Consider the following 144179-nt stretch of genomic DNA (forward strand, 5'->3'; position numbering starts at 1 on the left):
CATCTTTGAGGCCCTCTAGGAACCTCTCCCAATTAACCTTTCATCAGAGAACTTGTCTCTATCATTAACAACGAGAATGTAGATATCTCACCCGGTTGATATAATCCCAGATGGACTCTCCATCCTTTTGTCTTATATTGTGTAATTGTTTGATTGGGCTCCATCTAGTTCCTTGTCATGAATACCCCACTTTGAAAGCCTCTTTCAAGGCTTCAAATTGTTGAGAGTCTTGATATCCCAAGCTCATCTACATCTTCATCGGCAGTACATCATGAGCTTGAGAGGGGCTGTTGAGATTCAAGCTCGATGTCAGTGTAAGCCAGCTATGCTATGTGCTGGCAGATTAGGTAGGAACATGTGTGAGACATAGATGACCGCGTGTCCAGCTGGTCATAGTGTGTGGACATTAGCTAGGGTTAGTAGAGTGTGGACACAACTCATTGTGTGTTGTGTGGATTAGTGCATTATGCTTTGTGTGAGAGAGGAGATGGCTTCCCTCTATGGTTAGGGTTTGCAATATACATTAGGGTTTGCTCCTGTGTGTGTGTCTCCTCCCCTTCTACCGTTCTTTCAACATGGTATCAGAGCCTTGTGCTGTTTATTAGGGTTTATGAGTGAGTGAAGAGAAGAGGGAGAAGAAGCTGTGAAGAGAAGCTGTGAAGCTTGGCATTGGAGCTGTGAAGCTTGGAGCACACCAAATACTATCAGATCTGAGAGCTTGGCCTACCGGGTAAGGTCTTCTAAACATCCTTGAGCGGATTGCAGGTGATACATGCAAAAACAAAGCAAGTTAGAGCAAATCAAAGCAAAGAAAAATTCTGGTTTTTGGAAGCTTTCCATTAAAGCTTGGGAACATTGATGTATGGTGGAAATACATGTAAATCGGGCAAAGAAAACATGTATGTGACAATGAGGGATGTAATGGCAACTCTTATGCAAGCCCTATTGTGATTTTGGAGCATTTTGGAAGCATTTGGATGTATGAAAATCTCTGGTTTTTGAGCTCTCACAAAACAGAGAGAAGGAAGCCCAAAATTGATGCATTTGGAGTGAGTTTTTTGCTAAAATCCAACCATTGATGGATTACACATATGCCTAGGTGTGTTGGGGACTCAAACCCATCTTCAATTAATACCTTAAACACTCCCAAAGGCCTCATATGCAGGCGGCGTAGCCAGCAACAGAGAAACAGGACAGAAAAGTGTACATCTTGAAGCGAGGAGGCCAATTAATCATTGGTTGCTTGATACATTTCAATTTTGCTTTAGCAATTGGTTGCTTTACACTTTGGAGAAGAGGGCTATGTGATTTGTTTGGTCAATTATGCCTAATTGAGCTGGGAATGAGCTGATTAAAACAGGCTGTCCACTGGTAACAGAGTCATTTTAATTGAGCAATTAATCCTTGGTCTTATACAATTGGACAAATTCCTCTTACATGGAGTTGATGGACACTATTGCTAAGCTAATGAATGCCTGGTTGCTCAATTTGGTCAAATATTGAAGAAATTAGAACCATTTTCCTACTGGTTTTTCTGGTTTTTCTGTTTTTTCCCAAAACAGAGAAAGGGGTTTTCAAAAATTGATATGTACACATGTCAGATGGTGTTGATACTCTACATTGAGGTTGTTTAGGTGTCAATGCAAGTTGCCCATACTTGATTGCACCATTACATTGTGATTTGGAGCCTTGGAAGGCGTGTCAAAGCAGGGTATTCCGGACTGCGTGAGACAGTTCATCTTGGATGATTACAGGTTGATTTTCTACATCAAATTTGGAGTTTGTTGGCTATCTTGGAGTATCTGGAACATTCATTGGAGTGTGGTTGAGCTGAGGAAGGCTCATTTACAGATTTGGAAGTGTACGCAAGGTGTTTTGCATTGAGCAACATGTCGGATAATCCAGTTCAGATTGTTGGTGAAAAGCTGGATAGGAAGAACTTCCAGGCATGGAAGTACAGGATAAAGAGTTTCTTGAAAGGAAAAGGATTTTGGAATCTCATTACAGGTGCTGAGCCAGAGCCTGATCTACCTCGACAACCTACACAGCAGCAGCTTATTGCTCATAAGCAATGGTCAGAGAGAGCATTCAAAGTGCTGCATTATTTGTCTATATGTATTTCTGATGCTATGCTCATACACATACAGGATGCTGAGAATCCCAAAGATGCATGGGATACTTTGGTTAAGATGTTTGATACAGATACGAGTGCTCGCAAGTCTCAGTTGCGACAGCAGATACATAATGTGAAAAGGAATAAAAGGAGCATACATGATTATGTGCAAGAAATCAAGAAGTTTGCAGATGCATTGGCCACAATAAATGCCCCCATGCCTGATGATGATTTGGTGGATATTACCTTGCGTGGTCTTGGCAAGGAATACAAATCTTTTGATACATCTATCTCAGTGAGGAGTACAGGTCTACCTGACTTTGATGAGTTGGTTTCACTCTTGTTGGTTGAGGAAATCAAGCTCAGTGATTCATTTCTGGATGCATCTACTAGCCATGATGATGGCAGAAATCAGGCTTTCTACTCGCAAAGAGGCTTTAGAGGCAGGGGGAGATTCGCATCACGTGGACGTGGTGGTAATGGTCGTGGATGGTAGGACAGGCCTCCACAACAGAATTTTCAGCCTTCATATGGTGCTCGAGGTGGTCGTGGATATGCACCTCAGAGAGGTAGAGGTAACCCCCGTGGTCGAGGACGTTGGCAAGGCCAACAAAATTCTATGCAAGATGTGGAATGCCATTACTGTGGCAAATTTGGACACATGGCGAGAGATTGTTTTTGCAAACAGAATGATTTGAGAGGGGGTAGAGCACAACGTGGTGGTCATTATGGTGGAAATTATGCACAACATGGTGGAAACTATGCATCAAGCAGTAATGATGGCACTGCAAATCATTTTTGCTATGAAGCATGTTGTGGGTTCTATGACGACAAATGCTGAGAATGATGACACATGGTATATGGACTCAGGAGCATCAAACCATATGACATGTCATGGTGAATGGTTTGAGCATATGAAGCCTATGGATGTAAAAGGCTATGTGGAAACAGGTGATGATACCCAGCATGTCATTACACATGTTAGAAGTGTACCATTGGTCATGCATAATGGTCAAACAAAGTCTATGTCTGATGTGTTATACGTGCCTTCTATCACAAAGAGCTTGGCCTCAGTTGGTCAAATGGTGGAACAGGGATTACAGGTTCGTTTCAACGAGCATGGATGCTTCGTTGAAGATTTCAAACATGGATGTAGAGTAATTGTTGCTAAAGGCAAGAAAGAAGGCAGATTGTTTAAGCTGGATGCTGGAATTCCTGAGCTAAAATCAGCCATGTTCTCCAAAAGTAAAAATGTGGTACAGGACATTGATATGTGGCACAAGAGGATTGGACATGTCAATATACAGAGATTAAAGAACATGCAAACAAGAGGCATTGTCAATGGATTGCCTAGGTTCAAATATGATGGACATATGCATGTTTGTGAAGCCTGTCATCAGTTTGGAAAGCAGGCAAGGTTGAGGTTTCCTAGAGAAGGAAATATGAGTAACAGGCCACTTGAGATCGTACATAGTGATGTATGGGGTCCTGCACAAAACCCATCTATCAAAGGCAGTTTATACTATGTGACATTTATAGATGATTTCAGCAGGATGACATGGATATACTTTCTGAGAGAGAAGAGTGAAGTGTTGGAAAAGTTCATGGATTTCAAAGCTTTTACAGAAAAGCAATATGGCTGTTGGATTAAATGTTTGAGAACAGATGGAGGTGGTGAATACACCTCAAAAGCACAGTGAGAGCAGTCATTGCTATGGCTGCAGCTAATGGCTGGGAAATGCATCAGATGGATGTCAAGAATGCATTTCTGAATGGAGACCTACAAGAGGAAGTGTATATGGCACAGCCAGAAGGGTATGTACACCCCAGATATCCCACTCACGTATGCAGATTGAAAAAGGCATTGTATGGTCTAAAGCAAGCACCTCGTGCTTGGAGTGATAAGATGAGCAGATATCTTATCTCACTTGGTTTTCAGATTTCTACAGCAGATTCTTCACTCTATGTGAAGAAGACACAGCATGGGATTGTTTTACTCGTCATTTATGTGGATGACTTGATTATCACAGGTGATCATGGTGCAGATGTGATGCATGTCAAGAAAGCTTTAAGTGGGCAATTTGACATGAAAGATCTTGGTGAGTTGAGATACTTCCTTGGAATTGAAGCGGTAAAAGATCATGCAGGTACATGGTTAGTACAGTGCCAATATGCATTGGATATATTGGCAAAGTATGGCATGATAGGGTGTAAGCCTATGAGTACACCATTGGAGCAAAATGTGAAGTTGCGGGCTGATTATGGCGAGGAATTGGATGATCCTTCTATGTACAGGAAGATGGTTGGTAGTCTCATATACATGATTATCACACGCCTGGATTTGAGTTATGCTGTGGGGCTAGTTAGCCAGTTTATGCAGAGCCCCAGGAAACCACATTTGGATGCAGTGAGACGCATCATGAGATATGTGAAGACCACAGCACATTATGGTTTATTTTATGAGAGTGGTAAAAGCTTGGACATACATGGCTACACAGATGCTGATTGGGCAAGTAGCGCATATGACAGGAGGTCTACTAGTGGATATGCTTTTACACTTAGAAGTGCCGTGGTGAGTTGGAGTAGCAAGAAGCAACCTACAGTTGCTTTATCCAATACAGAGGCAGAGTACAGAGGTGCAGCCATTGCTACTTGTGAGGCAGTTTGGTTAAAGAGTCTCTTGGCAGATTTATGTGGTAGATTTATGTAAGCCTATTGATGGCAAAGTTGTCATTCATTGTGACAACATGAGCAGTATACAGTTGGCCAAGAATCCAGTGTTTCATGCGAGGACCAAACACATAGAGGTCCATTATCACTTTGTCAGAGAGAAGGTGCTGGATGGTACAGTTGATCTTCACTATGTGAAGACTGATGAGCAGGTGGCAGACATCTTTACGAAGCCACTTAGCAGGGAGAAGTTTGAGTACTTTCGGACTATGTTGGGAGTACATGGGATGAGCTTGAGGGGGAGTGTTGAGAGTCTTGATATCCCAAGCTCATCTACATCTTCATCGGCAGTACATCATGAGCTTGAGAGAGGCTGTTGAGATTCAAGCTCGATGTCAGTGTGAGCCAGCTATGCTATGTGCTGGCAGATTAGGTAGGAACATGTGTGAGACATAAATGACCGCGTGTCCAGCTGGTCATAGTGTGTGGACATTAGCTAGGGTTAGTAGAGTGTGGACACAACTCATTGTGTGTTGTGTGGATTAGTGCATTATGCTTTGTGTGAGAGAGGAGATGGCTTCCCTCTATGGTTAGGGTTTGCAATATACATTAGGGTTTGCTCCTGTGTGTGTGTAGTGTGTGGACATTAGCTAGGGTTAGTAGAGTGTGGACACAACTCATTGTGTGTTGTGTGGATTAGTGCATTATGCTTTGTGTGAGAGAGGAGATGGCTTCCCTCTATGGTTAGGGTTTGCAATATACATTAGGGTTTGCTCCTGTGTGTGTGTCTCCTCCCCTTCTACCGTTCTTTCAACACAAATGTGGGCTTGTCTTCTACCTTCAGTGATCGAAACCACTGTCCCACTTTTTCGTCTAGGGTGAGGCCAAAGGCACTCACCTTAACTTGGTCTTCTACATGGCCGAATGCCTCAAAAATATGATTGAACATTTTCAGATGCGGTATGGGATCTCCAGTCCTATCAAACTTACTGATGCGGTATGGGATCTCCCATCCCGTCAAACTTGGTGATTAGTTTAGAAATGTGGGTGGGCTTATTCTCTCTTGTATTGGCCTCTGCACCAACTGAACCGGTGCCAATGGTGTTAGTTCTATAGCTGCCCCCTCCCTATTTCCATGGCTATCCTCAACATTTTTGGAGCCAGTCCTACCATGGCTGGTGCTGGTACGGGTTGGAGCATGATAGGCAAAGGAGATGGACCAAGCGGATAGTATATCAGTGGTCCTTGCCTTAGTGGTGGACTGGTTTGTGATTTGTATAAAGGATCCATATGGTATCCAGGATACATTCTACGAGGCAAGCATTGTTGCTACATAGGTGTTGCGTGGTGTGGATAGAATTGTGCTGGGTGGGCTCTCTCTCTTTTATAGGAGGTCTTGGACCCTGGTGAGTGGGCTTTTCACCTAGGTTTGGCGCAGACCTACGATCTTGGTATGAGCTTGTCATCCCAGTAGTTGGTATAGCTTCCCAAATTGCTGGATTAGTCTGGACTGGGTTACTCTTGCTTTACCCTATCTCTTGTCTAGGGTATAGTGGTGGCATGGTAGCTCTCTTTGGTTGGTGTTCCATGCCCCTATCCCTGGGATGTGGATCGTTTGATTATGCATTTCCCAGGATAAAGTTTTTGAGTCTCACGATAAGACTTCTTTGTGAATGCATAGGGGATTCAGGGTCTTGCTCAAGGGTCAGCGGTATGTCCATACACTAGGTTGCCAACCCTCCTACCTCGAGGTCAGGGGTAGTGTATCCTGTGCTACGGTGTCCTTTGCTTTCACTAGTGTTGTCAATATGGACTAACATCGTTTGACTCCATGTTGTGTTGACCAAAGGGTTAGATCTCACAAGCGATTAAGCATAGGAAGGTTCCATGTCGTTGAACAGAGGGTTGTTTCGCACCAATTTCCCTAAATGTAGGTGTATGAATATGGAGAGTGATAGTGCTAGATCACCCTCTTAACATGTTTTTTTTTAGGTACGGCCATACGCTAAAGAAGGTATCGGTGTATGCTAAAGAAGGTACGGGCATATGCTAGAGTAGGTACAAGCATACACTTTAGTAGGAACAAACGTACACTGATAAGGATATGACCGTTTGCTAAGGGAAGGAATGGACATGCACTTTAGAAGGAACGGATGTGGATTTAGAGGGAATGGGCATACACTTCAGTTGGTACAGGCATACACTTTCTAGGGGGTGGTAGGTCTCCTAAATGTGTCAGAATGATGTGTCTCCTGACAGCTACCATCTGATATTCTCTTGACTATACATATGTACCCTCTTTATACCCTCCTTCAATGCTCTTGATTCTCCTTTTAATGCACTTTATTCCTTTTTAATTCTCCTTGCTCTCATTGATGAGGCATATTTGGGAGGATCTCGCCAGAAGGAGTGAACGACCGTGGCTAAGAAGCGTATGACCATATGTCTGAGGAGTGAACCACCATTCACTTCTTAGAGAACTGGCCAAAACAAAATGTGCCAAGTTTCCCTCCTGCAATCTTTGTGATTTTGGCCCTCTCTTGATGGTTTTTATGGTTTTCTTTTTGTGGATGGCTTGGGCTAACCACCCCAAGCTATCCAATGACACCTAGAATGCTTGACGAAACCTAACGTCCTAAGACTAATTACAAGATTAAGCTACTTATGCAATTTTTTTGCTAATTTTGAAGGAAAGAAGAAATTAATGAACTTCAAGAACAAGATTAGGAACTTACTTGTAGCTCTCACTTTTGATAAAGGCTCCCAAGCTTCTCATTCTCTATTGAACTCTATTTGTTAAAGGAAGACAAGATCAAATCAAACAAACATGCATATACCAAAACATACTCCTACCAGTGGATTTGCATTCCAACTGGACAAATCAAGACTTTAGTAAGTGATAGGATGTGGAGGACCCTAAACAAAATGCACTCTGACAACAACGTGAAAGATGTTCACCAAATTGAACATGCTTCCTTGTACAAAGAGAGGGTGAGGAGAAGAGAAAGAAGACTGTGCAAGGGTTGGTTTGGGAACTAGCAATTAGCTAACCCTAATGAGGGTTAACTCCCCTATGTGAGCTGCTAGGGGCTCACTCCACCACTTTGTGGATCTTCCCCAAGCTAGGTAAAGAGAAAAGAGAACCTTGAGTGCCCATGATTAATGTGAATGAGGATACATCTTACTCTTTATAGGTCAAGAGCAGTGTCTAAATCCTTTACAAAATTTGAGATCACTTCACACAATTTCCTCCCTCGATCAAAAATTTTGTGAAAATACTAATGATTAATGGGGGTCTTAGCCTTGATAGAGCTCAACCCTTACTCCATGACTTCGTGTGTGCATGAGTGAAGAAGAGGGATAATACAAGAAGAGGGAGGAGAAGAAGCAAGCCAAGAATCCATCACCTACATGCACACACCAACAATCAAGTAAGCAACCTACACAAGCCTACCACCATAGCCACAAGAGAGTGAGAGATAGAGAGAAGGAAAACTCAAATGTGATAATGGGATTGTGCCTTTTCATATTTCATAAGTCACTTATATACATGAGATCTCTTTTTACAATGGTCAGCCACCCATTTAACAATTGGGGGCCCAAAATTGATTTCCTAGCTCTATGCACACCTAGGCTTATTCTTATGGGGCTAGCATTACACAAGTCGTAAGCTTGGTCATCCCATACATCTTTTACATGAAACACGTAGTGTGGTTACATAAAAATGAGTTACATGCAGCGTAACCACGCTTAAAAATAATGTTAACCAATGTGGTTAACACACATATAGGGAGGCCAGTCTCTCACATGATGCAATGGCCTTTTTAGGGCTACTATATCTTTTGAGGCTTACACATTTGGCTTGTTAGTTGCTTACTTTGAAGTTAAAAATTGGGCTTTCTTCTTATTAGTAGCCTTGGAAGTTTCTTTGGTTGCCGCCCTCATCTTAGCTTGGAGCCGTCATATTTGTATATTCCATTCTTTTTTGCATAATCATGCTGGAGTACTATGTTTAATTCCATCTTGTCCCTTAAAGAAGCCTCAAATTACCTCTCACCATCCCCTTTCCATGTGTGACCATACCTACCATATTGCTGATGTTGTATTTAGGCTGTCTCTCTAGAGACTCCTCTTCCCTATCCTCAAGGTAAAAAATGTGCCACATTACAACCAAATGTGCTCTGATGGTGGTGACCAAAATTTGTGAGGATGGGTCCATATATACACACTTATAAATTTTGGTGATCATCACCATCGGAGCACATTTGGTTGCAATGTGCATACCAAACACCTCCTGGTTTTTAATGTATTGTGGCCTTAGAGAGCCCCTCAAAATTGGACCTTTAGCCCACACATTGTAACCGAATATCCTTCAATATAGTGAACCAAACTTTGCAAGAGTGATGGGGGATCCACATATACAAACTTGCAAAGTTACCATTGGAGCATATTTGGTTGCAATGTGCATGCCAAATGCCTAGTTTTTTCAATGTGGCATAGCCTTAGAGAGTCCCCACGAAATTGGGACTTTTCCCACACACTAAAACCAATTATTCTCTGATGGTGGACCAAACTTTGCAAGAGTGAGGGTGGGGTCCACATATACACACTTGTAAAGTTTAATCACCATCATAGCATATTTGGTTGTTGCAATGTGCATGCGAGGACGCCTAGTTCTCCATGTGTCATGTCTTTAGAGAGTCCCTTGAAATTGGGAATTTGGCCCACACATTAAAACCAATTGTGCTAGACCCTCTCTCTCTTCCCATTTCTTTGTGTATAGCCCCAAATTCTCCCTCTATCTTCCCATTTCTCTCAGCATAGCCCCAGACCCTCTCTCTCTCCCCCTGTTTGTCGCTAACCTCTATCTCTCTCACCCCATCCCCCCAACCTCTCTCACATTACGTGAAGAGCAAAGAAAGAATTTAAAGGCGTTCATCATCTCTTTGAGATTGCATGAAGAGCCAAAAAAAAAAGGAATTCATCATCTCTTTCTCGTTCATTTGCATTGTGTACTCTCTCTCTCTCTCTCTCTCTCTCTCTCTCTCTCTCTCTCTCTCTCTCTCTCTCTCTCTCTCTCTCTCTCTCTCTCTAACTCTCTCTCTCTCTCTCGTAGGGCCACAACCCAAGCTCAAACTCATGTTTAAATGGCTATTTATACGCTTCCTGGAATCCTCTAGAACCCTCAAACTCCATCAGCCCCACACATCATCTTCATGATTTTTTAAAAACCTTTTGCCTAAGGTCCTCTCGCTACTACTACGGTCCCATCACTTTTTCCCTTCCAAACTAAATAATTAATACCCAAACAAATTTTGGCATCCATATTTAGTTGCAATGTGCATACCAGATGCCTGGTTTTCAATGTGGTGTGGGCCTTTGGCCCACATATTGTAACCAAATGTGCTCCGATGGTGACCAAACCTTTCAAAGTTAGCGTGGGGTCCACATATATACACTTGCAAAGTTTGGTTCCCATTAGAGAACATTTGGTTGTAATGTGCATGCCAGATACCTAGTTTTCAATGTGTCATAGCCTTAGAGAGCCCTTTTAAAATTGGGCCTTTGGTCCGCACATTGCACCCAAATGTGCTCTGATAGTGACCAAACTTTGCAAGAGTAAAGATGGGGTCCACATATACAACCTTGTAAAGTTTGGTCCACCATTAAAGCACATTTGATTAGAATGTGCCTGTGCAAATGCCCGATTTTTAGTGTGTCGTGGCCTTAGAGAGCCCCTCAAATTTGGGCCTTTATCCCACACATTCCAACCAAATGTACTCTAATGGTGAACAACTTTGCAAGACTGAGGGTGGGGTCCACATATACACACTTATAAAGTTTGGTCACCACATTAGAGCACATTTGGTTGCAATGTACATGAGAGATGCCTCATTTTCAATGTGTCGTAGCCTTAGAGAGCCCGTTGAAATTGATCCTATAGTGTGCATTGCAACCAAATGTTCTTCAATGGTGACCAAACTTTGCAAGAGTGAGTAGGCGAGAGAGAGAGAGAGAGAGAGAGAGAGAGAGAGAGACGGTCTCCTTAACCCCCTCACTAAGGAAAATGTCGCCCTTAGTGAGGGGGCTAAGGTGCCCGCCCCTCTCTCTCTCTCTCTCTCTCTCTCTCTCTCTCTCTCTCTCTCTCTCTCTCTTTTTTATTATTACAAAAAAGAAGATGTTATTATACAAAATTTTACATATTAAATAGAATAGATAGAACTTTATTCAAAATCATGATTTTAATCATAACAATGTGATCATTACGTATAAATTATATGTATTCATGAAAATTAAAGGTAGTTAGAAAAGTAATTATTAATGAGAGTTAGTTATGTAAGTATTTATTACTAAATATAATTCTTGAAAATAGATTTTAGATTTCATACATTAATGACACTATTTATAATTATTGAAGAATGTTTTTATGTTTGTCAAAAATATTTTTTTTAATGAATCTATTTTAAAATTAAGTTTAATATATTTAGATTTAGTGTTTAAAAATCAAATTCGTTTTCATTAGTTTGTTGTGTGTTTGTGAGTTGATTTTATGAGATATAGTGCTCGACAAATAAAGATCCTTTTCTTTCCTATCTTCTTTTGGTTTGTTTTTTTCTTCATCTCAACATGGAGAACGCAACTTTTCACATTTTTGTAGAAGGTTTAGAGAATGATCCTATTGTTAGAATTGTGTAGGGAAGTTTTTATTTAGGGGACATTTTGATGGAATGCTAATGGATTGAAGGTTTTTGCAATCAAACCACAAGATGATGGTGTAGATCATCTTATATCTATCCAATCAGCTAGACCCACTAGAGAGGAACCATGTTATATATTTGATAAAGATATAACAATAGAATACTTGGTTGTTCCAATAATAGGAGAGTCAAACAATACTACAACAAGCACACCCAAAGCAAGTCATTATTGATCTTACAATGGAAGATTCTCCCACATGTACACCACTTCAAAAGAGTGTGGTGAAATACTTATTGTCTGAGGAATCTCATGCAGGTGTTCTTCGTAGAATGTTATCACCAAGAACGTATATTGAGAAGGTAGAAGAGATTCCTCAAATCTATAATGGCAATGTGGCTTTTAAGTTACTGAATGTGCGTGATACTTCAACCTCTCCAATGCAAGGAATGGTGCAAACACATGAATGCCATTCTTGGGTGAAAGAGCCATGTGACGTTTCCTAGAGTAGTACAAAAGAGTTCTTGTGGAAGCTTATTTGAGTGCACTTATGCCTTATGTGAAAGCAAAAGTATGAACGGTACACCGAATACAATATCATGGATTGATAAGCTTATTATCTTGGCTCAATTTTAATAAATCATGATTAATAAGAGTTTTTATTAGGACTTTTGCATTTTTCCAAATAATAGGCAACCTCACACCACAGAAGCTTCCATCGATGGGCTTAACACCGAATGGATATAGCTCTCTAGCTTGTTTCTACTGCACGCAAGAACAAACATATATGTAGAAGAATGTGTGGTGCTACGGTGTACTATTGTATGCCTGCTAACTCACATATGACCAGATTAATGATACATCAAGGGGAACATTTGCATGTGGTGTAAAGGGGCACATCAAGACAGGCATTGCAAAAAGATAAGAGAGCTTGTGCAAGAGACAGTTTAAGAGGTGACTACAAGTGGTCCAAGGAAGATACAAATGGATATCACCAAACAACTTGTATTGGATGCAGTTGTCAGGAGGCATACGAAGGATGGATCAAATATTAGCAACACAAAGTTGTCGCTATTATTGGAATACATGCATCCCCTAATTCAATGTCAAAGGCAATGTGTATTCCATAAATTCTTTGATTATTCTTCTCAACTTAAGTTTGCATAGTTTGTTAAGTTCTCCAATTATCTTGTAGATTCAAGAGGATGGTACGAGCTTCTAGGATCAATGATTCAGTGTGCAAGGATCCTAGAATTGAAGAGACAATGCACTTTTGAGTTCTTTCATGGTAGCCATTTTCCTGGGCAAGCTTTGGACGACGAGTGAGCAATGTTATGTGTTTAAAATGTCAACCATAGCGATCGCATTGGGTTTGAATTTGGTAAACCGAATACGCCAACAAGAGATGATGATTTGAGGAGGGCTTGGGCTCGTCTTGGGTTTTTTTTAATCATGTCAGATGTGTGCAAGGATGGACAAAAAAGGGTGCACATGTATATTATCCAAGGTACATTTTGGTCTTGTCAAATTCTTTAAAATTATGAACTTGTTTTCGACTGCTTTCCAATTGTTATATAATGGCATGTAGCCTGTAAGAGCTCATGAAAATTGCAACTTGCAAAATGAAAGAGGAGGACACAGTGGCACAAGTTCTTTTCTGGGAAATGATCAACAATGTTATGGTGCAAAAAGGTTTTTCCAAACCTGAATTTTTTTGCTTCATGGTGGCTGACGAGGTGGGAGCAAATTGGAGATCAGTCAAGACATTATATAATAATGAACCAAAGAATATAATGTAATGTCGTGAATGTTTTTGTCTTTTTCATTTGGAACAAAGCTTGAACATCCATACAATACAATATGTAGTCATGAATTTTCAAGAAGAGCACAAGCGACTATGCTGTCTCAGTGGCGTTGTGCATTGAGTGAAGAAGAGCACAAGCGACTATGCTGTCTCAGTGGCGTTGTGCATTGAGTGAAGAAGAGGCACTCATAAAATATAGACACATTAGATCATGGTGGATGAATGGTAAAGTTGTTGATGCAAACTTGCCAGCCATGGATTGTTGGCTTATTTGATGGCATACTAGATATCCCCATTAGAGGAAGCACCTTGTAGGGGTAAGTATAACTTTCTTGGATTTGAAGACCAATAGCTTGCATTTGGAATCTGAATTGTAAATCTAGTCTTTTGTTGTGGAATGTGGTTGGGGCTTACAACTTCAATTCTTATCAGTTAATATTTTGTTATAGAAGGTGGACAATGCTAGTTTGTCGCACATGCCAGCCACCAATCTAGCAGAAACGAAACATGCAAGTTGGTTAGTAGGAGAAGGTTTCAAGGGAACCATCTCTTTATATGATGCTGCTGTTTCAGATCTTGCTAATGCCCTCTTGCAATCCATGAAGAAGCATGCGTTCATGCAAGGTAAATATCACGGAGCAGGCTGTAATGAAAGGGGCTTGAGTTTGTACATAAAGAGAGGCTCATGGGCATGGTTATGTCCGTTCAAGTATGAGGCCTAACATTAATGAGTGTGAAATGGTGGGCAAGTATATAAGTGAATATTGTAACTAAGGTCATAACACATTTTTACTAATGAAATCATACTTCTTGGAGCTCCATGCTTCTATGGCTATGGTGGCCCTCTTGCAATCCATGAAGAAGCATGCGTTCATGCAAGGTAAATATCACGGAGCAGGCTGTAATGAAAGGGGCTTGAGTTTGTACATAAAGAGAGGCTCATGGGCATGGTTATGTCCGTTTCAAGTATGAGGCCTAACATTAATGAGTGTGAAATGGTGGGCAAGTATATAAGTGAATATTGTAACTAAGGTCATAACACATTTTTACTAATGAAATCATAATTCTTGGAGCTCCATGCTTCTATGGCTATGGTGGTACTCCCTTGAGTGCATGTGGTACTCCATTATTATGAGTGCAATCTTTCTTTCTTTATTTCTTTTTCCCATCATTACAATGGTATCAGAGCCTTGTCTTTAATCCAAGATTTTTGAAAATTTTAAAATTTTTGTATTTTCTTGATTCTCTTGGAATTTCTTAAAATTTCCTTGATTTTGATTGATTTCTTGATCAAGGAATGGGGCATGGGGAGTGTGGAATGCTTGAATTCCCTTTAAATTTTGAATTGATTAAAGTTTTGGGGTCATGGGTTGGTTGAGGACCAAATTCTGAGGAGACTGGTCCAAAATTTGAAAGAAAGGACCAAATTTGGGGGAAATTTTCTATTAATCTTGATTAACTTCTCCTAATCAAAACATTTATGTTTCTTCTTCTTCACATACTGAATTCTGAGGGAAATAGTGATTCGTCTTGTTGCCATTAATCAACATTGTGTTAGGGTTTTGATAGTGCCTTCCAAGACCTTCCTAAAATGAACCTATTAATGGAGCTTCACAACTTGGATTCTTGGAGGAACCATGAGCTATTTTCTTGCATTGATTTGAGGAGGGTGTGATGCCATTTCTCACACGAATCGGGGCTATACAATGATGGAGTACCTTGTTAAGCTTTAGCTAAGGTAAGGCAAGATTATTACATGCCATCAAGCCTCGTAGGTCTATTTTCCTGCGCTATCAAACCTGCACGCTTTCTTTATCCAGTGGCTTGAGGGAGCTGCAATCTTTACTCCAAATTGCTTGGGAGCAACCAAGAGCTTGCCTAATCTTGGCTTATGAAGAGCCAAGAGCTTGCCTAATCTTGGCTTATGAAGAGCCAAGTTTAAGCTTAGCTATAAGGGACTTCAAAGGCTACAGACTTTGTTGCGGTGTTTTTCTACTTCGTGCTACACCTGGTCGTGGGAAGATGCCATGAAGAGAAACGCCTTATATGCTACGAATGGGCATGATTGTGATCATCTTCCTCAAATTTTCAAGTTTTTGTGATCATCTTCCTCAAGTTCTCAAGCTTTCAACCATCTCAAGTTCTCTCAAGTCTTCTCAAATCTTCAAAGCTTCAACATCCAAGGAATCATCATGGAGTAAGGCTATATTTTAAATGTTTGAATGCCATTGCTTATAAGAAGCATCATTATTGTGATATATGGGATGCTTATGGCTACATTTTAAGTGCTTAGAATGCCATTACTTTGCCTACTTGCATGCTAATTGGCTGCAATGGTGGGAATGCTCATGAGCAGGCATGACGAGGCTATGCAATCCAATGGTCACTTAATTGGGCATGCCATGGATGTTTGTTAGTGGTCCAAGCATAAGGGTTACATGAGCAAGCATATGGTTTTGATGATGATCATTTGGGGCATTATTTCATGAGTGGATATTTGGGCAAGTGCTTTTGCATTTTGATTGAGATTTGGGCCAAATTGCGGGGAGACTATGGCAAATTTGTGATTTTCCTACACTCTGCAGTGGGTAAAGAAGTACAATTGAGTCCCAATCTGCTCAAGATCTCTCAAGGGTCTTTGGAAGTCTTAAAAGGGTGTCTTAAGGCGGTCCTAACTAGCCATCAAGTGGTTGATTCGGACACCATTTTAGGGTACAAAGTGGACAATTCTGTTAGGCTGAAAACCCTAATTCAATAAAAAATGGGACGGACTGAATTGAAGGTGTTTACATAGCTTAAGAACACTACTAAAGAGCTTTCCAATGAGTCAATAAGTTCTCAATTCCATGACCATATGGATGGTCAACCCTCATAGTTAACTTTTAACAAAAAGTCAAAACAGAGAGGTATTGGGGTGCTCAAAGTGGTGATCCCAGGGTGATAGAAGTGTTCATCTTGTCAAAATGCAGCAAACTCAAGAAATCCAAATTTGGTTGCCGTTTGCTATATTAAACACTCAGTAGCATGGGGAACCGAGGAAGGCCATCAAGATCTCAAGCACAAGTGCCCGTGGGAAGACAACCAAGCTCATGATGATGCCAATGAAGTTGTTCGTGGATGATGATTTGGTACATGTGGGTGATGCCCCATTAAGTGAGAATCCATATTCCAATGTTTAACATGGACAAAGTTCAAGGGCTATGCAACAAGATAGAGTACCTCCTCATGACATTAGTGAGTGAATAGTCAATGAAGGAATGCCGACGCACACTAATGGACAGGATCAAATCTCATTGGGTAACATTACTTTGGATATATTAAGGATTCCTCTTACTGATGCAATTAAAGATGCTCAAAGGGATGCTCAAAAAGAGGTGCTTTACATTAGTAGTGAGATTGTGTGTGGCAAGGCAATGAGAATGCAAAGTTGATGCATCAAATGGTGGACAAGTTGGATGAAAGGCTTGCAACTCTTGAAGACCGGATTTTAGGTTTACAAAGGGGTGTGGACAAGATTAATCATGCACCGAATCGACATGGGAATCTTGGTGGTATGCAAGGCGAGTCCAATATGCCTTCAAGAGACCATCAAAGTGGACATGTCACAGGTTCTAGGTTGGGGAAGCAACCCACAGGCTCTTCAAAAGGTGTTTACAATGTTAGTGGGAGATGGGATATTCTGCACAATACCCTTGGCCGTTCTACATTGGAATCACCAAGAGCCAAAGATGTGAAAGACAAGATTACACTTCCCAAGTTCAAAGGGGTGAATACTACCACTGAGGAATTGGAAGAATGGACTAGCAAGATGGAGATGTACTTTGCATTGTATCCTTGTGAGGAAGAAGACAAAGTACAATTTGCCGTGTTGCATTTGGAAGATTATGCCCATTCATGGTGGTGGTTTACTCAACATGAAGACTTGCATTTTGACACTTGGGAAGCATTCAAAGATGCCATGTTTCAAAACTTCACATCTCCATTGCAATAGGCTCAATTGGTGGGACAATGGTATGACTTGGAGCAAAAGGGAATTTCCATCAAGGAATAATAGAGATGATGAAGCCTCTAAAAGTGGAGGTTGCAAATGGACAGCATGATCTGAGCAAGAATTGGGTTTTGCAACAACAAGGATTTATTTGTCTTCCGAAATATGCCTATAATGCCCGTCTGATTGTGCTTGATATGAGCCCCATTGATGTGGTGCTTGGGTGTGATTGGTTGCACACTTTGGGAAGATTCTCAATGGATTTGAAGCACATGAAAATGTGGTTTATGCATGAGGGCAAAGAACTATGCTTGGATGGAGTTTGTAGCCATGCTTTAACCTTGGTGTCCATGAAGCAAATGAAGAGGCAGTTGAAGAGTTCATGACTTGTTTATATGCTACAACTCACTCGTCTCAAGAAGAGGACAATGGGCTGCAAATACATGATAAAGAGATGGATGCCTTTTTGCAAGAGTACAAAGATGTGTTTGAAGCACCAAAATGTTTTCCACCTACTAGAGAAGTTGATCATGCCATAGAGCTTGAGAAGGATGCAAAACCAGTCCATAAGCCTCCTTATAGGCTTTTGAAGGTTGAGCGGGAAGAGGTGGCAAAGCAAGTGGAAGAGATTTTGGAAATGGGATTCATACAACCAAGCCAATCACCTTTTGCCTCACCAGTTTTATTGGTGAATAAGAAGGATGGATCTTATAGAATGTGCATTGATTATAAGGATCTCAACAAGATCACTATAAAGAATCGATATCCCATTCAAAGGATTAATGATTTAATTGATGAATTGAAAGGAGAAAAATACTTCTCCAAGATAGATCTCAAGCTCGAGTATCATCAAATAAGGATGAAAGATGGTGATGAGTTTAAGACGACATTCCGGACTGAACGGGGTCTATTTCAATTCATGGTTATGCCTTTTGGATTATCAAATGCCCCGGCCACATTTCAAGCTCTCATGAACAAAGACTTGAAGCCATTCCTCTACAAATAAGTTTTGGTCTTCTTTGATGACATACTTGTGTATAGCAAGTCAAGGGAAGAGCACTTGATGCATGTGGAGCAAGTGTTTAAGGTATTGAGGGAGCACAAGTTGTTTGCCAAGCAAAGCAAGTGCACTTTTACGTCACAAGAAGTGGACTATTTGGGTCACATTGTGAGAAATGATGGTATTAAGATGGATTCCATGTGTGAAAGAGTGGCCAACACCATCTAACACTACTCAATTGAGGGGATTTTTGGGATTAGCATCCTTCTATCAGAGGTTTATATGCCATTATGCTCACATGGCAGCCCCACTTACCGATAGGCTTAAGAAGGAAGCATTTTTTTGGGATGTCGTGGCCGATAAGAGATTTCAAGAGCTCAAGCAAGCACTAACACTATTGCGAGCAAAATAGATAAATGACGAGGGTTACCTAAAAAGATTCCCTCCCAAAATGTGTGAAATCTCAAAAATGGCTTAAAAACATAGTTTTTTTAAAACACATCTAGAACTCCATGTATAAATTTTAAAAATACATGAATTTTGCTATTTTTTTCAAGATTGAGAACACATGTGACCTTCATAGATAAATAAACTGATGTTGTTTGTGACATAAAAATAAACTTGACTTACAAAATGACATAGGAGTCTACATATTTTGAAATATCAATCTTTTTTAATTAAAAATTTATTTAATAAATTTCATGAATGTAAGACACTTTTTTTAATGGACTTTCTTGGGACAAATTCTACCACTATGCATAAATATGCATATTATTTGATAAGCACTAAAAAAATATTAGAATACATAACAATACATAAGATCCATAATTTATGAAAAAAATATACAAACATCCTTGAGTCTATTTCTAGACCCAAATAGTAAAGCCTTTAGTATATACTTACCTTGACAGTTTGCATAATGACATAATTATTTGCTCTATTATTTATAAGTAGATAGTGGGCATGATATACGACCAATGCTAAGAGTTTAAAGAGTTGAGACCGAGAGAGAGAGAGAGAGAGAGCGGAAGCAGGAGGAGATGACTCGTATTTTGGTGGTAGCTAATACTACCTTATCTTTCTTTTCTTCCATTTATATATAATGGGCTAAATACCCATATACAGGGGCCTTTACCCCCAACAACCTCCCACTTAAAGGCCAATGTGGCTCTAAGCAAGAGTGGTACATGCGAGAATAGTGCTCACCCAATGCCCATCATCTCTTTGAGACATGCGAATCTCTCAGATGCTAAACCCTTTGTCTCAAAAGATCTGCAGGATTATCATCCGTATGCACCTTGACAAAGCTCAAGCCGCTTGTCCTCAAGTACCTCTCTGCTGATGAAATGATACTTGACCTCTATGTGCTTGGTCTTTGCATGAAAGACCGGATTTCATGCCAACTGTATAGCACTCATACTATCACTATGCAACACAGGAGTATCAACTGTAACTCCCAAATCTCCCACTAGCCGACTAAGCCAAATGGCTTCCTTGCATGCCTCTGTGGCTGCAATATACTCAGCCTCTGTGGTAGAAAGTAAAACACACTTCTATGCACGACGTGACATCCATGACACTGCACCGCCAGCAAAGGTAAACACATAGCCAGAAGTAGACCTCCTCGTGTCAGGGTGACCTACATAATCTGCATCTGTGTAGCCCAATACACATGCATCTCGTCTACCAAAGCATATGCACATCTCTTGCGTACCTCGCAAGTAACGCATCAAACCCTTCACTGCCTCTCCCAATGCTTCTTGCCTGGATTTTCCATGTACCTGCTAACAACTCCCACTGCAAATGCAATGTCGAGCCTTGTAGCTATCATAGCATACATCAAACTGCCAACTGTTGATGCATAGGGAACCTTAGCCATCTCGGCCTTCTCACCATCTGACTTCGGACAATCTTTCTGGCTGAGTTTCACAGATGGAGTAAGAGGAGTGCTCAATGCCTTCCCCCCGCCATATTGAAACGCTCATCTGCGGCCTTCTTGGTGTAAAGACAGTGATCTGACTCACTCCGCCTAAAATGCTGAGATCTCATGAATGGATCAAACTTGTGATACCATTCCCTGGGTGCCTGCTTAAGACCATATAGGCTCTTCTTAAGCTTGCATACTAGCTTCTCTCTGCCTTTTTGCACAAAAGCCCTCAGGTTGCTGCATGTAGATGTCCTCATGCAAGTCACCATGAAGAAACGCAGTCTTGACATCCATCTACTTTAACTCCATGTCATCTTTAGCTACCAAGCCAAGCACACATGTGAGTGTAGTCATCTTCACGAGACTGGCGAGAAGATATCATCAAAGTCCACACCCTTTTCTTGCTTGAATCCCTTGGCAACTAACTGCGCCTTATACTTAGGCACTGCATCACCTGTGACTTTCATTTTGAACACACTTGCATGGGAGCACATGCTTCTCTCTAGGCAAAGAAACAAGATCCCACGTATCATTCTTTCTGAGTGAATCCATCTCTGACTGCATAGCAAGCTCCCACTTGCGCTTGTCTCCATGAAGCATAGCCTCTTTGTAGCATGACGGTTCTCCGCAGTCAGTCAACATAACATAGTCTGCGCCTGGCACAAATCTATCTGGCGGTCTAGAGATTCTGGTTGACCATCTCAAAGGCATGTCAACTTGTTGTCCATCATGCATATCAGCCATACCCTACTCATCACATCCACCAATTGATGAACCATCATCTGCCCTTTGTTGTGAACCACTGGGAGTACCTGGCTGTACCATTTGGTGCATGAACAACTTGCCTTCTACCATCATGTGCTAGTGGATTAACATCCTAAAAGGTGACTCTGTGCATTTCCACATGTTTGATGGGTGTCTTATGCATCTTCTTCTCATTGAAGACCACATCATGGCTGCGTATGATCTTCTTGCCTTCTGGATCCCAGAGACGATATCCCATCTCTCCACTTTCACCATAACCCAGAAAGATGCATTTCTTAGATTTCGGATCTAGCTTCTTCCGAAGCTCTTTTGGCACATGTGCAAATGCATCACACCCAAATATGCACAAGTGATTGTAAGAGGGATTCTTGCCACTCCATGCCTGTTCAGGAACGCCATGATCCGAATTCTTATTCGGTGATCTGTTTATCACATGCACTGCAGTCTTCAATGCCTCAGCCCAAAATCCACCTGACAAGCTAGCATGAGAAAGCATACACTGCATCCTCTCCTGAATAGTCCAGTTCATTCTCTTTGCAACTCCATTCTGAGCTGGAGTACGAGGAGTGGTAAGCTCCCTCTTTATGCCACGTGTCACAAAAATGACGAAACTCATCAGAGACATATTCTCCACCATTATCAATCCGCAAGCATTTAAGCTTTCCATCTGACTGATTCTCAACCAAAGCCAACCATTTCTGAAACACATTGAATGCATCACTCTTACGAGCCATAGGATAAGCCCAAGCTATCCTGGTTGCATCGTCAATGAATGTGACAAAATATTCAGCCCCTCCTAATGATCGAGTACGCATAGGACCACATACATCTGAATGAACCAAATCCAACTTGTCAAGCTCTTTCTTGGCCTGCCGCTTGTGGGCTGATTTAGACTGCTTGCCATACACACAATGTTCACAAAATTCAAAATCAGAAAAGCTCAAACTCGCCACATAACCCAAACGGCATAAGCTTTTCATTCCATTCTGGCTCATATGGCCCAATCGACAATGCCACAAAAGAAGTGCTTGGCTGCTCAGTTATAGCAACAACATTATCAAAAATACCTGATACATGCAAGGGATACAGCGTCCCACATTTGGCACCTCTTGCCAAAACCATAGAGCCCTTTTGAATCTTCCAACTCTGAGATCCAAAAATAGTATGATAACCACTATCATCCAACTGACCAGCCGATATAAGACTCTTAGTCAGTTTGGGTACATGACGTACATTCTTCACAGTAAATGACAAACAATTTGCAAATGAGAACTTAATATCCCCTGCTCCCACTATGTCACATGCATAGTTGTTTTCAAGATGAACACAACCATGCATTCCACTACCATAGGTGCTGAACCAATCCCTATGGGGAGTGACATGAAATGAAGCACCTAAATCTAGGATCCAATCCTGAGAATATCCATCATCGGATGTAGTAAGCACTTCTGCAGGTAGGCATGACATGAAAAGTATCTCAGTGTCACTACTATCAGTGGTGGCTGTATTGATTTCCTCAATCTTTGCTTTCCCTTTCCTATCATCATCTTTTGGTCCATCGTCATTCTTCTTTGCATCCTTTTTCTTCTCTTTTTGCTCTCTTTTCCATGCATAACAGTCAAGCTTGACGTGCCCCTTCTTGCCACAATGATGGCACTCAATATCCTTGCGACTACGTGACTTACTGCGTGACCTGCCTCTTTCTGTAGACTTCCCCCTGAACTGCCGTCTACCACGGTCAACATTGAGAGCTGCATCTTGCTTGCCATGATCTACAGACTTCTTTTTGATCTCTTCTACAAGCAAGCTACCCACAACATCATCAAAGTTCAGTACTCCACCAGGTGCAGAGTTACTAATAGCAATGCGAAAAGTATCCCATGATGATGGCAATGAACATAAGAGAAATATCGCGTATCAAAATTCAGCTTCTGTGCTTGAAGCTGATTGAAGATGATATTGAATTCGTTCAGGTGCGATGCAATGGATCCACCCTCTTTCATATGCAGCTCAAATAACCATTTCATGAAATAGACTTTGTTGGAGGCAGTCTCTTTCTCATATGTGGCACATAGCTTCATCCACAGCTCATGCGTAGTCTTCTCATTTACCACTATAAAGTACACTGACTCAGCAAGATGAAGTCTGACAATAGACTTTGCTAAGGCATCCAACTCATTCCAATCCTCTGCATCCATATCTACAGGCTTAGCAGTTATCCCCTTCAAGGGCTTCAACTGCTTCTTCTGAATGAGCACATCCTGAATCTGCTCTTTCCAGAGCGAGAAGTTCGTACCATCGAACTTCTTGATGTTGTACAATTCACGCTCTGAATGCGACAAAGACATGATGATGTACAACGCCAATGGCAAAGATCATAGATTTTGAAAAATTTGGACAGAGTTTCCCCTGCAAAACCTCAGTATCCACCTCAAACTGTATGCCAAAATCACTATCCAAGTGTCACAGACAGATGCATAAACCAATGCGTACTATCACATCAAGCAGGCATGTGTGCTGACATCCACTGGCATGTAAACAACTACCAAAATTGATGTACCTGCACCTGCAAGAAAAGTATGCAAACCGCTCTCACTAGAATGAGAGAGCCGAAAAGAGAGTGTTGATGTGGTGGGCATTTCAAAGTAAGGACTAATCATCGAGTACTCCAATTTTTCCTCACCCAACAAAACCTTTCTCCCAAGCAAAAGAGATGGTTTGCTACCTTGCAAAATTATGATTTCGAGATCTCTTACACCGCAAGAAAGGATAATGTTGTGGGCGGATACACTTTCTAAGATGTGGGCGAATCATCATTTGTGCCACCTACCACTCTCATCGTTGCACCGTCCTTAGTGAATCATTCGCGATTGAAATCATCTGTGCCAAAGAATCATTTAAAAATTTATAGAACTAGCCACCACACGAGAATGTGGAGCTGGGCCACCATGATAGAGAAGCATAAAGAGAGAGAGACCTGAGAAAAAAGCAGTACAGCCTAGTCTAGAACCGAAATATCCAAACGAGAAGAACATGTATTGTATGTAATCCATGGCATATACTGTAACCAAATTTGGGAACTGCAGGAAAGAAACCTAGCAACTAAGAAGAAAGCCTAGTATCCTCCTGAAGTGGAAGGCCTAGCAGAACCAATAGGTGCAGTAGATGGAAATGTAACATACCCACCTTCACTAATAAAGAAATGTCCATGTAATAGAGTTTTTATGGTATAAAAATCAATGATTTTATTAAATGAGTCATTTCTACTTAGAATCTTCAAATTTTGAGCCCAAATTTGGAATCTGCGTGCGATTTTACCCTAATATAGGATTTTACATCATCCAAAACGAACACCTGATCAAGCTTATACGCAAATTTCAGTCATTTTTTGTTAAAAAGCGACGATCTGACAATTCACAAAAATGAGACTTCAACCCATCAGATTGTAGAAGCATAAGAACTACAGAAGGAGTATGAGGCCACAAGGAAGGCACTACAAGCCACCTATGCCAAGCTGGATACCTTGAAGGCTAGATATATTGAGCTAAAGGATCAGCAGGGGGCGATCCGGCACGCAAATCGAGGCAGGCGTCCCAAATTTGGGGACCTCGCCCCAAAATTTAGACCATACACACTTACTAGGGTGCTCGTATGATGGCCGCACAAGAACCAAAGGACGGCCGTCCACTATGTGCTCCACATGTATCGCTACATGGACACCCATGCTGCCCCAGACCGGATAAGGTACATGCGTACCACTCCTTTCCCTGTTAATCGACACCATACCTTTCCCCGAGAGCCATGCAGGCCACTGATCCACAGCCTTTGCTGGTACACTATCCTTTCGTCCTTGCTTTACGTAGTGCCCGTTCCCATACCCCACAGTTATATAAACCCCCAGGGTGCTCCATGGGCAACACGCATTTCTGCATAGCCTATGCTCTACTGTGCCGCTATCCGTACCATCATCCGTCCGTGTGCAGTGTACTTGTTGTAGTACAGCCATCCCTTGCAGCCACCTCTCTCACCCCCCCTCATTTGCCTCTTTTCAGATAAGCCAAATTTTCCTCCATCCACCCCTTGCTAGGAGGCAGTGTCCTTAACTCTTCTCCCCCCCGTATGAAGAGACTTACAGCAGCCCTCAGCCCTTCTCCCCTTTTGCGAAATGTTTTTGCGTTAAGGACATCTCACAATCCCCCCCATTTGCATGGACTTTAGTAAGAGGTTTTTGCCTTAGAGAGGGTTCACGTGTTGTGATCTTTTGCTCATACAGTGAGCAAACAATCTCAGAATTGAGATCCGATTGAAGCGTTTCGAGCACGACAACGAGCCCTACAAGACGATGTCCAAGATGGCCCCTTCCCAAAAACATCAAAATATTACCTCGAGAGGAGCACACAACAACGAGATTAGAGAAGATGCTCCCGATGCGGCCCCACAAACCCTCCCTTTACAAGCTCCTCAAGAAAATGGTGGCCAGGTTAGCTTGGTTATCTTTTAAAGAAGAGTTTTTTAAAATATTAGTGTTAATAAATGTGTATCTTTTCCTTTTAAAATAATGACATAAAATTGTATGAAGTTACGAATTGTGTGATGCTGTATTCAATAAATTGCATTGAAATTGTTATCTTTAAAGAGTGCAAGTTTCTCCTGGCTTTGACGCTAACTCCATTCTGTGCTTGTGTAGCCGAGCGGCGTCGTTAGAGCAAAGCCCGGGAATGGCCCAAGGTATCCCTCATACCATTGGGAGAATAAGATTCGTCGATTGAGGCGAGAGATTATGATGCTGCCTAGTTCTGAGGACCCAGGCTAGTGCGGTGAATAAGCCCACCCTAGTGTGCAGACATCCCTCTGAGGGGCGGGAGGATCGAGCGATGGAGCCTGAGAGGGCGACAGGCCGGCTTGAGTCCTCGCGCTAGCGGCGGCCCGACGATGGGCGTATGGTCCCGTAGGGTTTTGCCTAGCATGTAGAGGCTGGAAGGCCGAATTCTAGATCATCGGCAGTATACAGGAAAAGAATAAGAGAGCCGGTTTGGCTTGTATGGAATTGATTCATGTATAAACTTTTTATACATATATCTTGTCTTTGGCATGATTGTATTGTGGAAAAAGACTGTTTTAACAAACCTTGTGAAAAGGGCCTTAATTAAAGAACATGTTTATTTATGTCAAACAGTGTGGTAGGATTAATTAGAAAACAAATTGACGCGTGAGTAGGGTGGAAAGTGGGAGGATGGAATGCCCCAATGGCACCATCCTATGGACGGGTGGACCCGATTAGTCGGGTAGCTTTCCAACAGATTAAGTGAAAGCCCTACGCTAGGTAAATAGGTTCTTGGGCAACTCTATTCTAGAAGACTAGGCCAGCGGGCTGTGCCTTGCATGGATGAGGAAAAAAGCATTGCCTCCACTAGAAATCAAGTCTAGTAGTTGCCCAATCTTATGATCAATTACCCTATGGGTGATTTGATTTTTAGAAGATCACGCTTCCCCTGCAGGATAGGACTACCTATGAATCGTATCCTTGAATCTCTACATGGTCAAGGTGTCGATGAATAGGAAATTTTCTCCAAGTTAAGACTTAGTGGACTATCTTAAGTGTTTCCCCTATTTTAGAAGGGGGGAACCTTACAGGAAAACCTCGAGAAGGGGCGCTCTGGGTCTAAGACAAGACGGCAGTGGAATCAAGGCCAGCTCCATCAAAAGCATTAAATTGTAAGGTCTGCTGGAGGGTGTTCGTAAGAGTGGGAAGAAGCTCTATCAACTCTGCCTCAGCTCTGCTGCAGCAAGTACCCACCCAACAAAGGAAAAACCACAAGGAAAGTGCTGGCCAAAAAAGTAATAGCTTGGTGAGTGTTGGTGGTGAAGAGCTTCACGTCATTTGGTGGACATTTTGCAAAGAAGGTAGCTGGTACCTTGTTCGTGCTCTGTGTCACCATTTGGCCCCCCAAATGGTCCTCTCCAGTTTCTTGCACCCATGGGTGGCCAGTTTTTCTGGATTCGAGTGTCCAAGGTCCCAGTCTCTCGTACACCTGTTTAGGCCAATGTGTGGATCCGGGTGCCTGAGATCCCAGTTCTGTGCTTTTCGATGTGCTGGACTTGTGCCCGAAAATGCCAGTGCTATACTTGTTCCATAACCAAGAAATTTTCTCATAACAAAGTGCACATGCACACATGTTTGCATGCTTGAAACCGATTTCAAGTGAATTGTTTTCATGTGTTTGGTTGTTTATGAGTGTCTAGTTTACAGGCTTGGGATGCCTACCCGTGAACTGTGTGATTGCCATGTATTTTGACATGTTTTGTGGCCTATGAGCACCCTGGTGGCATGGAAGTGCGGGTGGACACCCCATATGTGCGTAGCCCAAGTAGTTGGCCACCTACTTTGTGCATGGTCAGGTGATCTTCTCTCTTCCTGGAAGAAAAATGTCTATTCACCATCTCTCTTTAATGTCTACCTCTTGTTCGTTTATGCTCATTACAAGTGCTACACACACCAAATTGTGCTTCCGAGCACATACCATTGATGCAGGTAGAGGGTGCACCACCAGCTCTAATACTCAACACGTGAAGATCAGCCCGGCATTAATTCAGTTGTATGATTGCCACATCAACAGGCTGTACACTGTACACAGACACTTTTTTGTGGCCCTTCTCTATTGATCGACCTCTTCTGTCTATTGGTTGTTCTTCATCTAGGTGTTAAACACTGTTTTGGGTGTTGTTCAAGCAGCCTATATGCCTGTTTTTGAGCATGTGGGTGATGCCCACGACCATTTGATTGTCGTGTCTCTCGCTCCAATGCCATCAACAATTCCATCTTGCTGGTTGAAATCGTGCCTGCCGGGAGTGTCCACACCGGTGCCAGTTCTCTATTTTCAAGTTGTGAGAGTGCAAGCCAAATGCTAGTACAAGCAACCAGTGTCACGTGTGGACTTGAAACACCAATGACGCGTTTTAATTTCACCCATGAGCAATGGGTAATTGTTGAAAGCCTTCATCCCCGAGTAATTCTTCTCCAACAACTCTGTTTGGTATTTGTGTTCAATCTCTTCCATGAGTGACAAGGAATTGTTGAAAGTCTTCATCAACGAGTAATTCTTCTCCAACAACTCTCTTTGGTATTTGTATTCATTTCATTGTCTATAGCAAATCTGGCAACTAAAGTTTATGGAGCATTGTACAAATAAAATACTCTAATAATATACTTGGTTTTGAGGGGGGGTCGGGATCCCAGTGTGGTGTACTTGCACAAATTTTAGTTTTCACTTTTGTTATGTTTTGTGATGTTTCCATTTGATTAAGTGTTTTAAGTGATTGCTATTTACGAGATGGTGCCCAATACATGCTCATACCTAGCAAGCTGGGGTGAATTACATCGGTATCATTACCAAGCTGTTTTCCTCTCCTCCTGTGGGAGGGGAAACAATCTTGTGGGCTTGGGATGCCACGTAAATAGCACACCTGACATTATGGAAAGCCAAACAAAGTGTGAAGAAGTGCCCAACTCTAGAGGGTACTCTAGTGCTACTCATGCTTCGGATGCGTCTCAAGGCAGGTATGTTGTATACACTAATAAACCCCATATGGTTTTTGTGGGACAATTGTCTCATGTGGCAAAGAGAAGGTACAAGAAGAGGAGCCCAATGCATTGAGGGCTGAGCTTGATCATGTAAAGAGGCAATTGCAAGCAAAGGACGAGGAGCTAAAGCTTTCGCATGAGAACCCGCAGCTCACAAGCATATTGAGGCCACTAAAGCTAAATCCATGGTGAGGGAGTTGGGTGTGAAGCCAAGGGACTCGTGGCTAGCTCTCACCTATCTTATACAAAATGGAGATATATGCAAGCATAAGCACTTTATAAACAGCAAAAAGTGTGAATTCTTCCTTTCAAAAATACACTATTTGGGGCACATTGTATCCGACAATGGTGTAAGAATGGACCCTGCAAAACTTGATGTGGTTTACAATTAGCCGAAGTTGACATCCATACATGAAGTACAAAGCTTTCTTGTCTTATGCTCATATTATTGACACTTCATAGGGCATTTTGCTTGGATTACCTCGCCATTACATAAGCTCACCTAGAAGGGAGCAATGTTCAAATGAGCAGTGGATGAGAGGGATGTCAAAGGGCAACGGAAAGATGTAGATGCATGACAAAAATGCTAAAGCTCCAAGAGAGAGATGAGAGAAAACAGCAAAATGTTGGTGCATCAAGAAAGAGGGGATACAACCATGAATGCTCAACCAAGCGCTGAAATTCAGCCTTTGCAGGTACAAAATCAGCCTGCAAATCAGCCTTTTGATGAGGCAATTATTGAGGATGTAGTGGATGAGGAGAGAGCAGCCATAGAAGAATCTAGGCATATGCCAAAATGGCTTGTGGAGACATTGAGGGATAGCAAGTTAGCAGCTCCTTTACGTAGTAGAACTCCTATAGGTTCTCATCATGCACATTATTCTCATGTGGATCATGTTCTCATTTCAACTTTATGTAATGAGGAGGAACGTGTTTCCTTTGAGAGGAAGCACAGGATGATGATCATTGGATGCATGCTATGCAAGATGAGTATAACTTAATACTCAAGAATGACACTTGGCATTTGATAGATCTACCTCATGGCAAGAAGGCCATTGGTACTAACTGGGTTTACAAGGTGAAACACAAAGCAGATGGTAGCATTGATCACTAGACAAGGCCAGACTTGTTGCAAAGGGGTATGCCCCCAACAAAAGGGCATTGATTATGATGAAACCTTTGCACCCACATCTTGTATGACTACCATTATGTGTCTCATTGCTTTGGCAGCACATCATGGGTGGAATGTACATCAGTTGGACATTAAGACTGCATTCATGAATGGTGATTTACATGAGGAGGTGTATGTATCGCAGTCTCCTGGTTTTGATGTGAAAGGAGAAGAGTCTAAAGTATGCAAGTTGAAAAAAGGCTCTTTATAGCCTTAAGCAGGATCCTAGAGCATAGTATGAGAAGATTCATGCATACTTGGTTGCAAATAATTTTTGTAACAGTCCAATAGAGAGTACCCTCTATGTGAAGAGGAGTAAGGATACATTTTTGGGTATCATTCTATACATTGATGACATGTTGCATCATTCTATACATTTTTGGGCATCATTCTATACATCACAGGACCCGATATAGATCAAATTTCAGCCTTTAAGGCTGATTTGCAGTCATCGTTTGAGATGTCAGATTTGGGGCCCTTGCATTATTATTTGGGGATTCAGTTTATGCAACGCAATGATGCCATTGTTATGCTACTGCAGTCTAAATATATACAAAAGCTATTGAAGAGGTTTAATCTTGAAGACTGGAAACCTTTGGCTACACCTATGGAGACAGGTACTCAACTTAGTCTTCAAGATGTAGGAGACTCTTTTGATGCTAGTTTGTATCAGCAGGCTGTCGGATCTCTTCTTTATGTATGCAACACGAGGCCAGATATACAGTATACGGTCTCACAGTTGAGCAGATTTATACATAGCCCAGGTATGCAGCATTGGGCAGGCGGGTTTTCTGCTATTTGCAGGGTACTCAATATTTTGGATTATTTTATCCAAAGGGGGGTGAGTCACACCTGCATGCTTTTAGTGATTCAGATTGGGCTAGATGTTATGACACACGAGTGTCCATTAGTGGGTTTTGCTTTCGCCTTGGTGATTCATGTATATCATGGCTCAGCAAGAAGCAGCCTATAGTGGCCACTTCCAGCTGTGAAGCTGAGTACATGGCAGCTTTTATAGCTACGTTGAGTGTGTGTGGCTCAAATGTCTTATGGTTGATTTGGGTGTTGGGCTAGCACTACGATTTTCACTGATAACCAGAGCGCATTAGCAGTTGTGCGAGAGGAACCCAGTGTTTCATGCTCGCACAATAAGCACATTGAGGTGCATTACCACTTTGTTAGGGAAAGACTCTCTGCAGAAGCAGCAGAGATCAGCTTGGTCTATGTGCCTACACAGGACAACATGGCAGATTTATTCACGAAGGCTCTTCCTCGTGAAAAGTTTGAAGCTTTTCGTAAAGCTTTGGGCTTACTTCCTTTTCAGGATTGATTGGCCATACCCTGTACATGTTCACGTTATCACTCCAGGAGGGATTTGTAGCATTATATGGTAGTGATGTGTGTGAACACACGTAGGACCGCCGGGGCACTTTTTCCCTCACTAGGAGGTTTTTTTCCCATGCGTATGTACACCCTCTTATCTACTCGTTTTGGGGTGTGTACTTATCTTTTGTATCTGGCACACATTTGTTCATTCTAATCTAGTGAGTTTGTGTGCTCTCAAGCTTCTCTATCTTGTGTGTATGCATTGTTGTAGCCCTAACCCTAATTCCAACAAACCATCCCATAGGCGAGAAGTGGACTCCATAGGCAGACGACTAAAGGTGCTCACCAAAGTGATCAAGAATGATGAAAAATGAGAAAGAGGGTAGCATATATATACACTCCTATATGAGCTAGCCAGCTAGGCTCCTACACGACCTGAAAATAGGTAAAATATCCATAAAAAGGGTGGGCAACCCACATCAAAGGCCCATAAAATAGGGGGGAAACAAGGAAAATACAAGGAATGCCAGAGCATGGAAATGGCCCCCATAGACACTAGAAAAACCACCAATAGGAGATGATATATGCTAATAGCCCCTCTCAGGTCCTAGGGGCGGCCCAAGACCCAAGGAGCTACCATGAACACGCTGACAACTGAATGAGATAATCCTTTGGTGAATAAGTTTGTAGCATTGTCCTGGGTAGGACAATATTCAAGGATAATGTCTCTCTCCAATATCCGCTCCCGCACAAAGTGGTATTGGATCTTTATATGCTTGGTCCATGCATGAAATACTGGATTCATAGAAATAGCCAAGAAACTATGGTTGTCGCATGAGATAAGGGTAGGTTGTTGCTGCTGTCAAAAACCGATCTCCTCAAGTAGTCACTACAACCAAATTACCTCACAATCAGTCAAACAAGCTACTCGATACTCCACCTCAGTCGATGAAAGCACCACCTTAGGCATGTAGCCTCAAGAGTGACAAGGGCCTTCACGTGTGCCAACATCAAGCAATCCATCCACCGGCTATACTACCAAAAGCCTTCTGCAAGGCCTCCAAATGAAGATGTCCAAATCTAGCATGCCAAAGATCGTATGTGGTGCAGGTACGTGTGTGAGAATAAAGAGCCGTGAGTTTGTAGAGGCCATGGTCCTTGATGCCTTGTCAAAATGATCTTGTTAATGACAGGGTCTTGAATGATCATAGAGTCCCCCATAAATTCCACCTTAGTGCCCAATTCACAAATCTCATGTACAGAAAGGAGATGAAATCCTAAATCTGGCACATATAGCACTCTCAAGGTGTACTTCTCTCCATTGCCATCCAAAATGAGGGGTATTTTCCCTTTGCCAAGAATGGGGATAGTAGAGTTATCTCCAATGGAAACTCTATCCTATTGTTTGATGCAGTTCATCAAGCCAATCCTTGCGATAAGTCGTGTGTTGTGTGGCACTGTTGTCCAAAATACACTAAGGAGAGTGGGAACAAGAAGAAAAAGCCTACTCAACCGTTGGAGGGGGAGTCTCAAACACAAGATCAAACAAGGTGATGAAAGCCAACTCCTCCATAGCTTTGGCAGATGAGCTTGCCCCTTTGTCCTTTAACTTGCGTTCTAAACCCTACATGCGACTCTCGCACTGTCACCATAAGTGCCCCTGTTTGGAGCAATAATCACAAACCTTCTAGTTTCTAGAAGAATTAGAAGTTAAATACCCCTTTGTCTTTGTATCCGTAGAGTCCTTAGAGGGAGGTGCCCCACCTTTGCCTTTCTCTCTGGAGAAGAAAACGTAGGTTTGAAACACTACGGAAAACCACTAAGTCTGTGTGAAAATGTGGCAAAAATCAGCACCAATAACCCTCCAATCAGTAATTCCAGGTCTAGTCTTACCATGTTAGAGGATAGTAAAAAGATGTAGACGAATAACAAAAACGTTGAAGCTCCAAGAGAGAGATGAGAGAAAACAGTAAAACACTAATGCATTAAGCCTCAAGAATGAGTGGATACAACTGGCCTCTGTTGGTGAGAAGTGGACTCCATGTGAATTGTGTCGATTTTGATATTTTGATCATTCTAGACTTGAAGAAACCTCTGTGTGGAGTGTGATGCGCTTGTGGAAATTGTCTTGGAGATGTCCTAAACCAGGAGGGACACGCAGTGGCTTATGAGAATCATCATTTGCATGATGTCAAGCTTTCTTTTGGCATCTATGAGAAAGAGTTATTAGTTGTAATTCATGCATTAACCATCTAGAAACCTTATCTTCTTGCAACTGATTTTATGGTAAAGACTGATCACCAAAGCCTAAGATATTTCTCATGCAAGCCAAGCTCATATGAGGATGGCAAACTTCCTCTCTATGTTTCATTTTCAAATTGTGCACACTCCAAAAAGAAGAATCTTGTGGCACATGCATTGCCCCAAGGCCATATGCGTGCAGCTTTCATTGCCTCACATGGGGACATCTCTATCATATGAGATTTGTATCACTCCGATGCAAATTTTACAAGTTTATAGACTAACTGATGGCTGGTCATGCACATGCTTCTTATGTGATCAAAGATGGCTATCTCATGAAGAAAATTGCCTATATGTGGTGTCTAACATGTGGGGTTATGGATGAGTGCCATGTCATAGAGGTATCTTGCCTACTACATGCATGATTGAGCACTATTTCTTTGGTCCAGGTATGTGCAAGGACATAGAAGCATATGTACATGCATCTTTTACCTATCATCTGGATTTGCCAAGGACCGAGCAGAATAATGATAATATTTCAATGATTGTGGATAGTTTCACCAAGAAAGCACGTTTCTTACCTATCAAGAAAACCATTAAACCTATGAATATGGTGAAGCTCTTTATTGCACAAGTGTTCAAGCATCATGGTATTCTGAATTCCACTATTGTGGAAGATAGAGATCCCAAGACTATGAGCTCATTTTGGAGGGCTATGTTTGATAACATGGGTACTAAAATGGAGTTTTCATCAGCTTATCATCTACAAACAGATGGCCAAAGTGAGGCTGCAAATTTAGCTATCGGATCTCTAAAGTGCTATGTTGCAAACCAACAGACCACATGGGAGAAGTACCTACTTGTAGAGTTTGCCTGCAACACATTAAATGCATCCATGAGAAAGGCCCTACTTCAAATTGTTTATGGAAAAGTAATTTTTCCATGCATCCTTTAGACCAAGGACGAGATCTTTTCATGCCAATGGATATGTGCAAGAGATCTTGATGTTGCCTTCGCACATAGGTGCGGACAGCTATTGCCAAGTCTCAAGATAAGCATAAAAAGGCTACCGACAAGCATAGATGATAGATTAACATCAAAGAAAGTGATTGGGTATTGCTGAAATTTGATAAAGCAAGACTTCACAAGAGGCTAGGTAAAGAGGAAGCATGTCCTAATCTCTTGGTCTTTCAAGGTGTTCAAGCGAATCAATGAAGTTACTTCAAGGTTAGCATTACCTGATCATTGAAAGATTCATATCCTAATCTCTCGGTCTTTCAAGGTATTCTAGCATATCAATGAAGTTGCTTTCAAGTTAGCATTACCTGATCATCAAAAGATTCACAATGCCTTTCATATGAGTTTGTTGCAGAAATATGTGGGGACCGACCCACAAGAGCCTTTCAAAAAGACCTGCCAAAAGTTGATAAGCTTGAAGAGATAGTTCAGTAGAAAAAGATAGTCTTCCATAAGGAGAGAAAGCTAGCACAGGCAAGCTTTCTAGGTAATATCTTGTTAAGTTTAAAAACCATCCTCCTATTGATGCTAAATGAGTGAGGAGTATTTCTCTGACTATCCACAACTTCTTCAGACATACCTTGATGCTTTTCAGTGGAGGACAATTGTTTAGAAGTCATGGGGTATGTCATCATTTGACCACCCAAATGGTCCTCTCCAGTTTCTTGTGCCCGTGTGTGGCCAGTTTGTGGATCCAAATGTCTGAGATCCCAATATCTTGTGCCTGTTTATTTTCATTGTGTGGATCCGAGTGCTTAGGATCCCAATTTCATGATTTTTTGTGCCTGAAAATGCCAGTGTTGTACTTGTCCATAACCAGGAGATTTGCTCATAGCAAAGTGGACATGCACACATGTTTACATGTTTGAATTTTTTTCACGTGAAGCCGACTCAGCTGTATGACTACCACCACGTTAGTAAGCCGTACACTGTACGGGCTTGTTTAAATGTGGCCCCTTTGTTGGTCGACATGTTCTACTACTAGTGGTTGTCTGTCATCTAGGTGTTGAACCCTATTTTTGGTGATATACACTTGTTTTAAGCCTATGGGTAGCACCCCTGACCAACTAATTGTTTCTCTTGTGCTCCAACATTGTCAAAAATTCCACCGTTACCTGAAATCATGCCCAGGAGTGTCCACTGATCGCAGTTCTCTATTTTTCTACATTCTCGCTTAGTGAGAGTGCAAGTGAGGTACTAGTATTAGCGTACTAGTGTCGTGTGTGGACCTACAAAGTGGACATGCACACATGTTTACATGTTTGATTTTTTTTCACGTGAAGCCGACTCAGCTATATGACTACCACGTTAGTAAGCCGTACACTGTACGGGCTTGTACAGACAGTTTTAAATGTGGCCCCTTTGTTGTCGACATGTCCTACTACTAGTGGTTGTCTGTCATCTAGGTGTTAAACACTATTTTTGGTGATATACACTTGTTTTAAGCCTATGGGTAGCACCCTTGACCAACTAATTGTTTCTCTCGTGCTCCAACATTGTCAAAAATTCCAACGTTACCTGAAATCATGCCCAGGAGTGTCCATTAATCCCAGTTCTCTATTTTTCTACATTCTCATGCTTAGTGAGAGTGCAAGTGAGGTACTAGTATTAGCATACTAGTGTAGTGTGTGGACTTGAAACACCAATGACACATTTCAATCTCTCTAGTGAATGATGGGGAATTATTGAAAGTCATCATTGATGAACTTTTCTCAGATAATATTATTTGGTATTTGTATTCATTTCATTGTCAATTGGCACAATTGGCAATTATAGCCCATGGAACATTGTAGAAATAAAATACTCCAATAATATACTTGGTATTGAGAGGGGGGGTCCACCCAAGCCTAGTGTGGCATGCTTATGCAAATTTTAGTTTTGAGCTTTGTTATGTTTTGTGTTGTTTCCATTTCATTAAGTGTTTAAGTGATTATTATTTACGAGACGATGCCCATTGCAAGGTGAAATACACTCTGTGTGTGGCTCTCTGCATAGCCATTGTGGCACAAGGGTACTGATCTGACCCTATAGTATTGGGTGAATTACACTCTATGTGTGGCTCTCTACATAGCCATTGTGGCACAAGAGTATTGGATTTGACCCTATAGATAACAAAACAAGTACATCCTTGTACCAGTCCAAGGTAACATCAACTTTAAAAAGCACATTGTTAGGTAGATTGTCTCATTGATACATGTGGTTGTTCTTGGTTTGCTAGTGTTGATGCACATGGTGTTTCTCGAGATGGAGAAGTATCTCAAAGTCACACCCTCAAAAGATGAGAAGACACCACCAGACTCAGCTAGCCACTTGAGGCTTTAAAAATATACTTCAAGGCATCATGGACTGCTGAGATGACAATGAAGTGGATGCACAAGAGATAGTGGAAATTTTTTTGGCACCACAAGCCCACAAAGAAAGCAACATAAGCCTTGGCACTACCTCAACCAAATAACATTGAGGATCCCTAAAGCATTTTTAATGGCTATTCCCAATGAAAAACCATGGCCAGAGCCCTCAATCCCACGGCACACACTATTACTAGAACATGAAGAAAGTACAAGCCCAAGAAAGCTCCGATGAGGAGGGGGAGCTGCTTAGAAACTCAAAAGTCAACCTTCTCCGCAAAAGATACATGCTTAGATATAACAAATTTATATATGCCATAGCCCACCATAGCCATAGCTAACAATTTTATATATGCCATAGGTAACAATTTTATCTATGCCATAGCCCACCATAGAATGTAATCTCCTATGACACCTGACCTCTACAAAATGGAGTTGCTTTTGCTAAAAGAGTACCGGGAGTCAAGATGGCAGCAGTGAAATATGGAGTACTTAGAACATGAAAGGGTAGGATACCATAGGAGAACTTTTTCAACAAAAGCACCATGAAAAACTAGCCAACTTGGAGGCTCATATGATTTGCTAGAGACCCCCTATATAGAAATACTTACTGCAAGGCACTACCCCAGCAAAGAACAGATCTCTAATAGATACCAATCAAATGGATCTATTCATGGTGGATGTACAAGAAACAAATTTATTTTTGATCAACTTTCCAAAGCTACCCTCACGAGGACGAGTCAAGCCATCATCAAACAATGGATGCTCAAAGTGATGAGCATGTTTATGGGCAACGAGCACAAAGAATCTAAAGACCTACATGTCCAAGTCACTTGAAAAATCTTCCACACATTAGCTACCTGCCTCAAAGGTTTCAACAAAGTAAAACCGGGGGTCACATATATCATGCAATTGAAGTGCAAAATTAGCATTCAATTTTTCTGTCGACCCAACTTTGACGCAAATATAAGGCTTACAAGTGAGTCTAATACCTCATGTCCCATCATCAAAGGATGTTAGAGGAATGTTTTATAATAGAGTTTTTCTAGTGTGGCATGTCGAAGATTTTTCAGCCTTTTCCTATCAATCCTCTATTTCGACATGATGCTATCCCGAAACTTCTCACTCACACTGCTTGCTATATAGTAATGCTTCCGAGGATGGAAGATAGAGTAGGCAGGGGATTGTTACTTCTTTCCCATATGCTTTTTATAATCCCCACCCTAGCTTAGATATTTTATATTCTATATGGCCAAAGTCCCACCTTTTTTATGAAAGAAGCTGGCCATATAAGACTTGAATATGTAACAAGAACATGTTTTAGGCACCCCATAAGTGTGGGCAGTCTCCCTGAACAAAGCCCACTTGTATATAAGTGACTTATGAGGGTGTGTAAGGTCACTTTTCATAATATAATCTACTATTAAACTCAAGCTTGGGAGCTTCTTCCTTCTTGCTTATCTTGATCTCTTCTTAATTCTTGCATGCTTCCATGTTTATGTTTTTCTCTTAGGCTATGGAGTCTTGTAGAGTTACTTTCTTGCATGTATGCGTGCTTGAGTGTGTGTGTGAGTTTGAGTGCTTGCTTACATGTATGAGTTCTTGCTTGCATGTATGAGTGCTTAAGCATGTGTATGCCTAAGGTAAGCTTACTTGATTCTTGCTTGAGATTAGCTAGATGTGGAGTATGATTGAGAGAGGGAGAGAGTGATGGAGTGAGTAGAGAGGAAGCTTGCTATTAGCTTCTCCCTTATGTGTGATTAGATTATGGAGGTCCAAGAATTGGTTTGGTATAGCTCAAGAGCTTGACCACCCTTGAGGTATCCATTCCCCCGTGAGCAATGCATTGTCACAACTCTAGACGAGCTTGTACTCCTTGGTGTTGACATGCTTGTTTATGAGACTATAACTTCTCTACACACTAACCAAAAGCAATCAACTAGAGTCTTAGAATAAGGTCAATCAAGAATTCTAAAAGATTCTCATTAATGCAAGTCTATAAGTTGTCTCCAATATTTTCTAAACCTTATAAGATTAATGAGGTTGCATCTCCCGGATGGAGTATGTGTGCATCATGTCTTTCATGTTAGTAAATTGAAAGATGTAATGGGTGCATGCAGTAACTTGGTTTCTGAGACAATGGATGGATTATAGGGATCCCACCCTTAGCAATAGGGATTGTTCTTGAGTGGCTGATTATACGAATGAAGACACCACTTGGGACAATGTTGTTTCACTTCGATGCCAATATCCAAACTTTTTTTCCCAATTTTTCTCTCATTAGAAACAAGGAGAGAATGTTATGTCTTGTGCTTGAACATAACATGGCTAGTATTAGAGGCCGATTAGACATGGTTCTTATTGCAGTATGAACTGGACATAGGGTACATGCCACATGTTAAGCTGTGCTTGGAAGATTGCATATGTCACTTGTCAAAACCAGATTGATGTGGATAAGATAATGTTCTCCAATCACTTGTTAAAAACCAAATTGGTATGATGAAGATAATGTTATCTGATCACTTGTTAGAAACCAAATTGGTATGATGCTACAATTAAATAGTATGAATTCAAATATTAATAATACCTTTAATTGATTGTAAAATTTATACCAATCTAGTTTTAACAAGTGTTATGTGTAATCTTCCAATCACAACTTGACACCACGTGCTAATTTAATAAGTGGAAGATTACACCACATACCACTTGTTAAAGCTAGATTAGTGTGTCTTATTGTTAGTTTGTACACATATAATTACATGTTTTTTTGGAAAGATAAAACACTCTACCATACATACTAGTAGAATACACGTACAAAAGGGGTTTTAAAAATGTATAGAAATTAATGTCCTAGCTCACACAAAATAGCCTATCTAGTACTATACTTCCACTAAAAACATCAAGGCCATAAAAATCTCCAAGCAAGTCATCAACAACTATGGCCATAAAAATCTCCAAGCAAGTCATCAACAACTATGGCCATATAAATCTCCAAGCTCATGGGCAAATATGATGGATTTATCGAGATCCTCTTGAATTCATACAAATGTTTTAATAACAATGTCAAAAATACTAGCCATAAAAATCTCCAAGCAAGTCATCAACAACTGTGGCCATATAAATCTCCAATCTCATGGGAAAATATGATGGATTTATCGAGATCCTCTTGAATTAATATAGTTGTTTTAGCCAACAATGTGAAGCCTTTGGAAATCCTGTTATCCTTCTGTCTCCATGAAGTTCAGGTGTGAACAAAGCCGATTTTAAGGCGCTTTTTACCCTTTGCTAGGCAGGGGTTTTTTCCCCGTTAAAACACACCCTTAGTGTGTTATCAACCATGTCAGCCCTATAAGGGCTACTAGTACTTTGTGCTCAAATCTTATCTAGTACATTCCAGCTATCTCTATCGTCTCTATTGCTCTCTGAGCTTGTGTGCATGTTTTATTTGTGAGTTTGTGCAAAGCATCTCCTTTCATATCCAACATTGGTATCAAAGTAGCTTTGTCCTGAGACGATGACTAGGGTTAAGAGTTTGGCTTCTTAGTCAATAGTTCTTCGCTGCCAAACACTGTCCTGGCACAAGCAAGCTTTGTCCTAAGACGATGACTAGGGTTAAGAGTTTGGCTTCTTAGTCAATAGTTCTTCGCTGCCAAACACTATCCTGGCACAAGCAAGCATTACAAAACTCTCATTCTATACACGCTTCTACTGTTCTTCATCTCATTGATGCTGCTACACATTCTAGTTAAGATCTCGCTTTGCACACTCTCTTAGATCTAGGGTTTCTAACTTCTATTGTACATTAGCGTCATTTTTCTTAACATTGTCGTACATTCAAGGCACACCCTCTCACTCAGCTTACATCAGAGTTTTTTAGCTGGTTCTACTCTTGATGCTTTTATTGTTCAATCATTCAACTTTCTTTTGACATTGGACTTCTACATCCCATTAGCTTTAAACTATCAGCTCCTCAGCATTGCCCTTACACATTTGACCTTTGCATCATTGGATTTTGCTTGGTGAGCTCATTTAACTGTCTCAGTCAGTATTGCCTAATCTATAGATCATCCCTTCACTTTTTGCATATTCAGTGTCTAGTTTTCAGTCTGCAGCATTCAGCACTTTTCTCTCTGCTTTCAACACGCATGGCTCTCGGCTTTCAGCATTCAACACTTTGTTCTACATTTAGAAGTCTATTTTTTTGTCTTCAATTTCCTATCTTTAGTAGTCAGTGCTTCATATTCCGAATTCAGGAATTGGATGGGTTTACTTTCAGTAGAGTGAGATTACACTTCTTCCGACTCTGAACTACTAATGTCACATCAGCATCAGACCTATGCTTCAAACCTATTGATTATAACTCAACTTCAGCATCAAATCTATCGACGCTACGTCAACATCAAAGTTGCTAATTCACATCTATTGATTCAGATCAACTATTTTCAAGCTAGTGTTTTAACATTGATGTTTTAAATCTACTGATGCCATATCAACATCCACACTACTGCTTCAGATCTATTGATGCCACATCAACATCAGCACTATTGTTTTAGATTTGTTGTTTTAGATTTGCTATCATCATGGATCAGCTGTTTCAGACTTGCTGACTCCACGTCAGCTTCAAATCTACTAGCACCATGTCATGTTTGGATCTGCTAACTCCAAATTAGCATTGCACCTACTGCTAATTTTGCACCTGTTGTTTCGAAGCGGAAGGAGAGTGAGAAGAAGAAGAAGAAGTAAGGACTTGTTGCCACTACAAGTGACAAGGTAGAGGAAGAAAATTTTGCACATGATGGCTATGCACTAACAATAACCTACAACGATCTGCCTGCCTCTTGTCTGTCCTTATCAAATACTGACTGGTACTTTGATTCTGGTGCCACTAAGCACATAACTTCATATAAGCAGTTGTTTTCTACCTCGAGAGATGCTCCGTCAGGTGGAATAGTTTTGTGTGCTAACAATGCATTCTATGCCATCAAAGGCATTAGCAATGTGGAATTGACTTCATGCTCTGGGGATCCTTATACTCTTACTAACACCTTGTATATACCCAAAATCTGCAAGAATCTCATTTTTGTCTCAGCACTTACCAAAGTTGGATTGAAGATTTGGTTCTCTGATCATTGTTATTTCATTCACGATAGAACTCATTCTGATGCACTTTTCTGTTAATTTTGCAGCAATGTGATGAGGTATGGTGGATCAAAGGCAAGGATCAACATGATTAGCAAGTAATTAGAAGGTGATTAAGGTGAGATTAGTAGACAATTAACCTAATAGCTTAACGTAGGCATGGATACTCAAAAACCAGCAATTTCTCATTAGGCCAATGCCTCAATTTATAGCTTTTACATCCACAAGGTGCCAAGAATCTAATCCCACTGATTTCTCCTTGATTTGTGCCACCTCCCCTACATATGTGCCACCTCCTTGATTTGTGCCACCTCCCCTACATATGGGGGGCACCTTTTCCTAGAATCTTTCCACACCCCTCTATTTACTCATGCTACCCTTGATTCTCTCATTCAATAGATTCTTCTCACCTTTTCACTACTACCCACTCAATTACATACTCCCTTTTACAGTCTCTAGCTAAGTGCTTGTTCCCACACACACCCATTCACTTGCATATTTCAACACCACCCCTCAAGTGAATAATTCTAGCATACCTGGACCCTATATCAAGTTTCCCTCTTACTTGGTAGCCTGCGACTAGTGCCTCAAGTCCCTAACTCTATGTGTCAAGGTTACTACAAGTGCCCGTAACTTTGACTAAAGTGCTCACACATACATCTACCACATGGCCTACATCATCGGTGGCTTAGAGGTGGTTTTACTCTATTGGGGCAAGTTACATTGGGTTGTGGGGTTTCTCTCTCTTTCTCTCTCAGAAAAGATGCCTTGACTCCTCTACCTTAGGAGTCTTCATGAAGTTTGCCGATGCCGATCCTTCTTCATTTGGTTTGCTCTAGTGGTCTCTAGCCATGCGTCCTGGCTTTCCACATTTGTGGCAAGTGAAGGTCCTTCCTCCTCCCCTGCCTCTTCCTCATCCTCGTGCTCGTGTGAGGCATCCTCGGGTATATTATAATGCTTTCTCCTCTCCAGTTGTTGGGTCTAATTCTTCTCTTTGACCGTGTTCTCTTGCTCTAGTAGAGCTCCTTCTATCTCATGTAGCTTCAAATCTAGTACATTCGTTAAGGTTGCCACAATGTTCTCACACTCTCCCTTGTCCACACTCTTTAGAAGCACTGCTAGTGCCTCGTCATCTTCTACTTTCTTCCCAATGGCTCTGTAAGTTGTTGTTTGATGCTTTTGCATTTGTTCAAGTGTGTCGTTAGAGGTTCACTTTCCTTCATGTCAAGTTTGTAGATTTGCATTAGCAGATTTATCTTTGAATTCTTTGCTTGAGTGCCAAATAATTTGTTCATCCCATGCATCTTTAGCTTATTGTATCCCTACAATGTGGTAAATGATTTCATCATTTAAGCTAAGTGCAATGAGTCCTAATGCTTTCTCATTTCTGTTCTTCCACTCATTCTCCCCATTCTCCACTGGACATTCATATCTTCCCTCAACCAGCCCCCATATATTCTTCCTCATGAGCAAATACATGGCCTTTGTTTGCCATGTATGGAATTGCTCCCCATTGAATTTAGCTACTTCTTGTGCAATACTCATGATGATATGAAGGGGGTCTTACCTCTTGATCCAATTCAAGATTCAAAGGCAGTGTCTACCCTTTTACAACTCAAATTTGGTGTTGAATGATGATTACAAGTTTACAAGCATGAATACACCAAAAATTGCATAAAGCCAAGGATAATTGGTTTTTGTACTGAACGGTTGGGATATCAAACCAACTTCAAATTGCAATCTAAAGTGATAGAGATCTATATCAGATACCTAATGGTAAGTTTGAACCATCAATTGCACCAAAATACAGTGATTAGTACTAATTAGTAAAATTAATTCTTTGTTTTGTGTGCAAAAAATAGAGTGTACGGGGAGGCCAGATCTGGTGCCTTAGAGTTCAAATGAGCTCAAATCATTTCAAGGGCATCAATAGCAATTAGTCTAGTAGAAGATCAAGCCCAAAAACATAGGATTTGACCAACTATTGAATGCTTAATCTCTATTTTTACCAGTCACTTGCAGATTTGATCCAGAGCTTGATGTAGCTTCTCCTTGATGAATTTCAAGATTTTGAGACCAGCAGCGTGTTCATAGCACCCAAAAAACCCTTGGGCTAGCTCCAATGCTTCCAGTTCTAAAGCATGATGACAAATTTGCAATTTTACTCAGAAAAGAAGGTGCCAGTGAAATCACAAGTCCCAGTTGCTTCCGACAGTGATTTGACGTCCTGAAGTGCTATGCCTAAGTGTTGGAGTGTTGGCAAGAGGATGTGTGGGTTTTGTAGGCAATGGATTTGTATGGAGGGAGAGATCTAAGCTCCAATGAGAGTGGGTACTGCAGAAAGTGAAAAAAAAGGTTTATAAAGCTATTATCTCCTAATTAGTAAATTAAGAGAGTGATTAAGCTTAAAAACAATAGCTGAATGCTAATCTGGCTCTGATACCATGTTAATTTTGCACCAATGTGATGAGCTATGGTGGATCAAATGCAAGGATCAACATGATTAGTAAGTAATTAGAAGGTGATTAAGATAAGATTAGCACACAATTAATCTAATAGCTTAATTTAGGCATGGATACTAAAAAACTAGCAATTTCTCATTAGGCCAATGCCTCAATTTATAGCTTTTACATCCACAAGGTACCAAGCATCTAATCCCACAGATTTCTCCTTGATTTATGCCACCTCCCCTACATATGGGGGCACCTTTTCCTAGAATCTTTTCACACCCCTATATTCACTCATGCTACCCTTGATTCTCTCATTTAGTAGATTCTTCTCACCTTTTCACTACTACCCACTCAATTACAGACTCCCTTTTACAGTCTCTAGCTAAGGGCTTGTTCCTGCACACACCCATTCACTTGCATATTTCAACATTTTCTTATCTAATACACTGCACAATGACCTATACATGCTTGACATGTATGACAGGACTAAAGATCCCCATGTAGATACCTCTACTGTTTCCACGCCACAAATTTAGCGTGACATTAAGCTTTGGCATGCTCGGTTTGTTCATTTGAATTTTCCATCTCTTATGTGGTTACAGTGTTAAGCTATGGTTCGTGAGCTGCCACCTATGCAACTCCCCCACAAGCATGTTTGCGAGGAGTGTATACTGGGAAAATGCATCATTTCTCCTTTCCAAAAGATGGCACTACCCACGCTACTCGCTCATTGCAGCTACTTCACAGTGATCTCTGTCGTCCTATGTGGGCTCCCTCTTTTGGTGGACATTTGTACTTTCATTGATGACTACACACGCTGTTAGGTGTATGGTCTAAAAGTCAAGTTGGATGCCTTCTCAGCTTTCTATTAATTTCTTCCTCTTGCTAAAAATGCTTGCAATCATAAGCTGCTAACATTGAGTTCCAACAGAGGGGGGGAATATTTATCAAATGAGTGTACTGCTTTATGTCCCATGGAATTTATCATCGGTGTACTACTCCTTATACACCACAGCACAGTGGTGTGGCTGAACGTCAAAATTGGACACTAATGAAAATGGCTAGATGTATACTCAAAAGCAAGGATCTACCTACTAGATTTTGTTTTAAAGCGGTCATGTGTGCCAATTATGTACTAAACCACTGTCCAATTAAGGCCTTGAAATCTATGACACCTTATGAAGCTTGGCATGGCAGAATTCCAGTCATTACTCATATGTGTGTATTCGGATGTCTAGCTTATGTGTGTATTCGGATGTCTAGCTTGGCATGGCAGAATTCCAGTCATTACTCATATGTGTGTATTCGGATGTCTAGCTTATGTGCATGTACCAGCATAACACAGCACAGACATAAGCTTGAAGCAAAGGCTTTAAAATGTATCTTTGTGGGGTATAGCAGTGAAAGCAAAGGATATTGGCTATATGTTCCGTCCAGTCGGAAGTTTATTGTATCCAAAGATGTCATCTTTGATGAATATGCATCTCAACCCTTTCTTTCATGTTGACTACAACCATTCATTGATACTCTTGATGTATTTGATACATTGCTACCTTTATTTGGTACTTCTGTTGATTCCTCTAAACCCACCTTGGTTTCAAATCAGCCACCTAGTACTATTGCAGCCCATCAGTAGATTCAATAGTTCAACAATATCCCTATTGCTCTAGATTAGCAACCCTTTACTCCGGATGCCTTTGGTGATGCATTAATTAAAGAAGATGCAGCTATTCATGATTCTAGAGGATTTTGTGCTGGCTCCGGGCTCCTTTGCATGACAGCAAACTAACTGAACCTTTTCTAGGAAGAACACGAGCTACCTCGACACATGCATCTCATTTTGTAAACACAACGCTTGTCACTACCACACTAAATTAGGAACCATTCTCTCACTTTGATGCCTTGGAGGATGACAATTGGGTTTCAGCCATGCATTCAGAATTGGATTCCACTGCCAGAAATGATACATGGGAGTTATGTGATACGCCTACTGGCAAGCGTGCCATAGGCACCAAGTGGGTGTTTACGTTGAAACGAAATCCTGATGACGACTCTGTTAATCGGTATAAAGCTCAATTAGTTACCAAGGGCTATGCCCAAAGGGAAGGCATTGACTATAATGAGATTTTTGCACCTACATCACATATGATGACCATTCGAACTTTGGTTGCATTGGCTACGCATAAAATTTGGAAAGTTCATTATTTGGATGTCAAAACTACATTTCTGAATGGTGATCTACAAGAAGTGGTTTATGTCACACAACCTCCTGGCTTTGTTTAGGCAGGGTGGAGAGCATCAGGTATGCAGATTGCACAAAGCACTATATGGCCTTAAACAAGCTCCATAGAAATAGTGATGCCACTTCTTTATTACATGCAAAATGGCCAACATTTCTTGATCATACGCATGCAGCTCCCTCTCCTTCTCGGTGAGCTTTCTACTCTCATAAGCAATTACCCCATGTTCTTGATATAGCACGGCATCAATTCCTCTCCCACTTGCATTAGCCCGTATAGTGAAAGGCTTAGAAAAATCAGGACAAACCAATATTGTAGATGAAATGAGTGAACACTATTGCGGACAAAATAGGTAATATTTCCTGAAAACGAGAAACATTTGGCATCTGTCAAAGTTTCCATAAAAAAAGTTCAATTTTTTACCTTTTTAAAAAGTGGTCTACGCATGTGTACAACACTCCCAAAAAACGATAATATTTTGGACACTTTACACGTTTCTTACAAAAATTGACATGAAAAATGTTGGGGGTAAAGGCCCCTGTATATGGGTATTTAGACCATTATATATAAATGGAAGAAAAGAAAGATAAGGTAGTATTAGCTACCACCAAAATACGAGTCATCTCCTCCTGCTTCCGCTCTCTCTCTCGGTCTCAACTGGTATCAGAGCTTGGAGTGCGGCGTGTGCGCAACACACGTGTGCGTGGTCATGGCGGCGACGACAGACGGAGCTCACAGCGGAGATTTGAAAGCGGATTTGCTACGGGTGCGGATCTGCAAGATCTGCAGCAGCAGAGCGTGAGCCTGGAGCTTCGACACACTTGGCACGGAAGGCGCGGGAACGGCTCCATCCGGCCTTATCCAAAGTGAAGAAAAACTGCATTGAAGTGCAGTGGTGAGCAGCCGGCTGAGCTAGAGATCGTTCGAGCACAGCACATCGTGCAGCAAAAAGAAGAAATCGTGCATCATCTTAGCATTGGGCAGCAGCCGGGCACATGAGCTAGAAAGAGAGAGCGTGTGCTGTGAATCAAGTGCAGCGCTGAAGACAGTGTGTAGAGAAAAAAGCGAAGGACGCTGCGAATTATAGAAGAGCTGCCAAAACTGTGGGACAGCAGCGTGAGGAGTGTGTGTATGCAGAGCTTACATGAGCGTGAGGTGTGACGCGAACATGTGTTGGCGCAACCTGAATATCTTTCCGACTGTAAAGAATTAAGTCTTGGTCTAAACTGGACAGTTTGCGACCATTAAACAAGCTACAAGTTTGCTTTTGACAACCGGTTCATCTGGATTATGCATCACAAGTTATAAGGTCTGCAAGACATCAAAAAGTTGCAGCGTGCACAATGTTTTAGCTACATTTTGGATGTCATATGCCATGATGGGTCAATGAAATTGTCTGCAAGGATTATGCACTTGTTGCTGAAGTTTTTGGCACTGGTTTAAGTGCGGGATAGAGTGTTTTTGGTTAGCAAATCAGCTTCCGACTGAAGATACATGTCTACATGCTCTCTTTCTTGCTTCAGAATAGCCCCACTGAAAGCACTCTTTATGACCGCAAAGGTAGGGATCATCTCCTTATCCTCAATATTTATGTGGATGGTCTGCTCTCGTGACAGGCCCTAGTGAGGGGCACATTGCAACTTTCATTCATTGACCTGTAGAATACATTTGATGTTTTTGACATGGGTCTTTTACATTATTATTTGGGTATCCAGTTTGTTCCAACTGAGGGGGGCATCGTGTTATTTCAACGAAGATACATTTAGCAGCTCTTGGAATGCTTTCAAATGATAAATTGCAAACCTATTTCTGCTCCTATGGAACCTGGTCTCCGTTTGTCAATTAAGGATTCTTTTGAGCCTTTTGATGTAGCCACCTATCAGCAACAGCAAGTTGTCGTGTGCGTTGTATATATGTGCAATACCCGTCTAGATGTTCAGTATGCAGTGTCACAATTGAGCAAATTTATGGATTGTCCCAACACTTGACATTGGCAAGCAGTTAAGCGTGTCTTTCACTACCTTCAAGGCACTCAGCACTATGCATTGTTTTACAGTGAGTCTTCTTTATGCTTGTCTGCCTACACAGACAATGACGGGGAAGGAAGTTCTGACACAAAAGTGTCAAACTAGTGGATATTATTTCCTTCTTGGCACCTCATACATCTCATAGCTCAATAAGAAGCAACCGACAGTAGCCACATCTAGCTGTGAAGCTAAATATAGGGCAGCATTCATAGCTATTGTGGAGTGTCTAGCTCCACCGTCTTTTGGTGATCTTGGTATCGAACATCAGTCTACTACCACCCTTTACACTGACAATCAGAGCACATTAGCAATTACAAAAAATCTAGTATTCCATGCACGGACGAAGCACATTGAGGTGCATTATCACTATATCAAGGAGAACAACTCCATGCTGGAGAGATAGCCTTAACCTACGTGCCAACATCGTTTGAAGCTTTCCGACAAGCTTTGAACTTATTACCTCTACTAGGGTAGTTTGCTACACCTTGTATCAGTTTATGCCATTCACTTCAGGGAGGTTTGTTAGCCTTCTACCTCCAAGAAGTTGAAGTGTGAACAGAGCTGATCATAGGCACTTTCACCATGCACTGCTGGGGCAAGAGTTTTTTCCCCGTGAGAACACACCCTCAGTGTGTTATCAGCCACATCAGCCCTCTAAGGGCTACTAGTACGTTGTACTCCACATGTTCACATCTTATCTAGTACATTCCAACTATCACTATCATCTATATTGCTCTCTAAGCTTGTGTGCATGTTTTTTCTGTGAGTCTGTGTAGAGCATCTCCTTTCACATCCAACAAATCCAAATCGGCCAACCAAGGTACATACATTGAATCTATGCTTAAAAGGCCGGTCAATAGTTCATCACTTTGATACATGGGTATAGAGAGAGTATTTGGTTGTCAAAAAAGCCTACTCCATCTGCACGCTTAAGATATTGAGTGTTGAGAACTGTGAGATAGCTTATAATCAAGCAACTCTCCTCAGGTAGCCTATGAACATGTGATTGATGGCACATAGGGGCTGTAAGGTGTTAAGAACTACTACAGGTGTTAAAGTACTCCAAGTAGGGTAGTTTGTCACCTTGTGCCATCCATGATAATAGAAGCACTACAATGTTTGTATAATTTCTTCCTCAATAGTTTCTACCCCTTGGGTTGTCTTTTCTTGGGGCAAGGAAACTTGATGTGTGCATGGGGTTCCTTGGATTTGAGGTGACATATGTGAAGTTGTTCCACAAATGAAACACTATGATGATGTGTCATGACCCAAAATTTTGTAATGATTATAGTATAGAAATAGTGGATTAGGGTGTGGATTTGAGATTATGATGAGGTTGTGAAAAAACTGTTTATCTTCAATTCCATGAGATTATGATCATGTTGTGAAAAAAATGTTTATCTTCAATCTCATGAGGAAACATTGTTTTATTTGTACATAATTTTCTCCTAGTCCTCACATCGTGAGTTTTCATGTGCAAGATGTAATCCCTTATAGTTTTTCCTAGTCCTCACGTCGTGAGTTCACAATTCTCATTTGTCACAAGATGTAATCTCTTATACTTTCCTTTGGTTTTTTCTTTATCCTAAGAGTTCTAAAATTTTCCTTAATCATAATAAATATGAGGAATGGGAATAGTATTAGCCAGTGTGAAATGGCCATGCACTATATAAGTGACCTTGGTCTAGGCTATTGTACCCATTTTAATATCTTCTTGATCATTTGATATATAATAGACATCTTGTCTTCTTGGAGCTTATGCCCAAGCTTCATGGCTGATTCATGTCAGTCTTTCCATGTCTAGGTGTTACTCCCTATGATGAGTGGGACAAGTGTGTAATCCATGCTAATGAGTGCAATTCCCTAGGTCCCTTCATTGCATTGGTATCAGAGCCATGGATCCTTCATTACATTGGTATTCGAGCCATAGATCTTTTCATTGCATTGGTATCAGAGCCATGAGTTCTCTTCATTTCATTGGTATCAGAACCATAGATATCTTTATTACATTGGTATCAGAGCCATGAATTCTCTTTATTGCGTTGGTATCAAAGCCATGCATCCTTCATTGCATCATCTTCACTATATCCCAAAATACCCTTCATGGAACCTTCAAATGCCGATTTAACAGATGTCATTATATCATCATAAGGAGAACCTTTCTCTAAGCAACAAGTCAAGTGCATAATAGAGACCACCTAATCACAAAGTGAGCGGAGCAGCTCTAGGTGCGTTGCTTCTTGAAGTTGCTGGCAACATCACAACGTGCACAACTTCATCCATGGACATTGGAGAGAGAAGAAGACTATAGCACACAACGTAAAGTTTTACAAAACACAAAGAGCGCTTCATCGACTTGATTAAAAGGCTCAACTCACATCAGTTGTAGAGTGCTTCGTCGCCCTTTTTCAAAGCTTAGCATTTGTCATGCAGAATTACCATGGTGCCTTTGCATGAAGGAAGAGGGGATGCTCCTATTCGTGTTCAACCTTGTGTTTGGGGTGGAGGGAACAAGGTTGTTTCATTCACATATATTTTTTTTAAAGTTGGAGTCTCACAAGCATCATTAACACCATTGCCTATAGAGCAGGTTAAATTGTTGCCAAGTGTTGGCTGTTGGCAAGGGGTCACAAGCATCATTAACATCATCGTTGCCTTGTTGAAGTAGATAGCCAACCATCATCTCTCTTAAAAAGCTAGGCAAATCAAGCAAGTACTTTCAAATACATGGCAACGTAGAACAAAAAATAATAAAATTTAAATTTAAATTTGCTTCATTGAGCTTAGCCCTTAGTAGTTTTGTTTCAATTAAGGAGGCCTTCATTGCTCTTGAAGATCTAGGCAAACAATTAATCTTGGCGTTGAGCGTGCAACTGAAAAAAGGAGCAAGGCAAGCTACAACCCTAGGCCTCAACTCAGCAAGTGGCCATTATCGTCGTGAGGAGAAAGAAGGGAAAAAAATTTGAGCTCAAACAAAGAAGGTGTTGCCATATATATAGGCAGTGATGTGTGTGAACACACTTTTAGGACCGCCGGGGCACTTTTTCCCTCTTTAGGAGGTTTTTTCCCCCGGCTTGTATATACGCCCATCATTCTAGGGCTAACTCATCTTTTGTACATTGACACAATCTAATACATTGTGTTTTGTGTGCATTCTTGCTTCTTCGTCTCCAAGCTTTGTGTGCTTTCCTGCGACCCTAATTCCAACAATTGGTATCAGAGTAGGCATCGGCTCCCAGGGCTACGCCGCTATCACCCTCTAACTCACGTTCTCCGATTGAGGTGAGCTTTCACGAGCGTATGCAGTTCCCTATACTCTGCAGATAAGCCCGTAGGACCTTGCATTCTCAGAAATTGCATCTGAGGTTCTTGGTTTGACAGTGCAGTCTGCTGCAAAACAGGCATACATATTCTATTGTGGACCATGCTACATAGCACGAGTTGTTTTTTGTTCAATCTTTGCCTCATTAACAGGTAGCTTTTGCATCAGTTTCAGCAGTCAGTGGCCATGGCTGATAACAGCAATGATGTATTTCACATGTTGTCTGCTGATAACAAACTAGATAGAGACAGCAACTACCCACTTTGGGCATACATGATGTAGCATGTTTTGGTTGCAAAAGGAGTGTGGAACATTGTGCAAGGTATGGATGTACGTCCAGGTTCTGTGGATGTAGGATCTGTTGAGGATGTTGTAGGTTCTAGCAGCTCTACTGTTGCTGCTGTTTTACCCACTGCTGAACAAGCTCGTTTGGGATGGTAAAGATGCGCAAGCTCATGCCTTGATTGCACTTTCTGTCAAACGTAACATCACTCCACATATTCGTTCAGCTAAAACAACAAAACATGCTTGGGATATTCTAGCTGGTTTGTATGCAGGTCGTAACGAGGTAAAAATCTCTTACCTGCATAAAGAGCTAGAATCGAAGATTATGCAGGAAGATGATGACATGAATGTTTTTCTTGCTGAGATTAAAGATCTCAAGGAACAGTTGATTTCTGCAGGTGAGATTATTCCTGATCATTCTCTTGTGCAGACTGTTCTTGATGCTTTACCTGAGTCATATCAGACTTTTACTTCCACGTGGAGACTTGTTACTAAGGACAGACCTGATGTTGTCAAGTATGATACTTTAGTCAATAAGCTCTTGCAAGAAGCGCAGTCCATGCAAAACAGGGCTAGGTAGCGTGTAGTTAATCAGGCATTTGTTGCTGCCCAGCAGAGAAGAAGTGGTAAGGCAGCCCCTTCCACTGTTTCTTCTCCTATTAGTAGGTCTGCAACTTCTTCTCCTTCCACAAGTAGCAACAATAGGTCTGAGAAGGCTCTTGATAAAGGCAAAAAAAAAGATCAGGCGCAACTATTGTAAGGCAACTGATCATGTCATTAAGAATTGCCCTAAGCTAAAGGCTAAAGAGGCAAAGAAGAAAGAGTCAAATGCAGCCACAATAGCGGATGCTTCTACAAATACAGATTTTGCAAATGTTGTGCAGGATATAGAATGGGCGTTTAGCGTGTATTGCCAGTATGACCCATCTGTACATGATGCATGTTTGGCAGTTTCTGTTGACTCTGATGTATGGTATTTTGACAGTGGTGCTACAAAGCACATTACCTCGCATCGTGATATGTTCACTTGTCTTGAGGCTATCCCTAATGGGAATACTGTCACATGTGCCAATAATACTTCTTACCCAGTGAAGGGCGTTGGTAAAATTATGCTTACTGCTGCGATGGCAGTGCTTTCACACTTTCAAATGCTTTGTATGTGCGAGGATAAAGAAGAATCTATTGTCTGTCTCTGCGCTTGCAAGACTTGGACTTGTAGTCAAATTTGTGGGATGAAAGATGTACTGTTCATGATTTGACTTCTGGTGATACGATTATTGTATCTGGCACCTTGTTTCATGGGCTATATAGGCTCAATTCTTATGACAAGTGTGTGGAAGATTCAGCAAATGTAGTTTTTGATGAAAAGGCAATTTCAGATGCAAAACTATGGCATGCTCGTTTTGGTCATCTGAACTTTGCTAGTTTGCTGTGTTTGCAGAAATTTAATATGGTTGCTAGTTTGCTGCGTTTGCAGAAATTTGATATGGTTGCTTCATTGCCCCCTCTTGAGGCACCATTGAAACATGTTTGTGAAGGCTTTATTTTGGGCAAAATGTAGCGTTCTGCGTTTCCAAAGGATGGTTTTGTGCGGGCCACTCGCAAATTGTAACTTGTACATAGTGATGTATGTGGGCCTGTGCAAACTCCGCCATTTGGTAAACACTTGTACTTCGTGACTTTTATTGATGATTACTCAAGGCATGCATGGGTATATCCACTGAAGGCAAAGTCCGAAGTGTTTTTATGCTTCAAACAGTTTTTACTTATGGTTGAAAATGTATCCAATTGTACTGTGGGCACCCTCCGTTCTGATCGAGGGGGGGAGTACATGTCTAAAGAGTTTGATACATTTCTGGCTAGTCGTGGGATAAAACACCAATGTACAGTGCCGTATACCCCTCAGCAAAATGGTGTTGCTGAGAGGAAAAACAAGTCACTTATAGAGATGGCACGATGTATGGTCAAGAGCCAAGCTTTGCCACATGCGTTTTGGCTTGAGGCTGTCATGTGTGTTGCATATGTACTCAACAGGTGTCCCACTAAGGCCTTGCAGTCTGTTACTCCATACGAAGCTTGGCATTGCAGGAAGCCTTCTATTGGTCACTTGCGTGTCTTTGGTTGCTTGGCCTATGCTTTAGTGCCTGTGCAACAACGTAGAAAATTGGATGATAAGGCTGCCAAATGCATTTTTGTTGGTTACAGTGCTAAGAGCAAGGGTTACAGATTATATCATCCGTAGTCAAAGCGTATCTTGACTAGTCGAGATGTTGTTTTTGTGGAAGATGCTGTGCAGCCTTTGTTATCATGTACCAAAGAGACATGTGTGAGCTCACGGGATGTATTTGATACGTTGTTGCCTCTGTTTACAAGTGGGAATTCAAATGTAAGTCCTAATGAGGCAAATATTCAGCCTATGCAGATTTCAAACGACATCATAGATCAGCCTATTTCTGATGCAGATTTACAGGATGTAATTTATGAGGATAGGGCTGAAAATGAGCAGGCTACAGGTATGCCTAAATGGTTGGTGCAAACCTTGCGTGATAGTAAAATTAATGCACCTATGTCTAGTCGTACTCGTTCAGGTTTTCAGCATGCCTCTTATGCATCAGATTGTTATGCTTTGGCTGTGTCTAGTATGTGTGAAGAGAAAGAACCTCTTTCATTTGATGAGGCACAAAAATCAAAAAATTGGTTGGCTGCAATGCAAAGTGAATATGATGCTATAATAAAGAATGGTACATGGTCTTTGTGTGATTTGCCTATTGGTAAAAAGGTCATTGGATGTAAGTGGGTTTTTAAGTTGAAACGAAAGCCAGATGGCAGTGTTGATCGCTATAAAACTAGACTTGTTGCAAAGGGTCATGCTCAAGAAAAGGGCATTGATTTTGATGAGACCTTTGCTCCCACTTGTCGTATGACTACCATTCGTAGCATTTATGCATTGGCAGCTCATAATGGTTGGAATGTACATCAGTTGGACATAAAGACTGCGTTCTTAAATGGAGATTTGCATGAGGAGGTGTATGTATCGCAGCCTCGTGGTTTTGTTCAAAGAGGGCAGGAAAACAAAGTGTGCAGGTTGAAAAAGGCTTTATATGGTTTAAAGCAAGCTCCACGAGATACATGCATATTTGACTGCACATGGTTTTCAGAATAGTCCAACAGAAAGCACTTTGTATGTTAAACATGTGGATGATGTACATCTAATCATTGCTCTCTATGTCGATGACATGCTGCTCACAGGACCAAATGAGAGTCATATTGCTGATTTTAAGGCTGATTTGAATGCCTCTTTTGAGATGTCAGATTTGGGGCATTTGCATTATTATTTGGGGATTCAATTTAAACAGTGTGATGGAGGTATTGCTTTGTGTCAGACAAAGTATATTGAGACATTGTTGCGGAGATTTGGCCTTGAAGACTGCAAGCCTATTGCTACTCCAATGGAGACAGGTTTGAAGTTGAGTCTTCATGATGCTGGAGATCACTTTGATTGCACACTCTATCAGACTGTTGGTTGCCTCATTTATGTATGCATTACGAGGTCGGACATTCAGTTTGCAGTCTCACAGGTGAGCAGGTTTATGCATAGCCCAGGGTCTTAGCATTGGAAGGCGGTTAAACGCATCTTTCGCTACTTGAGTGGCACCATACATCTTGGGCTGTTTTATCCCAAGGGGAGATCGTTGCCGCCAGATTTACATGCTTTTTCGGACTCAGATTGGGCTCGTTGCTATGACACAAGAGTGTCGACAAGTGGTTTTTGTTTCATGCTCGTTCGGTAGCTCATGCATATCTTGGTTGAGCAAGAAGCAACCTACTACTGTGGCCACTTCTAGTTGTGAAGCTGAGTACAGCGCATCTTTCACAGCTACGGTTGAGTGTGTGTGGCTCAGACGGCTTATGTGGCTGACTTGGGTGTTGGACAGGAGTCTGCCACCTCTATCTACACTGACAGTCAGAGCGCATTGATCTTTTCACAAAGGTGCTTTCTCGTGAGAAGTTCGAAGCTTTCCGCAAAGCTTTGGGCTTGCTCCCCTTTGTGGATTGATCTACTTCGGGCATGGCACTTCCCTATACATGAGTGCCAACTCTCGTTCACACCATCACTCCCAGGGGGGATTTGTTGCCATATATATAGGCAGTGATGTGTGTGAACACACTTAGGACCGTCGGGGCACTTTTTCCCTCTTTAGGAGGTTTTTCCCCCCGGCTTGTATATACGCCCATCATTCTAGGGCTAACCCATCTTTTGTACATTGACACAATCTAATACATTGTGTGTTGTGTGCATTCTTGCTTCTTCTTCTCCAAGCTTTGTGTGCTTTCCTGCAACCCTAATTCCAACAAAAGGCTGCCAATGTGAGAGAAAAAGAGAGAAGAAGTGTTTCATTTTTTTAAAATAACTTTTGGAAACCCTAGGGTTATTTTTATCTTTTACACATCTTGTCCACCCTAACCCTCTCTATCTAAAACCTCTCCGGATTTGCCCAATCACACTTGGACCTTGGACCTTGTCTATTTACACTGCCCATTTACCTTGGGGTGTTCACATGCTTGAGTGTGATTGTGAGTCTGCTCACATGTGATTACATTTTGTGTGTTATGGTGGGGGCTTGTCTTGAGTCTTGGTTAGTGTTGTTGATGTGCATTGGTGCTTTATTGGGGCTTGTTCACACGGCTTGTGTTGTGTGGGGTGTTCACACACTTTAGCATTTATTCATGCTCATTGGAGTATTGTTGGCCTTGCTCACACACTTTGGTGCATTATGGGTTTGATTCACGCACATTGGTGCATTATTTAGGCTTGTTCACACGTTGTGGTTCACACGCCTTATACACCTTGTGTTTTGTGAGGTGTGTTCACATGCTTCATGATGGGTTATTCCTACTATTTTTACCCCTCATTCGGTTGATACTCTACACCCCATCTCGTCATTGACATCACTATGTTACCATCTTCCTGATCTTAGGAGGGTTGCTCGTGCATTGTCTTCGTGGCTCTATGCCCGTTATTATCAGCTACCATTTCGTGTCACGGATCATATTTCTTTTGTTGCATTTACACATACTTTTGGCACTTCGAGGCTTAGGCCTTTAGACCCTCATTCGTCAACTTCATAATATGACGAGGCAGCCTATTCATGCCACGGGTGCTTTTTGAGCCCAAGAAATTGATGCCTATTTATTCAAGGCATTTGTTTGATGAGGTGGATGTATGTGCCAGATGGTCCGCACATGGGGATTTCATTGTTTCATCCCTTGGCTATCTCCACAGAGATGGTTCGGCATTGTTTGCATGGGATGATTCTTCTTTGGGTGTCTTACATGAGTGTCCAACACTCATGAGTGTCTTACATGAGTGTCCAACACTCATGAGTGTCCAACACTCTTGAGTCGTTATGATTATGTCCCCGAGGACGTAAACTACACCGACACAAATTTTGATGATGATGATGATGTATCACACCCACATACCTATGATGATGTATCTCATACACATACACATGATGATGTACCACACATACACACACATGATGATATTCATACATGTGCACATGATGATACACATGCACATATATGTACTTGTTGATGATGCATGTGATAATGATGTGTGTGAGTTAGATCATGTGGGCGCGATCTCGAGCACAGAGACAGCAGCAGCAAGCACACTGAGCATTGATATTTTTATGCCTATCTTCCTTCCTATGAATCATGTGGATACATTAGTTGATCATGGAAGCATTCTAAAGGATAGTGTGCATTCGATTAGCGACACATCCATTATAGCACACGAGTTTAGTGATACTTCACATATGGGCTCACAACATACTTATGGGGTTCTTCTAGGACTTCCACATGTGGGGACATTCAAGATTCAACCACTACCACTACTCCTAGTTCTCAAAGCCTACCTGCTGGCAACGTTTGTGTGGATCTAGTGCACATATTAGAGCAGTCAGGCATTGTGTATGAGAGTAGTGTGGACTTTATTGAGGTGAGGCCTCGTAGGAGAGGCAGGTTGATGCATACGAATCTAGAGAGTTTCTCATTTGACTCCAATTTTTCCCTGCATCCAATTATTAAACAGATTGACCTAGTAGGGGATATGTTGCATAGTTGGGATCATGTTTATACACACATAGATGCACTGGATCATGCCATCGATCGTTCGAGTGGAATTACATGGGATGAGGGTATTGATTCACATTTGAACTTGCATGATGCCTACCTCGAGTTGTGTTCATTTGGCCTCCACGGGTGTCAACATGATCCTATGTTCTTTGGAGCCAAGACACTTTTCTTTGGGTAAATTCCATGCCAATTGAGATGTATGGTTGATGATTCTGTGGTTCGACATTTACATGCACTTGCGACAAATCATAGTGTTGGTCTACACGATGGTTCTTTTGTGCTAGGACCGTTTGACATTCCGGCCAGGAGTTTCGAGCTCATTTAGTGGATCTCTTCAATGCTAGATTCACGCTCTGATTGTTTGTGAGGATGGGCTTGATAGCTTCCCCCTGTATTTGAGATTTCATTTTGACAAAAGAGCTACTTTTACACATCGGCTTCGGAGGCCTAAGATGTGCGCCATGCGCATCCATTTGATCTTGGAGGATACACGGCTACACCATGCACATCCATTTAATCCTGGAGGATACACGGCTAGCTTCGCTGTCGACGGTGGTTCCTTATCTTTTCTATTTGATTGAGATCGCCATGGAGCCATTGTCTTGGAGTTTGCATGCTTCGGATTTCCTTTTGATCCAAGCGGGACATCTAGCTTTATCATCGACATTGGTTCTCTACACTTTCCATTCAACCTAGGCGGTTGGAAAGCCATTGTCTTGGATTTCACATGGCTTGGGACTTCCATTTGATTCAGGCTCATTAGGTTAATCGTCGGTTAATCGTCAACGGGAGTCCCTTATCCTTTCCATTTGACCTTAGGGGTCATACGACTCATGTGTTGGTCTTCCACGACACTGACTTTTAGTTTTAGATGTGATTTTTGGCTTTTGTATATAGACTTTGTATGTGTCTTTTGTGTATGGCCACCCTTTGATTTCGAGGACGAAATCATTGTAGGAGGGGATGGTTTGTAATGAAGCAATTATATATGCACATGCACATGAGTCGTATGACCCTTGAGGTCAAATGGAAAGGATAAGGGCACATGGACCTTGGGTTTGTTGAGCATAGATTTGGGGCATGGACATATTGTTAGCTAATGTGAAATGGCTAGGCACTATATAAGTGACCTTGGTTTAGGCGATTGTACCCTTTTTGATATCTTTAGTTGTCTTCTTGGGGCTTCTTGGAGCTTATGCCTAAGGTTTCATGGCAGTCTTTCCATGTCTAGGTGCTACTCCCTATAATGAGTGGGACATGTATATACTCCATGCTAACGAGTGCAATTCCCTAGGTCCCTTCATCGCACAAATCCAATTTGGCTCTCCCTTGCCAACCCATCCGTACATACCCAATGCAAATTTTAGAAGAAGTCTAGAAGGAAGGGTACCCAACTACCAAAAAACCCTATAAGAGCACGATGACAACCTCTACCAACTCAAATGTTGTGAGTTCCAATGAACTTGTATGAAGGTAATGCTAAAGTGTGGATTTCAAAGAAATTCACGACACTCAAAGATTGCACAAAAGAAGAAACCTCAATAGCAATGGTACTAATTCCCAAGAGGCTCATAAAACATGGACTCCTGCCTGCTCTATGCTCAAGGGTATCATGAAGGAAATTCCTCCATATTGGTGCCTAAATGAAGGTAATTCCTTCATATGGGTGGCAAAAGAAATCAACAAAAACAAAGCCTCACCACCAACCTTAGTGAGATAAGAGCACCAAAGCAAAGCAGTTGCATAAGAACTCTTGCGGAGCCACAAGAACTTGCTCACACTCAACTCAAGAAGGCGACCAACACGTAACTCTTCATTTAATTAATGTGGTCATTTGTAAGTTTAATTTCATTTGCATGTATCAACTTGGTTAGTAGTGAATATCGTACTGACTTAGACTAGAGCTAGACAAGGGCATCGAACATCCCCCATGAGTCAGGTACGTTGATTTGATTGTACCACCCATAATGACAGTAATTCCTATTTTTTTGACACGAGGAATCTAGTTAGATTCACAAGACCTGTAACGTTTTGAGACGAGGAGACTCGACGATTGCAGTGGGTCAAGGTGCATGTGTGAACAAATTGATCCTCCTTTACATACTGCTAGGGCACCCAAAGGCATTGCTCCGTCGCTTGGGCTTGCAATACACTGGCATGGGCATCCAACAGGCAACGCCCACCGTGCATTCTCATTGGTTGTTCGAAAGGTGATCGATGTCCGGGCAGTCTGTCTGTAACGGGGCTGTTTGCGTCCGCCGCCTGTTGTAGCTAGGGCCCGTCGACACCCTTCTCTTTGAGCCGCAAGAGATAAAACGCTTGTCGCGATATCAAGGTGCAGGGTTTAGGGTTTTGGACAGACCCTATGGAGAAGGTGGACCTTAGCAAGAACAGCGACGACGCTGGCCTTCAAGCAGAGGAGGTTGGGGACTATTCGGACGAAGTCGAAGAAGAAGAAGAGGAAGAAGAAGAAGAAGAAGAAGTCATGGGCGCCCTCGACTGGTTGGATCTCCGTGACGGTAAGGATCTTTGCAGCTACTGCCTGTTTTTCTGAATTGTTCTGTAGTTCATGTCTGCAAATAAGCTATGAAAAAGCGTGAAGGAATGGAGACTTGATGACACAGTCAATCCACCTATCAGGCTTGATGGCAGTAGACATTGCAAACCGGACATCTTAAGGGTGGAGCTTGTTGTGATTCTGAGCATTGAGATATAACATTAAATTGCTACCTGGGCCATGCTAAGTTGCAAATTGTCTCATCTGGTGTGGCTCACATGTGCACTGCTCTTCACACAAGCTTGAGCTTCTACAATCCTTCAGAACATCCATAGCTGCAAAGGACTCATCTTACAATGCGATTGTGATCAGAGAAGATGAAGATGGCATGGCGGGCATCTCAAGAGTGTGATTAGTATGATACAAATCAAAATACCAGCTTTTAAGAAATCTTCCACTCATTTTTGCATTAATCCAGGAGGCAAAGCTATGAATATTGGAGAGGCAAAAGCTTACGTGTAAGTGTCTACAAGTTGTAGTCTTCAAGGAAAATTACATGTGGGGAGAATTGCCTTGGCAAATGGACAAAAGGAAATATGAGTGGAATAGAAAATATGAGTGGAATAGAACTTGTGCTCACAAACCAACCCAGTGCACATGCATAATGTGCCAATTTGAGATTATTACTACAGGCATAGCCCAGTTTCATGAGGCTTTCAGATGAGTATTCGTCACTTCTGGAAGCCCAGGAACTACGTAGGCTGTGGAGTGCCCAGGAACACTAAAGGCTACAAGTTTGCCTACTGTCACACTTACTTAGCTTCTTTCTCGCAGTAGATAAGGCATGGACATCCTATCATGAGTACTGGGACAGTTTTCTATCTACTTATCTTCTTGATGGCCTGTTGTGGCAGCCTTGTAAGCGAATTAAAGAAAAGAACCTGAACCACATGATATGTGGCTTGGTTATCATGGAATCGTCAAGAGGGACCTTTCCCAACTCCAAGTCCTCACTATGGGAGAACCTCATGTCGCCTCGTGTCGGAACGTCCACTGGAGCCAGACCATTAGCGGACGTCAGTCCCATGCGTGCCCTCTACTATGCCTGAGAATGAAGCTTATTAGGCTAAGCATTATGCCTGATGATGCCATTGTTAGCACTCATCTCTTGTTTGTACCATATTACTCGGTAGGGAGTGAGGGCCATTGTTGTGGGTGTGCCTGCCCGCGTGCGAGCTTTCTCCATTTTTCCCCATTGTCCATATTTTTCCAGTCATGGGGGTGCTGTAGCTTTTTCCCTTGTCGGCTGTAGTTGATTTCTGCCAGGAGGGCCTGTCTGTATGCTGCCCGACCAGGTGGTGCTGGTTGTGGGCCAGCTGACTAGGCTGTTTTGCTGGTCGACTGGGCCAGGCCTAGTCGTGGCCTTTAGTTGGGGCATGTCGGCCTGTTTAGTAGTGGCTGACTGCTGCCTCTTTGCCCATATATATTGGGCACTTAACCCCCCACACCACTTGTGCTGGATATAGTGTATATAGCAGAGTTTATACAGTGCTTCTCTCTCAGCAGTTCTGTGTTTCATTTCTCTCAGGTGTTTGTCTCATTTCTGCTGCCCAGGTGGCTTGAAGCTTTGAAGACAGTAAGAGCATTTGGGATTGCTGCGCTTGGTGCTGATTGGAGTGATTTTGGGTCGCATGGGATGTGGAGAAGAAGGCATCACTGGTGGACAGCCACCTTGCATTGAGGTGCAACCTCTTCTTCATTTTTTTTTCCCACCCACCCTCCCTTCACAAGACCTTGTGAACCCCTGAGATGGTAGATTTGCTCGAGATGGCAGAGAAACATGTGAAGCTCCCCACCCTCCCGACGTTCCCGGTGGACCGACAGTTGGACGAAAACAACTATGGCATCTAGAAGGTAATGTTCGAGTCTGTATTGGAGTCATATGATTTGGTTGATTTCATCATAGTTGGAGTTCCAAGGGCAGAGTTGGAGGAGGAGGAACCTTCATTATCCACTACGAAAGAACGGGAGGCCCAGGCACAGTTGTGGGATCGTGTCAATGCCTTTTGGCGTTCTTTGTTCTTCCTCAATTGCACACCCCAAGTGATCAACCACGTCAAACACATGATGCTGGCTCGAGGGATTTGGCAACACTTGGCTTCTTTGTACAATCGGGTATCGCCCATGAAGAGGATTTTCTTGAAAGTGTAGATGCGAGTGATGAATCTTGCAAAGTCTTCGACAATGCGAGAGCACATCAACAAACTCCAGGCTCTTCAGCAGGAGGTTCTTCAGGCTGAGAAAGAGATATCATTAGAGGACATGGCCATCACCTTGCTGTCTCATCTATCTCCTTAGTACTTAGCTTTCTATTCTTCTTTAATCATCACCATTACATGGGAGGAGCTTGTGTCGATGGTTTTCAACCAGGAAGAGCGGGCGGAGGTTCCGAGGCTTTCACTGGCTAGCGGCGACGGTCAAAAGGCCGCAACAACAACAACAACAACAAGGGCAAAGGGAAGTCCTCACAGGTGTAGTCTCTCATCATTGGGGATACTTGGGAGTGGATTCTAGACAATGGTGCTTCTAGGCACATGACTCCTTCCCAAGAGTTGAGTTGTTACAGGATCTTTGAAGGCAAACAGATCACATCTTTATTGGTGACAATTTCACTATCCCGATTCACACTGAGGACACGCTGGAGATCGTTCCCGATGGTAGAGGGAGCTTCCGAGTTCTTTATGTCCCATCTCTTGGCTTTCATCTTTTGTTAGCGCATAAGGTTTGCAAGACTGGTATGGAGGTGGAGTTTGATGAGCATTTTGTTGCTTTCCGGGACAAAATAACACGCCAAGTTGTTTGGGAAGGCGGAGTGGAGAGTGGGATTTATAGACTCTAAGCACTCGCTTCTCTTATAGGTACTCAGCTCGGTGATTTGTGGCATTTCCATTTTGGCCACTTGAATGTGGATACGCTGCGGCGGGCTTTCTGGGACCAGATGGTGGATGGCTTGGCAGCAAGTAGGGACATTGCAGTTCTTGCATTTGTGGGAAGCAGCATAGGGAGTCTTTTTCGAAGCAGGCTACTAGGCGGGCTTCGAAACCTTTGGAGTTGGTATACACTGACTTGTGTGGACCTATGCAGACCCCATCCTTGGGAGGTTCTTTGTACTTTATGCTGCTTGTGGATGATTGTAGCAGATTTACATGGGTTTATTTCTTTCCAAGAGGAGTCTGGATTGCAGGTAAAGACTCTTCAGGCTGACAAAGGAGGGGAGTTCTCTTCTAATGCTTTAGTGCGGAACATGGCATCAAGCGGAAACTGGTTAATACAGGTTCGCCTTCAGAGAATGGAGTAGTTGAGTGTAAAAACCGGACTGTGGTGGAGATGGTGAGGACGATGTTGGAGCGTCGTGATCTTCCTCGTCCACTTCGGGGAGAACTGTCTATACCCTCAACCGATCTCCAACGACTTTAGTACCAAAGATGACTCGGTATGAGGCTTGTTTTGGCAGGAAAACAGATGTCTCCCATTTCCATATGTTTGGGAGTGATGCCTATGTTCACATTCCAAAGAAGCAGAGAGGGAAGCTCGACTCGAAGTCCCAAAAGCTTGTATTTGTGGGATATAATTCTCTTTCCAAAGGCTATAGGTTATATGACCCAGTGCGGAATGAGGTTGTTGTCAGCAGAGATGTTGTCCTTGATGAGCATGTTCCAGCTTCCACTGTTGAGGAGCCACCACTTCTTGGAGAACCAGATGAGTATGAGGATGATTCCCAGGCTATTGTTCCAGCTAGCGAGCCTCAAGTCAGTGAGCCTGAGGTTGGAGATGTGCCATAGCAACAGCAGGAGGCTTCGTGTTCTGTTTGGGTACCAAAGTGGTTGTTAGATACCATTTGGGAGTCAGGTGTTACGGAGTATCCCGATGTCATGTGCATCACAGATGCCATGGACATTCTCAGGGCTAGATCCAGAAGAGGCAGCCAGATAAAGAGTAGAACCAATGAAGACTTAGAAGGATTAGGGTTAGGGTTTTCACTAGCTCAAACAGGCGTGGAAAACAAAGAGATGAAGGAACACGACTCCCAATATGCTTCAATGAATAAAAAAGTGAAGTACAAGCCACATGATAGTGACCCCTAAAGGATAAGTGTTCACATGACCGGCCATAAATGTGCCGGGTGGACCAAAACACTTATAAACTGCATATAAGTGAAAATGAACTAAACTGGGGGAAAAAACCTCCACTAACTGAAGTAAAAAGTGCCCCAGTAACCTACTGATGATCACTAGCACTCCTGTGGGTGCATACACAGCATAAAACCCAACAAACTCCCCCTGGAGTGATATGTGATCACTGTACATCATCCACCAAAAGGAAACAAATTCAAAGCATTGCGGAATGCTTCAAATTTCGGACGTGGTAATGCTTTGGTGAAGATGTCTGCCACATTCTGATCTGTAGGACAGTAGATCAGACTGATATCTCCTGCCTGGAGTCTCTCCCGAACAAAATGATAGTGAATCTCAATGTGTTTCGTGCGAGCATGAAACACAGGATTCCTGGCCACAGCAATGGCACTCTGACTATCAGTATAGATAGGTGTAGGCTCCTCCACTGAAATATCCATATCAGTCATAAGACGACGCAGCCAAACACACTCAACAGTAGTAGTGTAGGCTGCTCTGTACTCTGCCTCACAAGATGAAGTGGCCACTGTGGTCTGTTTCTTGCTTAGCCAAGAAATGCATGAAGCGCCAAGAAAGAAACAATTCCCACTAGTGGAATGTCTGGTATCAAAATCACCAGCCCAATCTGAATCACTGTAAGCATGTAACTGCATGTCACCCCCCTCAGGATAAAGCAACCCAAGAGACAAGGTACCCTGCAAATAACGGAATACACGCTTCACAGCTTGCCAATGTGACAACCGTGGGCTGTGCATGAATCTGCTCAACTGAGAGACTGCATACTGAATATCTGGCCTTGTATTACACAAGTATATGAGGCACCCAACAGCCTGAGCATATGTAGTGGCATCAAAGGAAACACTGTCATCTTGTAGTGACAGTTTCATCCCAGGCTCCATAGGAGTACTAATAGGCTTGCAATCCTGAAATTTAAACTTCTCCAGAAGTTTAGCAACATAACGTGATTGCAACAACCCAATGCCTCTGTTATCCTGCACAAACTGTATGCCCAAATAGTAATGTACAAGGCCCAAGTCAGACATGTCAAATGTCTGTTGCAGTATCTCTTTAAATGCTGCAATTTTGTCATCATTTGATCCCATGAGCAAGAGATCATCCACATAAAGACTGATGACCAGCAGATCTGTCTCTTCTTTCTTCACATACAAAGTGGTCTCTGATGGACTGTTCACAAATCCCTGAGTGAGTAGAAAAGCATCTATTTTTGCATACCAAGCTCGTGGAGCTTGTTTTAAACCATACAAGGCCTTTTTCAGCCTGCATACTTTCCCCTCATGACCATGTTCTGCAAATCCCATGGGCTGAAATACATAAACTTCCTCCTCGAGGTCCCCATGTAGGAATGCAGTCTTTATGTCCAACTGGTGAACAACCCAACCACGATGTGCAGCCAATGCAATGACACACCTAAGTGTCGACATACGGGATGTAGGAGCAAATGTCTCCTCATAATCAATGCCCTTCTTCTGTGCATAGCCCTTTGCAACTAGACGGGCTTTGTACCTGTCAATGGATCCATCTGCATGTCTTTTCAACTTGTCGACCCATTTAGTACCAATGGCTTTCTTGCCTTTGGGCAGATCAACCAAATCCCATGTTTGATTCTTTTTAATAGAATCAATCTCATCCTGCATGGCTTTGTTCCAATGCACATTATCTCGTGCATCCACAAACGAATCAGGCTCATCATCATCCTGTAAACTGGCTGCCATAACCAGATTCAAATCCATGATGTGTGCATGCTCATTGGTCCTTGTCTCCCTACGAGTACGACCAGCAAGAGGACCCTCTAAATGGCTGTCCTGTAGTGTCCTCAAATACCATCTAGGTATATGTCTGACCTGTGGTGCCTGCTGTCCCATATTTGGTTCAGCTTCTGGCTCATTTGGCTGCTGAATTTCTGCACCACCTACATCATTTGCTGGCTGTCCATTACCCTCATGAGTTGGATCACCAACTGTGGAATGAAACTCCATGGGTAGAAGACCTTCAAATACATCATTTTCAGCCTGATTTGCCTCATAACCAGCCATGGATAATTCTGATTTTTCATCAAAAATCACATCCCGGCTGATAAATATCTTCCTGGATAGTGGGTCATATAACCTGTAGCCCTTGCTTTCACGGCTATACCCAACAAAAATGCATTTTGTGGCTTTATCATCAAGCTTCCTCCTCAACTCTTTGGGTATGTGTGCATATGCAAGGCACCCAAAGATACGAAAATGCGATACAGAAGGCTTGCGGCCATGCCAAGCCTCAAAAGGAGTAATAGAAACCAATGCCTTTGTGGGACATCGATTCAAAATATGACAAGCACACATTACTGCTTCCACCCAAAAGATATGTGGTAGTCTTTTTGCCTTTAGCATACATCTGGCCATCTCCATGAGTGACCGATTTTTCCTTTCTGCAACCCCATTCTGCTGTGGAGTGTAAGGAGTAGTATACTGATGTTTTATACCTCTACTCCCAAGAAAAGAATTCAGCACATGTGACATATATTCCCCCCCTCGGTCAGAACGGAGAGTCTTCACCTTGCATCCAGACTCTGTCTCAGCAAGTGCTATAAAGGCCAAAAATGCATCATATACCTGTGATTTCTGTGTCAAAGGATAGACCCAGCATATACGAGAGAAGTCATCAATAAATGTTGCAAAATAAAAGCAACCACCTAATGACTTCGTCTGCATGGGACCACAAAGATCACTGTGTATAAGTTGCAACTTTGCAGTTGCTCTTAGAGCCTGATCACGTGGGAAGGAAAACCTGTGCATTTTTCCCAAAATACATCCTTCACAAATGTGATCTGGAGGCTTCTCCATGAGAGGTAGATCTGTAAACATATTATGTCGTTGCATAAGCATAAGACTACCAAAATTTACATGCCCCATGCGAGCATGCCATAACTCTGCATCAACCATAGCTGAAGTAAGAGTGAATGCATGATAAGCAGACTGATCCACTGGCTGAAATGCATCCAACTCATAAAGTCCATGACATAATGTACCAGTAAGCATCAAGGTCAAGGCATTTGCTTTGTCTCTGACCATGCATTTATCATCATCAAAGTGGACTTGCATTCCACAATGTGCTAAAGAAGAAATGGACAACAAATTCTTCTTTATCCCTGGTACATATAAGGCATCTGTAAGGCGGAGAATGGAGCCATCAATGGCTGTAAGCTGAATCTCCCCAATGCCACACACTGGATATGAAGCATTGTTGGCACACTGAACAGTTTTGCCAACAGGGGCAGGGCCAACATGACTAAACAAATCCCTGCGAGATGTGATATGCTTTGAGGCACCACTATCAAAATACCAAGTACATGCATGCTCTGTCATACTGAGTGCCTGTGAAGACCAAGAGGCATCATAGCTGCATGTATAGAAACAGTAATCCCTGTCCTCAACAAAAGAAGCAGTCTCTGGAGGAGCTTTAGGAGCATCATTAACAGACATCCCAGCTTCCTTTGCCTTCTCTTTGGCAATCCTCTTCCTACATTCCGTGATGTAGTGACCTGGCTTCTTACAATAATGACATTTGCCCTTCTTCTTGGGCTGTCCATCACTTTTCTTGGTATCCTGTGAAGAACCACCATCACCTGAATTTTGATTTGCACTCTTTGGCTGAGATTTCCCTTTCCCCTTTTGACTTGTAGTAAATGCTTGTTCAGCATTTGTGTTCATATTCATATTCTTCCTCATTTGCTCCTCTTGTAATAAGAGAGCAACAAGTTCCTGATACTTGAGGGGTTCAACAGCATTCCTCATGCTGAGGTTCAAAGAGGTATGGAAAGCCAAGTAAGATCTTGGCAAAGAGTGCAAGATGGTGGACACAAGCTGTGTCTCAGGAATAATCTCATCCACATTGATGAGTTGCTCTCTCAAATCCTGCAGCTTGTTCAAGTGGCTAGACATATCATCTCCTTCATTCATTTTCTGATTTTCCAGCTCTCTTTTCAAAAATGAGATCCTAGCCTCATTACGAGCAGCATACATTTGCTCCAAAGTCACCCATGCATTCTGTGAAGAGCCCGCTGACCGAATATGAGGTATAATGGACCTCTGAACTGACAATGCAATGAGTGACAATGCTTGTGCATCCCTGGCATCCCATGTCTTTTGAGCATTTGTTCTCTGAACAGGCAATGGCTGTCCTGGAGCCTGTACCTGTTGTCCTCGTCCACGAGCACCCCCTTGGGGAGGAGTCTCTGGAGCCAATGGACCTGGACGTGGTTCATCACCACTAACGAAATCCCAAAGACCTTTTGCCACAAGCACATTTTTCAGCATAAAACTCCACAAGGAGTAGTTCGTGCCATCCAATTTGTCTTCCTTAGACAAATATGTGAATACATCACTTTGCTGTTGATTTGCCATTATGCTTTACGCACAATGTTGTACCTGTTTACCAAAAAACCCAAAAGCAAAAACCCTGATAACAACTGTACTCCACTGAATACAGTTTACCCAAATCTGCCTGCACTCTCAATCCTCTGAATGTGCAGCTTAATGCACCAATGACTGAGTGGTGCAGCAAATGGCGTACACAATGCCAAAATGCCCCAAAATTTGCTGCACCCAAGCTGTGCAAAAAACCTGTATATTTCCTTGCTAGAAAATCTGCCTGTTGTGCCTGTATATTTTCACAGAGAAAATAAAAATGCCCAATATTCAAAATATGTAATGCTTACCACTTCTGTGCTGAGCAGAAGTACAGTCGACTGTATTGTGCAGGTACACAGCAACTACAGTCGAGGTGCTGTACGGAAGCAGGTACGAAAGCAGTACTGAATCTGAGCAGACAGGTACAAGTTGACTTCAATGTGAATAGACTGCAGGTACAGTTGAAGTACAGTGAATGTACTCTTACGAAGCACTGTTTTGAACAATGCGAACAGATACACTGCAGTTCTGTAAGTCGGCGCTGATAGGTGTACGGGGCTGGTACAGCGCAGTCTGGGCAGGTACAGTACCTGAAGGCGGCGCTTACTGTATGTACGGGCAGCAGACGCAGAGGTGTAGCTGAAGGCGGCGCAGTCTTGTACTGAGGTGTACGCAGCAGTACTGCAGGTACAGTCCACCACAGGAACAAGTACAGTTGACTGTACTATACAGGTACAGTCGACTTGTTCTGTACAGAACTGAAGGTGACTGCAGACAGGTACTGATGAAGGCGGCGCTGACAAGTACAGTCGGTGCTGACTGTTTACCGGCTGGTACAGTACGATGGCGATGTCAGGTACGGAAGCAGTACGGCGCACAGGTGTACGGGCAGCTGATGCTGATAGTGTACGGACAGGGCTTGAGCTGAGCTTCAATGCTCTGATACCAAATGAAGACTTAGAAGGATTAGGGTTAGGGTTTTCACTAGCTCAAACAGGCGTGGAAAACAAAGAGATGAAGGAACACGACTCCCAATATGCTTCAATGAATAAAAAAGTGAAGTACAAGCCACATGATAGTGACCCCTAAAGGATAAGTGTTCACATGACCGGCCATAAATGTGCCGGGTGGACCAAAACACTTATAAACTGCATATAAGTGAAAATGAACTAAACTGGGGGAAAAAACCTCCACTAACTGAAGTAAAAAGTGCCCCAGTAACCTACTGATGATCACTAGCACTCCTGTGGGTGCATACACAGCATAAAACCCAACAGAACCGAGATGAAGGAGTACAGAGCACTTGTGGCAGTGTAGACTGGCGTGGAGAACAAGCTGAAGATCAGAAGGTGTATGGGCTGCAAGACATTGGTGCTGGCTGCACATAAGGGACTGTCGGCTGCTCATGGAGGTGGTCGGCTGAACCAGCAAACAGGGGCAGCATCAGGCGCATCAAGATCAAGGAAGAGGACCAAGTCGGCTGAATTATTAAGCATTTAATGCATTTAATACTGGCCGACCAGCAGTCGGCCAGTCTACCCTTTGTCCAAGGGACCTATAAAAAGGCCCAAGTACTCATTGTTTTAGCCATTCAAACCCACTAGGGGTTGGGATCACTAGAGGTCCCATAGGGGACAGGTTTTGGTGTTTTACCACCTTTTCAAGAAGGCAACCAAGGGCTGCAAGATATGTACCTTTTTGTATCATAGAAATATACTGAATTTCCAGCACTTCTCTCTCTCTCTCTCTCTACTCTCTCTCTATACTTGCGTTTTTGCATCAGATGGTTCTCAAGAGTGTTTAGGGCTGAAAGAAGACTCTCAGAGGTTCCGCATGTTACATTGGTATCAGAGCATCAAGCTCAGCCAAGCTAAACACTGATTCAGTCCCATATGATGGTGTACAGGTCCAAGGTACAGGAAAGTACACGGATTCGAAGCCCAAGGCGGGAACACAGATCGGGAAGAACTCCCAAGAGGTTTGTTGGTGGTGTTCCACAGTGCCAGATGGGGATGGCAGTTCCGTGAGCCAGATAGGTTCTCAGGTAACGGTCCCAAGGGAGGTTGATCCTCCAAGGGTGATGTGAGAGTGCCAGACTCAGTTCCAGGAATAAAGACCAAGACGGTGTTCGGAGTCAGGGCACGAATGGATTGTGGACTAGAGGAAGACCAGATGCATAGATCTTCATCAGAGACAAGGTGGTTTGGAGAGCAGACCGGATTTTCAGAGAAAAAGGGTTGCCAAGATTGGATGATGACAGAGGGACTTCGGGACAGGATTGGGATGATGACAGTCATCCAAGAGCAGGTTGGATTCCCGTCATCAAGTTTAGCAGAGGGGGATGTCATGTGCATCACAGATGCCATGGACATTCTCAGGGCTAGATCCAGAAGAGGCAGCCAGATAAAGAGTAGAACCAAGATGAAGGAGTACAGAGCACTTGTGGCAGTGTAGACTGGCGTGGAGAACAAGCTGAAGATCAGAAGGTGTATGGGCTGCAAGACATTGGTGCTGGCTGCACATAAGGGACTGTCGGCTGCTCATGGAGGTGGTCGGCTGAACCAGCAAACAGGGGCAGCATCAGGCGCATCAAGATCAAGGAAGAGGACCAAGTCGGCTGAATTATTAAGCATTTAACGCATTTAATACTGGCCGACCAGCAGTCGGCCAGTCTACCCTTTGTCCAAGGGACCTATAAAAAGGCCCAAGTACTCATTGTTTTAGGCATTCAAACCCACTAGGGGTTGGGATCACTAGAGGTCCCATAGGGGACAGGTTTTGGTGTTTTACCACCTTTTCAAGAAGGCAGCCAAGGGCTGCAAGATATGTACCTTTTTGTATCATAGAAATATACTGAATTTCCAGCACTTCTCTCTCTATACCTGCGTTTTTGCATCAGATGGTTCTCAAGAGTGTTTAGGGCTGAAAGAAGACTCTCAGAGCTTCCGCATGTTACACCCTCTGAGTGTACCATGGAGGATGGACCTCAAAGATCGCACAGTGTTCGTGATAAAAGTCAATTAGAGGAGCTTTTACAGGTGAACTATGCATTGATGTCTCGTATCATTCGAGACAAAGAGCCTACTTTAGTTAAGGAAGCTCTTTCCCATGAGACTTGGAGGAAAGCCATGCAAGTGGAACTTGAAGCCATAGAGAAGAATAGAACTTGGGAGTTGGTTTCGAGGCTGTCAAAACGGTTAGTCATTGGTGTTAAGTGGGTCTACAAGACCAAGTATATGTCCGATGGGTCCGTGGACAAGCACAAGGCTAGACTTGTGGCTAAGGGCTATGCTCAGTGGCTTGGCATCGACTATGAGAACACTTTTGCACCGACAACTAGGATGACCAGGATTCATATATTTTCTCCCCCGTCTCTTCTCAACAGTGGCCAGTGTATCAGATGGATGTGAAATCTGCGTTCCTGAATGGTGACTTGCAGGAGGAGGTGTATGTTGAGCAACCTCTAGGCTTTGAGGTTTTGGGATTAGAAGGTATGGTTTATAGGTTACGGAAGGCCTTGTATGGTCTTAAATAGGCTCCCAGGGCTTGGAACCAGAAGATTGATTCTTTCTTTCTTAGAAAGGGTTTCCAGAGATCAGTTGCAGATCCGAACTTGTATCTCTTTTGAGAACGTAGTATAGTCACCTTGATTATCATCTATGTGGATGATCGTATTCTCACTAGCAATCATGTGGAGAAAATAGCTGTGACGAAGGTTGCCTTGTGAGAGGAGTTTGAGATGACGGATTTAGGCTTACGTCATTTCTTTTTGGGATTGGAGATTTGGCAGATCCAGAGGGGGTTCTTTGTTTCTCAGCAGCTGTATGTTCATGAGTTGTTAGAGGCCTTTGGGACAAGCCTATTTCATCTCCGATGGACCCGAATTCCAAACTTACTGTTCATGATCCTTGTGAGCAGGTTGATGCCTCCTTGTATTGGAAGCTTGTTGGTTCATTGATTTGGTTGCTGAACACCAGATTGGACTTGAGTTTTCCAGTGCGGCTGTTGAGCTCATTTATGCAGACACCTAAGAAGACTCATTGGGACGCAGGATTGTGGATCTTGTGGTATGTGCAGGGTATGAAGGATCTTGGACTCTTTTATAACACTGGAGGGGGAACGAAGGACTGAGTCCGGTCTTCCATACCTGGACCAAGCACATAGAGACACAATATCACTTTGTTCTTGAGAAGATTTTGGCTGGTGACATCTTGCTTATCTTTTGTTTGATGGAGGACAATGTGGCGGACCTCTTCACGAAGCCTCTACCTCAACAGATGCTCCATCAGCACTCCAGCCCACTGGGGTTGGTTCCACATCCAAGAGCTGAGAGGGGGTGTTAGCAGTCATCTCCTGTCTGTACCATATTACTCAGTAGGGAGTGAGGGCCATTGTTGTGGGTGTGCCCACCCGTGTTTGAGCTTTCTCCATTTTTCCCCCATTGTCCATATTTTTCCACTCGCGGGGGGTGCTGTAGCTTTTTCCCTGGTCGGCTGTAGTTGATTGCTGCCAGGAGGGCCCGTCTGTTGCTGGCTGACCAGGCCTGGTCATGGCCGACCAGGTGGTGCTGGTCGTGGGCCAGCTGACTAGGTTGTTTTGCTGGCCCGCTGGGCCAGGCCTAGTTGTGGCCTTTTATTGGGGCATGTCGGCCTGTTTTGCAGTGGCCGACTGCTGTCGCTTTGCCCATATATATTGGGCACTTGCCCCCCACACTTCTTCTACGGGATATAGTGTATATAGCAGAGTTTATACAGCGTTTCTCTCTCAGCAGTTCTGCGTTTCATTTCTCTCAGGTGTTTGTCTCATTTCCACTGCCCATTCCGACAGCCATAGGGTTAAATGGCAAGGCTGGAAACTGAAGGAAACCAATTAAACTAGCCAAGATCTAAAAACTAAACAAGTCACACTGAGAACCTCTCTACACAGGCAGAACGCTGGCTAATGAGGGGCTGAGGTACCTTGCTGCTGACAAAAGACAGATTTCTGCACCTGTGGCTGCCCATGCCCATGCTGGTGTCTGCCTGCTCTACCCCCTGTGTGCTCCTAGCTATTCGCTTTTGGGTCATTCCGGGCAGCTTGTCCCTGATGGGTTATCTCACAATCATAGTTGCCAGGCATTTCATGAAACACATTTCATGTTTCACGTTTCATACCTCTTTCAAACGTTTCACAATCACTTCATACAGGGGGATACAGGTCCCAAAAGAATCAAAATTTTGGCAGTGATACACTTAGCATACCCTATAGAAGTATAGAACATACACAAAGTGCGAGGCATGGTGAAGAATAGGGAAGCCTTGCAAAAATGCCCTAGTTTGCATGATTCCTTAAAAAGTAAAAAAGGTCAAATCAGCCAAAATTGAGGCTACCAACTTTGAAAACTGGGTGGGTGCACAAGTCTCAAAGATCCCTTTGAGGGAAAATTCCAAGCACAAATCAGCATTTGCAAGGGTTTGGAGCCACTGGTACTGTGCAAACTGAGATGCAGGTATGCTTTTTTTCGGTGTACGGTATGGTTTACTATCACCAAAAACATAGAAAAGATGGAAGACATGGATTTGAAATGCGTCTTGTTGCAACCGTGGCCGCGACTTTTGTCACTTTGTTTTTTCTCATGTAGGCCCAGAGATTTTTAGTATCAAATTGTTTACATGACTGGAAATCTAAATAGCTTGGCTTGAGTCTGTACTAGCAATTCGAGAATCAAATCTTGCTTATGAGTTGAAAGGTGTATCTCTTGTTTTGTGTATTTATGTACTTGTTAGTGTGTAAGGATCAAGACTTTGATGGGCTACATCGAAATAATGGTTGTATGTTTGTAATAGCAGTGAGATGCCCCCACCCGGCCACTTTTTCACGTTTCATTGTGTGCTAGTTGTTGTTTTTGGGGGCAGGGGTGAGCTACTGTTGTGTGATATTGTGGTGGGTCCTATTGGAGGTTTCTCTTCTGAAGTTCCACCCTAAGCACATTTGTACACTTCTTAGAGCATACTTGATCAACATTGCTGTGTGTATGTTTTCTGCGTTGGATTAAATGTTTTTGACAAATTGCTTTGTCCATGCAGATTTGCAATCAAGGGGGGGCAGCCAACTATCAACAGGTTATAAGGCATCATTCTCCTTGCAAAATCGCCCTAATGCGCATGGAGGCTCATTAAGTTCTCAGAGCTCAATGCAATCTCGCAGCAATCAATATCAGAAATACACTTCCCACATCAATGTTGGCCCAGTGCAGGTCTGCATATTTGCCTTCTTTTTTTGATTTCAACAATTATTGTGCATGGCTAAGCTTCAATGCACTTGTAAATAGCAGTTACATGTTAAGGTAAGGTCATGCAAATTCTTGTTTGTGAATGCATTTCTAGGAATGGGAACCCAAGTCTTCAGTGGGAATGTCAAACTCTGTCAGCACAGCTATTCGTGAAAGCGTTCGACGGATTGCAGAGAACAGAAACCGAGTCTCTGAGAAGGCTGATCGGGCAACTGTTGAGCAAGTAAGGTTTATGTAAGGAGTCATCTGAAGTTGGAGATTCTTGGTTTTGAGTTTGAACATTATGCTTTTCTTAGAAATTTTTTTTGAGCAATGTGTATGTATGTATGTATACTTGTCACACAGGCAAAACATACACGTGTATACAAGTTTACAGTTCTCTGTTTTGCTATTTTATGTCGTTGTTTAGTATCTCAGCTCAAAAGGTTTAAGTTCTTATTAAGAAGTGTGTGTATGCTTTTGTGTGTGTGTGTGTGTGTGAAAAAAATAAAAAATAAAATAAAGTTTCTTTAATTATTTTGTTTTGTTTTCTTGTTTTTGTTTTTTGTTTTTAGTTTTTTGTTATTTTTTTTAAGTTTTTAGTTTATTGTTTATTGTTTTGTTTTATTTATTTTTTGTTTGTTTTTTTTGTTTGTTTTTTTGTTTTTGTTAATGTCTTAATTAAAAGTCTTTGTTTGATATTATCTTTTGATTTCCTCTCCTTAGTAGCTAGGTTTGTTAGTTTATTTATTTTTGATCTTTCAAATGCTTTGTTTTTGTCTTTGTCCTTCTTCACTATTATTTCTTTCTCAAATCTCTCAATTCGTAAGTTCAGATTTTTCTGACCTTATGAATGTATATATACATGCACTCATTCATACACATACACATACACATACAAACACACACACATGCATGTAAGTATGCATGCACACACATTGCATACATATACATACATACATACATTATTTATTGACAGATGCTCTTTAAACATTTGGTCCTCTAGAACTGCTTTTTCATGTATGTAGGCAATCGACCCAAGGACAAGGATGGTCCTCTTCAAAATGCTAAATCGAGGGGTTTTCAAAGATATTAATGGGTGCATTTCTACTGGGAAAGAGGCAAGTAGCTTTTCTAGAAGATATTTTTGTGTCATCATGTCATGCTGGGTGTTCAATTGCTTTTTGATTCACGCCATCTTTGCATATTTGTCTTGCACGTACTAACAGACATCAATGTGATGATATAGACATCAATGTACTAATAGACATCAATGTGCTGTATATTGTAGGCAAATGTTTATCACGCAACAACCGAAACTAGTGAGGAGTTGGCAATAAAAATATACAAAACCTCAATTCTAGTGTTCAAGTGAGTCGTTGAAACAACTTTGTGTTTATTTGGCTCAAATGGCACTCTCTTGTCTTGTGATGAAAAGGAGTCACCTACACATTGTTGGGACTGTATGCTCCTCTCCTAGGCATGTGCTTTGGTTTCAGGTAGCTAACCTTTCTAAGAAGAGTTTAAGATGCGCAAATGAGAAAATAAAAATTTAAAGATCCGATGTTTGATGACACCAGAGCGATTGGGCAGTAGCTTGTTGGTAAGAGAAGCGGTAATATGAGCATATCGCTTAATGAACCTCCTATAGAATGATGACAAGCCCTAGAATCCCTTCAATTGAGTGGTATTTGTATGGTATTTCTTGGCGTGGGCCAATTCTTAACACATTTCATCTTCTTGGAATTCACCATAATGCCTTCCTTGCTTACTATATGTCCAAGATACCATGGTGGTTGAGTACTTTAGGTACGATGCGGCACGGTATGGTATGCATACGAGTACGTAAAGTACGCATCGGGATGAGTACTTTCAGTACATTCACTTTTTTTTAAAATGTGTATATAAAAAAACACATTATAAATCATTCATAATTTAGCAATACTGGTACACAAAGATGCACAAAAAACAATTGAAATGCAAATATGTATACTATATAAATGTCAAATGAGCTGCACTGCATACAACATGAAGTCTTGCTGAAGCTAAAATCCTAGTACATACTACAAAATACAAATGCCAATAGCCATATGGCCGGCTCTCACTCATCATCATCCAAGCTTGAAGATGAGGATGATGAGTAGCATCGTTGTCAAGTATGATACCGTATGGAAAAATACGGTACGATATAATTTTTTTTCTTATCGTACGATAAAATATGGTGTTTTAAAAAAATACTTATAAACTTAGGTATTTTGAAGTCCAGCTATGAGTATTTTAGAAAGGAGGGAAGCATCATAGTACAGAGGAAGCTCAAACAGCCATAGATAAGCAAAAAAAAAAGACCGTTACCTATCAAAAAAATTATTTTTTTTTGGAAAAAAATTTGTTTTTGATTTTTTTTTGAAAATTGTTTTTATTTTTTTGAAAAATCTGTACGAATCCGTATGGTATCGTACTGTACGGTATTCCGTACGATAAGCTGCCGTACGCCGTAACGGAAACAACCCTGACGAGTAGTCTCCATCTGCGATATGGCTCCCGCTTCTCCACATCATTTGGTATCTCCTCAACAATGGTGGAGGTGCCAGGTATCTCCTATGGAAGAGTCTGCATTTGGTGCTCTGGACCACCTCTACTGATCGCTTTGGCGGCTCTCCCTTTTTGGAATGTGCACCACGAGTATACACCCTGGTGCCTTTAGAGGTGGAAGGACGAATCTGCTGAGCTGAAAAAGTGAGGGAACTGGTAGTGAGAGCTCGAGTGACTCGTCTATCAATGGCCTCGAGCTCTTTGTGAAACTGTATGTATATCTCCTCTTGCTATGTCGCTCTCCTCGGCATGTTGCTGGTTGCGGCGCTCGAACTCCTCAACATCAACCTATGGAGCATGTGTTTATGGAGCATGTATTCACTAGTAGTTATTAGTGACTAATCACTTTAAGCTTACTATGAACGTTGAAGTGTATGTCGTATTTTTTTAAACTTGTTTTGCTCTATTCATCTTTTGAAGATTCCGAATTAGTCGAAGGTTGGCTCTGCAAAACACCAATCTCTCTAGTTGTGCCGTGCTCAAGCGGTTTCAGATCTTCGTGTGGATAAGAGAGTAGGGCTCCAGTTCCTCTCACAGGTTCCAGAGGAACAATCCTTAAATCCACGAAGATTCAAGTCTTAGTTATAACAAATCTTAAAGCCTACACCCTACATTCGTGACTCTAAAGCCGAATTTTTTATCAATATATATTTTGTATTATTACTCGGGATAATAGCCGGAGTGCAAGGGCTTTTAGTTGAGGTTGATGGTATCCATGTGTCTCCCACCAATCAAGAGGCGTCTTACACACCTCTGGCAGCATAGAAACACCGCGACTATAGAATTCTCCAAGGTTATTGGAGAATCCTATCATCTCTCGATCAATGTTTACCTGCTGCTCATCGGTCAGTACATGACTCATGTACTGATCTCTCATGGATAGAAGCGTCGTGTCCATGAAAAGATCTGCACTCTTGTAGAGAGGATGCAATAGTGTTGCCATACCATGAATTGGATGACGCATCCAATCCCATCTCTCTACAAGGCGCATTATCTCATCCACCTTGTGAATGTCAACAACCATAAGTACATACTACGAAGAGTAATTTATAAATACTAAATATTAAATAGACATTGTAATTTATAATTCAATATTTAGTGTTGACCTGGCTCTGGAGATGACTGTGTATGCTGCAAGCTCTCTCTTCATCTTGTGGAAAAGATGATAGAGTATCCCATGTTAGACCCCTCCATATCTGTGACATGCAAGAGGATAAAGGGGGGTTTTAAGATTATGGTGATGCTATGTGCTTTTGTCCAAAACTCCTCATCTAGCACTTTTCTTTGGATGGTCCTTGTGGCTTCATGATTTGCATTATGCATTTACCTCCAAGGTGGATTAACCACTGATCGGCGAAGAGCATCTCGAACATCATACAAATGCTCCAAGACCAAATACATAGAAGCGAATCTGGTCTTGGAGGGTCGTATGATATCTTTCGCACTATGAGAGCGAAAAATAGCCAATGCTTGGTGCTTCTTTCTAAAGAAAGAAGCTATGCGTGTGGCATGCTTGATGATGGGTGTTAGGCATTTTTCTGAAAGGCATTTTTGGCTTGTGAACATACGTGTGTATGAAGTGTGTGAAGAGGTTGGCCTTGAATGCGTTGCCAGATGCTCAGGGTGGAAGAATTTGGTTTGAGCTTTTTGCAGACCTGTTCGGAGTGAGGCTGGCTGTAGGTGGTGTTAGCTGTTTGGTAGCCTGAATTTGTGTGCGCGTCCAAGTGAGAGTGGACATTGGAAGGTTGCATCTCGAAGGGTGTGGAAGCATGAAGAGTAATTAATCAAAGAAAGGGCCAACGTTACCTTGTGTATGGTGAAATGGAAGAGAGAGAGAGTGGCTATAAGTAAGAAGAAAGATGGCACAAAATATTGAGGAAGGAAAGGGTTAGAAATAAAAAATAAAAAAATGATAATGTTAAACGTGGCCAATTTATTAGAAGGCCACATGGCTGTAAAAGCTGCTACCAACGAAAACCTCCAGAAGGCTGGCGAAGAAGAAAAGTTGGCGGGCAGCAGTGGTGAAGGGTGGTCGCCTCGTAAAAAGAAGCGGCTGCTGGCGCTGCAAAAGAGGAGCCGACGTGAGGGATTTAAAAAAAAAAAGCCTTGGCAACAGTTGGAGCAGTGAAGCTGGCAAGGGCCGACTGGCGCAAGGAGGAGCGCAGCCGTACACACACAGAAGGTGCCTGTGTAGACGTCAAAGGCGAGGAGAGGCTGGCGAGATAGGTTGACAGTCGGGCTGCTACTGGAGGCGACTGGGCTTGTATGAAGTGGCAGCTCGAGTCGGCATGGGAAGAAGGGTCGCCGTTTAGACCTCGTGGATCTGGTGCTCAGAGGTGAAGAGTGTAGAGGCTGGTGAAGATAAGGTAGTAGTCGCCTTGTTTCAAAAAGGACAGTGGGTTGGTGATTCCAGGAGGACCGCCTTGTGCGAGTGAAGAGTGAGGGGGTCACCGAATAGAAGGCTGTGGACCAGTTGTGAGGTGGCCCTTGCTGTGGGGAATTTACAGAGACAGGCAGGGAGAGGCTTCTTCAGAAGACGGCGCAGAGGCTACAATCAGGCACGGGTGAGGTGCTTTTATTAGGTGGCTGTCGTGTTAGAGAAGGCGCCGCCTGGTGGATGAAGGGTCGCTTTCCAGAGCTGCTGCAAGAAGTGGGCCGTGTGGGAGCTAGCGTGGCAGGGCTAAGTGAGTGTCGTCCTGGTGATTCTGCGGCTGCAGTGAGTGGGTGATATAGCCGCCTCTGGACAAAAGAATCAAGAGCCGTGGGTGCAAGCGAAGAGCTGCAGAACCTGGTGAGATGCGAAGGTGGCCGACTGGAAGGTCAGATAGCAACCAAGACAGTGGCCAGTTTTTTGTGGAGGAACCGGGCTAGTGATTGGAGCAAACAAAGGGAAAGCTATATGGGCTAAGGTGACCATCGGGTATATACATATATATTGTTGGAGTGTTCTTTACCGTCATGTATTTAATCTTAGAATTAGGTCCCGATATCGATGAGATTTATTTTGAGGATCCTACACCCTTCGAAATTGTGTTCTCCAATAGTTGCTCTAGTTATTGGTCTGTAGTAATCTATATAGATGACGGGGAATGGTCAGATTGTGAATGGGTTTTGGATGAGGACGGTTCTGAGGACATTTTAGATGTCCAACTCTGTAAAGATGAAGATTTTTACTAAAATATAGGTTTTGGATTGTGTTGTCTGTCTGGTGTGGGAGGGTGGTGTAGAGTGAGAGAGTGATTTTCTTTCCAGCTAGAGAAGCTGGTGGTGCCCCCGTTGGTGTGTGTGTATTCCAAGTTTGCGAGGTGGAAGAGCTGTAGAGGCAGGGTTTTCTTTCTTTTTTTCACCTCACATCCTTCTGGTGCCCCCATTGAGGAGTTGCTCTTTTCTGGCATTGTTTCACCGAGGATTGCTCAAGTGTCTCTTACGAGGGTGTATGCCCCAGAGTAGGAGATTGAAGGAAGGTGTTTTCTGCTTTTTAATCCACTGAGGAGCTTTGAAGAGCTCGTCGCCATCAATTGGCGGTTGCTGAATTAAGGTGGATGTGCAACTGGATTGCACTCTCCAAGGTAATTCAATAAACCACTCTTTGACCTCACCTTCGAATGCTTGGGACAAGAAGCTGGCCTTGACCTCATCACCCCATACGCCAAGAACTTTGCATCTGTCTTCTGCATATGCTATAAACTCGGCCACATCGCCATATCCATTAAATGGAACAGCAGCATCCACATAGTTTAACCACTTGGCTTGGATGCCAAGGTTCGCCCAATAAACATTCATGGCCATCTTATGCCATACACAACCTTAAATAGATCACTTGAGATACCTGGCCACCTGCAGCACTGCTTCCTCTTTAAGCCACAGCCGATCGTCAAATCGATGTCGAATCCACCACCACCACTTTGCACATCCACCTTAATTCAGCAACCGCCAATTGATGGCGACGAGCTCTTCAAAGCTCCTCAGTGGATTAAAAAGCAGAAAACACCTTCCTTCAATCTCCTACTCTGGGGCATACACCCTCGTAAGAGACACTTGAGCAATCCTCGGTGAAACAATGCCAGAAAAGAGCAACTCCTCAGTGGGGGCACCAGAAGGATGTGAGGTGAAAAAAAGAAAGAAAACCCTGCCTCTACAGCTCTTCCACCTCGCAAACTTGGAATACACACACACCAACGGGGGCACCACCAGCTTCTCTAGCTGGAAAGAAAATCACTCTCTCACTCTACACCACCCTCCCACACCAGACAGACAACACAATCCAAAACCTATATTTTAGTAAAAATCTTCATCTTTACAGAGTTGGACATCTAAAATGTCCTCAGAACCGTCCTCATCCAAAACCCATTCACAATCTGACCATTCCCCCTCATCTATATAGATTACTACAGACCAATAACTAGAGCAACTATTGGAGAACACAATTTTGAAGGGTGTAGGATCCTCAAAATAAATCTCATCGATATCGGGACCTAATTCTAAGATTAAATACATGACGGTAAAGAACACTCCAACAATATATATGTATATACCTGATGGTCACCTTAGCCCGTATAGCTTTCCCTTTGTTTGCTCCAATCACTAGCCCTGTTCCTCCACAAAAAACTGGCCACTGTCTTGGTTGCTATCTGACCTTCCAGTCGGCCACCTTCGCATCTCACCAGGTTCTGCAGCTCTTCGCCTGCACCCACGGCTCTTGATTCTTTTGTCCAGAGGCGGCTATATCACCCACTCACTGCAGCCGCAGAATCACCAGGACGACCCTCACTTCAGCCCTGCCACGCTAGCTCCCACACGGCCCACTTCTTGCAGCAGCTCTAGAAAGCGACCCTTCATCCACCAGGCGGCGCCTTCTCTAACACGACAGCCACCTAATAAAAGCACCTCACCCGTGCCTGATTGTAGCCTCTGCGCCGTCTTCTGAAGAAGCCTCTCCCTGCCTGTCTCTGCAAATTCCCCACAGCAAGGGCCACCTCACAACTGGTCCACAGCCTTCTATTCGGTGACCCCCTCACTCTTCACTCGCACAAGGCGGTCCTCCTGGAATCACCAACCCACTGTCCTTTTTAAAACAAGGCGACTACTACCTTATCTTCACCAGCCTCTGCACTCTTCACCTCTGAGCACCAGATCCACGAGGTCTAAACGTGATCCTTCTTCCCATGCCGACTCCAGCTGCGACTTCATACAAGCCCAGTTGCCTCTAGTAGCAGCCCGACTGTCAACCTATCTCGCCAGCCTCTCCTCGCCTTTAACGTCTACACAGGCACCTTCTGTGTGTGTACGGCTGTGCTCCTCCTTGCACCAGTCAGCCCTTGCCAGCTTCACTGCTCCAACTGTTGCCAAGGCTTTTTTTAAAAAAAAATCCCTCACGTCGGCTCCTCTTTTGCAGCGCCAGCAGTTGCTTCTTTTTACGAGGCGACCACCCTTCACCACTGCTGCCCGCCGACTTTTCTTCTTCGCCAGCCTTCTGGAGGTTTTCGCTGGCAGCAGCTTTTACAGCCATGTGGCCTTCTAATAAATTGGCCACGTTTAACATGATCATTTTTTTATTTTTTATTTCTAACCCTTTCCTTCCTCAATATTTTGTGCCATCTTTCTTCTTACTATCCACATATAGCCACTCTCTCTCTCTTCCATTTCACCATACACAAGGTAACGTTGGCCCTTTCTTTGATTAATTACTCTTCATGCTTCCACACCCTTCGAGATGCAACCTTCCAATGTCCACTCTCACTTGGACGCGCACACAAATTCAGGCTACCAAACAGCTAACACCACCTACAGCCAGCCTCACTCCAAACATGCCTGCAAAAAGCTCAAACCAAATTCTTCCACCCTGAGCATCTGGCAACGCATTCAAGGCCAACCTCTTCACACACTTCATACACACGTATGTTCACAAGCCGAAAATGCCTTTCAGAAAAATGCCTAACATACTTAGCCAACCCCCCAGCCTACGGTAGGCATTTATGCCAAGCAGCAGCATCATACACTTCATCTGTCTTTGTTCCGGGGTATAGTCATCCCCCTCTGCCTGCACCTTCACCTCTGTCCCATTTATTATAAACAACAAACTGACACACAAACCATAACACCTACTTCACACACCAAACTCAAATGGAAGCCATATGTACATCCCCAATACTTGATTTCACCAAATGCCACCCGGGTCAAACGGCCAGCAATATATGGCCCAAGACCTTTGCATCGTTGTCCTTTCCCCACGTGGGTCAAATACTAGCTGCAGTGATATTTCATCCATCTCCACCCCTCTGCTATTCCCATAGTCCTGTAACTCGCTGCACCAATCATCATCATTGTCCGAATATAGCACATCTAACATATTCTCCAGTTCCAACTGGCACCTAGCCTCTGCCAATTGTTGGCTACGCATTTCTTGAACTCGCTGCAAGGCCTTGGATACCATTACCTGTTGCTCTGCATCTATTTCCACTTCCGGGTCATCAAAACCCCAGTCTTCATCATCATCCAGCATTTTCAACACTGCATCCTCGGTGCAAGCATTCCAGTAACTCCACAAGGTGCAACCTATTTGCAACATTAATAAAGCCAACCCCCCTGTTACAACAAACACTGCAACAACCTGCATATAGCATGATATTTCATCTAGCAACACAGGGCTGACCAACGGCAGCTTCACTTCAATCTCTTGGACTTGTTCCCTGACCATATCCACCTCATCACCGCTCTTATCTTCATCATCAAACAGCACCCCTAACTCTTCATCCACCACTTGGGCATAGCATATGCTTAACAAGTTTCCACCCCAATACAATAAAGACATGGCCAGTTCACTAATGGCCATCAACAAGCAAGCATTTTGAACCATACTAGCCATAACATTTATACTCACAAAACCTTGCACTTGTGTGGTCTCCACTTCCTGCTTCCAACCTTGGTCTACAACCTGTACATCATCATCCAGGCTCACAGGCAACCTCTGCAACTCCATAACTTCAAGTGAATGGCCATTTGCATTAGCCATAGCATACACACCTTCTGCTGGTAATTCTTCTTCAAGGCTTGAAAAGTCGTCCACATCACTAGGCACACCTGCATACACATTTACCACATCATTGGGGATTACCTCCGCTACAAGCCGCTCCTGGCACTGAGCATTCAAATTGTTTTCAAACACTTCATTGCTTTCATTCTCCTCAACACTTGCCAAGTCGTCGGTCATCTCATCTTGGACAAGGTCTTCACATAGCAATGTCTCTTCGACACAAGAGAAGGCATCACCAACATTGTCGTCCCTTACAAAACCATTCCCTTCACCCAAAGGTGTCACCGTCATCGACGGATCTTCTTGGCCTCTGCCCTCTTTCTCATCTTCAAGTGAAGCACTCTCTTCACTGTCATCAGCACTCGCAGTATCTTCATCCTCATCTCTTTCATCCGATGTATCGGTCTCTAGCCATATTGTTGGAGGCAATTCCAAGTAGCTCAAATCCACAAGGCATCTCAAAGCTTGCTGGTCTTTGTCATCGCTTGACTCTGCTCTTGTCTCCAAGGCTTCTTTACTCTTCTGCACCACTTGAGTGGATTTCATCATCACTAATGCCTCCTGCTGGAAACTCTTCATAGCTGCAAGCTCATCTCTGGCTGCCCTATAGGCCCTTAGGTTCATGTCCTTCAACTGTACCAATGTTATCTCATCAAAGAATGAGACCTTTACATAAGCTCCCCAGACCACATTGAAAGCGGCTTCATATTCTCCTATCAGCTGCCATTGCTCCTTCAAAGCATGCAAGGCGTTTAAACACAATCCTTGATCGAAATGTGCCAACAACTGGTATCGGATGGCCTTCCAACTGGATTGCACTCTCCATGGTAATTCAATAAACCACTCTTTGACCTCACCTTCGAATGCTTGGGACAAGAAGTTGGCCTTGACCTCATCACCCCATACGCCAAGAACTCGGCATCTGTCTTCTGCATATGCTATAAACTCGGCCACATCGCCATATCCATTAAATGAAACAGCAGCATCCACATAGTTTAACCACTTGGCTTGGATGCCAAGGTTCGCCCAATAAACATTCATGGCCATCTTATGCCATACACAACCTTAAATAGACCACTTGAGATACCTGGCCACCTGCAGCACTGCTTCCTCTTTAAGCCACAGCCGATCGTCAAATCGATGTCGAATCCACCACCACCACTTTGCACATCCACCTTAATTCAGCAACCGCCAATTGATGGCGACGAGCTCTTCAAAGCTCCTCAGTGGATTAAAAAGCAGAAAACACCTTCCTTCAATCTCCTACTCTGGGGCATACACCCTCGTAAGAGACACTTGAGCAATCCTCGGTGAAACAATGCCAGAGAAGAGCAACTCCTCAGTGGGGGCACCAGAAGGATGTGAGGTGAAAAAAAGAAAGAAAACCCTGCCTCTACAGCTCTTCCACCTCGCAAACTTGGAATACACACACACCAACGGGGGCACCACCAGCTTCTCTAGCTGGAAAGAAAATCACTCTCTCACTCTACACCACCCTCCCACACCAGACAGACAACACAATCCAAAACCTATATTTTAGTAAAAATCTTCATCTTTACAGAGTTGGACATCTAAAATGTCCTCAGAACCGTCCTCATCCAAAACCCATTCACAATCTGACCATTCCCCCTCATCTATATAGATTACTACAGACCAATAACTAGAGCAACTATTGGAGAACACAATTTCGAAGGGTGTAGGATCCTCAAAATAAATCTCATCGATATCGGGACCTAATTCTAAGATTAAATACATGACGGTAAAGAACACTCCAACAATATATATGTATATACCTGATGGTCACCTTAGCCCGTATAGCTTTCCCTTTGTTTGCTCCAATCACTAGCCCTGTTCCTCCACAAAAAACTGGCCACTGTCTTGGTTGCTATATGACCTTCCAGTCGGCCACCTTCGCATCTCACCAGGTTCTGCAGCTCTTCGCCTGCATCCACGGCTCTTGATTCTTTTGTCCAGAGGCGGCTATATCACCCACTCACTGCAGCCGCAGAATCACCAGGACGACCCTCACTTCAGCCCTGCCACGCTAGCTCCCACACGGCCCACTTCTTGCAGCAGCTCTAGAAAGCGACCCTTCATCCACCAGGCGGCGCCTTCTCTAACACGACAGCCACCTAATAAAAGCACCTCACCCGTGCCTGATTGTAGCCTCTGCGCCGTCTTCTGAAGAAGCCTCTCCCTGCCTGTCTCTGCAAATTCCCCACAGCAAGGGCCACCTCACAACTGGTCCACAGCCTTCTATTCGGTGACCCCCTCACTCTTCACTCGCACAAGGCGGTCCTCCTGGAATCACCAACCCACTGTCCTTTTTGAAACAAGGCGACTACTACCTTATCTTCACCAGCCTCTGCACTCTTCACCTCTGAGCACCAGATCCACGAGGTCTAAACGGCGACCCTTCTTCCCATGCCGACTCCAGCTGCCACTTCATACAAGCCCAGTCGCCTCCAGCAGGAGCCCGATCGTCAACCTATCTCGCCAGCCTCTCCTCGCCTTTGACGTCTACATAGGCACCTTCTGTGTGTGTACGGCTGCGCTCCTCCTTGCGCCAGTCAGCCCTTGCCAGCTTCACTGCTCCAACTGTTGCCAAGGCTTTTTTTTAAAAAAAATCCCTCACGTCGGCTCCTCTTTTGCAGCGCCAGCAGCCGCTTCTTTTTACGAGGCGACCACCCTTCACCACTGCTGCCCGCCGACTTTTCTTCTTCGCCAGCCTTCTGGAGGTTTTCGCTGGCAGCAGCTTTTACAGCCATGTGGCCTTCTAATAAATTGGCCACGTTTAACATTATCATTTTTTTATTTTTTATTTCTAACCCTTTCCTTCCTCAATATTTTGTGCCATCTTTCTTCTTACTATCCACATATAGCCACTCTCTCTCTCTTCCATTTCACCATACACAAGGTAACGTTGGCCCTTTCTTTGATTAATTACTCTTCATGCTTCCACACCCTTCGAGATGCAACCTTCCAATGTCCACTCTCACTTGGACGCGCACACAAATTCAGGCTACCAAACAGCTAACACCACCTACAGCCAGCCTCACTCCGAATAGGCCTGCAAAAAGCTCAAACCAAATTCTTCCACCCTGAGCATCTGGCAACGCATTCAAGGCCAACCTCTTCACACACTTCATACACACGTATGTTCACAAGCCAAAAATGCCTTTCAGAAAAATGCCTAACATATGGCAACAGTCCATTGCTCAATAATGCATCAATCAATGTCCCTCAAAGTGTTTCCAAGCACGTTTGGGCATCAATTGCAAAATCTCAATGTAAAACCATAAACATATCCATTGCATTGTCTTTCATAATCATTGCCAAATTGACATCAATACCAATGCCAATGAATCTGCGTCGATGAAGTGCTACTTACCGATCTCCCGGCCAAGTCTTCCCATTCCCTTACCAAAGTTTAGAATCAGATGGCAAGGGTTGAGGCCATGTCTTCACACCATGTACCTAATCCCCTTTTGTACTGCTTTACCATGGCACTCACGTCACGAAAGGTTCAAGACGCTCTCCTCTTTGGCCACTCTACCTAGTGTCAAAGGTACCCTCTCAATGGCTCTCATCATACTAGATGCTACAAGCATTTTGCAATTGAAATTGAATCTAATGAAAGCTTGCAATCCAAGTATGTTTGAGAGTTTACTTACAAAGATAGCATGTTCTCATGCTCATTTCAAAATTCCCATCTCATAAGGCATAACACTTACTTCCAACAACCAATCCACTCAAAGGCTAGGCCAAAAGGACATGAAGCAAAACCAGCCACATTATATGCAATCCCAAGTAATCATAGTTCACCCATTAAGCATCAATCTACCATTCTCCAAGTATATTGATTCAATGGCAATCAAATCAATATCACATATGTGAGCATATGGCTTCCAGTTCTTCTATGCTTATCATGTTACATGCACCGAGGTTGATCGTGGTAACGCGCAACAGGGCGTTCTTTATACCTTTATGTGGTGAGAATATGTAGCATCAACTTGAGAGAATAGGGAGAGAGTAGAGAATATAGAATGTAGAAGACGACACCAGATTGGGTTCCAATACCCAGTGAAGCACACCCCCCCGCCCCCCCTCCCCGCAAGCAGGAGTATTTGCTTATATTATTCTTTCGAGAAATGTTGTACAATGCTGAGTACAAATGTTATGAATGCCCAACGCAAGGACGAGGAGGCCCAACCATCGGCGAAGTATCCAGCTATCGCGAGGCTCTACTGAAGACTCTCCTTGGCCAACTGATGCCAGTCCAGATGGCTGAAGGACTGCACATATGCTGGCTGAGATGCAGAGTGACTTCCTTGTTGCCTGGAGATGAGTAGGATGCTGCAAACTGTAGTCGCTTTCTGTTGAATACCTGAATGTTGAAGTGGGAAATAAGTCCATGCTTTTATACCCCCCTCAAACAGCAGTCGGCTGGTGCAAAAAGCCTCCACGATTGGGTAGACCTAGTTGGCCGCTGTAAATATATCTCATGACTGCTGTAAAAGCCTGTTTGCTGATGAAAATACCCTCACGAGTGCTGAAAAGCCAGTCGGCCACCTAGCATTAAATGTTGGTCGGGTACTGTACCTTCAGTCGGCTGGCTCATAAATGCTCACGACTATCCTATGCACAGTCGATTGCCCACCATACCTAGTCAGGTGCTGCCCGATTGTGAGGCAAGGCCATGGCTGCCTTGGGGCTGGCCCCCTTCTATGTGAATGCACCTAAAAGGATTTATATGCAACTACTGCGAAGGTTGACACATACATGCTGCTGAATGATGCTTTTGTAAGAATGGGTACTATGTTGTGATACCCATAAAGAAATGCTGCAAGAACTGCACAACACTGTATATGGACAGCAAGCATAAAGGAGAAAAGAAGATCACTGCTGAATATCACCAAAAAAGGTAGTACATCACATGGAGCAGCATGAGGGAGGTCCCGTAGATGCTGCCTATCATCGCAGAAGCTGAAAAGAGAGAGAATCTGAGGGAAAAGGGAGCCAGCCCTTTTATACTACCTCAGTATGCTGGTCGTAGCAGGCCGACAGCATGGTTGTAGCAAGAAAATGCTATAAAATGCCTAAAAAATACCAAAAAATGGTAGAAAAAATGTTGAATTACCTCTGCTAAGATATTCCAATGCAGGGCTTCATATGGAGCTAGATACAAGCATGAGTATGCATGAGAAAGCCCATCTGGGGATGAAACAATTTCCAACACCTCCTCTTCAGCACGAGATGGGTGGACTAGGTCCGGTACGTTGCAAAAATCCTCCAAAGAGTCTGAAGGAACAACCTCCTCATAAAAGGCACAAAGCTCGTGAAGATATGGTACATTTGAATACCGAGAAGGTCTCTTGAAGAAGCCACGAGAAGATGAAACAACAGGATCAATCTGGAGAGAGAAGCCCTCGGGAGATGAAACCATAGATAGCTTTGAAAAATGTTGTACCTCCTCTGCATCTGTAACAAGTATCGGGACCGAAGTAGAATCCTCCTCTGAAGAAGAAGAAACTGAAACAACCATTGGAACAAACTGATCATCAGTGATAGCTGAATTTGCCAGGTTCGAAGTAGGAACAGGCTCAAAGATAGTGGAAGATGCCAAGAAGGAGAAGCAACTGCCAGGAGAGAAGCCACCAAAGTAGGAAGCTCCAGAATGTGAGGATATCTCAACAAAATCATCCACTTGCTCTGTAGAAGAACCATTATCCTCCTCTGAAAGAGAGGAGAGAAAATCTGCAATAATAGCATCAGCATGGAACAATACAAGAGAAGGAAGATACTCATCCAAAGGGATGAGAGGGGAAGAGAAGAGACTCCCCAAGAGGGGAGAATGGTGATCTCCAGAAGCCATCACCTCCAAGAGCCCAAGCCTCCTTTAGAAATACTAGAAGAGAGGGTGGGTGAGAGGGAACCAGAAAGAGAAGAGAATAGAATGACTCTCCAGTGGTAAAGGCTGTAAAGCAGCGCTGTAGAGAGAAATTGCAGCACTTGAGGCAGTCCCGAGTGAAAACGCAGCTCCACAGGAAAACGCAGGTTACTGATGAAGAAAATGCAGCAAGTGAACAACTCCTATATGCTGAAAACAGTCAACAGCAACATGGGAATACATAACGCAGGTCCCTGTGGATGTTACCCGCTCTGATACCATGTAAGAATGGGTATTATGCTGTGATACCCATAAAGAAATGCTGCAAGAACTGAACAACACTATATGTGGAGAGCAAGCATAAAGGAGAAAAGAAGATCACTGCTGAATATCACCAGAAAAGGTAGTACATCACGTGGAGCAGCATGAGGGAGGTCCTGTAGATGCTGCCTATCACTGCAGAAGCTGAAAAGAGAGATAATCTGAGGGAAAAGGGAGCTAGCCCTTTTATACTACCTCAGTATGCTGGTCAGCCAGCTGTAGCAGGCCGACAACATGGCTGTAGCAAAAAAATGCTATAAAATGCCTAAAAAATACCAAAAAATGGTAGAAAAAAATGCTGAATAATCTCTGCTAAGATATGCCAATGCAGGGCTTCATATGGAGCCAAATACAAGCATGAATATGCATGGGAAAGTCCATCTGGGGATGAAATAATTTCCAACAGCTTTCTCCAAGTGGGTTAAGAGGACTGACAACGAACTGAGCTCTAAGGCTTAGAGATTGACCTGCGTAGCTCTTGCCCGACTGTCCCTGGACTGAGGGCTCACAATGGGGTCACGACATACGACAAATAATCCTAGAAAAGGTATGTCACATGCACCCTACACTGGGGTACACAGTGTCACACTGGCATGGTCTTCAATGCAGCATTTGTACAGAAGTAGATATCTGGCACAGTGGCATGTGTGGACATGTTGGTAGACATCTCAACGCATCTTAGGCCAATAGAATGACCTCTCTAAGTTCTCCAAGGTACTGTTGATTACTCTTATGACTCCCAACCAGATAATCATGGGCATCATGGAGAAGGACTTGATGCTTGTCTTTGAGTACATAAAGGTGGTTCTTGAAAAACAACCAACCATCGTGTATACTGTAATGGCCTGGATCGGAGTTGAGGGCCAACTGATATTGAGTCCCGAACTCTGAAGAATCCGGATACTGTGCCTTCGTACTGTCTAAGTCTTTGTCTTGAATTTCAAGCATAGTGGATTCCTACAATGTCTGAATAGTGCCCTTATGCGTACGAGCATCGACAACGGGGTTATGCTTGCCCGGAACGTATTCAATCATTTTCCCAAACTGCTGGAACAATTGACTCCATTGAGACTGTCTGTCACTCCATTGAGCACTAGGCGTGGTTTGCAACCATTTAAGTGCCTGGTGATCTGTCTTAACTGCGAAGTCCCTCCTGTAAAGGAAGTGCTTCCAATTCTTAAGAGCGGTCATCACCCCCAAGAGCCCTTTGCCATACACCGAATAATTCTTCTCGGCGTTATTCAACTTGTGGCTATAATAAGCCATTGGCCACCATCTTGCTGTAAAACAACTCCAATGGCAAGATTACTGGCATCGGTAATCACCTGGAAAGGATCATCCCATGATGCCAACTTCAAAACTGGAGACTCAGAGGCAACTTTCTTCATGGCCTGGAATGCTTCTAGAGCCTTGCCCGTGATAGACACTTTCTAATGACGAGTCTTCACGCCCTTGAGCAAGTCAGTAAGAGGTGCTGCAAGGTCAGAAAACTTGTCCATATGTGTGCTGTAGGCTTGACAAAGACTCACAAATGAGCAGATTTCTTGGGCTGTAGTGGGAACATCCCAACTGAGAATGGCCTTACCTTTTCAAGGTCGAGGCTAATACCTGAAGAACTGATGATGTATCCTAGGTAATGGATTTCTTGTACTCCAAACTCGCATTTCTTGGCATTGATAAACAACTCATTGTCCTGTAAGAGTTGCAAAACCTGTGCCAAATCTCGCTCATGTTGCTCTACAATCCCTGAGAAGATAAGAATGTCATCTAAGAAGATGAAGACGCATTTGCCAATGAGATCCCGAAAAACCCAAGACATCATTTTGTTGAATGTCGTTGGTGCATTGGTGAGACCAAAGGGCGTCACCACAAATTCGTAGTGGCCACGCTCGGTCCTAAAGGCTGTTTTTGGAATGTCAGCCTCGAAGATCCGAACCTGATGGTAGCTACTCTTAAGATCTATCTTAGAAAAAATCTTTGTACCATTGAGTCGTTCTAGGATGTACTCTATTTTGGACATGGGAAACCTATTCTTCACTGTTAATTTGTTGAGCGCCCTATAAGCCACACATAATCGTGCAGACTTATCTTTCTTTTGGACAAACAGAATGGGAGCGGCAAATGGTGAGGAGGATGGTTGGATAAAACTGGACCGGAGTAAGTGAGTTAACTGCTGTTCCAACTCGCTCTCCAATGCCTTAGAAAGGCGGTAGGGAAACTTGTTGGGAGGTTCTGAACCAAGAACCCACTCTGTGCGATGGTCCTCAGGTCTACTGGGTGGGAGAGTGGGCGGGAGGTCGTCTCGCAATGTGATGTTGCTGTATTGAGACAAAAGACCAGCCATCCGCTGCTTCCTTGCGGGTGCTACTTGAACTGCATTAGATTGAGAGCGGATGTACAATAATGCACACTTTACTCCTTTTCTGATCGCTCTTTGGGCATCAATGTGGGCAATGAGTGGAATGCTAGGAATGCTCCGATCCCCGTGAATCATGAGGCGCTCAGGAAAGCCTTCAACGATGGTGAAAGTGTCCTGTCTCTAATCATGAATGGGTGCATATTGTCTAAACCACTAGATCCTGAGGATTATGTCTCACCCTAAGAGAGAGGAGACAATGAAATCCCGTTGAAATGTGGCCCATTGAACCTGAAACTCAAATTGTAGAGCTTTATGAGTAATGTGCGCACGTAGACTAAGGGTAAACCCGTCCACATCTAATGATAAGGAACCAAGGTACAGCTCATCTTGGTAGCCAATTGCGGAGAGATGGCATCCTCAGAACTGCCCATGTCGAAGAGGACAATGAATTGCTATTCCTTTAAAGTGCCATAGGCACGGATGAGAGCCTTTGTCTTGCCCTCAACCTCACCCTCTTGCTTATCATCAAATACCACTGGTGGCACTGAATTCAAAGAGGGTAAAAGCTGAACGGCATTTGAGGTTGATGGCGGAGGTGTGGATGATTCTACGGTGGCTACTGTGGAAGTGGATGCCTTAGCAGACGTTTCAGCCTGGAATATAGGACAATCTTTCTTCCCGTATCCCATAGTGTGATAGAAGAAACAACGGTTCTCTGTTTGGTACCATGTCTGTTCATTAGACTGGAGATAACCTCCAGTTATGCCCTCCTTAGCGTTTTCCTCAGGAGTCTTCTTGGGCATAGAATCTTTCTTATGGTCCGATTGATCCGAAGAATTTTTCTTTTTGTCCTTTTGGTCTTTGATGTTCTGAGCCTTCTTAACCTGGGTAGATGGCTGCTGGGTGGATGACTTCTGTTGGGGCTTTGGGTTAGATTGTACCTGCTTGGGCTTACCTCCGTTCAACATTAGCTCCTGATTCTGAGCGAGGGTCAGTGCCCGTGCATAAGTCTGAGGCTCAAAATTCCGCAGTGGGTACCTAATGGTAGTGTCTAGACTCTAGACCTCGAATAAACTGCTTGAGCTTATCTTCTTCTGATATGCCCAATTGTTGGGCGAGTGTAATGACCTTGTTTGAATAGGTCAAAATAGGGGAACCACCTTGAGTGAGTTTGTAAAACTCATCCTCAAGATTGGTCATGTATTGTGGTGGAATAAAGCGGGCTTTGAGATCAGCCATGAAGGTGTTCCAATGAAAACGGACTTGGCTTGTGATTGGGTCTATGTGAAGTTGTGACCAATGTTGCGACCAAGTAACAACTTCCCCTGTGAGTTGGGGGGCGGCCACATGGACTTTGTCTTGTGGATCTGTGATTTTAGCTAATGGAAAATGTGCTTCAAATTGATGAATACATTGAGTAACTGCAGCATGATCACACTTACCATCATACTTACTAAAATTTTGAGAGGTTTGTATGACGGTGGTTGTAAGCCCAGCGGGGCATGCAGTGACAGACTCAACCACGTGTCCAAGAGATAAAAATATAAAGAGAGAGGGGAGAGAGAAAAGGGAATGGGGATCTTGCTCAGTAGACCACATTAAGCGGGGAACAGGCGTCGCCCCCTTTCAGGAATTTATTCAGGAACAATCCACGGGCACGCTGGCCAGGATCAATACAATCAGTGAATACAAAACAAACAAATATGCTGATGTAGGATATCCAAGTCGATGTCGATGTTGACGCACAAGATCTCTGATGTCGAGCACGCCATGGGGATGAGCTCTATGTCCAAGTTCTTCATGTCAATGCTCAAGTTCAAGCTTCCATGTCCAAGCTTCATGTTCCATGTTCAAGGTCTATGCCCAAGTTCCATGTCCAAGGTCTATGTCAAAGTTCCATGTCCAAGCTCTAAATCCAAGTCCAAGTCCAAATCCAAGCTCCATGTCTAAGCTCTATGTTCCATGTTCATGTCCAAGCTTCATGCCCAAGCTCTATGTCCAAGTTCTTCATGTCTATGCTCAAGTTCAAGCTTCCATGTCGAAGTCTCATGTTCCATGTCCAAGCTCTATGTCCAAGTCCTAGAAACACTCGCTCATCCCATGAGTAATCTCCACAACTCCTATAGCCTTGTCCATGAAGAAAACCATGGAAAAGCTCTTTCTCGCAAGAAAACTGATATAAAACTTGTTTTAATGGTTTTCAGGCGACAAAAACCTCAAAAAAGTAGTTTTTAGGGTTTTGTGAGTAGTTTTAGGGTTCTGGATTTTTTAGGGCTTTGAAAGTTTCTGTCCGTACAGTTCGCACGACTGTATGGATCCGTACAGTCGCACGGAAAGATGGTGACGTCGCATTGCAGTTGCTGGAGGCGCTCTGGAACTAGTGGGTAGCGATGAAAAACTCCATGATTTGGTTCATAGATGATGATGAAGAAGATAATCTCCACGCTTGAACGAAGATGGCACCGCGATAAAGAGGTTGTTCTTCAACTTGATGCTCAAGAGAGGCTCATGCTTCTTTTATACTTCGGGAAGCCTTGTTTTTTGCCAAAAAGTGATGCTTTTGCTTTGCATTTGTCTTTTTATTAAATATTATTAATAATAGCCAAAGTTCTTGATTTGTGCTTTTACAACTTCAAGGCCTTGCTTTTTGGCCCTAGAGTTGCTTTTAGCTTTTTGGTCCGGCTTAGTCTCCTCTTTCCAATGGTGCCCTTGGCTCACGGTCAACCTTGTTTGACTTTTTGCTTTTTCTTGCTTTTTGACCAAGAATAGTGCTTTTCTTAATCAATCCTTTATGGACTCTGTCCCCATGTCTTCTTCCACTTGTCTGGTGTTCGAGCATGGATTTCATTATGTGAAATAGAGCTAGGAGGGCCAAATAGTTACAGTGGTGGTAGGGGTGGTGGAGGACGAGGAAGGTGCTGCCTGATGAGCGAGAGCCGCCAGAATTTGTGCCATGGTTTGTTGATTCTGGATTTGCACAGCCTCCCAGTTGAGTCTTTGTTGGAACTCTCGGTCGGCCTTCTCTCTGCGGCGTTGGTCTTCCTCAAATTTGCGTGTGGCTTCCCTATCCCTCTGTTCCTCTGCACGTCTCAATTCTCTTTCTTCATCTGCCTTTCTTTTTGCTTCATTGTTCTTCGTTATGTAGCAGGACCTGTGCTAGATCTGAGATCCCTTCTTTGGGTTTTTCCTTTTCGTCTGCAAGCTGCATCTTCAGAGAATTTATTTGCTCCATCATCGTTTTCAGGATCTCTTCTGTGCTTGGCGGAAGCACTTTTTCTGTTTGGAAGCTTTGTGCCTCCATTCCTTCCTGTTGGCTTTCTTCATGATGTGATGTTTCTCCCCACATGGTGGAGGCCTGGGTTTCTTTTCCCGACCAAAGTATAACCATCCACCGGATGCTCTCACTTCCTTAGTAGCCAAGTTGGGTTACCAACCTGATGCTCTGATACCAATGTTACATGCACCGAGGTTGATCGTGCTAACACGCAACAAGGCCTTCTTTATACCTTGATGTGGTGAGAATATGTAGCATCAACTTGAGAGAATAGGGAGAGAGTAGAGAATATAGAATGTAGAAGACGACACCAGATTGGGTCCCAATACCCCCCCCCCCCCCCCCTCCCCCTCCCCCTCCCCCTGCAAGTTGAAGTATTTGCTTATATTATTCTTTGGAGAAATGCTGTTCAATGCTGAGCACAAATGATATGAATGCCCAACGCAAGGACGAGGAGGCCCAAACGTCGGCAGAGTATCCATCTATCCCGAGGCTCTGCTGAAGACTCTCCTTGGCCACTGATGCAAGTCAGATGACTGTAGGACTGCACATATGCTGGCTGAGATGCAGAGTGACTTCCATGTTGCTTGGAGATGAGCGGGATGCTGCTAATTGTAGTCGCTTTCTGCTGAATACCTGAATGTTGAAGTGGGAAATAAGTCCATGCTTTTATACCCCCCTCAAACAGCAGTCGGCTCATGCAAAAAGCCTCCATGACTCCCTCAAACAGCAGTCGGCTCGTGAAAAAAGCCTCCATGACTGGGTAGACCTAGTCGGCTGCTGTAAATATATCTCACTACTGCTGCAAAAGCCTGTCGGCTGATGAAATTACCCTCACGACTGCTGAAAAGCCAGTCGGTCAGCATTAAATGCTGGTCGGGTATTGTACCTTCAGTCGGCTGGCTCATAAATGCTCACGACTGCCTTATGCACAGTCGGCTGCCCACCATACCTAGTCGGGTGCTGCTCGACTGAGGCAAGGCCATGGCTGCCTTGGGGCTGGCCTTAGGGCAGGCCTTAGGGCTGGCCCCCTTCTATGTGAATGCATCTAAAATGATTTATATCCAACTACTGCTAAGGTTGACACATACATGCTCCTGTATGATGCTTTCTCCAAGTGGGTTAAGAGGATTGACAAAACTGACTGACCTCTAAGGCTTAGAGATTGACCTACGTAGCTCGTGCCTGACTGTCCCTGGACTGAGGGCTCGCAATGGGGTCAGGGCGTACGACAAATAATCCTAGAAAAGGTTTTACTTCTGTACAAATGCTGCATTGAAGATCATGCTAGTGTGTCACTGTGTACCCCAGTGCAGGGTGCACGTGACATATCCTATCATTTCCATTAGCTGATTTTGGCAAATCAACTAATGAAATCCATAGGGTGGCTGTAGAAGTCTAGTTGGTTTCTGTCGATCATACCTGACCCTTGGACAGATCAAGCATTCCCTAATATACTGTTCAAGATCTCTTCTCATGCTTGGCCAAAAGAAATATGTCTCCAAGGCGTGAGTTGTGGCTAAAATACCACGATGAGCCATGTAAGGAGGAGCATGACATTGGTGCTTCCTTGGCGGCTTGCCTATATGGGTAGATAATTTTGTGCCTATGGGTGGTGAAAATTCGGTAATTACGGGAGGATCTTGGACCAAAGGCCAGTGGGGAAAAAAAGAGAGGAGCGTGACATTCCTCCATCACTTTAGACCTGAAATGCTTTGTCACACATAATTTGTCCTGCATTAATAGAAATCCATCCTTGATGGCATAAGAAGTCACTAATTTACCATGCTGCAATTTGTCCCACACGAGCTGAAAATCTTCATCAAAAGCATACATATCCCTCATAACAGCGAAATCTGAATGATGGATTATGGAGACAACATGAATCTAGGGCCTTCCTGCAAAGGATCAGTTGCCTTATTTTCTTTTCCAGGTGTGTGCAATGTGCATAATCTGAAAATGAAATTTTGCCAAATAGTTGGCCCATCTAAGATATCTTAGGCTGAGATAGAAAACACCTAAGACTTTGATGGTCTGTTTTGATGATAAACTCATCACCCTCACCCAAGAGGGAGTGCTTCCAAATCTTCAAAGCATGGATGACAACCATTAATTCCTTTTCATAGGTGGGAGCATTCTTTTCTGAATTTTGTAATCTTCTGCTTTCATAAGCAACTGCATGCCTTTCTTGGTATAAGACAACATCACATTCTACAATAAACAACTTTGATAAATCCGGAACAATCAATACTGGTGCTTTATTGGCATAAAATGTCAAAGCCTCAAAAGCTTCTTTCTCCATCTTGGCCCACCTAAACCCCAGTGCCGGACCACTGCAAACCACTTGATGAACCTTCTGTAGTAAGAGCATAGTCCCAAAAAGCTTCTAACTTCATGCACACTGGTCAACTCTGGCCATTCCATAATAGCCTTCATCTTGTTTGGATCCATATGAATCCCATCTTCGGACACTGCATGGCCCAAATAGTGAATTTTTGACAGGAAAAACTCACTCTTCTTGCCATTTGCATAAAGCTTGTACTTTCTCAATTCATGGAAAACAATATCCAAATACTTTTTATGCTCTTTTTCATTATTAGAGTGTACTAAAATATCATCAAAGAAAGTACGTGTGAATTTTCGATGGGCTCTGAAGGTTCTATCCATCATCTTGTTAAATGTGGCAGGGGCATTGGTGAGACCAAAGGGTAACACAAGAAATTCGTATAGCCCAAAGGTAGTCCTGAACGCTGTTTTGTGCACATCCTCTGTAGCAATCCTTCTTTGATGATAGCCACTCTTCCAAGTCTATCCTGCTGAACACTTTGGATCCATCCAACCTGTCTAGGATATCATCAATCCTAGGTATGGGGAACCTGTTCTTTATAGTAATCTTGTTGAGGGCTCTAATAATATTTGGATGTTTAAAAAAATGATTGTTTTATGAATCAAGGGCAGCCTATTTATTTTAAATGGTTGTGGGTTAAATATTATATATCTTATGGTCTCCGAAATGGCATACAAATTATGCAAGCTTAATGCTCCTTTTGGTTCTTGTGCAGAGATCGGGAAAGGTATGTGCAAGGTGATTACCGTTTCAGGCATGGCTATTGTAAACACAACCCTCGAAAGATGGTGAAAACATGGGCAGAGAAAGAAATGCGAAACCTTGCAAGGTAATTTTCATAATATGTATTCGGCATAATTCTGATGCATCCGTATATGTAGATTATTTTACTTGCCTTCACTAAAGTTACGTCTGGAGTCAAGGATATACCCACTTACATGTTCTCTTGTGGTGCTATCTCTGCCGAAGTAACACCAACTGGCAAAACTTCTTGAGAGGAAGACAGTGAAAGACATGCCCTGGTACGTGTTGCCATGGCATCAGAAACTGAAGACACCCCACCCAATGCAATTGACTTCTGAGAAGAGTCCTTTGCACTAGTCCAGAGGCCAGAAGCTGAATTTTCCGCCTCTGAAGATTCTTCACCCCATGCAATCAGCAACTGTAAAACTGCCTTGGATACTTGACCGGAAACTTCCTCCTGTGCTAGGTATCCATTGAATTCTTTCTCAAGGCATGGAGGAAGAACTCTGTTGTTGAGCCGGCAGAGGGCCCCGTGAAGGAGACCGTACTCTGTAAACCAGTAGTGCCCCATTGTTGAGCTGGTGGAGGGCTTTGTGAAAGGGAGTAGAAACTATCGGGAGAGTCCTGTGGAGAGGTGTTACAACCCCACGGATCTCCTAAACACAAGACACTACAAAACCCCGTAGAGGGGTGCATGCTAGCTCACCTCCCAACCGTAGGATTAGTACTTTGATCCACCCCCGAGCCAAGGTCTAACTCCCAGAGATCCATGCTAGTCCTTTGGCATGCCGATTATGTTCAGCCACATACGTGGCTGGAGTCTTGGTCGAACTGTGACCAAAAAAGGGGTTACAACAACAATAACCCATGGTTCACTTATATAGTGCCCACTGTTGCTATAAACAACCAAATTGTTATAAATAGCCAGTACACATGGATTTAATAATAATAACCTTAGCCACCCATATTAGCTTGCTTTCTCCTAATCCTAGGGCTCCCCTGACTTTGTTGGATTAGGCCCACTAATCCAAGGATTGGTAATTGTAACTGCACCCAATGATCTTCTAGATGTAATCGGAAGCCAAAACACAATTATAGTTCACTTAACAGTTAGGATTCTATGGAACAACACAATAAAGACAAAGCTGAAAATAAATTGTACTCTTGACACCACCACTGCGGCTAGAAGCGCCCCCCCCCCACCCCCCACCCCCACCCCCTGTCAATACTGACTCCAACAGCCCATAGGGCTGGATAACTTGCTCCAACCAGGCCCCAAGGTTTGTCGATTTGCTCCAGCAATGCCTCAGGGCTGATTGGTTTGCTCCAGCAGCATCCCCAAAGCTGATTGACTTCTCCTCGCTGTATGGATTGCCACCAGGCTGGTCGCCTTGTATGCGGGGTCACACCAGAGAGAAAAACTCCATGATTGATCCAGAACCCTTCGCTTTCTCCCCACGTAAGTTTCCAAATCAATTCGCTTGAGATAAAGGTGGCAAGTGGAACACATATGGGCACCTCCATAATTTGGACCCGGTCATTTTTTAATAAATTGTCCACTCACTTATTATCATGTGTGAACCTGCAAGCCTTATAATTTCAAAGGTTAGAAACACAATATTAAAATAAATAAATACACCATACTCACCACGTGTTCACATGCAACAAAACATGTTAGAAATAAGAGCAAACTTCATGGCTCACTGGCAGGCGTCCCTGCTCAGTAAGTGGCACATCATAGTAGGGAAATACACAAGTACAAGTCACGCGAAAATAGTTTCAAACATGCAAAGATGAATGCACGTGCACATGTCATGGGAAAAATCTCCCTTTCATGAAACTTGTACAAGACATTCTAGTTGGGCATGAATCTGGCGCAATAGACCTGGCCTTCGTATGGAGTGACAGTCCCATAGGGAAGACGTGGTACAAACACGGATTCTTCCATGGAGTGACAATCCCATGGACAAGACACCGTCCTGGCCATACATAGGTGGCACGATACAGACTCCCGTCCATATGACATGATTGTGGTCACACACGGGTGGCATGAAACTGGCTCCCGTCCATGTGATACAAAGTAACTAGCCTCTTTCACATGAGACACCGGCTTGGCCTCATGTGAACATGGCACAAATCTGGCCGTTCTATGGAGTGACAGTCCCATAGAAGTGGCACCATAAATAGAGATGGACCAAATGGACGGCCAAATGGTGACGTCTCCCCCGGCTTCTAAACAGTCGACCTCAACTGAAAGGCTTCAAGATACGCGCGCAAAAGTTGTGGGTAATCAACAAAGTAATCCTCATTTACCCACTTTGCATCAATGGATAAATAATTCTTAAACTTCACACGGTATCTCATAGAAAGCTTTCTACCTGGTAGCCTTCTTTCCTTGTGAAACACAATCTGCTCTGGCTGGGGGATCTCCTCAAGCTCATCAACCTTTGGCGGATCTTCTGTGATAGGCTCGTCAGGATCTGGTCCCACATACTTCCGTAAAAGACTCACGTGAAAGGCATTGTGAATCTTCCCCTGATTGGGTAAAGCAAGCCGGTAAGCCACTTCATTGGGTGGCAAGATCACTCTACCATAAATAATCTCAAATGAGGCTTTTCCCGTGGAGGCATGCACCGTGTTATTGTAGGCAAACTCTACAAGTGGAAGGTACTTCTCCCATGCATTCTATTGATTTGCCACATAACACTTTAACAAATCCAACACAAGAGAATTTGTAGTCTCACTCTGACCATCCGTTTGTAGGTGATAGGCAGATGAGAACTCAAGCTTAGTGCCCATGTTGTCAAATAGAGCCCTCCAAAAGAGGCTCGTAGTCTTGGGATCTCTATCCCCAACGATGGACTTTGGCATACCATAATGCTTAAATATTTGAGCAAGGAAAAGCTTCACCATATGATCGGCTTTAATGGTTTTCTTGACTGGCAAGAAGTGAGCTTGCTTGCTAAACCTATCCACAATGGTCCAAATAGCATCATTTCCTTGTGGGGATCTTGGCAAGTCCATAATGAAGTCCACAGTAATGCTTTCCCATGGCTGCGAGGGAATAGGCAAAGGCTGAAGTAAACCTGGAAGCTTTTGTCTATCAAATTTCACCTTTTGGCAAGTAATACATGCGTGTACATAAGCCTTAATGTCTTTACGCATGCTTGGCCAAAAGAAATCTCTCTCTTATCATGCGTGTCGTAGGTAAAATACCTCTATGACTAGCATAAGGTGGAGCGCGACATTTCTCCATAACCTTTGGACGTATATCCTTCACCACACATAAGCAGTTATTCTTCATGAGATAACCCTCTTTGATCATATGAGTGGCATGTGTGTGACCAACCATCAAATCAGCCCAAATATGGCAAAAATCAACATCCAAATGGTATAAATCATGCATGGCAGTCGAGTCCCCATGTGAGGCCACTGAAACGGTAGCCAAATATGGCCTCCTGGACAAGGCATGTGCCGCTACATTCTTCTTTCCCAGAGTATGTACGATCTGAAAATGGAACATAGAAAGGAAATTTGCCATTCTTATTTGCTTCTTCGAGAGCTTTGTTTCAGATAAAAAGTACTTCAAACCTTGGTGATCGGTTTTGACTATAAATTCTGTCCCAAGAAGATAATGCTTCCATATTTTCAAGGCATGAATACGGTCAAGAGCTCTTTTTCATAAATGTCTATATGGGTCACTGCATCATGCAATCTATGGCTTTCATAGGCCACTGCATGACCTCTTGATTTAGGACAGCCCTTTGCAATTCCCACAAGCATAACATTCCACCGTGAAGGGCTTTTGTGAGTCCGGAATGATCAATACAGGCCCACGTATGATAGCATCCTTGAGTTGGTAGAAGGTTCAAGGCATTCTATTCATCTTGGGTCCATGTGAAAGTGTCTTTCTTCTTTGTAAGCTCATGTAATGACAAGGCAATCTTGGCAAAATGCCTTATGAACCTCCTGTAATATGAGCATAATCCAAGGAAGCTACGGATCTCATGCACAGTATGTAACTCTGGCCAATTCCGAATGGTTTCAACCTTAGCAGGATCCATTCTCACACCCTGTTTGGGTACAATGTGTCCCAAATAGTGTATCTCTGAGAGAAATAACTCACTTTTCTTGGCATTAATGAAGAGTTTATGCTTTCGCAACTCTTCAAATGTTGTGGCCAAGTGAATCCTATGCTCTTGCTCATTCTTGGAGAAAACCAAGATGTCATCAAAGAATACACCCGTGAATTTATGATGGGCTCGAAAGATCCTGTCCATTATATGGTTAAATGTTGCCGGGATATTGGTAAGGCCAAAGGCATCACCAAAAACTCATACAATCCAAAAGCTGTACTAAATGCAGTCTTATGGACATCTTGGGGTACCACACGAATTTGGTGATAACCACTCTTCAAATCAATGCAGCTAAAACAAGCCAAACCATCAAGTTTATCCAAGATATCATCTATGGGCGGAATCAGGAACCGATTCTTGATGGTGAGCTTGTTTAGAGCTCGGTAATCCACACACATACAGAATGAGCCATCTTTATTTTGCACAAGAAGCACGGGAGAAGAAAAAGGTGAGGAGCTTGGTTGAACCAAATCCTTCTCCAAAAGCTCTTTAACGCGTTTCATGATTTTCTCTTGTTGTATGGCACTCACATGGTATGCGGGTTTGTTAGGTGGGGAACTACCTGGCACAAGATCTATGCGATGATACTCGGGCCTCTCAAGAGGTAATTCTCTTGGCAATGTATCAACAAAACAATCTCTATATGCATTAAGAAAATTCAGCCTATCTTGAGTCAATACATCCACATTCACATTACTTTGGTCAATCTTTTTTTTTTTTCCGAGAAAAGATCCTTTCATTAGTTATAAAAATAACGCCCACTGGGCTGCAAAACCCTTCTCTTGCTCATAGGAAGGCAAAGCAGAGATGCAATCAAGGCAGCTAGGGTGACTCTCCCTAGGTTACTTTGGTCAATCTTATTACGAACAAAAATCTTATCTCTATATGCATCAAGAAAATTCAGCCTATCTTGAGTCAATACATGCACATTCACATTACTTTGGTTAATCTTATCATGAATAAAAACCAAATACGCGGAAAGACTCTTTTTCATTGCCTTGCTAATCTGGATGTGTGATACAATTGGGATGGAATCCCCTTCTTTGCCAGCATCAATGACATGCATGCTGCCTTTATGCATAAAAGTGATCCTATTTGTTTTTTACTCTTTGTGGAGCTCAAGCCTATGATGCCAAGGCTTGCCAAGCATTACATCACATCCATTAAGTGGAGCAATCAAGAAGTGCTCATAATCCAGATAACCCTGTATATGTATGTGCAAGTTCCCAATAAGAGGAGTAACCTGCACCTCTTTGCCAACAAAGCTGGCCTCTGCCTCAATCTGGGGTCCCATGTCCCCAATCTCTGTACCAAGGTAGAAAAGTACGATAAGGTACATTACGATAAGGTACGCATTCAGGTATGGGTTGAGATTTTGAGGTACGTTAAATACGTAAGGTCCGTAAAAACATAAAAAATATACTATATAGTGTACATATATATACATAAAAATGAATGAAAAAACAATTCATTTTTGAACATTCAACAACACAATTACCAAAATGAGAGATCCATCTGTCAACATGTTTCCTTCGCTATCATTCTCTCAGCTCTGGCTCTGCAATGTCGATGACCGCAACGGCTGGCATTGCATCATCATCATCATTGCTCGCTGCAATGTCTGTATCAATGAGAGGAATGGCTATGTTTGGACTTTTCATAAGCTAGCTAAAATCGGTGATGGTGGCCAGCCTAGGGCTTTTTTTGTCCAAAATGTTTTTAAAAATTGCTGCGTACTTGCCAATGAGGTGATAGTTCAAGTGGTGAAGGTGTTTGCCTAGGACCAAGAGATCTTGGGTTCAAACCCCCTTGGTGTTTTCTTGGTGGCAAGGCCTATAGGTGGATAAATAAGTAGCTATAGGCGGGTGCCTATGGGCGGTGAAAAATCGATAACTACGGGAGGATATTGGGCCAATGGTTAGGGGGAGGGGGGGACTTGCCACGTACAGATCCATACAGTACGGTACAATACATGTTAGGGGTGGAATACGTGATAATGATATTCTTCAAGATCTCTATCAATGGGATTGCGTGGACCTTTGGTCATCTTAAGTTCATTTCAATTTGGTGGAGTGAAAAGTAGCTGGAAGCCGTATGTTGTCTTTAGGTTGTTTGAGGACGTTGGACATACGTGGGAATTGATGGGGAGTTTTATGCTTGCTTTAAAGTAGACACAAGTATCTATTGGTTATGTGTGAAAAGACAATCTTTGTTGAGACTTAGATGAGGATCGTAGAGGGGAGATCTTGTGGTTGGAATATTGTACTAGAAGTACATGGTACCAGGACTTTTTTGTGCACTAAGTGGACTAGTGTTTGCAAACAACAAATGCAAGATACCATTTGGTATAACAGTTGAGTGTGCTATGGGTCTTGGTAGGGTTGTTATGGTAGAGCTTGTTGCACTCTAAGACTAGAGATCCTATTGGGATTTAGCTGTTGGATGAGAGTTCGATTTACAATAAGCAATTGGATCTTAGTAGCAGGGTCTACAAGAGGAGTCTTACATTGGCCGAGGTAAGAGGCAGTAGATTTGAGTAGATGCTATGGACGAGATCTGAGGATTCGCTTGTCTCCTTATGCATTCATGAGGACGTGAATTGAATAGGAGGGAAGTGTGTTACGTCTTGACAGGCCTAGGGTTGGGGATAGGGACGTGTACTAACCCAAGGTTAGGGCTAGGGTTAAGCCAAGATTAGGGTTAGGTTAACCAAGGTTAGGGCTAGGGCTTAGGTGGGGTGTGGGTTCACACGTGGGCTAAGGGCGCTAGCAGGATGATGTTTAGAATGACTAAGAGCTTATAATTAATAGCCTAGGGCTAATAATAGCTAAAAGCTTATAAATAAAATAGGAAATCGTATAAATAAAGAAGGGCCAATAGTAGCCAAGTTGTTGCTATATAAGTGACCTTGGGGACACTCATGAGTTATTGCGGTATCCATGCCCCAGCTAAGCGCTATTCCTAATCTTGGGTTAATACACATCCCTTGTCCAAACTCTAGGCCTATTGGGACATAAGAGCTAGGCTGCCAAGAGCAGCCTATTAAGAGGTGAAGCCAAGAAAGCCAGTTCAAGCCACGTATGATGCTTGGGCAGCCATGCAGCAATACATAAAAAGCAACGCGCAGAGAGGGTTGGGATGCAACACGAGCAACGGGGGTGGTCGTGCAGGAGGATAACGAGTAGGAGATACAGTCATACAGGGATGTTTGTGCATATTTGTGTGTGGGATGAAGAAGACTAAAAGAGACACGATTTTTAAAATAGGGAAAAAATGGGGGTAAAAAAAAGAAGAGCATAAGTCAGCTTTTTTTTTGGGGTGCTAAAGTGGGAGGGGGCTTAATTTTAAGCTTCAGCTTTTAAAAAGCACAACACTAAAAAAAGAGTGCATTTTTAAACTCATTATTTCTATAAATTCAGTCTCACCCCTCTTGTTTGTTCATACATACAGGTTGTGTAAGGTCTATGTGTGCCATCTCGAAACTCTTGGTCTCTGAAAGCTGCAAACTTCGCTTCAGCCCTCTCATCCACCCTAATATCCTTTCTTAAAACTTTGACTTCCTTCCCATGGAGGAGGCATCTAACCCTACCACTGGTGGAAGCCCACAGGTTAATGCTCAAGGTAATGATCTCACAGAGATTCCTTTTACGATTCGGCACCAGGTATAGATGGAGCAAAGTCGCAAGCTAATATGATCCCCATGACCAGTCACCCCGTTGTGCTTGAAACAATGTTGTAGGCTTTGAGTTGGCTCATTGGCCATAAAGTTGTGCCTTTTTTTTGGAGAGAAATAGGAGTGCGAGGAAGCTATAGTTAGAAATTGGTTAGACTTGTGGAGGACTTACTTTGACTCAATTGGTGCACTTGATGATCGAAGGATTTCTCAAGCCCAGATGTTGCTAAAGAACAAGGCTTATATTTGGTGGTGTGATTTTCAGCCCAAGTCCATGACATGGCAAGGGTTTATTGATACTTTTCGCAAGTAGTTTGCCACAATAGATCCGATAGTGACCTATTAGAAACTGCAAGATTCTAGCATGTTGGGGAAACCGTTTGAGCGTTATTTGAACGATTTCCGTACTAATATGGTGTAGTGTAAAGTAGAACCTTGATACAGAGTTCTACACCCACTATGGGGCACTGATGACGTTAGTGGGGATGTCATAGTGTCTAGTCCATACTATGCATAATGGAGTTGATAGTTATATAGTCTTGTGGGTGGACTACCATGAGTATATAACATGCACGTTCCTAAAAGGTGAATTTGGGCATGTTCCCGGATTCATTTAGGTATATGTAGAACCTTTCCATGCCATGGCGATGTTTACGCATGAGTTAGATCTAGATTAATAGTTAGAGGTTTGTGAGAACGAAGCCAAGACTTTAGAGGATGCTATTAAATTTGCCGTTTGAATGCCAACAGTTGATGGCTCTGCCTGAGCAAAGTACCAGGAAGGCTCGACAAGAACAGATGGCGGTTGAGAAGGCGGAAGCAAAGAAGACACGAGTGTGCTTTGAGTGCAACCCTTTAGGGCATATGGCCTAGGCTTGTCCAAACATGAAGAATAAGAGTAAGCTGGTCTTTGTTTACGAAGTCTGAGGTAAAACTCGTGTCTTTACTATTGAAATTCACCATCGGAAGCACAATTTTGGCCAAGGATGCTCTTTGGGTACGTTGGCCTTCGCAGGCATGATGTCCTCGGGATGGATGGAGGGTTTGATCAAGGACCAAAAGGTATCTGTACTTTTTGATAATGGCAGTAGTCATAGCTTGGTGAGTACTTGCTTGGTGTAGAAACTGCGGTTGCCAATGGTGGTAAGTGAACTTTGCACCAGGTATGGCGCCAGAGATTTGGGATGAGACGGTTCGAGGAGATTTGGGACAATTCAGTTCCAAACCTAGAGTTGCACAGGGGCAACTAGACTTCCACCTCATGACCTTTGATTGGGTTGATGTAATTTTGGTTCAAGGTTAAGATTCGTACTTTGCAAATTGATCATGAAAACCATATTATTACTTTTGTATATGATGATTACCCCATTATAATTAAGGATCCCATTTTGTACCTCCTTAGGGGAAGGATTTCCTATTGTATCAGCTCTTGATATGAATGAACAATTAACATTTATGAGTATGATGTATATTTGTATCGTTTAAGTTTGTTTAAGTGCGACTCCCGACTCACAGGGGTGGGCTCTTTTGGTTGTCACATGTCTTGTGAAATAGATGATACCATCGTAGAGTCAAACGAATCTTGTGCGTTAAGGGAAATTAAATATGAGTTCGTAGACATGTTCCTAGCTGATTTGCGTGAGGGTTTACCATGTGAGAGGAACGTGGATCATGCTATCGAGTGGTAGTCAGCCTTATACGAAACAACCCTATCGGTTAAGGCAAACCAAGGAGGATGAAATTCAAAGGCAAATACGAGATTATCTCGAGTGGGGGTTTGTGCGGCCAAGTAAGTCTAAGTCCCTTATCCTGGGACCTGAACTGAGGAAAAGTATACACCCTTGGGGTCTTTACCTCTAACTGAAAATGCACATCCCTCTTGCGACATGATCTTTTTCGAGCTCTTAAGATGCACTTAGATTTGCAATTCAGGTTCTTTCTTTACCTTTTCTTTAGCAAACCAAAGGCTACCAGCCAGTCTTTGATTTGTATAGTCACTTTGGAAGAACATTCCTTCTTTGCTGAACAACCAGACTTTAATGTAAACCTTCTAGTGTTTATACATGTGAACCTAGCTGTTTCTGGTGCTTGTTGCTCAAGTTGTCCCATTCCAAGGTGCCCATGGTAGCTCACAACTCACTCTAACCAAGTGCTCGTGAGTTCAAACCACATCTTTAAAAATAGGGCCTTAATCCAGCTTAAGGAGATAATTGCTATTAATTTATGCCTTAATTCTTTCCGGTGGCACACTGTATATATCCGTACTTCAGAGGTTATACAGTGTACCACGTTGACTCTTGAGTGAGTCATGCATCGGGTATCATGCCCGTTAAAGTTCAAATTGTGTAGTATACATGTTACACATGTCTGGTTGGTTATTTTGAGGATGTTTATGATGGTTTTTGGTTTTCTTTTTTTGGGGGTGGGGGCAGGTTAAAAGGTGCGGGTATTCGTTGTCCATCACCATTGCTGCTCCGGATGCATGTTCTGGTTATGGCTTTTATAGGTAGCCACTTTCCTGCAATTCTTAAGCAATCGGCCTACCATTCAAAGGGTAATGCACCAAAGTCATTAAAGCAGGGGTTAATTGGTGTGGTTTTGTTCCCATGTTTTCCTGGGCAGGTCAAGATGGCTGGCCGGCACCACGATTGAAAGATGCCTCCCTGTCTGAGTCGAAATTGAGGGAGTGCTACCTGGAGGTAAGAAGCTGGTTTATTCACAAAAATGGGTCCATGTTCTGAACCTCGGTCCATCTCAGTTCTCTAAGTGCAGAACGCCGAACTGAAGGTTTTTTCTATTACCATGCAGATGGTTGTGACCATGCGGTTGATGTTTCAAAAGTGCAGGCTTGTTCATGGGGACTTAAGTGAATACAATATCTTATATTATGAGGTTTTGCAGACTTTGTGGATAGTTTATTAGCGTCATATGAAATAGACATTGGGTTTGTATGGAAAATTTCAAGTTTTTGAACTCATGAAGGGATGTTTTGTAGGGCCATTTGTACATCATTGATGTGTCACAGTCAGTGGACCTGGATCACCCTCGAGCTCTGGACTTTCTGAGAGAAGATTGCTTGCATGTGACGGTCAGTGTGTTATTGCTTAGTTATTGCACGTGCAATGCAACATACAAACGCATGCATGGGTCACATCTGAACACACACGTGCGCACACACATCTGCACATGCACACACAGGCTTGCACACCTACCGTTTCGGGAGTCAAATCACTTTCACTTGTTGCAGGAGTTTTTCAGAAAAAATGGTGTGACAGTAATGATGGTCCGTGAGCTTTTTGATTTTATTGTGGATCCATCTATCTCAGATGAAGATGTGGACAGTTATCTTGAGAAAGTAAGCCTGTTGTGTTGCAAAGTTTGCATGTTTTGTTGGGGCTCTTCATGTGAGAGCCAAAGAAAACAGAAAGCAACGGTTGTGGTTAATGTGCTTCAGATGATATGGCCTGTTGCAGATGCAATTGAGGGTTCTCGCTCGCAACAATGAAGGGTCGGCAAGTGAAGACAAGGTGGCAGAAGCTGTCTTTGTGCAGGTGGTTTAAATTTAAATTTAATATTTAATTAATAAAGTTTAAAAGCTTATGTTTATATGTCGTAAATTTAGAAGTCTACATGTTTTTAAAAATAAACTTCAAAAGATTAGGATATTTTATCCCCCATTGGTATGACTCATCAAAGACAGGATTAAAGCAATTGTTTTTCTGACAAATGCAGTCGTTTATACCAAGGACGCTAGACCAAGTGAAGGACTACGAACGTGACATGCAGCGCATAACAAGTGGGAAGGATACCGAGGGCATATACTACCAGACAATAATTGGGCTCAAGGATGATTTATCGGGTGTTCGGCTTGTACCATCTATTTTGGACAAAGAAATCCTTGGGCTAAACAATGCCACAGAGGGTTCACCTTCTCCACCATGTGAAGCAGCTCTTGCAAGGTGTGATGAGGACAAAGAAAGAATTGGAGATGTGGTTCCTGACAATGCTGGACATGACAGATCTGACACTGATGACAGTAGTATCAGTGGCAGTGACTCTGACACCAGTGTCCAAGAGGGTGATAAACTGAATGGCCCCCACATAGACCCAAAAGATGCTCGCAAGACACATAAGAAGAAAGTAAAGGAGGAGAGGCGAGAAGCTCGAAAAACCAAGACACCCAAGGCTGTGAAGAAAAGGAAGAAGAAGCTCTCGAAGGAGAAGAAAAGGTAGGGATTTGTCAGACTTGTACCTGGATGACAAACCTGTTCGAATGGGGTAGACTGTGTGGACGGCTTGGTTGTGAATGCTTGGAAAGATGGGGTGTTTTTACACCTTAATTCAACACTGTTTCCCAATCAGATTCATCAAGAACTTCCTTAAGATGATCTTACAGACTTTGCGTCTTTGAGGAGATGTAGGGTTTAGTGCTCGTAAATTATTCTGGTCACTTTCTCTTGAGATGGTGAACCTATGTAGACAGCTTTCTTGGGATGGCGAACCTTAGTGGATATTCTTTAGAGCTCTTGCAACCTGGTCAATAAGTTTTGGGTTGATTAAATTGTATCTTGCTACCCGTCCAAGAAGTTTTGATTAATTTGTATCTTATACAAATACTACTTTGAATCTGAGTTTTTTCTTTGTTCTTGTCTACCTGATGCCAATGAACTTTGTGTGTAAAAGAAGTTTTCTCGAAAGCATGCCCTCATTTTATATTGTGTGGTGAGCATAGACGGGTGCGCACGTGTACATGCATGAGCGTGTTGTTGTTGTGCTGTGTGGCCAGACGTGTGAGCGTGGGGTGAGGGAGGGGAAGAGCACAGGAGGCTCTGATATGACCAATGGCAATCCTCATTGTATGTACGTGACATCTACACTGACACAGCAGTCTTTTAGCACTTGTAGCATCTACTCACAATGGCACTCATTTAGCACTAGACACCACTCTACTAATGGCAGTACCATGAGTGTATGTGGGTCACCGCCAAAGGCCAAGACTTGTACAAATGCTCTTGGGATTGACCTGTATCTTCTTCATGCTGTTCACTCAGCAATGTTAATGTGATTACCTATGGCCGGTATCATTTGTCTCTTCTCCATTGGTATACTGTGTAATGTCTGTTTGTGAAGATTGTGTTAAGTGGTGAACCTCCAATGCCATGTCTCTTGATTGTCATGTGAGTGCATGGTGGAGTGGGGCAGAGAAGCTGCACGTCTCCCTAGCTGTGGGACAACTCTTGAGGGTATTAGTGAACCTTGTCACACCAATGTATGACAACTCCGAGCATATACTGTCCTAAAGTGATGTGATTACCTCTAGTGGGTCTAAATTGTGTTTCTTCTCTATATACTGTGTGATGTCTGTGTATGAAACTTAATTGTGTTAAGTGGTGAACCTCTCGTGATTTGTGTGTCCCTTGATTGTCTTGTGAGTGCATGGTTGAGCAGGGCAGAGAAGCTGCATGTCTCCCTAGCTGTGTGACAACTCCTGAGGGTGTACTGCCCTAGAGTGAAACCTTTGACACCAATGCGTCACCTCTTAGCATGTCGGTATTTGGCAACCAAGTCTGTTACATGGGTTCACTCTAGGGCAATACATCCTCAGGAGTTGTCACACAGCTCTGGAGATGTGTGGCTTCTCTGCCCTGCTTCACTATGCACTCACATGACAATCAAGAGACACAACACTAGAGGTTCACTACTTAAACACAATTAAGTTTCATACATAGAGATGTTCCACGATATACCAATGGAAGAGACACAAATTTGACTGGTCAAATGGTAATCACATGAACATTGAGTGAACAGCATGAAGAAGATAGAATGAATACGCTATGGTCAGTCTCAGGTTGCATTTGTGTAGCTTTTGGAGTTCCTAGGGGTTTCGCAAAACACTGGACCATTTATGCAATTAAACTCTGAAATTGGCCACAACCTTAAACATATGCCTTTCAATCCACAGAACTATAAAAGAGAGAGGTGCACGACTGACATTGCATAGAGGGCGAAATGGGCCGCCCCCCTCTCCTTGGAGTATTTTATTGCCCAAGGAGAAAATGTCATGTACAAGCTTTGAGGGCCTTACTCTCCCCACTGGGGATGCCGGATTATCTATATACAAACCATAACACAACCCAACACAAGGCAACCATAAAATTCAGCCGGTACACAGAAATGCCGAGCCAACAATACAATCCATAAACCTCCGTGTGGGTATTGATTCTTCCCAAAAACCACGACTCTTCATGCAATAGAGCTCTGGTACAATAGGTATAACTCCCATTTAGTTGGTACAACAATAACATGGGCTGGTACAACAGGTACATAATCTGAAACAGTAGGTACAACCCTCCATTCAGTCAATACAAAAACTACATGGGTTCGTACAGAAGAAACAACCCACAAATCAGTCGGTTCAATTCTCCATTCAACTGATGCAGAAAGTACATGGGCTGGTACAATAGATATAGAATGTGAAACAAGTACAACCCTCCATTCAGTGGGTATAGCAAGTACATGGAATGTTTACAGTAGGTACAATGGTTGGTACAACAAGTATAGTGGTTGGTACAAGTACAATGGTTCGAACAAGTAGAAGGGTTGGAATATCAAGTGTAGTGGCTGGTACAGTAGGTGCGACCCTCTTGTGAGCCGGTACAACCCTCCATTCAGTCGGTACAACGCATAAATCAGCTTGTATAGGGACGATCCAGTCATCAAGAGGTTAAAGAAATAAAGAAACCGTGTGTTGAGGGGAGTGAAGGAGTGTAGGAACTCCCTCACGTAGTAGTTGAGGAGAATGTGGGAACCCAACATGGTAGAGGCTAGTGTGCAACAAGACAGAGCCTATCCAAATGAAGAGAGAGGGCTCCAATTTATAGATTTGGGCCTCCCTTGAGCTAAAATGGCAAGAGAAGGCTATAATGACAAGTGGAGAGCCACATAATAGCTGAAGTGACAAGTGTGAGACCACTTGTCTTGTGAGATCCCTGTTCCCACCGAGCAACGGATTCGGGTACTAGCAGCGGAAATAGCACTTCTCTCGCGGGACAGGGTCCCACATTCGGGGCCTCGTCCATGGATATCCGGACAAGAGACTAATCCGTTGGTTTTTCCAAAACCGAACCCGAAAAAACTTCCTTTATCCGGAAAGCACGGACGATTCCACCAGCATAACTTTTTACTCTAACCTAGTCAAGACCATTACTGATCAAGCTAATCCGACTGCACCTATAAAGATACTCGGTCAGAAAAAGGAAGAAACTTGTACTTGGATCATTGAGACCAGCGTTTTTTTTCCCATCAAGAGGCATAGCCGTTGATTCCTATCCATAGAACAATTTCTATCCGGGATTTACTTTATCTATCGTAATAACAGAAATTGAGTCTCGATTTACGGATCCATCAGTCCAGCCTAACCCCATCCGATCCCATGGGTTAGCCAACCGCCCAACCACTGTAGTGATGGGATCCAATTAGGAATTTGGTTAGGTTTTGTCCCGGGTACCAAGGAAAAGAGTTCCAAGGCCCCCTAGCCGGAAGTTCATGCAAACATAAAACTAGTCACACCACTTACACACCCAATATGAAATTGCCTTTTTCACAGCATCAGCTGACTTTAAAACAATCCTTTGATAAAACCATTATGTCACTGATGACAATCCTCAAAGTCTCTGGTTGAATCCTTATTTCCAGTCATTCATTCATCGGGGTACTTATAGCATCATTGGCAACCAGAACGCTCACCACCTGTTCACTCAGGGGCCTTTTCAATAGTTCCTAGCTCATAGTACCCGATAATATTTTCACATATAAAATCAAAATAGAATCCTCGTTGAAGATCAGCAAGATCAACCAACAGACCCATATAAAAGAGCTATGGACTCATCCGTTGAGGACCAGCAAGGTCAGTCAACCAGATCCATGCTCGGTTTCAGAAAACAATTCTTACTCTTGTTCCAATATCTTCCACGACGCACGTGTGGGTATCTTCGGCGACCCAGAGTCCGAGCACCGTATGGTCAGCACCCTCTAGGATCCTTCGCAGGTGACCTAGCGCTTCACTCATAGGCCGCTTCCTTGGTCCCTCATCCACCGTACCGGAAGCTCACCATTTAAATCGAACCGAGGCTGGTCAAGACCTCGGTCGACCTTGCTACGCGAGACGTCCTCCATTGACTCTTCGTCAGCAGTTGCAACTTATCAGTTAGGTCTCCATGACCTTAATCCACAAGACGGTCAAAATGCTTCCCCAGCATTCTTGACATAAAACCGTCATTTACAGACAGTCACAAAATACAGTTTCTATATCGAACTCTCGTCTTTCCACATTACCCCTCCTCAATCCACATTACTTAATCCACATTCCATTCAATGTGTATTCATTTTCATCCATTTACTCATATCGACGACACATTATTTTCCATACGCATTCACGTTCATTATTCTACATTCACCTCCATGTTCGTACATCCACATCATACCTCCAATCCCACATCCACATACATGCATCCACATCCGCATTCACACATATGCATATATCCACATCTCCATGCATACATCCACACCTCCATGTATACATCCACATCCACATTCTCATTCACATCCATACTCCTACATCTACATGTATACATCCGCATCTCCATGTATACATCCACATCCACATTCTCATTCACATCCATACATCTACATCTCAAAGTATACATCCACATCCACATTCTCATTCACATCCATACATCTACATCTACATGCATACATCCACACCTCCATGTATACATCCACATCCACATTCTCATTCACATCCATACTTCTACATCTACATGTATACATCCGCATCCACATTCTCATTCACACCCATACATCTACCTCTACATCCACATTCACATTTATACATTCATTTCTACATTCCCATTTATGTAATCATATACGCCTTCACATCTATTCTTTTTCATCACATCCATTCTCGCCTTATCACAACCCATGTACATCTTATCCCATCACATACACTTCTAACCTCATCCCATACACATCTTATCATATCTTAACTCATCTTATCACATCCTAACTTTTCTCATATGTATCTTATCACATCTTAACTCATCTTATCACATCCTAACTCATTCCATAAGTATCTTATCACATCTCATACACCTCTTATCCCATCTCATACACCTCTTATCACATCCTAACTAATCCCATATGTATCTTATCACATCTTAACTCATCTTATCACATCCTAACTCATCCCATAAGTATCTTATCACATCTCATACACCTCTTATCCCATCTCATACACCTCTTATCACATCCTAACTCGTCCCATATGTATCTTATCACATCTTAACTCATCTTATCACATCCTAACTCATCCCATAAGTATCTTATCACATCTCATCACATCTCTTATCACATCCTATCCCTTCCCATATCTATTTATAGAATACAAGGGAATTCTTATATTGATATAAGATTTCTTTACGCATCTAATTATACATAAATTCCATTTAAGGAGACTAACACTTTCAAAGTAAAAATCAATCTTTTATGCATCTTCCTATGCATAAATTCATTTTAAATGAGAATGACACTTTGAATTAAAATTCAATCTTTTATGCATCTTCCTATGCATAAATTTTAAATGTGATAAAAGTAACACTTTTACAATAAAATAATTTTTTTTCTGTAACATTTTTACAATAAAATAATAATTTATTTTTTTCACCTCTGCATGAAATTCAATATGATAAAAGTAATATTTTTATAATAAAATAATCATCATTTTTTCTTTACAGTTTTATAATAAAATAATCATTTTTTTAATACCTCTATGAAATTCAATTATACTAAAAGTAACACTTTTATAATAAAATATTCATCTTTTATGCATACCTCTATGCATGAAATTCAATTATGCTAAAAGTAACACCTTTATAATAAAATATTCATCTTTTATGCATACCTCTATGCATGAAATTCAATTATGCTAAAAGTAACACTTTTATAATAAAATATTCATCTTTTATGCATACCTCTATGCATGAAATTCAATTATGCTAAAAGTAACACTTTTATAATAAAATAATCATTATAAAAACTTGACATTAATCAATTAACCATTCACCTAGGATAGAGAATGGTTGGTTTTGTTAGAAAAGAGAGGGAAATACCTTTTTGTAATGAGGTATAACATTTTTAGAGAAGACATAAAACATAAGAACCATTAAAACCATAAAAAGCATAAAATAAGTGAAAAGAAGAATCACCAACTTACTAATGACTTTGAAAGCTTTCCTTTAGCTTGATGGTTTGAGGGTTCAACTCTTGTTTGGAAATAGAGTAACAATGCCTTAAACACTATCTATTTTCAACAAGGGAGAGGCTTCTATTTATAGGAAAAATTGAGCTCCTAACTAAACAAACTCATTCTAGAATTTTCCAAGTCAGTTTGGTCAAATTTTGACCATTTTTAGGTCAGTTAAACTAACTTTTTGGAACTAGACTTGAATGAGGAGAGAGGAGAGATGAAATATCTCAATTTTTGATGATAAAAAAACTCAATTTGCCCATGTGAAGTAGGCGCCTCATTGAAGGCCCTCCCCTTCCTTACATATGTGTCAAAAATGGAATCATTATACTCAAAATATCTCATATTTTTAATATTACTTATAGTTTCTTACTAATAAACCTTGTACATATTCAACTCTTCATCTTATGTGAGAATTGAAGGGACTCCCCTTCCTTACATATGTGTCAAAATGGAATCATTATACCCAAAATATCTCATATTTTTAATATCACTCATAGTTTCTTACTAATAAACCTTGTACATATTCAACTCTTCACCTTATGTGAGCATTGAAGGGACTCCTCTTCCTTACATATGTGTCAAAATGGAATCATTATACCCAAAATATCTCATGTTATTAAAATTACTCATAATTTCTTATTAATAAACCTTGTACATATTCAACTCTTCACCTTATGTGAACATTTACTCATTTTTTGGGTATCTTCTTTTACAAAATTGGATTTATCTCCTCCCCACACATGGATTGATCTTATTGGTCCATAAGAACCTTAATTGGACCATAATCCAAGATTTTGGAAAATCTAGACCCTTAGGCTAAGGTCCTTTATACCCATTTCCAATTAATTCCAATTGCACATTGGAAAGTTCTTTCTGAATTTCTGTTTCAGGGGAACTTATTTTAATAATATGAGAAATTTTTCTATCTAAAAATATTCAAAATCTGAATATTCTCTCTCTAGAATATTTTCTCTCTCTAAGTCATAACAGGTAGAGACGAGATCTCTTATATTTCTGAAGAGGGAATGGATTACAGGGGAAGATACTAGACATCAAAAAGGGGTTGGGGGAGGAATCTTACATTCTACCCCACTTAAAAAACGCGAGATGTCCTCATCTCGCAGGTGGAGTATGATCTCTTTCATCTTCTTCTTCTTCTTCAATCACTTCCAACGTTACGCCTTGGAAGTGAACGGCCGATTTTTCCCTGGTATTCTACTGGAGTATGTTACTCCTGTATACCTTGAAGGCTGGGGAGGAATCTTACATTCTACCCCACTTAAAAAGGTGCGAGTGTTCTCATCTCGCAAGGTAGAGAACAACTCTTTTTCTTAAGATCCAATTTATTCTGGGGTTCCTTATATTCTGGTCAACCCAATAGAATACGGGGATAAATATCCCTTATATAGAACTCATCATTAAATAACATTTCATTCAGATCATATCATTCATATCATTAACACGATAATGGTCCATCAAACCGAAAAATTTCTTTCTGAACATTCCTCCACGGAATTTTAAGTTAAGCAATTTCTCAAATTGTCATCCCTTAACTTGGTCTACCGTGTCAATTGTTAACAGTAGTAATTTGACAGCACAATCCACTAATCTCATAGTGATTTGCTGAAATCATTATCATCATTCCAGTTATTAATATCATCACAAGGACTCGTCCCATTCATCCTCATTGAGGATTCGTTCAGCTTATTACATTTGAACCAAATTTCAGGGATCATCATTTTTTCAATCAGAATCCAAATCAACTTATCAGTTCTCAAACAGAATTAAAAATCATATCAACCACATTCGAAATCATCATCTGGATAGCATTAATGCTTATAATTTCAAGTCTTAGATTTACTCGTATATACTGTCGGTGAAGAGCTGCAGTTATACCCTCGGTATATACGGGTAGTCATGATACTCGGAACTATAAGGTAAATACCATCATGTCTAGGCCTCAAGCAAGTCAGGGTTCCATAGAATTGCGATACTTCCATCTGAAGACCCAATTACTAATTTACGAATTTTCAATTTGAAAATCAAATTGTATGAATTATCTCACACAATTACAACCTTTTTGTGCTTCTTGATAAATTTTTGACATATTTGGCTTCTCAGTTGATCTTTATTAGCCAATTTGCTCTGATACCAATTGTGAGATCCTTGTCCCCACCGAGCAACGGATTCGGGTATCAGCAGCGGAAGTAGCACTTCTCACACGGGACAGGGTCCCACATTCGGGGCCTCGTCCATGGATATCCGGACAAGAGACTAATCCGTTGGTTTTTCCAAAACTGAACCCGAAAAAACGTCCTTTATCCGGAAAGCACGGACGATTCCACCAGGATAACTTTTTACTCTAACGTGGTCAAGACCATTACTGATCAAGCTAATTCGACTGCACCTATAAAGATACTCGGTCAGAAAAAGGAAGAAACTTGCACTTGGATCATTGAGACCAACGCTTTTTTCCCCATCAAGAGGCACAGCCGTTGATTCCTATCCATAGAACAATTTCTATCCGGGATTTACTTTATCTATTGTAATAACAGAAATTGAGTCTTGATTTACGGATCATCAGTCCAGCCTAACCCCATCCGATGCCATGGGTTAGCCAACCGCCCAACCACTGTAGTGATGGGATCCAATTAGGAATTTGGTTAGGTTTTGTCCCGGGTACCAAGGAAAAGAGTTCCAAGGCCCCCTAGCCGGAAGTTCATGCAAACATAAAACTAGTCACATCACTTACACACCCAATATGAAATTGCCTTTTTCTCAGCATCAGCTGACTTTAAAACAATCCTTTAATAAAACCATTATGTCACTGATGACAATCCTCAAAGTCTCTGGTTGAATCCTTATTTCCAATGATTCATTCATCGGGGTAGTTATAGTATCATTGGCAACCAGAACACTCACCACCTGTTCACTCAGGGGCCTTTTCAATAGTTCCTAGCTCATAGTACCCGACAATATTTTCACATATAAAATCAAAATGGAATCCTCGTTGACGATCAGCAAGATCAACCAACAGACCCATATAAAAGAGCCATGGACTCATCCGTTGAGGACCAACAAGGTCAGTCAACCAGATCCATGCCCGGTTTCAGAAAACAATTCTTACTCTTGTTCCAATATCTTCCACGACGCACGTGTGGGTATCTTCGGAGACCCAGAGTCCGAGCACCGTATGGTCAGCACCCTCTAGGATCCTTCGCAGGTGACCTAGCGCTTCACTCATAGGCCGCTTCCTTGGTCCCTCATCCACCGTACCGGAAGCTCACCATTTAAATCGAACCGAGGCTGGTCAAGACCTCGGTCGACCTTGCTACGCGAGACGTCCTCCATTGACTCTCCGTCAGCAGTTGCAACTTATCAGTTAGGTCTCCATGACCTTAATCCACAAGACGATCAAAATGCTTCCCCAGCATTCTTGACATAAAACAGTCATTTACAAACAGTCACAAAATACAGTTTCTATATCGAACTCTCGTCTTTCTACATTACCCGTCCTCAATCCACATTACTTAATCCACATTCCATTCAATGTGTATTCATTTTCATCCATTTACTTATATCGACGACACATTATTTTCCATATGCATTTACGTTCATTATTCTACATTCACCTTCATGTTCGTACATCCACATCATACCTCCAATCCCACATCCACATACATGCATCCACATCCGCATTCACACATATGCATATATCCACATCTCCATGCATACATCCACACCTCCATGTATACATCCACATCCACATTCTCATTCACATCCATACTCCTACATCTACATGTATACATCCGCATCTCCATGTATACATCCACATCCACATTCTCATTCACATCCATACATCTACATCTACATGCATACATCTACATCTCCAAGTATACATCCACATCCACATTTTCATTCACATCCATACATCTACATCTACATGCATACATCCACACCTCCATGTATACATCCACATCCACATTCTCATTCACATCCAGACTTCTACATCTACATGTATACATCCGCATCCACATTCTCATTCACACCCACACATCTACCTCTACATCCACATTCACATTTATACATTCATTTCTACATTTCCATTCATGTAATCATATACGCCTTCACATCTATTCTTTTTCATCACATCCATTCTCGCCTTATCACAACCCATGTACATCTTATCCCATCACATACACTTCTTACCTCATCCCATACACATCTTATCATATCTTAACTCATCTTATCACATCCTAACTCATCTCATATGTATCTTATCACATCTTAACTCATCTTATCACATCCTAACTCATCCCATAAGTATCTTATCACATCTCATACACCTCTTATCCCATCTCATACACCTCTTATCACATCCTAACTCATCCTATATGTATCTTATCACATCTTAACTCATCTTATCACATCCTAACTCATCCTATAAGTATCTTATCACATCTCATCACATCTCTTATCACATCCTATCCCTTCCCATATCTATTTATAGAATACAAGGGAATTCTTATATTGATATAAGATTTCTTTACGCATCTAATTATACATAAATTCCATTTAAGGAGACTAACACTTTCAAAGTAAAAATAAATCTTTTATGCATCTTCCTATGCATAAATACATTTTAAATGAGAATGACACTTTGAATTAAAATTCAATCTTTTATGCATCTGCCTATGCATAAATTTCAAATGTGATAAAAGTAACACTTTTACAATAAAATAATCATTTTTTTGTAACATTTTTATAATAAAATAATAATTTATTTATTTTTTTCACCTCTATGCATGAAATTCAATATGATAAAAGTAATATTTTTATAATAAAATAATCATCATTTTTTTCTTTACAGTTTTATAATAAAATAATCATTTTTTAATACCTCTATGAAATTCAATTATGCTAAAAGTAACACTTTTATAATAAAATATTCATCTTTTATGCATACCTCTATGCATGAAATTCAATTATGCTAAAAGTAACACTTCTATAATAAAATATTCATCTTTTATGCATACCTCTATGCATGAAATTCAATTATGCTAAAAGTAACACTTTTATAATAAAATAATCATTATAAAAACTTGACGTTAATCAATTAACCATTCACCTAGGAGGAGAATGGTTGGTTTTGTTAGAAAAGAGAGGGAAATACCTTTTTGTAATGAGGTATAACATTTTTAGAGAAGACATAAAACATAAGAACCATTAAAGCCATAAAAATCATAAAATAAGTGAAAAGAAGAATCACCGACTTACTAATGACTTTGAAAGCTTTCCTTTGGCTTGATGGTTTGAGGGTTCAACTCTTGTTTGGACAAGAGTGGCCAACCAATCTTTGGAAGAGAGAAATGTCAAAAACTAATGAATTATTAATAAATTCATAGTTCTTGGCTTGGGTGAAATAGAGTAACAATGCCTTAAACACTATCTATTTTCAACAAGGGAGAGGCTCCTATTTATAGGAAAAATTGAGCTCCTAACCAAACAAGCTCATTCTAGAATTTTCCAAGTCAGTTTGGTCAATTTTTGACCATTTATAGGTTAGTTAAGCTAACTTTTTGGAACTAGACTTGAATGAGGAGAGAGGAGAGATGAAATATCTCAAGTTTTGATGATAAAAAACTCAATTTGCCCATGTGAAGTAATCGCCTCATTGAAGCCCTCCCCTTCCTTACATATGTGTCAAAAATGAAATCATTATACTCAAAATATCTCATATTTTTAATATTGCTTATAGTCTCTTACTAATAAACCTTGTACATATTCAACTCTTCATCTTATGTGAGAATTGAAGGGACTCCCTTTCCTTACATATGTGTCAAAAATGGAATCATTATACTAAAAATATCTCATATTTTTAATATTGCTTATAGTTTCTTACTAATAAACCTTGTACATATTCAACTCTTCATCTTATGTGAGAATTGAAGGGACTCCCCTTCCTTACATATGTGTCAAAATGGAATCATTATACCCAAAATATCTCATATTTTTAATATCACTCATAGTTTCTTACTAATAAACCTTGTACATATTCAACTCTTCACCTTATGTGAGCATTGAAGGGACTCCCCTTCCTTACATATGTGTCAAAATGGAATCATTATACCCAAAATATCTCATATTATTAAAATTACTCATAATTTCTTATTAATAAACCTTGTACATATTCAACTTATCACCTTATGTGAGCATTTACTCATTTTTTGGGTATCTTCTTTTACAAAATTGGATTTATCTCCTCCCCACACATGGATTGATCTTATTGGTCCATAAGAACCTTAACTGGACCATAATCCAAGATTTCTGAAAATCTAGACCCTTAGGCTAAGGTCCTTTATACCCATTTCCAATTAATTCCAATTGCACATTGGAAAGTTCTTTCTGAATTTCTGTTTCAGGGGAACTTATTTTAATAATATGAGAAATTTTTCTATCTAAAAATATTCAAAATCTGAATATTCTCTCTCTAGAATATTTTCTCTCTCTAAGTCAAAACAGGTAGAGACGAGATCTCTTATGTTTCTGAAGAGGGAATTGATTACAGGGGAAGTTACTAGACATCAAAAAGGGGTTGGGGGAGGAATCTTACATTCTACCCCACTTAAAAAACGCGAGATGTCCTCATCTCGCAGGTGGAGTATGATCTCTTTCATCTTCTTCTTCTTCTTCAATCACTTCCAACGTTACGCCTTGGAAGTGGACGGCCGATTTTTCCCTGGTATTCTGCTGGAGTATGGATGACTTGAGAACTGTCGGTTAAGCCCTTGGTTTTCAATTGTAGTATAGATCTGCCCTTTTTTCCTCTTCTACTTCTTCTGAAATTGTAGTATAGATCTGCCCTTTTTTCCTCTTCTACTTCTTTTGAAATTGTGACTGCTCTGGCTGTGCAGTCTGAGGTGGAATTTTTTCTCTTTGGTTGCCCCTGTTGTTCTGGAAAGGAGTTCTGAGGTTACTCTGGACAGAGGCAGATGGTTGAGTTGGAGTTCTTCTGGGGTTACCCTGGCTTGGGCGAGACGGACCCTGATTAGACTAGTATGAAGGGATTGGTCTCTGAATTCGGGGTCCTAGACTTCCCTATCCCCTTGACATGGCAAGAGTTGGGTAGTCTTTTAACTGATGACCAAAACCTTGGCATCCAAAACACCGGTTCTCACTTTTGAGCTCATCGTTCTGAATCCTTAAAATAGGTGGGCCTCCTGAGAAAGTATTCTGGGGGAAGGGTCTTCCTTCACTTTGGAATCTTCCTGCATCGTGATTCTGAATCGGCCCTTGCTGCCTCTTTGGGGGTGGAAAGTTTGAAGTACTTTCCTGGGCTTGGAATCTTTTAAAGTTAGAGGGTGCAGGCTTTGGCGGGATCTTTACTACAAAGGCTTTGGCAAAATCCTTTGCCATTTTTACTGGTTTGGCAATTTTGACCAGTGTGTCGAAGGGTTCGTTCATTGCCCGAATGAACCTGGCCACCATGAGCTATTCTTCATCTAGAGGTGGTGAGTATTTGAGTAGAAGAACAAAGGCCTGGTGATATTCTTCAATGGTTTTGTTCTCCTGCTTTAGCTCTAAAAATTCGTTCATTTCCAGGGGGACAAAATCTCTTTCTCAAATAGGTTTTTAGGTCATTGTAGGATTGAGTATTTCTGCTCAGACGGTTGGTGTCACAGTGGTTCCTGCATGCTACCCTGGCTGTTTCTACTATTTTCAACCGGCCAAGAGCCATTTTGCTCAGCTCATTATAACCTGTGACATCAAAATACTCTTCCATGGCTTCCACCCATTTCTCCACAGCCTCACCCAGGTTCTCCTCTTCTCTTTTGAAGGGTCCTGGCTGAGTCCTATGAAGAGCCTTGCGAACATCAGGGTTAAGTTCGTCATCTTCAAGGACAAGGTCTGGCTGCTGCTGACGGCCACGGTTTTCTCGTCTCATAATTCTGTCAAAAATTTATATATTAGAGAGATTAGTTATAAGATCAAAAAGGGAGGTTCTTACCCCTGTATACCTTGAAGGCTGGGGAGGAATCTTACATTCTACCCCACTTAAAAAGGTGCGAGATGTCCTCATCTTGCAAGGTAGAGAACAACTCTTTTTCTTAAGATCCAATTTATTCTGGGGTTCCTTATATTCTGGTCAACCCAATAGAATACGGGGATAAATATCCCTTATATAGAACTCATCATTAAATAACATTTCATTCAGATCATATCATTCATACGATAATGGTCCATCAAACCGAAAAATTTCTTTCTGAACATTCCTCCACGGAATTTTAAGTTAAGCAATTTCTCAAATTGTCATCCCTTAACTTGATCTACCGTGTCAATTGTTAACAGTAGTAATTTGACAGCACAATCCACTAATCTCATAGTGATTTGTTGAAATCATTATCATCATTCCAGTTATTAATATCATCACAGGGACTCGTCCCATTCATCCTCATTGAGGATTCGTTCAGCTTATTACATTTCAACCAAATTTCAGGGATCATCATTTTTTCAATCAGAATCCAAATCAACTCATCAGTTCTCAAACAGAATTAAAAATCATATCAACCACATTCGAAATCATCATCTGGATAGCATTAATGCTTATAATTTCAAGTCTTAGATTTACTCGTATATACTGTCGGTAAAGAGCTGCAATTATACCCTCGGTATATACGGGTAGTCATGATACTCGGAACTATAAGGTAAATACCATCATGTCTAGGCCTCAAGCAAGTCAAGGTTCCATAGAAGTGCGATACTTCGATCTGAAGACCCAATTACTAATTTACGAATTTTCAGTTTGAAAATCAAATTGTATGAATTATCTCACACAATTACAACCTTTTTGTGCTTCTTGATAATTTTTTGACATATTTGGCTTCTCAGTTGATCTTTATTAGCCAATTTGCTCTGATACCAACTGTGAGATCCCTGTTCCCACCGAGCAACGGATTTGGGTACTAGCAGCGGAAGTAGCACTTCTCACGCGGGACAGGGTCCCACATTCGGCCTCATCCATGGATATCCGGACAAGAGACTAATGCCCATATAAAAGAGCCATGGACTCATCCGTTGAGGACCAGCAAGGTCAGTCAACCAGATCCATGCCCGGTTTCAGAAAACAATTCTTAGTCTTGTTTCAATATCTTCCATGACGCACGTGTGGGTATCTTCGGCGACCCAGAGTCCGAGCACCGTATGGTCAGCACCCTGTAGGATCCTTCGCAGGTGACCTAGCGCTTCACTCATAGGCCGCTTCCTTGGTCCCTCATCCACCGTACCGGAAGCTCACCATTTAAATCGAACTGAGGCTGGTCAAGACCTCGGTCGACCTCGGTCGACCTTGCTATGCGAGACGTCCTCCATTAACTCTCCGTCAGCAGTTGCAACTTATCAGTTAGGTCTCATTGACCTTACTCCACAAGACGGTCAAAATGCTTCCCCAGCATTCTTGACATAAAACAGTCATTTACAAACAATCACAAAATACAGTTTCTATATCGAACTCTCGTCTTTCCACATTACTCATCCTCAATCCACATTACTTAATCCACATTCCACTCAATGTGTATTCATTTTCATCCATTTACTCATATCGACGACACATTATTTTACGTATTCACGTTCATTATTCTACATTCACCTCCATGTTCGTACATCCACATCATACCTCCAATCCCACATCCACATACATGCATCCACATCCGCATTCACACATATGCATATATCCACATCTCCATGCATACATCCACACCTCCATGTATACATCCACATCCACATTCTCATTCACATCCATACTCCTACATCTACATGTATACATCCGCATCTCCATGTATACATCCACATCCACATTCTCATTCACATCCATACATCTACATCTACATCTACATGCATACATCTACATCTCCAAGTATACATCCACATCCACATTCTCATTCACATCCATATATCTACATCTACATGCATACATCCACACCTCCATGTATACATCCACATCCACATTCTCATTCACATCCATACTTCTACATCTACATGTATACATCCGCATCCACATTCTCATTCACACCCATACATCTACCTCTACATCCACATTCACATTTATACATTCATTTCTACATTCCCATTCATGTAATCATATACGCCTTCACATCTATTCTTTTTCATCACATCCATTCTCGCCTTATCACAACCCATGTACATCTTATCCCATCACATACACTTCTTACCTCATCCCATACACATCTTATCATATCTTAACTCATCTTATCACATCCTAACTCATCTCATATGTATCTTATCACATCTTAACTCATCTTATCACATCCTAACTCATCCCATAAGTATCTTATCACATCTCATACACCTCTTATCCCATCTCATACACCTCTTATCACATCCTAACTCATCCCATATGTATTTTATCACATCTTAACTCATCTTCCCACATCCTAACTCATCCCATAAGTATCTTATCATATCTCATCATATCTCTTATCACATCCTATCCCTTCCCATATCTATTTATAGAATACAAGGGAATTCTTATATTGATATAAGATTTCTTTACGCATCTAATTATACATAAATTCCATTTAAGGAGACTAACACTTTCAAAGTAAAAATAAATCTTTTATGCATCTTCCTATGCATAAATTCATTTTAAATGAGAATGACACTTTGAATTAAAATTCAATCTTTTATGCATCTTCCTATGCATAAATTTCAAATGTGATAAAAGTAACACTTTTACAATAAAATAATCATTTTTTTTCTGTAATATTTTTACAATAAAATAATAATTTATATATTTTTTTCACCTCTATGCACGAAATTCAATATGATAAAAGTAATATTTTTGTAATAAAATAATCATCATTTTTTTCTTTACAGTTTTATAATAAAATAATCATTTTTTAATACCTCTATGAAATTCAATTATGCTAAAAGTAACACTTTTATAATAAAATATTCATCTTTTATGCATACCTCTATGCATGAAATTCAATTATGCTAAAAGTAACACTTTTATAATAAAATATTCATCTTTTATGCATACCTCTATGCATGAAATTCAATTATGCTAAAAGTGACACTTTGTTAATAAAATATTCATCTTTTATGCATACCTCTATGCATGAAATTCAATTATGCTAAAAGTAACACTTTTATAATAAAATAATCATTATAAAAACTTGACATTAATCAATTAACCATTCACCTAGGATAGAGAATGGTTGGTTTTGTTAGAAAAGAGAGGGAAATACCTTTTTGTAATGAGGTATAACATTTTTAGAGAAGACATAAAACATAAGTACTATTAAAGCCATAAAAAGCATAAAATAAGTGAAAAGAAGAATCACCAACTTACTAATGACTTTGAAAGCTTTCCTTTAGCTTGATGGTTTGAGGGTTCAACTCTTGTTTGGAAATAGAGTAACAATGCCTTAAACACTATCTATTTTCAACAAGGGAGAGGCTTCTATTTATAGGAAAAATTGAGCTCCTAACTAAACAAACTCATTCTAGAATTTTCCAAGTCAGTTTGGTCAATTTTTGACCATTTTTAGGTCAGTTAAACTAACTTTTTGGAACTAGACTTGAATGAGGAGAGAGGAGAGATGAAATATCTCAATTTTTGATGATAAAAAACTCAATTTGCCCATGTGAAGTAGGCGTCTCATTGAAGGCCCTCCCCTTCCTTAAATATGTGTCAAAAATGGAATCATTATACTCAAAATATCTCATACATTGAGACCAACGCTTTTTTCCCCATCAAGAGGCACAGCCGTTGATTCCTATCCATAGAACAATTTCTATCCGGGATTTACTTTATCTATCGTAATAACAGAAATTGAGTCTCGATTTACGGATCCATCAGTCCAGCCTAACCCCATCCGATCCCATGGGTTAGCCAACCGCCCAACCACTGTAGTGATGGGATCCAATTAGGAATTTGGTTAGGTTTTGTCCCAGGTACCAAGGAAAAGAGTTCCAAGGCCCCCTAGCCGGAAGTTCATGCAAACATAAAACTAGTCACACCACTTACACACCCAATATGAAATTGCCTTTTTCTCAGCATCAGCTGACTTTAAAACAATCCTTTAATAAAACCATTATGTCACTGATGACAATCCTCAAAGTCTCTGGTTGAATCCTTATTTCCAGTCATTCATTCATCAGGGTACTTATAGCATCATTGGCAACCAGAACGCTCACCACCTGTTCACTCAGGGGCCTTTTCAATAGTTCCTAGCTCATAGTACCCGACAATATTTTCACATATAAAATCAAAATGGAATCCTCGTTGAAGATCAGCAAGATCAACCAACAGACCCATATAAAAGAGCCATGGACTCATCCGTTTGAGGACCAGCAAGGTCAGTCAACCAGATCCATGCCCGGTTTCAGAAAACAATTCTTACTCTTGTTCCAATATCTTCCACGACGCACGTGTGGGTATCTTCGATGACCCAAAGTCCGAGCATCGTATGGTCTCAGCACCCTCTAGGATCCTTCACAGGTGACCTAGCGCTTCACTCATAGGCCTCTTCCTTGGTTCCTCATCCACCGTACCGAAAGCTCACCATTTAAATCGAACCGAGGGTTGTCAAGACCTCGATCTACCTTGCTACGCGAGACGTCCTCCATTGACTCTCCGTCTCGGCAGTTGCAACTTATCAGTTAGGTCTCCATGACCTTAATCCACAAGGCGGTCAAAATGCTTCCCCAGCATTCTTGACATAAAACATTCATTTACAAATAGTCACAAAATACAGTTTCTATATCGAACTCTCCTCTTTCCACATTACCCCTCCACAATCCACATTACTTAATCCACATTCCATTCAATGTGTATTCATTTTCATCCATTTACTCATATCGACGACACATTATTTTCCATACGCATTCACGTTCATTATTCTACATTCACCTCCATGTTCGTACATCCACACCATACCTCCAATCCCACATCCACATACATACATCCACATCCGCATTCACACGTATGCATATATCCACATCTCCATGCATACATCCACATCCACATTCACATTCACATCCATACATCTACATCTACATGCATACATCCACACCTCCATGTATACATCCACATCCACATTCTCATTCACATCTATACTCCTACATCTACATGTATACATCCGCATCTCCATGTATACATCCACATCCACATTCTCATTCACATCCATACATCTACATCTACATGCATACATCTACATCTCCAAGTATACATCCACATCCACATTCTCATTCACATCCATACATCTACATCTACATGCATATATCCACACCTCCATGTATACATCCACATCCACATTCTCATTCACATCCATACTTCTACATCTATATGTATACATCCGCATCCACATTCTCATTCACACCCATACATCTACCTCTACATCCACATTCACATTTATACATTCATTTCTACATTCCCATTCATGTAATCATATACGCCTTCACATTTATTCTTTTTCATCACATCCATTCTCGCCTTATCACAACCCATGTACATCTTATCCCATCACATACACTTCTTATCTCATCCCATACACATTTTATCATATCTTAACTCATCTTATCACATCCTAACTCATCTCATATGTATCTTATCACATCTTAACTCATCTTATCACATCCTAACTCATCCCATAAGTATCTTATCACATCTCATACACCTCTTATCCCATCTCATACACCTCTTATCACATCCTAATTCATCCCATAAGTATCTTATCACATCTCATACACCTCTTATCACATCCTAACTCATCCCATAAGTATCTTATCACATCTCATACACCTCTTATCCCATCTCAAAGACCTCTTATCACATCCTAACTCATCCCATATGTATCTTATCACATCTTAACTCATCTTATCACATCCTAACTCATCCCATAAGTATCTTATCACATCTCATCACATCTCTTATCACATCCTATCCCTTCCCATATCTATTTATAGAATACAAGGTAATTCTTATATTGATATAAGATTTCTTTACGCATCTAATTATACATAAATTCCATTTAAGGAGACTAACACTTTCAAAGTAAAAATAAATCTTTTATGCATCTTCCTATGCATAAATTCATTTTAAATGAGAATGACACTTTGAATTAAAATTCAATCTTTTATGCATCTTCCTATGCCAAATGTGATAAAAGTAACACTTTTATAATAAAATAATCATTTTTTGGTAACATTTTTATAATAAAATAATAATTTATTAATTTTTTTCACCTCTATGCACGAAATTCAATATGATAAAAGTAATATTTTTATAATAAAATTATCGTCATTTTTTTTATAATTTTATAATAAAATAATCATTTTTTTAAATACCTCTATGAAATTCAATTATGCTAAAAGTAACACTTTTATAATAAAATATTCATCTTTTATGCATACCTCTATGCATGAAATTCAATTATGCTAAAAGTAACACTTTTATAATAAAATATTCATCTTTTATGCATACCTCTATGCATGAAATTCAGTTATGCTAAAAGTAACACTTTTATAATAAAATAATCATTATAAAAACTTGACATTAATCAATTAACCATTCACCTAGGATAGAGAATGGTTGGTTTTGTTAGAAAAGAGAGGGAAATACCTTTTTGTAATGAGGTATAACATTTTTAGAGAAGACATAAAACATAAGAACTTTTAAAGCCATAAAAATCATAAAATAAGTGAAAAGAAGAATCACCAACTTACTAATGACTTTGAAAGCTTTCCTTTGGCTTGATGGTTTGAGGGTTCAACTCTTGTTTGGACAAGAGTGGCCAACCAATCTTTGGAAGAGGGAAATGTCAAAAACTAATGAATTATTAATAAATTCATAGTTCTTGGCTTAGGTGAAATAGAGTAACAATGCCTTAAACACTATCTATTTTCAACAAGGGGGAGGCTTCTATTTATAGGAAAAATTGAGCTCCTAACCAAACAAACTCATTCTAGAATTTTCCAAGTCAGTTTGGTCAATTTTTGACCAGTTTTAGGTCAGTTAAGCTAACTTTTTGGAACTAGACTTGAATGAGGAGAGAGGAGAGAGGAGAGAGGAGAGAGGAGAGATGAAATATCTCAATTTTTGATGATAAAAAACTCAATTTGCCCATGTGAAGTAGGCGCCTCATTGAAGGCCCTCCCCTTCCTTACATACGTGTCAAAAATGGAATCATTATACTCAAAATATCTTATATTTTTAATATTGCTCATAGTTTCTTACTAATAAACCTTGTACATATTCAACTCTTCATCTTATGTGAGAATTGAAGGGACTCCCCTTCCTTACATATGTGTCAAAATGGAATCATTATACCCAAAATATCTCATATTTTTAATATCACTCATAGTTTCTTACTAATAAACCTTGTACATATTCAACTCTTCACCTTATGTGAGCATTGAAGGGACTCCCCTTCCTTACATATGTGTCAAAATGGAATCATTATACCCAAAATATCTCATATTATTAATATTACTCAAAATTTCTTATTAATAAACCTTGTACATATTCAACTCTTCACCTTATGTGAGCATTTACTCATTTTTTGGGTATCTTCTTTTACAAAATTGGATTTATCTCCTCCCCACACATGGATTGATCTTATTGGTCCATAAGAACCTTAATTGGACCATAATCCAAGATTTCTGAAAATCTAGATCCTTAGGCTAAGGTCCTTTATACCCATTTCCAATTAATTCCAATTGCACACATTGGAAAGTTCTTTCTGAATTTTTGTTTCAGGGGAACTTATTTTAATAATATAAGAAATTTTTCTATCTAAAAATATTCAAAATCTGAATATTCTCTCTCTAAAATATTTTCTCTCTCTAAGTCAAAACAGGTAGAGACGAGATCTCTTATATTTCTGAAGAGGGAATTGATTACAGGGGAAGATACTAGACATCAAAAAGGGGTTGGGGGAGGAATATTACATTCTATCCCACTTAAAAAACGCAAGATGTCCTCATCTCGCAGGTGGAGTATGATCTCTTTCATCTTCTTCTTCTTCTTCAATCACTTCCAACGTTACGCCTTGGAAGTGGACGGCCGATTTTTCCCTGGTATTCTGTTGGAGTATGGATGACTTGAGAACTGTCGGTTAAGCCCTTGGTTTTCAATTGTAGTATAGATCTGCCCTTTTTTCCTCTTCTACTTCTTTTGAAATTATGACTGCTCTGGCTGTGCAGTCTGAGATGGATTTTTTTCTCTTTGGTTGCCCCTGTTCTGGAAAGGAGTTCTGAGGTTACTCTGGACAGAGGCAGATGGTTGAGTTGGAGTTCTTCTGGGGTTACCCTGGCTTGGGGGAGACGGACCCTGATTAGACTGGTATGAAGGGATTGGTCTCTGAATTCGGGGTCCTAGACTTCCCTGTCCCCTTGACATGGCAGGAGTTGGGCAGTCTTTTATCTGATGACCAAAACCTTGGCATCCAAAACACCGGTTCTCACTTCTGAGCTCATCAGTCTGAATCCTTAAAATAGGTGGGCCTCCTGAGAAAGTATTCTGGGGGAAGGGTCTTCCTTCACTTTGGAATCTTCTTGCATCGTGATTCTGAATCGGCCCTTGCTGCCTCTTTTTGGGGGTGAAAAGTTTGAAGTACTTTCCTGGGCTTGGAATCTTTTAAAGTTAGAGGGTGCAGGCTTTGGCGGGATCTTTACTACAAAGGCTTTGGCAAAATCCTTTGCCATTTTTACTGCTTCAGCCATGGACTCTGGTTTGGCAATTTTGACCAGTGTGTCCAAGGGTTCGTTCATTGCCCGAATGAACCTGGCCACCATGAGCTGTTCTTTATCTAGAGGTGGTGAGTATTTGAGTAGAAGAACAAAGGCCTGGTGATATTCTTCAATGGTTTTGTTCTCCTGCTTTAGCTCTAAAAATTCGTTCATTTGGGTTTCCAAAAATCCAGGGGGACAAAATCAGACGGTTGGTGTCACAGTGGTTCCTCCATGCTACCCTGGCTGTTTCTACTATTTTCAACCGGCCAAGAGCCATTTTGCTCAGCTCATTATAACCTGTGACGTCAAAATACTCTTCCATGGCTTCCACCCATTTCTCCATAGCCTCACCCAGGTTCTCCTCTTCTCCTTTGAAGGGTCCTGGCTGAGTCCTATGAAGAGCCTTGGGAACATCAGGGTTAAGTTCGTCATCTTCAGAGACAGGGTCTGGCTGCTGACGGCCACGGTTTCCTCGTCTCATAATTCTGTCAAAAATTATATATTAGAGAGAGATTAGTTATAAGATCAAAAAGAGAGGTTCTTACTCCTGTATACCTTGAAGGCTGGGGAGGAATCTTACATTCTACCCCACTTAAAAAGGTGCGAGATGTCCTCATCTCGCAAGGTAGAGAACAACTCTTTTTCTTAAGATCCAATTTATTCTGGGGTTCCTTATATTCTGGTCAACCCAATAGAATACGGGGATAAATATCCCTTATATAGAACTCATCATTAAATAACATTTCATTTAGATCATATCATTCATATCATTAACACGATAATGGTCCATCAAACCGAAAAATTTCTTTCTGAACATTCCTCCACGAAATTTTAAGTTAAGGAATTTCTCAAATTGTCATCCCTTAACTTGATCTACCGTGTCAATTGTTAACAGTAGTAATTTGACAGCACAATCCACTAATCTCATAGTGATTTGCTGAAATCATTATCATCATTCCAGTTATTAATATCATCACAGGGACTCGTCCCATTCATCCTCATTGAGGATTCGTTCAGCTTATTACATTTCAACCAAATTTCAGGGATCATTTTCTCAATAAGAATCCAAATCAACTCATCAGTTCTCAAACAGAATTAAAAATCATATCAACCACATTCGAAATCATCATCTGGATAGCATTAATGCTTATAATTTCAAGTCTTAGATTTACTCGTATATACTGTCGGTAAAGAGCTGCAATTATACCCTCGGTATATACGGGTAGTCATGATACTCGGAACTATAAGGTAAATACCATCATGTCTAGGCCTCAAGCAAGTCAAGGTTCCATAGAATTGCGATACTTCCATCTGAAGACCTAACTACTAATTTACGAATTTTCAGTTTGAAAATCAAATTGTATGAATTATCTCACACAATTACAACCTTTTTGTGCTTCTTGATAAATTTTTGACATATTTGGCTTCTCAGTTGATCTTTATTAGCCAATTTGCTCTGATACCAACTGTGAGATCCCTGTTCCCACCGAGCAACGGATTCGGGTACTAGCAGCGAAAGTACCACTTCTCACGCGGGATAGGGTCCCACATTCGGGGCCTCGTCCATGGATATCCGGACAAGAGACTAATCCGTTGGTTTTTCCAAAACCGAACACGAAAAAACTTCCTTAATCTGGAAAGCACGGACGATTCCACCAGGATAACTTTTTACTCTAACGTGGTCAAGACCATTACTGATCAAGCTAATCCGACTGCACCTATAAAGATACTCGGTCAGAAAAAGGAAGAAACTTGCACTTGGATCATTGAGACCAACGCTTTTTTCCCCATCAAGAGGCACAGCCGTTGATTCCTATCCATAGAACAATTTCTATCCGGGATTTACTTTATCTATCGTAATAACAGAAATTGAGTCTCGATTTACGGATCCATCAGTCCAGCCTAACCCCATCCGATCCCATGGGTTAGCCAACCGCCCAACCACTGTAGTGATGGGATCCAATTAGGAATTTGGTTAGGTTTTGTCCCGGGTACCAACAGGAGGAAAAGAGTTCCAAGGCCCCCTAGCCGGAAGTTCATGCAAACATAAAACTAGTCACACCACTTACACACCCAATATGAAATTGCCTTTTTCTCAGCATCAGCTGACTTTAAAACAATCCTTTAATAAAACCATTATGTCACTGATGACAATCCTCAAAGTCTCTGGTTGAATTCTTATTTCCAGTCATTCATTCATCGCGGTACTTATAGCATCATTGGTAAGCAGAACGCTCACCACCTGTTCACTCAGGGGCCTTTTCAATAGTTCCTAGCTCATAGTACCCGACAATATTTTCACATATAAAATCAAAATGGAATCCTCGTTGAAGATCAGCAAGATCAACCAACAGACCCATATAAAAGAGCCATGGACTCATCCGTTGAGGACCAGCAAGGTCAGTCAACCAGATCCATGCCCGGTTTCAGAAAACAATTCTTACTCTTGTTTCAATATCTTCCATGACGCACGTGTGGGTATCTTCGGCGACCCAGAGTCCGAGCACCGTATGGTCAGCACCCTGTAGGATCCTTCGTAGGTGACCTAGCGCTTCACTCATAGGCCGCTTCCTTGGTCCCTCATCCACCGTACCGGAAGCTCACCATTTAAATCGAACCGAGGCTGGTCAAGACCTCGGTCGACCTTGCTATGCGAGACGTCCTCCATTAACTCTCCGTCAGCAGTTGCAACTTATCAGTTAGGTCTCATTGACCTTACTCCACAAGACGGTCAAAATGCTTCCCCAGCATTCTTGACATAAAACAGTCATTTACAAACAATCACAAAATACAGTTTCTATATCGAACTCTCGTCTTTCCACATTACTCATCCTCAATCCACATTACTTAATCCACATTCCACTCAATGTGTATTCATTTTCATCCATTTACTCATATCGACGACACATTATTTTACGTATTCACGTTCATTATTCTACATTCACCTCCATGTTCGTACATCCACATCATACCTCCAATCCCACATCCACATACATGCATCCACATCCGCATTCACACATATGCATATATCCACATCTCCATGCATACATCCACACCTCCATGTATACATCCACATCCACATTCTCATTCACATCCATACTCCTACATCTACATGTATACATCCGCATCTCCATGTATACATCCACATCCACATTCTCATTCACATCCGTACATCTACATCTACATCTACATGCATACATCTACATCTCCAAGTATACATCCACATCCACATCCACATTCTCATTCACATCCATATATCTACATCTACATGCATACATCCACACCTCCATGTATACATCCACATCCACATCCACATTCTCATTCACATCCATACTTCTACATCTACATGTATACATCCGCATCCACATTCTCATTCACACCCATACATCTACCTCTACATCCACATTCACATTTATACATTCATTTCTACATTCCCATTCATGTAATCATATACGCCTTCACATCTATTCTTTTTCATCACATCCATTCTCGCCTTATATCAACCCATGTACATCTTATCCCATCACATACACTTCTTACCTCATCCCATACACATCTTATTATATCTTAACTCATCTTATCACATCCTAACTCATCTCATATGTATCTTATCACATCTTAACTTATCTTATCACATCCTAACTCATCCCATAAGTATCTTATCACATCTCATACACCTCTTATCCCATCTCATACACCTCTTATCACATCCTAACTCATCCCATATGTATTTTATCACATCTTAACTCATCTTATCACATCCTAACTCATCCCATAAGTATCTTATCACATCTCATCACATCTCTTATCACATCCTATCCCTTCCCATATCTATTTATAGAATACAAGGTAATTCTTATATTGATATAAGATTTCTTTACGCATCTAATTATACATAAATTCCATTTAAGGAGACTAACACTTTCAAAGTAAAAATCAATCTTTTATGCATCTTCCTATGCATAAATTCATTTTAAATGAGAATGACACTTTAAATTAAAATTCAATCTTTTATGCATCTTCCTATGCATAAATTTCAAATGTGATAAAAGTAACACTTTTACAATAAAATAATCATTTTTTTTCTGTAACATTTTTACAATAAAATAATAATTGATTTATTTTTTTCACCTCTATGCACGAAATTCAATATGATAAAAGTAATATTTTTATAATAAAATAATCATCATTTTTTTTCTTTATAGTTTTATAATAAAATAATCATTTTTTTAATACCTCTATGAAATTCAATTATGCTAAAAGTAACACTTTTATAATAAAATATTCATCTTTTATGCATACCTCTATGCATGAAATTCAATTATGCTAAAAGTAACACTTTTATAATAAAATATTCATCTTTTATGCATACCTCTATGCATGAAATTCAATTATGCTAAAAGTAACACTTTTATAATAAAATAATCATTATAAAAACTTGACATTAATCAATTAACCATTCACCTAGGATAGAGAATGGTTGGTTTTGTTAGAAAAGAGAGGGAAACACCTTTTTGTAATGAGGTATAACATTTTTAGAGAAGACATAAAACATAAGAACCATTAAAGCCATAAAAATCATAAAATAAGTGAAAAGAAGAATCACCAACTTACTAATGACTTTGAAAGCTTTCCTTTAGCTTGATGGTTTGAGGGTTCAACTCTTGTTTGGAAATAGAGTAACAATGCGTTAAACACTATCTATTTTCAACAAGGGGGAGGCTTCTATTTATAGGAAAAATTGAGCTCCTAACCAAACAAACTCATTCTAGAATTGTCTAAGTCAGTTTGGTCAATTTTTGACCATTTTTAGGTCAGTTAAGCTAACTTTTTGGAACTAGACTTGAATGAGGAGAGAGGAGAGATGAAATATCTCAATTTTTTATGATAAAAAACTCAATTTGTCCATGTGAAGTAGGCGCCTCATTGAAGGCCCTCCCCTTCCTTACATATGTGTCAAAAATGTAATCATTATACTCAAAATATCTCATATTTTTAATATTGCTCATAGTTTCTTACTAATAAACCTTGTACATATTCAACTCTTCATCTTATGTGAGAATTGAAGGGACTCCCCTTCCTTACATATGTGTCAAAATGGAATCATTATACCCAAAATATCTCATATTTTTAATATCACGCATAGTTTCTTACTAATAAACCTTGTACATATTCAACTCTTCACCTTATGTAAGCATTGAAGGGACTCCCCTTCCTTACATATGTGTCAAAATGGAATCATTATACCCAAAATATCTCATATTATTAAAATTACTCATAATTTCTTATTAATAAACCTTGTACATATTCAACTCTTCACCTTATGTGAGCATTTACTCATTTTTTGGGTATCTTCTTTTACAAAATTGGATTTATCTCCTCCCCACACATGGATTGATCTTATTGGTCCATAAGAACCTTAATTGGACCATAATCCAAGATTTTTGAAAATCTAGACCCTTAGGCTAAGGTCCTTTATACCCATTTCCAATTAATTCCAATTGCACACATTGGAAAGTTCTTTCTGAATTTCTGTTTCAGGGGAACTTATTTTAATAATATAAGAAATTTTTCTATCTAAAAATATTCAAAATCTGAATATTCTCTCTCTAAAATATTTTCTCTCTCTAAGTCAAAACAGGTAGAGATGAGATCTCTTATATTTCTGAAGAGAGAATTGATTACAGGGGAAGATACTAGACATCAAAAAGGGGTCGGGGGAGGAATCTTACATTCTACCCCACTTAAAAAACGCAAGATGTCCTCATCTCGCAGGTGGAGTATGATCTCTTTCATCTTCTTCTTCTTCTTCAATCACTTCCAACGTTACGCCTTGGAAGTGGACGACCGATTTTTTCCTGGTATTCTGCTGGAGTATGGATGACTTGAGAACTGTCGGTTAAGCCCTGGGTTTTCAATTGTAGTATAGATCTGCCCTTTTTTCCTCTTCTACTTCTTCTGAAATTGTGACTGCTCTGGCTACTGCAGTCTGAGGTGGAATTTTTTCTCTTTGGTTGCCCCTGTTCTGGAAAGGAGTTCTGAGGTTACTCTGGACAGAGGTAGATGGTTGAGTTGGAGTTCTTCTGGGGTTACCCTGGCTTGGGTGAGACGGACCCTGATTAGACTGGTATGAAGGGATTGGTCTTTGAATTTGGGGTCCTAGACTTCCCTGTCCCCTTGACATGGCAGGAGTTGGGTAGTCTTTTATCTGATGACCAAAACCTTGGCATCCAAAACACCGGTTCTCACTTCTGAGCTCATCGTTCTGAATCCTTAAAATAGGTGGGTCTCCTGAGAAAGTATTCTGGGGGAAGTGTCTTCCTTCACTTTGGAATCTTCCTGCATCGTGATTCTGAATCGGCCCTTGCTGCCTCTTTGGGGGTGGAAAGTTTGAAGTACTTTCCTGGGCTTGGAATCTTTTAAAGTTAGAGGGTGCACGCTTTGGCCGGATCTTTACTACAAAGGCTTTGGCAAAATCCTTTGCCATTTTTACTGCTTCAGCCATGGACACTGGTTTGGCATTTTTGACCAGTGTGTCCAAGGGTTCGTTCATGTGCCCAAATGAACCTGGCCATGAGCTGTTCATCATCTAGAGATGGTGAGTATTTGAGTAGAAGAACAAAGGCCTGGTGATATTCTTCAATGGTTTTGTTCTCCTGCTTTAGCTCTAAAAATTCGTTCATTTTGGTTTCCAAAAATCTAGGGGGACAAAATCTCTTTCTCAAATAGGTTTTTAGGTCATTCCAGGATTGAGTATTTCTTAAATTGTCATCCCTTAACCTGATCTACCGTGTCAATTGTTAACAGTAGTAATTTGACAGCACAATCCACTAATCTCATAGTGATTTGCTGAAATCATTATCATCATTCCAGTTATTAATATCATCACAAGGACTCGTCCCATTCATCCTCATTGAGGATTCGTTTAGCTTATTACATTTGAACCAAATTTCAGGGATCATCATTTTTTCAATCAGCATCCAAATCAACTCATCAGTTCTCAAACAGAATTAAAAATCATATCAACCACATTCGAAATCATCATCTGGATAGCATTAATGCTTATAATTTCAAGTCTTAGATTTACTCGTATATACTGTCGGTAAAGAGCTGCAGTTATATCCTCGGTATATATGGGTAGTCATGATACTCGGAACTATAAGGTAAATACCATCATGTCTAGGCCTCAAGCAAGTCAGGGTTCCATAGAATTACGATACTTCCATCTGAAGACCCAATTACTAATTTATGAATTTTCAGTTTGAAAATCAAATTGTATGAATTATCTCACACAATTACAACCTTATTGTGCTTCTTGATAAATTTTTGACATATTTGGCTTCTCAGTTGATCTTTATTAGCCAATTTGCTCTGATACCAACTGTGAGATCCCTGTTTCCACCGAGCAACGGATTCGGGTACTAGCAACGGAAGTAGCACTTCTCACGCAGGACAAGGTCCCACATTCGGGGCCTCGTCCATGGATATCCGGACAAGAGACTAATTCGTTGGTTTTTCCAAAACCGAACCCGAAAAAACTTCCTTTATCCGGAAAGCACGGACGATTCCACCAGGATAACTTTGTACTCTAACGTGGTCAAGACCATTACTGATCAAGCTAATCCGACTACACCTATAAAGATACTCGGTCAGAAAAAGGAAGAAACTTGCACTTGGATCATTGAGACCAACGCTTTTTTTCCCATCAAGAGGCACAGCCGTTGATTCCTATCCATAGAACAATTTCTATCCGGGATTTACTTTATCTATCGTAATAACAGAAATTGAGTCTCGATTTACGGATCCATCAGTCCAGCCTAACCCCATCCGATCCCATGGGTTAGCCAACCGCCCAACCACTGTAGTGATGGGATCCAATTAGGAATTTGGTTAGGTTTTGTCCCAGGTACCAAGGAAAAGAGTTCCAAGGCCCCCTAGCCGGAAGTTCATGCAAACATAAAACTAGTCACACCACTTACACACCCAATATGAAATTGCCTTTTTCTCAGCATCAGCTGACTTTAAAACAATCCTTTAATAAAACCATTATGTCACTGATGACAATCCTCAAAGTCTCTAGTTGAATCCTTATTTCCAGTCATTCATTCATCGGGGTACTTATAGCATCATTGGCAACCAGAACGCTCACCACCTGTTCACTCAGGGGCCTTTTCAATCGTTCCTAGCTCATAGTACCCGATAATATTTTCACATATAAAATCAAAATGGAATCCTCGTTGAAGATCAGCAAGATCAACCAACAGACCCATATAAAAGAGCCATGGACTCATCCGTTGAGGACCAGCAAGGTCAGTCAACCAGATCCATGCCCGGTTTCAGAAAACAATTCTTACTCTTGTTCCAATATCTTCCACGACGCACGTGTGGGTATCTTCGATGACCCAAAGTCCGAGCACCGTATGGTCTCAGCACCCTCTAGGATCCTTCGCAGGTGACCTAGCGCTTCACTCATAGGCCACTTTCTTGGTTCCTCATCCACCGTACCGAAAGCTCACCATTTAAATCAAACTGAGGCTGGTCAAGACCTCGGTCGACCTTGCTACGCGAGACGTCCTCCATTGACTCTCCGTCTCAGCAGTTGCAACTTATCAGTTAGGTCTCCATGACCTTAATCCACAAGGCGGTCAAAATGCTTCCCCAGCATTCTTGACATAAAACGGTCATTTACAAACAGTCACAAAATACAGTTTCTATATCGAACTCTCATCTTTCCACATTACCCCTCCACAATCCACATTACTTAATCCACATTCCATTCAATGTGTATTCATTTTCATCCATTTACTCATATCGACGACACATTATTTTCCATACGCATTCACGAGTCATTATTCTACATTCACCTCCATGTTCGTACATCCACACTATACCTCCAATCCCACATCCACATACATACATCCACATCCGCATTCACACATATGCATATATCCATGTCTCCATGCATACATCCACATCCACATTCACATTCACATCCATACATCTACATCTACATCTACATGCATACATCCACACCTCCATGTATACATCCACATCCACATTCTCATTCACATCCATACTCCTACATCTACATGTATACATCCGCATCTCCATGTATACATCCACATCCACATTCTCATTCACATCC

At 41.7% G+C, this 144179-nt stretch overlaps 1 protein-coding gene and 1 long non-coding RNA gene across 2 annotated transcripts; both read left to right on the forward strand.

The window, feature by feature from the left end:
• Window positions 1-60358: 60358 nt before the first annotated feature.
• LOC147610333 (uncharacterized) lies at window positions 60359-112624 on the forward strand. Its single transcript, XM_086786632.1, has 13 exons — window positions 60359-60771; window positions 75420-75589; window positions 75720-75848; window positions 76633-76725; window positions 76896-76975; window positions 100136-100249; window positions 110406-110479; window positions 110596-110672; window positions 110782-110865; window positions 110969-111061; window positions 111221-111328; window positions 111447-111524; window positions 111706-112624. The coding sequence occupies exons 1-13, from the start codon at window positions 60618-60620 to the stop codon at window positions 112204-112206; spliced, it is 1755 nt and encodes a 584-aa protein (XP_086642758.1). The 5' UTR covers window positions 60359-60617; the 3' UTR covers window positions 112207-112624.
• Window positions 108744-109222, forward strand: LOC147610334 (uncharacterized). Its single transcript, XR_015264106.1, has 3 exons — window positions 108744-108871; window positions 108959-109035; window positions 109137-109222. It is a non-coding gene; the product is annotated as an uncharacterized LOC147610334 (long non-coding RNA).
• Window positions 112625-144179: the final 31555 nt, after the last annotated feature.

This window comes from Cibotium barometz, chromosome 49 (assembly GCF_041138505.1).
Source record: "Cibotium barometz isolate CiBa-2024 chromosome 49, ASM4113850v1, whole genome shotgun sequence".
Taxonomy (NCBI): Eukaryota; Viridiplantae; Streptophyta; class Polypodiopsida; order Cyatheales; family Cibotiaceae; genus Cibotium; species Cibotium barometz.

Excerpts from the sequence above, each read along its gene's own strand:
- LOC147610333 (XM_086786632.1), top strand. The coding sequence starts at position 60,618 with ATGGAGAAGGTGGACCTTAGCAAGAACAGCGACGACGCTGGCCTTCAA. Across the intron at positions 76,976-100,135 it reads ACCTCAATTCTAGTGTTCAA|AGATCGGGAAAGGTATGTGC; the intron begins GTGAGTCGTTGA and ends GTTCTTGTGCAG. Across the intron at positions 110,673-110,781 it reads TGAGGGAGTGCTACCTGGAG|ATGGTTGTGACCATGCGGTT; the intron begins GTAAGAAGCTGG and ends ATTACCATGCAG.